The sequence below is a fragment of the Oryctolagus cuniculus genome, chromosome 9 (genome assembly GCF_051225735.1).
Source record: "Oryctolagus cuniculus isolate XC-2025 breed Fujian yellow rabbit chromosome 9, ASM5122573v1, whole genome shotgun sequence".
NCBI lineage: Eukaryota > Metazoa > Chordata > Mammalia > Lagomorpha > Leporidae > Oryctolagus > Oryctolagus cuniculus.
In genome coordinates, this window is record NC_142875.1 from 8980887 (window position 1) to 9125065 (window position 144179).

A 144179-nucleotide genomic window follows, 5' to 3' on the forward strand; every position below is an offset into this window, starting at 1 on the left:
TATGAAAGCTAGCATTTGCTGTAACTGCAACTAGAAGGAACCACGCAAAGCATTTCATGTGGAAGTAACTGGATGAACAAATTCATAAATGAGTACACACATGTGTATTTTTATGGATGGTAATGAGTATGGTGACGCACTGTATTAGGAAAATGAGTTGGGATACAGGATGTTGAAAAGCAGAGTTTAACTTGAGTTTTAAAATATTACAGAAAAAAGTAAATGATCATGAACATTGCAGGGATACTCTGAAAACATTTCTTTAGGAAGATATGTCAGATATATACAACTTGAAGAAAAAAGAGATTCTAGACAAACTAAAGTGTCTCAATCAATTGACCCAAAGTGATATGTAGTAGTAGTGAGGGAGCAAATATAATATAATAAATGAAGAAAAAATACATTCATGAAAGAATTGACAAAAGGAGGTGGCAGATTATTTTAAAAAATCAAAAATATGTATGTATATAACTGTAAGGTAGAGAATTTAGACAATATTGGTAATTGTTTGTAGTCATGAAAAGTTCATTTTTGTTTTATATAATAAACAATTTCAGTGCTATTTTCATAGCAACTGCACATTGTGTTGAATTTTCCAGTTAATTTCAGTAATACAGCATTTTAAATGAGTTGCGAGCATGGATTACAGTGTGATTCTGTGTCTGAGTTTTCCTTAGAAATTAAATTCAAATTGTATTTGTGTGCTCTGTGCTCTTCTTTCCTGGAAGGCACAGGTGTGTAGCTAATAGTATAGTGTGGGGAGATAATATTTCCCAAACACAACAACTCTATTGCGTTGATTAATAAAGGAGTGTTTATAAGGTGTATGGAAGAAAGGGCTTACCTAATGGTCTGAAAAGCATTTATGTAGAAGCAGGTACATGAGAAAAACAGGGTAAAATGAAGAGATCAGAGATGTTCTGGATGGCTCATACATGAAGTGAGCATATCAGGGAAATGAAACAGGATAATTACCCTTTTCTTCCAAACTTAGTGTTAAAGCTCCAGGTCAGGTCCACATTGCCCAATATCTGTGTGACACTAGACTTCTACAGATTTCTGCTACTATGGATTGTTGACATCCCCAAAGATGGTAGGCCCTGGAATACACGTTGGAGAGGCCGCCCTTATTCACAGCCCTTTGAGGGTTCCTCATTTTTGAGCAGTGTAGTTCAACCTCCTCTCATGGCTCTCAAGATTCTCTGAGACTTTACTCTATATTATCTTTCATTGCCTACTCACTTCATGCCAAAAGATGTAACATATTTTTTGCACCCAGACTAATTCTTTTTTTTATCCTTTGGTAGTATACTCATCTCATCATTTTAAATGTCTACTTATCTTGAAAGGATCTTCCTGTATCATCTTGTAACACATTTATTTTTTTCTATAGCCTTTGACTTTTTTCAGTTATTACATTTAGCTGTGCATGGCATTTTCCTGTGAAGGACTAAGTTCAAGTGCTCAATTCTGAAAATTCTAAACAGGTCTGCTTTGCTTAGCTGCAGTCACAGATCTCGCCTTTGCATCTTGTTGTGGGAACCTCTGAAAATATCAGTTATTAGCATAGATTAATATACAACATACAACTATATGCTATCATGAAGTATAAATGGAATTATAGAAATCAGTCCACAAAAATATATGGACCAAGCTAAAATGAACAATAAACATAAGATGTTTAGAGTGGCTATAATAATTTCAGATAAATTCAACATCTAGACAAAGGATATTACAGAGTAAAACAGTTTCTTCAATAAATCAAAAGGACAAAAGAATAATAAATGCAGATTTGCCTACAAAATATATGAATAAAATTGGCAAAATTAAAATGTGAATCCACAATCAGTAGGAACTTTTTATTTAAGATTTTTTTTTTATTTATTTGAGAGGTAGAGTTACAGACAGTGAGAGGGAGAGACAGAGTCTTCATTTTGCTGGTTCACGCCCCAAATGGCCGCAAGGACAAGACCAGAGCTGTGCCGATCCGAAGCCAGGAGTTTCTTTCAGGTTTCCCACACGAGTGTAGGGGCCCAAGCACTTGGGCCATCTTCCACTGCTTTTCTAGGCCATAGCAGAGAGTTGGATTGGAAGAGAAGCAGTCAGGACTAGGACTGGCGTCCATATGGCATGCCAGCACAGCAGGCAGAGGATTAACCTACTGTGCCACAGCGCCAGCCCCATTCAGTAGGACATTTTAACAGTCTAAGCAGTTGATAAAATATCTAGATCAGTATCAATAAAATAACTAGTGGTTTAATTGATTTTTATGGAGCATTGCATTCAACAACTGAGGAATTAAATATTTCTTTCAACTGCACACACTTATAGCAGCCAACATTTATACAGGATTGCTATGGGTCAAGTGTGTTTCTAAGAACTTAATGTGTTAACTCATAGAGGTACTCAGTTATGTGTAATACTTTGGAGAAACTCTCATTTAAAAGTATCCAAATATGTTACAGAAGCTAGTTATGAAATTTGCAACAGGAATTGATCTTATTTTGAGACTTGCATACCTAATGTATTTCAGTATTACTATATGATAATGAATGAGACAGTGCTGTTTTATATATACAAAACTGAGACTACAACTGTGTTTATATGACTGTAAACACCCAGGGGTAACTACTGGCCATTTCTTGTAATCTACATACTGTTACTAGTTTGTAACTAAAGTTCCTACTGTGCTCCTTACTCTATAAAAACTACCCCAGGAAGCTCTCCTAGGGTTTGGACTTTTTCTCGAGGAATCCCAGTGATGTCACAGATTCTTGAACACTTGTTCTGAACTTGGACATGCGTTCCATTAAGAATTTGGTGTAAGTATTCTCAGGGTAAATGGTAAGAGTTAAACTTGCCGTTGAAACCCTTGTCTTTATGAGGTTCCCAGAGAAGAAACAGTCTGAGTATGAGACTATGTCTGTTTCTCGAGATGTATTTGAGCACATTGCAAAGAGAATTTTAAAAGCAACTGTATCCTTCCACATTATTGTTGAGAAATTTTCAGAAGGGCCTAAATAATTCATGTTAAAATTTTATTTCTTTTTATAGTACCTACCTTTAACCAATTCTGACAAATCTAGTCAATCCAGGTAAATTACGAAAACTTAAGAAATTAAAATATCTATGTCATAGTTGAGTAAGTCTGGAATTCTGTTTACTTTTCAAATGAATAAGTTAAAATAATGTATAAATTTGCTCCAGTGTATCCTAGAGAAAGAAAGTTTCTGAGATCAAGCCATTATGTCACTTCATTATGGACCAACCTCACCATCCACAGCATGTAAAAGACAATACCATTATTACTTATCTTTATGTATCTATTATCACATATTACAATTTTTCCTCAAGAGTTTGTGCTAAAATCCTTGCCTATAAAGATTGAATATTGTAAAGATTTAGGTAAAATCAAGATGGTCTTTATAAACTGTAGCAGCTTTAACCAATATGAAGGATGGTAGTTAAGAAAATTGGAACCCGTCTTTGTGTTCCTAATTGAAAATAAAATTAAAACATCAAACTTATTCTGTTATAGAAAGAATGCCAGTTGTGCATACCTAGTCCAAGCAGATAATAGGAGAATGGAGAAGGAAGATTGACTCTGGGTAGATATTACTGCCCCAGTTTGCAGAGCTGTTAGCAAACAGAGTCAAAGAAGTCAAGCACTTGAGTAAACAGCTCAACTAGAAATTACTTGCAGACTGTGATCAGAAGCTCTGGTCAAATACCTCTGCCACTGGTGGATAGGATGATTTAGCACTGCATACAAATCAATAGCGTGCTAGGTGTGCATGCCCAGTGAGAGGCTGGCAGTAAGGAGAATGCCAGTCACCAGGTGTCACTTCTTCATTTGCATTGCATTGGAATTCACATGGCGCTGAGGACCCGAAAAGTGAATTTATTGTTGTAAGAAAGTCAATATTTACAATAACTCTGGGCAGTGATTTAAAAGGCCATTCTGTGCACACCATTTACTTCTTCACACACATGTATGTTGCTGCTCATTGAGATGGATACCTGGGAGCAGAGTCATTCTACCAGGCTGCTGCATTTGAAACACTGGGGCTTTACAAAGCGAAAGCAAAAAAGCTGAGTTAGTAAAAAGAAAGTTCACTGAATTTCAAGAGAGGCTATTGACATCACTTGCCCATCTCTCTATTTTGCTCTTTTTTTTCTTAAAGAATACTTCACTTTTAATGAAATCTGTCACGAAGTCACACTACCAAGTCTCTCCTGTCTACTCATGACACGGCGACATGATACGGTGAAAACAGACACAGACGAAAGCATGCTAACTTGACTTTTAGAAAGAATACATTTCGACTAAGGGGAAAGTATATTTATAAGCCCTAAATAAAGTTAGTGTCAATTTCTGAATTTACCCTTTCTTGCTTATTTATAAACAGAAGTATCACTTGATGTCAACATGTTTTTACTTGAACTTAAATAAGACAAAGATGCATATGTAAAACTTCCTTTTGGGCATGCATACACTAAAGAAGTATCTGAAAAGATGTTCTTTATCATACTCATTTTTTGAAAATATTTAGTTATTTAAAAGGCAGAGTTACATAGAAAGAGAGAGAGAGAGAGAGATCTTCCATTTACTGTTTCACTCACCAAATGCTGCAGTGGCTGGAGATGGGCCAGTCTGCAGCCAGGAGCCAGGAGCTTCTTCAGGGGTTTTAGGGGCCCAAGGACTTGGTCCATCCTTTGCTTTCCCAGGCACACTAGCAGGGAGCTGGATCAGAAGCGGAGCAGCAGACAATAACCAGCGCCCATACAGGATGCTAGCACTGCAGGTGGCTTTACCAGCCACACCACAATGAGGGCCCCTCCATCTTTTTTCAAAACAGATTTTCATTTAATAAGACAAATAAAGAGAAAAATGAGTACACTTGACACACCTATTTGCATTGTAGAATCCTTTGCTGATATTTTCCTTTCTTTTTGGAATAGGAGATCAGAATGTTTATTCAATGACATCTGACCCATTTTTGTGCTTGTTTCACATTAACTTCTCCCTCCATTACTTTTTTTAACTTAGTAATAACAATGACTTAATAGAAATGCATTGTCAGTTTGGGGCCTATGATTCTAAGCGGAATGTTATTAAGGGGAAAAAGGAGTCCCTAAACCTGCAAGGCACGGATAACATCCCTGTGACCCACTCTGTTGTGTACAGCACTGCATGTTGGAATGAATATTGTAGTTTGAGAAAGATTCTTTAACTGGTCTCACATATATTTTTTTCTCTGCATTTTAGTAATTTATTGTGCATTAATAAGAGGAAACATTGGGTTGATTTCAAAATAGAAATGTATTTTATTGGCTAATTGGCAACAATAGAAACTTATTTCTAACTTGCTTAAACTAAGGGATTCCACACCCCGAGTCATTGCCATGTACATGAATTGATGTTACATGAAGAATAACCAACACTAACAGGAGAATGTCAGTGCTGCAAAATGCATCTCCAAGTAGTCTGGGAGTTGAAGTGAGCAGGGTGTCAGTTTGCTATCACCAACGAAATACTCCATTTAGTACATTTACTCATAAAATTCTAGCAATTGTGTGTGAGACTCAAGAATGAAGTTTGCATTTTGTGTTGGGGGTCTAGATACTTAGTGCCCCTTGGCCTAAAAGAGAGCTGTGCCAATAGTCCTCAGAATGTAGGAACTGACCCCAGAGCTGCTCACAGCCCAGCGACTCCTGGTGCTTCTCGTGTCCTCTGTTGCGCTATCCCCAGAGTTCCAACTCCTTCAGTTCTTCCGTTGTGTGTCTGAAGTCAGGCAGCTTCTCCAGATTTCTCATCTCCTATTTCATTGTCTGTTTTACAGATAGACTGATCCATTCTTTTCCAAACGGTGCCTCTGGTATACACAGTAAACTCATAGAATGGCAGATGTCCTAAATAGCACTCTGGCCTCAGAATCAGTCCTTAAGGCATTCGGGTCTGGCTGAAGAGCCCATGAGAGTATTTTAGGCATGGAAAGCCAAGACACTCTGGGGAAAAAAAAAAAAAAAAAAAAAAAAAAAGAAGACCTAAATGGAAGATCTCTGCGAGTGAGATCCCAGTGGAAAGAATGGGGCCATCAAAGAAGGAGGTACCTTTCTCTGAAGGGAGGAGAGAACTTCCACTTTGACTATGACCCTGTCAGAATTAAGATCGAAGTCGGCGAACTCAAAAGGCTTCCATAGCTTTGGCAACTCATGACTAGAGCCTAGGGAGATTACTGACATCATAAACAAGAGTGTCAAATTGTTAAGTCAACAACAGGAGTCACTGTGTACTTACTTCTCATGTGGGATCTGTCCTTAATGTGTTGTCCAATGTGAAGTAATGCTATAACTAGTACTGAAACAGTATTTTACACTTTGTGTTTCTGTGTGGGTGCAAACTGATGAAATCTTTACTTAATATATACTGAATTGATCTTCTGTATATAAAGATAATTGAAAATGAATCTTGATGTGAATGGAATGGGAGAGGGAGCGGGAGATGGGAGGGGTGTGAGTGGGAGGGAAGTTATGGGGACAGGGAAGCCATTGTAATCCATAAACTGTACTTTGAAAATTTATATTTACTAAATAAAAAAAGAGGTTCTCCTGGGAATGTTTGGCAAGTTTGCTCTGAATTGGGGGAACATCTCATGGGCCAAGCCTTCTTCTGTTCTGGCCACAGCTTAAACGAAGATTTTTGCCAATCCTGCCTAAAAAAAAAAAAAAAAAAAAAAAAAAAAAAAAACAATTTTTTTCTCTGTTTGAAGATTTTCTAGTCACTGGTGAAATCTTTAAATTTACTACCCAAAAAATTAGCCCAGAGGGTATTTTGTGTTTGTGTAATCAGTGATGAAGGGGAAATGCAGAACTGTGAGGAATTTCCTGAAAACCGACTTGGGGAAAATATATTCTGGGATAGCTCATCACTGATTTTTTTTTAATTTTAAGAAAAACCTTTCATTCACATTATAGTGCTGAAGATCTATTCCCTTTACTACATTTAATTTTAAAAAATAATTTCAGCTTATTTACATTTAAAATATTATACCTACTTACCTCATTATATTTGCCACTCATGAAATGGTGACCTATTTAAAAATAGGTTTAGTCTGAACTAAACAGAGGAGGTAGGGTTTTCTTTTAAGGTTAATCAAGAATTGTTAATAAAATTCAATGAAAGATTGGTTCATCAAATAATAATCTAATATTTAAAAGATCTACCATTTGAATCTGTGGCATGGGTATCCAACTGCAATTAAGTAGTTAATAAGTGAGGTTAGCACTGGATTCAGCATTTTGATAAAATCAGTTCAGTTTGAAATCAGTTCAGCACACATGGAAAAAATTGCATGAAAAATTAATTTCCAGGATCACTTTAAATAAGGTTGCTGAAACTATGTAGGCACCTTTTAGGTAAAATTGGCAGAACTGCTGGAAATATGAGTGTCCATGATGATATTTGTTAAACAAAATGAATAAACCGGGAAGCCTTGGAAATAGAAGTAGTGGAGGGTCATGGTCTGAGAGCAAATAGGACCAGGAGCTTTTAAGACAATCACAGGATACAAAGCACCGCAGCACATTAGACAGATCCATGCACATTTTCATCCATCACCCTTGAAGAGATGGGATACATGTAAACAAGAGTCACAAATGGTAATCATAGACACCAATTCTCCAACCGCTTTGCTGTAGTCATCTCAAATACTGTTTGTATGCCTATCAATCAGCATGTTACTTATAGCAAAAAATGCTAAATGACACACATATAAGGATAGCAGCAGCAGTCTAAATGAGTCCTTTTCAAAGATCTAAAAGCAAGAATTTTAATTTGCAAGGTACAACTTGAACTGAATAATATAAATGGGAAAAGTATAAATTAAAACCAAGAATGTGCTACTGATGCACGTAACATAGATGAATCCCAAAGACATAAAGCTGAAGAAAAGATGATAACCCATATTGTATGATTTTTATATATGATTATATAAGTTTCTAGAATATGCTAAACGAATCAGCAGTGATACAAATAACACTGTTTCATAGCTTGATAAACTCATGGGTTATGTGTGTGTAATCATTTTTCAATAAATTCTTTAAATATATACTTAACTCCTACATAGTTCACTATATGTAAGCAATACCTCTGCTTAAATTGCACCAAAAACACTTTACAAAAGAGTTGAAAAAATTTAATGTCCCAGGGAAAAACCTGTCGTAATACATGAAAAGCAATAATCCATTCAACAAATATTTACTGATACCTTTCAAGTAACAGACATCGAAGGGCACCAGTAAGCTTGACTATTACTGAATGGAAAAGATAATACGTGTTGTTAAGGATATGGACTAAAGCGAACACTTGTGAGCCGTTGATTGGATTGGAATTAATAAAGCCATTATGTATATAGTATGAGGGCTGCTCAAAAATGAAAAATAGAGCTATCCCACTCCTAGGTATATATTCAAAGAAAATGAAATTCATCTGCCAAAGAATCATCTGAATTGCCATGTTTATTGTCACATTAGTCACAATAGACAATAAATGAAATCATTCAAATGTCCATCCTCTGCTGAGTGAATAAAGAAAAGTAGTGCATATATACAATAGAATATTACTCACCCATCTCTTAAGTGGGTTGTTTCTTTTGATGTTGTGGAGTTTCTTGATTTCTTTGTAGATTCTGGTTATCAACCCTTTATCAGCTGCATACTTTGCAAATATTTTTTCCCATTCTGTTGGTTGCCTCTTCACTTTCCTGACTGTTTCTTTTGCAGTACAGAAACTTCTCAATTTGATGCAATCCCAAATGTTAATTTTGGCTTTGACTGCCTGTGCTTCTGGGGTGTTTTCCAAGAAGTTATTGCCGGTACCTATATCTTGCAGGGTTTTTCCAATGCTCTCTAATAATTTGATGGTGTCAGGTCGTAGATTTAAGTCTTTAATCCATGTTGAGTGAATTTTTGTGTAAGGTGAAAGGTAGGAGCCTTGCTTCATGATTCTGCACGAGGAAATCCAATTTTCCCAGCACCATTTATTGAATAGACTGTCCTTACTCCAGGGATTGGTCACAACATCAAAACAAACAATCCACTTAAGAGATGGGCCAAGGACTTCAATAGACATTTTTCAAAAGAGGAAATCCAAAGGGCCAACAGACACATGAAAAAATGTTCAAGATCACAAGCAATCAGGGAAATGCAAATCAAAACCACAATGAGGTTTCACCTCACCCCAGTTAGAATGGCTCACATTCAGAAATCTACCAACAACAGATGTTGGAGAGGATGTGGGGAAAAAGGGACACTAACCCACTGTTGGTGGGAATGCAAACTGGTTAAGCCACTATGGAAGTCAGTCTGGAGATTCCTCAGAAACCTGAATATAACCCTACCATTCAACCCAGCCATCTCACTCCTTGGAATTTACCCAAAGGAAATGAAATTGGCAAAAAAACAAGCTGTCTGCACCTTAATGTTTATTGCAGCTCAATTCACAATAGCTAAGACCTGGAATCAACCCAAATGCCCATCAACAGTAGACTGGATAAAGAAATTATGGGACATGTACTCTATAGAATACTATACAGCAGTCAAAAACAACGAAACCCGCTCATTTGCAATAAGATGGAGGAATTTGGAAAACATCATGCTGAGTGAAATAAGCCAGTCACAAATGGACAAATATCATATGTTCTCCCTGATTGGCAACAACTAACTGAGCACCAAATGGAAACTTGTTGAAGTGAAATGGACACTATGAGAAACAGTGACTTGATCAGCTCTTGTCCTGACTCTTGATGTACAATGTAATACTTTATCCATTTTAGTATTTTTTTGTTCTAGTACCATTGGTTGAACTCTGTAATTAACACACAGTTATTCTTAGGTGTTTAAATTTTAACTATAAATTGATCCCTGTTAGGAATCTGGAAAACATTATGCTGAGTGAAATAACCCAATCCCAAAGGGACAAATACCACTTGTTTTCCTTGATAGGTGACAACTAACCGAGCACCAAAAAGGAAACCTGTTAAAGTGAAATGAACACTATGAGAAATGGTGACTCGATCAGCCCTCACCCTGACTGTTGATGAGCAGCTTAATATGTTATCCCTCTTAGTATTTTTTTTTGTTTGTTCTACTTAATACTTTTGGTTGAATACTGTAATCAATACACAATTCTTCTTAAGTGCTGAAACTGAACTGAAAAGTGATCGCTGTTAAATATAAGAGTGGGAATAAGAGAGGGAAGAGATGTGCAATTCGGGACATGCTCAAGCTGACTTACCTCAAACGGTAGAGTTAGAAACATACCAGGGGATTCCAATTCAATCCCATCAAGGTGGCATGTACCAATGCCATCTCACTAGTCCCAGTGATCAATTTCTGTTCACAATTGATCATAATGATAGGACTAAGAACCAAAGGGATCACATAAACAAGAATAGTGTCTGCAAATACTAGCTGATAGAATCAAAAAGGGAGAGAATGATCCAACATGGGAAGTGAGATACACAGCAGACCCATAGAATGGCAGATGTCCTAAACAGCACTCTGGCCTCAGAATCAGCCCTTAAGGCATGCGGTCCAGCTGAAATGCCCATGAGAGTATTTCAGGCATGGAAAGCCAAGACACTCTGGGAAAAAAAAAAAAAAAAAAAAAAAAAAACCTAAATGAAAGATCTCTGCGAGTGAGATCCCAGTGGAAAGAACAGGTCATCAAAGTAGGAGGTACCTTTCTCTGAAGGGAGGCGAGAACTTCCACTTTGACCATGGCCTTGTCTAAATATGATCAGAGTTGGTAACCCAGGGGGCTTCCATAGCCTTGGCCGCTCATGAAAAGAGCCTAGGGTGATTACTGACACCATAAACAAGAGTGTCAATTTGTTAAGTCAACAACAGGAGTCACTGTGCACTTACTCCTCATGTAGGATCTTTGTCCTTAGTGTGCTGTACATTGAGATTTAATGCTATAACTAGTACTCAAACAGTATTTTTCACTTTATGTTTCTGTGTGGGAGCAAAGTGTTGAAATCTTTAATGTATGCGAAACTGATCTTCTGTATATAAAGAGAATCGAAAATGAATCTTGATGTGAATGGAAGGGGAGAGGGAGTGGGAAAGGGGAGGGCTGTGGGTGGGAGGGACGTTATGGGGGGGAAGCCATTGTAATCCATAAGCTGTACTTTGGAAATTTATATTCATTAAATAAAAGTTAAAAAAAAAGAATATTACTCACCCATAAAAAAGATGAAGTCTTGACATTTGCAACAGCACAGTTGGAGCTCAAGGTCATTACACCATGTAAAATAATCCAAGCACAGAGAGGCACAGAGAGACAAACATCACACCATCTCACTCATATGTGGAGAGGAAAAAAATAGATTATCTCATAGAAGATGATAATACAGTGGTGGGTACCAAAGGCTGGAGGGGGTAGTTAGGAGGAAGGTTGAGAGGAAAGGTGGTTGACAGGTAGAGGGATCATAACTAGCTAGGGGTAAGAAGTTCTGGGTGACTACAGATAATGTTACTGTACCATATATTTATCTGTTAAAAAATACCTAGGAGATAAGATTTTGTGTTTTCACTATTAAGAAATGTGAAATGCTTGAAATAATAAATATATTTACCCTGAATGGAGAGTATACAATGTATACATGTAAGGAAGCATCGCATAATAACCCATAATATACACAAATTTTATATTTCTGTTAAGTATTTTTAAAACTAACATTTTAAAAAGCGATGTTAAGGAAAAATAAAAAAGATGCATTAGAGAGCCAATCGTAAAGTGACCTCTGCTTATATTTCAGCCAAGAAAGAATTAAAAATAATAATAGTAATCAAATTTTATAGGACAATAGAGGGTACAATGCGATAAACATGTAAAAAATGCACTGCAAGGTGCAGTGAATCAGGGGTACAGGCCAGGGGAGCTGAGGACTAGGTTGAAGTTTTAAATAAGGAGCAGCAGGATGTGATGGGAATCGGTCCAGTTCTGGGCGTGTTTTGAAGGTTGTGAGCCTAGAGCTTAGGGATTTGTTGAGAAACTGCATAGACACAGAGCTAGAAGAAGTCAAGTTAATTTTAGGATTTCTGGCCTGTTGAAAGCGTTGAGGAAAGCTCTAAGAGACAAAGGGAAGCAAAGGTATAATAGAGGAGCTTAGGAGTCAGTCAATTCTAGCTTACTCTGCTACTAAGAAAACAAACAAACAAAAATGAGAAAGAACAAAAGCACAACTTAATCAAGAGCTTCCAAAACCCTTGACCCACGCACATTCAGGAAGCTAGACCCTGAATACAGTCCACTCAAGGACTGTGTTACTCTGTTTTGTGATTTAATTACCCATGACACAGTGCTGGGAGACAACGATTACAGGTGACATATAGAAGTACAAAACATACAAATTAGAGACTATATCTAATTATACAATGATATGGTGATTATGTAATATAAATATCATGATTTAGCAAAGTACTACACGTACTTTCAAAATATTCTTTATTTTTTTTGTTAGCTGAGTAGTTTCCTAACAATTGTTGTTACTGACATACACATAATGGCCATATAAAAATAACTTCATTTTAAAAATAAATATTATTCCTTGAGGAAATAAGTGATATGTATTCTGATCTTTTCTCACATTATACTAATTGCAACTGGCTTTTTTTCTCATCTTAGAGTATGCAATTGCCATTCATGCTACCATGTAGTCAGTGCTCCTTCCTGATGCTCCTATTCTATCTTTCTAACAGTCATTATGTGTTGTGTATTTATTTACACCAAGAGCTTACATAGATAAAATTCTGTAGTTACAGTTATTAAATAACAGAAATATGATATGACATACTTCTAATTAACAGATGAATATTTTTAATAAGAGAAAAATATTGGGTTGGAATAAGTTAAATTGCTATATGACATAATGGAAAAGAATTGTATAAAGAAATACAGTACGCTTCCTGCAGTAAGAGTTTTTTTTTTTTTTTTTTATAGTGTGCTAAAAACATTTCTATGTGAGCAAAGAGACTTACTTAGAGCTCCTCACCAAGGAAAATGGTATTGCTCACAACAAAATAGTGTACCTCTGCTCTTAAGGCCTAGGGAAATCTTCAAATTATAGGAACACTATCAAAATTCATGAAACTTAGAATTAAAAGACAAATGAAATTGTAAATTAAAGCACGAATAAATTCAATTAAGCCAAAGTGAAAATACGTGAGATAAAAGTTACAATAAATGAGTTCATGCAAAATCCCAGCTTCAGAATTGACTATGAATATGATTTCTAGTGATAGTGCTCAAGTCCAAGTGTTTTTCTTCCCGTTTTGATTAGTAAGGTGTTGCTGTGTAAGGTGTACCACATGAAGTTACCGCCGCCAGGCCCTCCTGTTACCTGAAGCAGCTTGAAGGCTACTGAGTCCTCTGTGACTGACAGCACTTGTGGGGACAAATACATTTTAGTCCTTTGCCTCCTGCACTAGGTTTTCATAAGGTCAAGGTAAATGAAGAAGAAAACATGGTCAATTGCCTCCTGGTTACTGCCTGCATAATTTTTTAAAATTTTTTTAATGATCTGATAGTTCTTTCATGTCAATGTGTTATTAATACAAAGAGAAAAGATTTATAATTCTATGCATATAAAGATATTCTCTTCCTCCCTCACTCTGGATGGCATATTTTTAAATAACTTTTTTCATAGTGAAAAGATCCAACTTTAGTGGAATATCATTCCTTTGATAGTAGAACATCATTCACATTTGTCTTATGTGAAATCATTTTAGGATGAAAATATTTCTTATTGTTTTCAAAGAAAGCCAAGAATATATGCATTTTTAGAAAGTGAAAACAACAGATAGTTACATTTCTTTTATAAATTTTATCAAAAATTAAAACACAGTTCTGAAGCAAAAATTGTTGCAACCATACAACTAACAATGCTTCCCTTTCATCATTTTTGGCAGGAACCTATCTCACAGCCATCTGTTCTCTTAATTTCTAAGAAGGCTTCACAAGTCACCTCTCCAGTGCTCCCTTTGGCTTAGTCACAGGGAGATACAAGTGGAGAGCTCCGAGCACAGGGAGCTTCGCTTGGATGTTTTAAGTAGAATGGTGTTTTCATTCTCAAGTGAAGACAAGGAGAAAGTTAGCTACAGTCATGTTGTATGTTTTTAACCAACCCTCACACTGGGCAAGAAGGTATTTGTTGTGGGTCAGGAAAACATTAGGCACACACCTCCTCCTGTAGGCATAAATGAGAGTCCAAGACGTGGGTCCTCAAAATTTATACTGCATAAATTTGATTGCTTTCTTAAATTAGAACACAGCTAGGGGCCAGCACTGTGGCATAGCCGGCTAAGCCTCCGCCTGTGGTGCAGGCATCCGATGTGGGTGCAAGTATTTTTACCAGCTGCCCCTCTTCCAATACAGCTCTCTGCTAATGGCCTGGGAAAGCAGTGGAAGATGGCCCAAGGACTTGAGCTCCAGATGGCACATGGGAGACCTAGAAGAAGCTCCTGGCTCCTGGCTTTGGATAGGCCCAGCTCTGGCTGTTGTGTGCCTTTGGGGAGTGAACCAGCAGATGGAGGACCTCTCTCTGTCTCTTTGTCTCTCTGTCTGTAATTCTGCCTCTCAAATAATAAATAAGTCTTTAAAAAAATAAGAACTCAGCAGGTGAAGACTAGCAAGCAGTAACTGAAAGAATACCAGAGAGACACCTTTGTCCATAGCCCTATGGAAAATAACATGGTTATGGGATCTATGATTGAGAGTTTCAATGCAGAACCTTACCCATGAATAGGAATGCTCTGCCTGACCATTAGTAGAAAGAAGGTAGCTTTGTAGGGTCCACTCTGCTCTCCGGATTCTAAGCATTGTTGTACCAATAGGGATACTTGGGGAAGGGGAAAGGAAATAAAACGTGATTCATTAGCTACACTCTTCAGATAGGAAACTCATTAGGTGATCTGTGATATGTCATGCAGTAAATTAAAAAATGTAGTGGAGACAGGGGCCGTCTGCTTTTATGACCCATGCTGTCATGAGCCATGATTAAACCAGTGAACCATGTTTAGAATCAGAGGTAGAAAGGGGCACTGAACCAACTGCCAAATAAAATGGTGAGGTGCCACAATGGTTGTTGCCTGTTTTTGAGAATTAAGGGCAGCTTCCTCTTTGGAAAGAGGCAGTGCTGCTACAGCATATTATATAGATGCCAAAAACTCTTATTTGGTATGTGTTGAGTGGAGTCTAAGAACCAGAAATTTTAGTTAAGTGCACTGATTATTGTGACAAAAGTACTCAATATTTCATAAATTCTCTTCTAGCACTTGAAGTTCCATTAGAAGACCACACAGAATGAGAATAAGAGTAGAGAACAGCAAAGGAGGGTTGTGATAACTGAGCATTTAGGGGCTGTATGATCACCGAGCTTGGATAGCGAGTCACAGAAGAGTTTGGAAACATGGCAAGGATTTGCAGCAGTCACACGGGAGTCAAGTGCATTCCAGAGTGGACACACTGAGGGAAAAATAGTGAGGCACATCGCAGATATGCAAATACAGATGCTCCTCAACCAATGATAATACTACATCTTGATTAGTTTATTGTAAGTTGGAAATACCCTCAGTCCAAAGTGCATTTACTACACCTAACCTACTGAATATCATAGTCTAGCCTAGCCTATCTTTAAAACCTTCACTTATCCTATAGTTAGACCCAATCATCTAACACAAACGTATTTTTAAAGCAAATACTGAAAATCTCATTTAATATATTGAATGCTTGTATCCAAAAAAAAAAAAAAACACTAACAAAGCAGCACACCCCAAAGTGCTGGTGTTCCCCTTGTGACTGTAGTGCTTACTAGGAGCTGAGCTTGTTGCTGCAGCCCAGCACAACCAGAAGGATGGAATGCACATCGCTAGCCTGGGAAAAGATCCAAATTCAAAATTTGAGACACAGTTGCTACTGGAAGCATGTCACTTTCACACCATTGTTAAGTCAAAAAAATGTGAAAGAAATTTGTTAGGACCTCGGTAATCCAGTATATGAAAGTTTATCAGCTTGTGTGGCAGATGAGCGGGAGATAAGCCTCGAAGATCACAAATAACAGGGTTAAACTCCCAATTTATTCTTTCTTCTAATGAAAATGAAGAGTTCTGGAGATTTTAAGGAGAAACGTGATGCAAACATTAGTGATCTCTACAAAGATTTGTCTGAGGCCAGGCAAATATATAATCTAAGACTATTGGGCAACCTTCTAGGAAAGATGTAATGACAAGCTTCAAGGGACAGCAGGAGGATGAGGGGCAGGAGATGTGCAGGTGTTAGGCACCGGACATCGTGGGTGAATGAACACAGAGCCTGGAGGATGAAATGTCCTTGGGGATAATGTGCAGGGTTTAAATTTATGAGATAGGAAGATTATACAATTATCCACTGAAAGGATATGTAAATGTGGATGACAATGTTGGTCTGGAAGAAAGAGCAAACCAGTGGGGTGAGTGCCAGCTTTCATCTGAAAGATGCAGACCGGAGTTTCCTGAGGGGCCCAGAGCTCAGGAGCTGAGGCTGTAGAGACTGACTGATCACGCACCTGTCCACGATCTCCCAGCAATGCAACCCTGGCCCAGGACTCAGAGCCTCAGTGCCTCATCTTGAGCTTCCTCTAAGATTGAGAAAACAATAGCAGCTGTCATCAAGATTGTTTTGCTTTGTCCTTTTAGTCTTAAGTGTATTAGTGTTTGCTGAATGCTTTGAATAATACAGTTAACAGTGAGCAGCCCTTCATGCCAGTGGTTGTGATAGTCACTGTTTGTTAATTGGTACATAACCATCCTCTCCCTTCAACATGCTGGGCCTTAGATTTGACTTAGATTCGAGTCCCTTCTCCCTTCCTGCACCCAGACTCTGTATTATCCATGAAAATGTGGAGTATTTGCTCATATTGCTCCCTAACACAGCTCTGAATACCAATTAACTCACTCTCTAGCCCTCCTAACTCTTGCATTTCCACTTCTAATAAAGACTATGACATTTCTCCTCTTATATAAAGCTAATTTGAGTGGATTTCCCCAAAACTATATATGTATATAAAGAACAATTAAATCGTTGTTCAGAAATATTCTCTCAAAGCTATAGTAATATGCTGCCACTATTTAACCTGAGTAAATAATGCCTTTCTTGCAAAAGAAATCCATACAAAAATCATGTATAGTAAGTCAATTAAAATAGATTTTTCTACAAAACGAGGATTAAATATGGCACAGATCACTTACACACATATACTAATTGCTTTAGAGAGCATGAAGGATGACTCATATTCTACACTCCCACAAATGATGTGTGTATCTCCTGTGTAATTTTTGCTGTGACCACAACGGGTTATTTTTTTGCAAATATAGACTCCTCTTCTTAATTATGTCTCGAAATCACAAAACAAATTCAGCTTTTCTATTGTTCCTCATTTTGTCAATAAAATCTGGGCCCTTCATCACTCTTGATCCCCACACAGAAGTCTATTGATGTTGCCAAGAGATGTGCACATGAATCAAGCCTCCTAAATGACACATAATAACCAAGAGACTGAATTGCTCCAGGGATTAGTAATAGGCCCCTGACCTACAGGTCAACAATTTGAATCCAGACTCAGTTAATAGTGGCTAAAAATTGCTGCAATCTTATGTGCCTTTGACAGCCAGTAAAAGGAGCCCAACGGTCTCTGGGGGATTCCCAGTTTACAGGTGCCCATAGCAGAGAATCACAAAAACAATGGGCAAGTTAAAAGGTCAAAGGTCAAAGATTAAGTTGACATGTAAATTCATCTCCTTGCTGATCAGTGCAGGTACCTCTGCAGTACTTACTGGCATGCTAACCGAGCAGTTAGTCCTTCCTGTCTCACACAAACTAGACCGCTCCTTTCTGTGACCATGTCAGAACAGCACAACTCACAAACCTAGAAAATAAAGCAGTGTATGTGCTAGAAAATGTTTTTGCTTGCTTCTAGGATTAAAAAATTTTATTTTAAATGCAACTCCTCTAATAATAATCTTTTATTTCCACAGAGATATTAATGCAGAAAAACAAATGTTTCTTTACACATCACAATAAAATGATTTAAAGACTCCTCCCAGTTTAAAGTTAAATGAATTCCAGCTCTGTTACATAATTAGTAAATCAACTCCTCCTGTGTTTCCCTACTGATGTCTCACTACTGCGCTGTCTCATTCTGTATGTCTTAAGAAATTTCAGTGTTGTGACTATTTTAGCAGCCAATCATGAGCAGTAAAACTTAGGACATAGTTTAATGTCACATATAGAGACAATATTTTAATTATTAGTTGTAAGCTGCACATACAGAAGAGATGATCGAGTGCCATCCAATTTACAGTAGTCAGGAAGAAAGGCAAGCTTGTATCACGTGTCCTGGTAAGGAAAGTCACTTACAGGATGTTTGTGAAGTTCCTACTGAAATCTTCATTTTTAATAAATGCAGATGTGCTCACAATAGGAAGAAAAACACAATAATATTATTTTTGTAGCTGACATGATTTGTAAGAAATTCAAGCCAGGTTTGTAAATATGTCAGGAAGCTAATCATCTACAATTGGAGAGAATATAACTGAGAATATAAAACAACAACGTCTATCATGAGAAATTTAGAGATGTTTGCCTTTTAATTTTGTCCTTTACCTACCTAAAATGATTTCATAATAAATGTTTTGAAAACCTTTGTCTCATTATGCTTGGGGAATGTTTATTACTATTTTTTGTCATCTATATTTCTCCCTAATAGCATGTTTTAAGGGGAAAATCCAAAATCATAAACTTTTGATATCAGAATTATTCATATTTGTATCAATCATCAAACTAAAAAAAATCATACAGCTGATATGATGCAAACTGTAAGTTCTTCTGGCATCCTAAGTGTTTATTGTGACCTGATGAAACATTTTCTTCATCATTGTCATAGAAACCATGAAAAAATTAAAAATTATGTTTGAGAATTTAAGCCTAGTAAATTTCTGATTCTACCCTCTTTGGTTTATTTCTGAAATCACCTTAGAATTGACCTAGTTACTTTTTTACAATGTTCTCAATCACCTTTTCGTCGCTGACACAAAAAGTCTCTGCTTCCCATGCCTTCTAATAAGATGATTTATTTATAGAAAGACCAGGAAGATAAGCGCACAGATGCCAAGGCCCCCCATGCTCTGTAAGTGGTTTGCAAAAGGGCAGATGCCATTGACCTTTTAGATGACTGGAGTAGTTGATCTCACAAAGAGACCACTTTTCTATCCTTGATTGAATTTGAGATTGCCTTTTGCAACTAAAACAATATGAATGGATCGTTGTTAGTGAGTTTGATAGCCTGATTTTTTGTAACATCTAAAATCTTTTAAAATGTTTAACCCTAATGTTTCACCTCCTGGTGCAATGTAATATTTCCCCCTGAATAAGAGTCATTTGCAAATGCAAATAAATTATTTGTTACTACTTTAAAAGCACAAAAATTCAGTTATAGCATCTGCTGCTTCACTATTGTGACTTGCTATTTATTCATTCTGTTTTCAACCTGCTCATTTAACCCATACTCTTTCTCCTTTCTAAAGGCTTTTATGTGAACATACACAAAGTAATCAGATGAATAGCACAAATCCAAAACACAATGGAAAACAAATGACAGCCAAGTAGTAAAAAAAAACAAAAAAACAAGTAGAGATGGCAACCCGTGTGCACGCATGCCAATTATAAAGATGCAAAAGAATTGTAATGAAATTTCAAATTATAGCTTGAGAAATTGGAACTTTACCGAAAGACAGATGTGTTAAACTCTCATTAGGCCTTTTTAATAGGAATAATAACCCAAATGAAGGATGGTGGCACCCCCACTTTATTTATGCTACTCTGTCACATCTAGAATATCATATTCACATTCTGATGCCATATTTATGATGGATAATGATCATTCATTTATCATACTCTGCAAACACTATGCATAACACAGCACGACTATAGCTCCACTCACTTGTGTGGACTATAGAATATGTCCAGAGGGCAAACAAGAAGGGTGATTGTAGGGTGTGCTATTTGAGAGACAAATGGAAGTTTGCACCTTTCTGACCATCAACCCTAGAGACAGTCTCACTGCATTTCATTCATAGTCCTACCACTTCTGTGGGCAATGTATGTTGTCTCTCTTTGCTTAAATTTCCTTGTAAGTAAAACATGGATATTTCTACTATGGAATAAGATGCATTATGGAAGCATTATTTTTATGTACATTGCTCTTAGAATATTCCTTATTGTTAATATCCAATTAATTTATTAGCTGTTAAAATCTTGTCAAAAACCATTACAAGTCGTATTAATAAATGCAACATGATAAAATTATATGTATACTTCATTTTAGAAAGTGTTATGGAAAATGTAGTATGAATTAAATTTTTCAGTTCAGTCTAAGATATAAAAATAATGAGTCAAATTAATATTATTTGACTACATTTCAGTGTGAGATACTTTAAGCGGTACTCATGCACTCTTTCTTTTGTTCAGCATTAGCTCTTGTTTGACACACTCTCCTATTCCAGAAGCCATAACAATGCATAAAGCAAAGTTCCAGCTTTCATTTATATTTAACCTGCAATTCTGAAGATTGAATTGACAAATGCAAAGTTTTTTTAGCACTGTGATATGTGCTATAATAAATAAATACAGAGAATTAAAGAAACATTAGTTTATGAAAGGAATGCGAGGTAGAGTCTTCACAGTAGAGGCTAAGGCTGGGAGATCCCAGAGATAGGTTCTTGAAGAAATAGTCCCAATATAAAACCTGGAGAGTGATTGGAGTAAGCCTGTTGATGTGTGGAGGATGAGGGCTCTCAAGCAGAGGCATGCACTGAGAAAGATCATGGCAACTTCGGGGTGAAGATATCAGAGTGTCTGAGATGGGGAATGTAAGAAGACAGCCATGAATGTTAGGGCAGGAGCTCATTAAGAAGAGTCTTGCAAGTACTTTAATGAAGTGTGCTTTGGACGCAAGCATTGGATGACATGACAGTGTCATACCAACCATTGCCTATGAGTTATACTATATGAGGTCCTATTATCTGAGGTAAGACTGCATATTAGGCTCTGATAAAAATATTAAGGAAAAAGGGAATGAGGAAGAGAAAAATAAGGAAAAAGAAAACAAGCTCTACTTTTACACAATTTACAGTTAATGGTAATAATTAATTCTCCAAAATACTTACAGTGAGTATATAATTACAATTGCTATATGTTCTGGGGAAGTAAAGAAATTAATAGTAAAGAGGATAGTAATAATCTTCCCAGAACAAAGGACAATTAAGCAGACATCGAAGTATGGATGACTAAAAGTCAATTTAGCTAAAGTAAATATGGCTTGACATTGTGCTACATAAAGCATGACTTAAAACAAATTGAAATGCTTTATGACTAAACTAATAAAATCTTTCATATAAAAATAATAGATGTGTATTATTATTTTTAAAGATTTATTTATTTTATTTGAAGGCACATTTACAGAGAGAGAGAGAAATGACTGCATCGGCAAGGGTTGGGCCAGGCTGAAGCCAGGAGCCAGAAGCTCTCAGGTCTCCCAAAGACCTGGGCAATCTTCTGTTGCTGTCCCAGGCACATTAGCAGGGAGTTGGATCAGAAGTGGAGCAGTCAGTACTCAAACCTGCACCCATATGAGATGCCTGCACCGCAGGCAGCAGCTTGACACGCTGTGCCACAGTGCAGGCCTGGTGTGTATTATCTTAACACCTCCAAAAACATACAAATATGTAAAGAAGGGATTATAACCCCCTGTGCGTTGCAACACTCTATAAATGCCAGGACTTACTGAAGGGCTGAGATGTTCACTCCACTTGGAAGCTTGCAAGTTAACCAGCTACTGTTTCATCAAAGCAGGCTGAATATAGGAAGCTCCTGGATCACAGAAAAGGGACTGTTGCTTATGGGTCAACAAGTAACATGAGCATGATGTTGGTTGGCTTTACTTGCCTATGTCTCAAAGTCCTGTAGAGATAATGCATTTGGGCCTTAATGAACACTTAGTCCCATCAGGCTGCATTGCATGAGAAAACCACCAGGCTTGGGGGATCCATCACCTCACAGCACATAGCAACATGACTACCCTTCATTCAGATTCATAAAGAAAATGCGACCTCATCTGTGATTACTGCAACACAGCCTTCAGAAGTGGCCTGGTAAAAGCTGTCACAGCCTTGCATTCTTGGTATGCCCAATAAGGACATGTGTGTTGATCATGGCCATGGTAGATGGCCCCTCAACTTGAATCATGTGGATGTGAAGAAGGGTAGGTTGGTAGGGACCAACTACTTATATTTATTTATATTTAACTACTTAGCTTCCTGAATAAAGAAAAAGTAATGAAACATGGAAAATGTTTTCATCATCGAATTGTTAATTTCCAAACATATTTGATTATTGGTAACAACACTTCTAATTTTTCAGTCTGAAATTAGAACACAAAGTATATTTTCAGGTATGATGGGCTACAGTAAGTCAAAAGGAGTATGTTACAACTCATCACTATCCTACATGATATAAAATTTATTAAATATTATAATGATGTAACCTAACATACTGCTGGCAGTTGAATTGCATGAATTCAATGACATCTGTTTTTATAAGGGAATGTAGAAATACAGGGAGACAAACAGGGAAAACAGAATGGGACAATAGAGGCAGCAAATGGAGAGCAATGCCAGCGATTGTTTTTCACCAACAGAAGCTGGAAAAAACAAGGAAGACATCTCCACTAGAGCTTTCAGAGAGGCTTTGCCCTGCCAACAACTCCGTTACAGAGCCCTAGTCACTTGAACCACAGAGGAAAGGCTTCTATTCTTCTATCTAGTAATTTAGTGGTTGTTGCAGTAAGATTAGGAAATGAACACATACATAGACACATCATACAGACAGAATTTTTTGTCTTCTCTGTCTCTCTCTTTTTATATATACATACATACACACATATACACACACATTAAATATATATATATATCCTTACATGGCTCTGGGTATATACATATTTATATCCTTAGTGGATATGTGTGTATATATATAAAATGTATATATCTATGTATGTATATAGAGGTATATATCCTTACATGGTATTGTATATAAATGTATATATCTATATATAGATATTTATATATATATATTTGTGTTGTATGTTTATACACATATGTATATTTATATATATATATATATATGATTTGAATGTCTGCACTAGCACATTTCATTCCCATGTCCTGATAAGCCACTCAGCACACACCACTGGTGACAGTTACTACAAATACGATTTTCTTCAATAAGGAAGCTGGCACCACTGAAATGTTTGGCCATTCCAAATACATGCAAAAGCTTGGGAGTTTTTTGATGTGACTACCTGTATCATGAATGAACATGGAGGACACTTTGTTAGGCACAGAGAGATAAATGCTATATAATCTTGTTCATATGTGGAAACTGAGAAAGCTGACCCAATAGAATTAGATCAGCAAATAGGAGGAATAAGTTCAAGATACCTATTGAACAACATGGCAACCATATACAATATAATAAAAATAGCCGTATTATAGTAATATAATAATATAAAAACTATATATGGTGAATATATAATAATATGATAAAATTTATGAAATAACAATATAATCATACATGGTGATTATATTTACCAATCTACTGATACTACAAGAATATAATAACAATATAGTATATTCTTCACAATGCTGACAGGATGTTATGTATAACCACCAGAAAAATGATAATTACATGAATTAATGCCCATGTTATTTAGCTAGATTTACTCACTGCACAGTATGTAAATACTTCCTTTTTTTAAGGAATTATTTTATTTATTTGAAACACAGAGTTACAGAGAGAGGTAAAGCCACAGAGAGAGGTCCTCCATTCCGCTGGTTCTCTCCCCAAATGACCACAACAGCCAGAGCTGAGCTGATCTGAAGCCAGGAACCAGGAGCCCCATCCAGGTCTCCCTCGCAGGTGCAGGGACCCAAGGACCAGGGCCATCCTCCACTGCCTTCCCAGGCCACAGCAGAGAGCTGGATCAGAAAAGAGCAGCTGGGACTCGAACCAGCACCCATAAGGGATGCCAGTGCCACAGGCTGGGGCCCTAACCCACTGCACCACAGCGCCGGCCCCAAGCATGTAAATATTTCAAAGCAAAATGTTTCACATGATGAATATAATATTATCTGTCAATTTAAGAAACAAATAATAAGAAAAAAGCAGATTTATTATTGATAAAACTCTATAGTATTTATAATAATTCATAAAACCTATTTTATTATTTTGAGGAATTTTAAAAATACATAATTCTATTTTTTGGAAAATGATCATATTAGCTTTATATCAGAGTAGATAGAGTATTATTATGTGCAGATACATTTCTTCAATTATGATTAGCATTAAATAAGAGAGTATGATGATAAAACACAACTGCTCTATAAAATTTTAGGATATTTTAATCTACAACATCTCTGTAAAGTATTAAGGAAGTATGTGAGTCATCAGATAAAGCTCCACAATATTATGAGTTAAGTTTTCACATCTCAAAAACTCAGTCATTTTTGGTATAAGTTGCTTTCTCATTAGTAAATAAAATCATTTTTTCTCTCAGAAATCTGGAATACTGATATTTAAATTTATCTCACCTAAATTTAATGTGGCTTAACAAATAACAGCCAAACTTCAAATAGCGAATGACAGAGAATGCGCATTTTTTCAAATGATGATTTACACTCAGAAAATAACAGAAGGTACATATCAAGAAAATTTTTATGAGTTCTTCGATAAATAAAAGATTGGGAAATTCATCTTTGCTGTTACTCATGAACAAGCATTTTTCAAAAGACAAAATTCAAATGGCCAACAGACACAGGAAGAATGCTCAGGATCACTAGCTGTCAGGGAAATGCAGATCAAACATACAATGAGGCTTCAACTAACCCTCCTCAGAAGGCCTGTTACCCCAAAATCAAAGACACAACAGATGCTGAGGAGGATGTGGAGGAAAAGGTACCCTAACGTAAGACTGGTGGGAATGGAAACTAGTACAACTATCATGGAAGACATGGAGATGCCTCAGAAATCCGAAAATAGACCCCACTCCCAGGAATTTATCCAAACAAAATGAAATCAGTGCATGAAATTGTTATCTGTGCTTTCATGTTTACTGGAGTTCGATCTACAATAAGATATGAAATCAACCCAGCTGTCCATCAACTGACTACTGGATAAAAAAATGTGGAATATATACGCCATAGAATACTACTCAGCCATAAAAGAATAAATTAATCCTGCATTACTACAAAATGGTTGCAACTGGAAACCATTATGCATAATAAAATAAGCCAGTGCCCAAAAGACAAATATTGCCTATTTTCTCTGATATGTGGCAGTTAACAAAGAATACAAAAAAAAGTATAGGAAACAAATGGACACCATGTGATGCAATTATTATTATTTTTTTTGTCCTCCTTTGTACTTCTATGGAACTGTAGTGTTCTTACTTTTTACTTGTTAAATGCTATGGTTAGTGGTGAATTAAGCCTCTGATTATAGAGTGGATTGAAATTACATCTTTTCAAGCATTAAAAAAAAAAAGAAAAGAACGAAGGGGGGTAATAAAGGAGGGAGGAAATTATGGTTATTTCTTAGAATTATACCTATGAAATACATGATTCCATCCTCTTTATATTGATAAAAATTTATAAAAATGTGTCAGAGTTCAATGTAGGCTGTATTGAGTGTTCGATACACAATATTCATTTTTTGGAAATGTTTTAATGGTAGATATCAAGTGTCCAGATGTCATTTTAGTTTTTACTTGGTTGCAAATTTACTTAAGAAAGCAGTGACGAATTTTATGCTCCACTTTCCTAAACACTTGGGCTAAGCCACCAGGAGGCAGAGGAAAGCCCCAACCTCTCCCAACTGCACCCATGGCAGGGACTTGCTCACTGACCTTCCTTCAGCTGGCTCTTACGCTTAATTTTTAGTGCTCGAAAAATAAAGTGAGACAACCTAGTTTTTTTTTTTTTTAATTTTTGAAAGTTCTCCTTGCAGCTATTTGTTCAAAAATGGTTGGTATTACACAGTTCAAGATGCTAGCCACCACACACACATTGAGAAGTTGTCAGGAAATAGTTTATATAATTTCATATTTCTTATTATTTATTTAACCAATGTCTTTTTAACTATACCTATTAATGACATTAAAAGGTAATAATAAAGCCTCTTCTACATGTTATCCCTAAATATATGTACTGCAGCAACATAGCAGGCAGCATGTACTGCTGTTTTATAATTTTAAAAAGAAAAGTAAATAAGGCAAGTAAGTAGCTAGATAGCAATATCTAAGTGCGAATGCATTGTGACTTATAAAAGACGGACACATTCACACATTCCAATGGCAATTCACAGGAAGAATCAGTCCCCTCCAGTCTGGGGAGTCAGAGTGGATCATGATGAACATAGTGTTTGAACTGTGTTCTAATGCATTCATAGAATTTGGGCAAGTAGAATTAGAATGAAGTATGTTACAGAAAGAAGAAACAAGATGAGTAGACAAAACAAACACACCAACAGAAAGCACTCAGAGATGAGGCGAGTGTGGTTGGAGCAAACAATAATAAAAACCAGGTGGATGGTTGCAAAATGAAGCTACTTAAGAACAATGTCACTACCACTGCCCAAATCAGGCAGGTAGCTCCTTTAGTTTGTATTATCGCAAAGTACCTTAATTTAGTCTTACTTATTTTCAACTTGCCATGCTATGAAACACCACAACTTATTTTTCCTAGTTATAACTTAGTATCACTATTTAATTTTTGATAAATGTATTTTAAATAATGTATTTCATTTAGCAATTTAGAATTTCTATTAGCAATTTTGCTGGCCCTACAGAACATATCCTATCTACGAACAATACCAATAGCACAGTGATGTTGATTCAGACAAGATAATTGAAGATATGCAGAGAGAAATCACTTTGAGTTCGTTTTCTGCTAATTACTTCTGAAACATTCCTTGGTGCTCACTGAATATCACATCTTTTAAAAGGTGATTGGTTTTAAAAGTTCTTCTTCCTACTTAAAAATCCTACCCTTATACTAACATTACCCATTTTTAGCCAGTATGAGAATAACCTTATAAGAAAATATTTTAAAAGAATTTTGGTAGTAGAGGGATTGCAACATCATCCCTCATTTCTCTGAAATCCAAAAATAGGAAATGTTAATTGAAGTGATCCCTACAGCATGCGTTTCAGCCATGCACTATATAGAAAGAGGTCAGGCTCATATTCATCTGTGTTTGAACAGCCTCCTTGCTGGCGTACTGCTGAATCAGAGCTGACTACACAACCCTTAGGATCTTCATCTATGTGGTCATTGTGAAGGCAAGCTTTTCCACAGGACTGAGAGTTTCAAACCTGTCAGGAACATACATAATATTTCCTTCGAATATCAATTAGTGCCCGTTTGTGTAATTTGTCCATGTTTAGGAATTGCACACAGTACCATCATGTGTTATGAAATGGCATGAATAAAAGGAGCCCCCAGGTACCTTGATCAGCAAATGTCATCTCTGAAGATCCTTGAGCCTTTGCAGGCCAAAAAAAGCAAACTCATAATCTTTATGTATAGACTTCTAGAAAGACAGAGGAAACGTTCATAACGACTTTATTGAGGAATGACAAAAAATAAATGGGTAAATTTTTGGTAAAACAAGGCTAATGATAAGAACTGACTCCCCCCCCCCTTTTTTTTGTAGGGAATGATAACATTTAACCCAGAGGCATACAAAGTTGGTGTTCTCTACAGTCAAATTGATCACCAGCTTTGATTTGTAAAAATCATTCTTCCCACAAAGCTGTGTAAGCAGGTGGTTTTTCAAGTGTGGCTTTCCAGGACATATTTAGCCAATCCCCAGGCCAGAAGAAAACAAAAAAACAGCTGGATTCCTCTGTGTGTGTGTGTGTGTGTGTGTGTGTGTGTGTGTGAAGTCAGTGACAACATGAAACTGAAGTTAAGTGTAGAGAATGGTCTTGGTATATTCTATTCTTTTTAAAGGATGTAACTTAGTCTTCTCTATTGTCATTGAGAGAATACATTCAGATAGCTGTATGGTTTTCCTGTTCATGTTACAAATGCCACAAACTAAGTGACTTACAGAAACAAGTATTTGTCACCATAAAGTTCTGAAGGCGAGAGTTCAGAATCCATCCTCACTGGGATGGAGACAAGCTGCCACCTAGTTTGTTCCTTCTGTGGGTTGGAGGCGACATCTTTCCCAACTTCTCAGGGCTGTCTGCATTCCTTACCTCCTGATCCTTTCTTTCTATTGCTCCATGCTTTTGCTTCCAATATCACCTCCCCTGTTACTAACGCTAATCGTCCTGTCCGCTTCCTATAAATATCCCTGTAATCTGTCAGGCTCGTCTGGAGAATCCAGAAAATCCCCCCAGCCCCAGTTCAAGATCCCTAATTTACAGATTCTTCTATCTGTAAGTCCTATTTCCCATTAAAAATAATACATACACAAGTTTTTAGTATTAGTATCTGCCTGTAATTCAAATGACCATCATTACTTCCAGCATTTTCTTAGGGAACTGGTTGATTTGTATTCTTTGGCTTTATACTGCTTCTCTAGGCCAGTTCAAAGACTCCTAGAGTTCACTGAATATTTAAGCCTTGCTTCTTCAACAAGTTGTTTACACAAAGGTAATGTAGATGCTCAATTTTGCATTTCTAAGTATGCAGGAGTTTTACATGCATTTTCTTGCTGAATTATTCTAGAATAAGCCAGTGAGGTATGTGTTATATCCTCATTTTACTTTTATATGGCTGTTCAGCCTCAACTGACTACACCTCCTAAATCTGTTGGAGTAGCAGTGTATGATTTAGTCCTCCTGACACTTCCTCAAAACACAGTCCTCTTCTGAAAGAATCCCAGCTGCAACAACATGCTTGAAAAATCAGTGAAGAATGAATTTCATTGTTTCTTTCTAAATCAAATGCAGGAAATCAAGCATATGAAAATCAAATTCCTCTCTCATCTTTAGAGTGTAGATCAAGAAATGTTTATAAAAATAATTACAGAGAGAATGAACAAAGAGTTTTAAATTAATTAAATATAATCAGGTAGGCTCTCTGCTACCGTAGGTAGACAGGAAGGAGCTAATTTGAGCAGATTAATGCATGATATTCAGAAAGCTTGAAAGTTTTTTTAAGGATTGATTAGCACTAATCTTTAAAACAGAATTATATTCAAATCTGCATCATCAATTCCATCCTTGTTTTATATAGCTACCCCAGAAAACTATTAATTCTATGAAATAGGAATCATTAGAGTTCTACTCAATGAAGATGGGCATTTAAAAGCTATGGATTTTAAAATATTAGTTTATAAAGTCGAGGTTATTCCATGTGCATGACAGCTACTCTAAATCAAATGTATAAATCTTTGATATGTAAATGACTTTGGAAGTTTTATGTAAAAAAGTAGACACTATAAAATATGGAAATCAAAATATGTGGTTCAATCTTTAATCAGCAGCTTGATGCAGGAACCTGTGATCAAGTGAACAACTTTCATCAGTACCTATTCCGTTAGCTTCCAGAAGAATTATTTAGTTGAACAAACCTGTCATTTCTTCTTCATATAAAACAGGTATATGTGAAAATTTTGACTTTATGTGTTTTTATTCCAGGGAGAAGATGTACTCCACGCGTTAAACCTGAAAAAGAAAGCATGAACGGGAAGAATCGATTTCTCAAGTAGTATTATTTTTCCTAAAAGAAATGTAGGACAAATTTCTGTCCTCTTTACCATATTTTTTGATAAAGTGAAAAATAGAGGGGTTCTCAAAGCATATTTGCCGCTTATGGAGTGGACACACATTGTCCTAAAGCGTACAATGTATCTGTGGAAACTATGGTATCAATCTTAAATCACATGATGAAAATTTTGAGAATCAATTGTGCAAAGAATTATGGGTCCTGTAGGCAAATTATAATGATATCTAACATTTATAATTCAAATGGAAAAAATATAGGACTTGAGAGACTCAATACTGTGGAATTGCTCTAAAGACCACTTAGATATATACCAAGGATTGAAAATTTCAAGTACGCTGTTAAAAACTTGCCATTGATAATTCAAATAAATTTAGGGAAAAAATTGCAAAAGAAAATGTTTAAACAACATTTAAAATAGATGATCTGACTGTTCTGGTAGAAAAGAATTGTATTAGGCAATAAAAAGAAAATGATAAATTGACCATAATGTATTCATAACATTTCTCTCACTTAATGGCCTCAAGGGAAAACGTAATATATATTGCAAAAATCAGAACAAATTGTTCAATAAAACTGGAAAAGCATTCATATGTATTATAGCAAGAGATGAAAGAAATCATATTTTTAAGCACTGATTTATATTCTGAAACACATCTGTACCTCAAGCCATTTTCACAGGTTCCAGAGCTCTCTATAAAGTCTAGGGTCTCAGAGTCACAATCCAACCCTTAAAACCTGTGAGTTAAAGTTTGTCATTTATCTCATTGTCCCTAGATGACACAATGAGTATAAAGCGTGTGTTAGACACTAAGCTGGGTGAGTTTACCTGTATTATCTCATTTTAATCCAAAAGCAATTCTAGGAAAGATCATTGATTAGACTAGGAAACTGACTTCTACAGCATTGCATTTCTGTGTTTTAAACCATGTGTTGTAAGTAAGGAATCTAGAGTCTAACAATATCTCATTCTAAACTCAATATTCTGCCCAATATTCAACACTGCCATCCAGTAAGTGCACCCTTCATGTTTTAGTGTAAATTTCAGGACTTAATGGGATTCAAGAGGCATTTACCCACCTTGAGGAGCGGGCATTATTTGATCTAAAGCATAGCTGACAAGCTGTCCACCATCAATATGTGTGGGCTCCTGTGACCATTTAGCTCAACAAAATTTTCTCCACCCATACTATATTATTCTTATCTAAATTTAAATGCCATTGGGAGTTCCTTTTCCCTCCTGCCCCAAACAAACAAAAATCTTCAGAGTTCCTTAACTGAATTTATTTCACCATCTACTCTATGTGCATGTGTATATGGGACAGGTCCTCAGTCATATTAACTGAAAGAATATTTATTAAAGTTCTATTACTGTGTTAAGTACTACTAGGAAACTATGTATAAATCATTTATTTATCTTTGAAAGGTTAGTAATTCAGAGAGAAAAGCAAGCAAATAACTTTTATATACTCATTTGTGTTTCTTTTTTATATTAATTATGTCAATATCAAATAAAAATCAATTTGTCAAAATGTTTGTTTCTACTAGTCAAGTAGAATTCATTAGAATGAAGGGATTTTCTCAGATATTAATTTTCCTTACCAAGACCTTCATGTCACTAATTAAATAAAACAGAAATGATATAAAGACAGTTTTAAAAATTTGCACACATACTTAATTTATTAAATGAAAATCATCATTAGAACTTGTATATGTGAATCTTTAATTTAATGTTTTTGTGTGTGTGTGGTTTTTTTTTTTTTTTTTTTTTTTTTTTTTTGACAGGCAGAGTTAGACAGTGAGAGAGAGAAAGACAGAGAGAAAGGTCTTCCTTCCATTGGTTCACCCCCCAAGTGGCCGCTAAGGCTGGTGCATTGTGGCCAGCGCACTGCACCGATCCGAAGCCAGTAGCCAGGTGCTTCCTCCTGTTCTCCCATGCGGGTGCAGGGCCCAAGGACCTGGGCCATCCTCCACTGCACTCCCGGGCCACAACAGAGAGCTGGACTGGAAGAGGGGCAACCGGGACAAAACCCGGCGCCCCAACCAGGACTAGAACCCAGGGTGCCGGCGCCGCAGGCAGAGGATTAACCTAATGAGCCACGGCGCTGGCCCAATCTCATGTTTTTATAGCACACGCATGAAGACATTAATAGATTAAGCTAATTTTAAGAGGATTTTGTAGAGAATGATGGGATCACTTAGAACTTTGGAGAGAAGTAGAAAATAATTTCAACAGAACTCTCGCTTATCTTACTATCCATTTTAGGAGCATTTCCACAGCACAATGCATTTCTGATTTATATTCAAAGGACTCCACCTGATATATTCCCATTCCAATAAGTTAGTGAATTCAGAAATAAACTCATTCAATACAGGAGTCATACCAAATGCCAGAAGTTTCCCTTTTATGTTTAAACCTGAATCAATGCAATTTATATCCTTTGGTTATGACTATTTCCTTTTGACCAATAGGGACTATATCCAATTAAGGTCATGTATCAGCAGGCTAATATAAAAAGGTAACTAATCATTTTCTCCAGGTATTTTCTGTACGGAACCTCCCTAGCATTTCTTCCTAGAACTGTTCACCATTATCACCACTTCTATTTGGATGTGTTCTCATTAATCACAGTCCCATTTGAAAATATGATGTGCTTGAAAAAACACAAAAATCTACTATAGTCTGTAAGATTAGAGAACAGTGGCATTTTCTTTTTCATAGTCTGCATTTATTTTATTACAGCCTAATTTAAGTTCATTTTTTCTGATCATTGAAGATCTGTTGACTTAAAGATGCATATTTCATAGAACCCAGATGGGAGTTCATGGAGAAATAGCCTCTTCCAGATGTCTCAAGGCTGAACCTCCAGAAACTGCTTCACACTCACCACTGCAGTGAGAAACATCACACCACATGGTCCTCTCAATCAGAACACGCTTGGGAGCATTACCATAGATTCTTCTGTTACATGAAGTGAAAGCTGATGCTGGTGCAAACACTCTGCAAAGCTGATTTGTGGAACCAATCTCAAAATTTGCTTTTCTCTTTTTTCAGATGATTTCCACAACATATTCCACTGGTGGGGTGACTGCATTTTCATCTCCAACCTCACGACACTATTGTTATACCGTAATACTTTCATTTCCTTTTTTTTAAAGTTAAGTCTCTATTTACCCAGTGACTAATCTAATTTATTTCTTCGTTGGTAGGTGAAATTGAAGAACTCAGTTGCAAACTATCCCCACCCCACACCATCACCCATGAGGAAAAACAAAAAAGCAACAGCAACAACAACCAAAAAACCTTGTCTTCTTTCCTCTGTTTTCACATAATGAAGTCTCTCTTATGACAGTGAATTCCAGTCCTTCTATATACGTGTTTTCTATTCTTCTCCTTCCTCTGTATAATTTGCTTTCACACATTCTGAGTTTGTTTGGTTTTTCTGTTGATGATTTCATATTACTCTATTTAAGTACTTTCAATTAGGAAAAATTAAAAAAGAGAGGAAGGAAGGAAGGAAATCACCTCCTTTGATCATGCCTCTCACTGACAGGAACACTAATTTTTTCTCAGAATAGTTCCGACAGAACAGATCACAATTCCTGTAAGAATTTCCTCAAATTCAGAAACACTGTTCAATCCTTGGCCTCATGACTTCTACTTACATCAACCACTGACACCATTCATAAGCAAAGTCATCCTTGGTCTCACGATCTATAAATTTTTATCTTACTAGAACAGTTTATACACTTTATTTATACAATGATGATTTACAGACCTTTGATCTTCATTCTAGTCCTCTTCTCTTAAATGTTCTACATTAAGGACTTCTTTTCTTCTCCATGCAATGAGTGTTGGAATTTGTGGCTGGATTTCTTTTTCCCTCTGCTATTCTTTCAATGTTTATTTTTCTTTAGATAATTTCATCCATTTTCATATTTTTGTTATACCAAAAAATTTTTATCTGTGATTTCTATGACAAATCCACAAAAATTCAGATATATCTGTAAGAATTCTTGAAAAAGTTCATGTGAAATGGAATTAAAAGTCAAATTACTTTCATGCAAAAATTTTGAAATTTATGCTAGTTTTACGTAATATTCATTTCCCATGAACTTTTAGATGACACTTTATATAACTGCTCATCAACTATCTTCACTTGAATATCCAGTGGACATTTAAATCTAAGAATGTCAAACACTGAATCTCTTACTTCTAAAGATCCTTTGGGTTGCCGGCGCCGCGGCTCAATAGGCTAATCCTCCGCCTGCGGTGCCGGCACACCGGGTTCTAGTCCCGGTCGGGGTGCTGGATTCTGTCCCGGTTGCCCCTCTTCCAGGCCAACTCTCTGCTGTGGCCCGGGAGTGCAGTGGAGGATGGCCCAAGTAATTGGGCCCTGCACCCCATAGGAGACCAGGAGAAGTACCTGGCTCCTGCCATCGGATCAGCGCGGTGCGCAGGCCGCAGCACGCTGGCCGAGGCGGCCATTGGAAGGTGAACCAATGGCAAAGGAAGACCTTCCTCTCTGTCTCTCTCTCACTGTCCACTCTGCCTGTCAAAAAATAAAATAAAAAATAAATAAATAAATAAATAAAAATAAGATCCTTTGGCAGCATGGTACTTAGAGCATACAATACCATTATGCACCTTGAACTTAAGAGGAACAATCTCATGCTAATGTTATCAAAAACAAACAAGAGACATAAAAAAACCCTTGCAGGTGTTTGATGTATCAATTGCCTTAGTAGTGGTGGAAGCTTCAGGAGTGTATGGATTGTCCAAACATCAAATGGTACACATGAAGAATATGAATTTTCAAAGTATATTAATTATCCCTTAATAGAGCTGAGTTATTTAAAAATTGAATTAATCATTTTCCTTTATATATTCCTCTCCAAATTTGATGAATCTCAAATTCATATGATGGATTCACCTGTGGGGAGCAACTGAGACTAGACTAAGTTACTGGAATTAAGACGTATTCTATGCATCTGCTCTCCCACAATATGGCTCTGAGAGAGAGACCAAACAACTTCTACACAGCTGCCTCCAGTTCGACCAATAACCTGCAGGAGCTGATCCTCCTCCTGATTGGAGGAGAACAGCGTGCTCGGCGTGTGGGTAGCAGAGTTGGGATTGGTGGAAGAGGACTATAAAGGAGGAGAGAAACAACATGCACCAGGAACATCTGAAGGAACACCTGAGGAACATCTGAGCAGCCCCCGAGAGAGCCGGCCGGCGGTGTTCCGCTCCTCCGCGGAAGCTGGGAATGCGGCGGGGGGTGCCGCCCCTCCACGGAGGTGGAGGGGCCAGCAGCTAACCCGGGAGGGCCTCGTTCCTCCACGAGTGAGGGAACGGCAGCTAACCCAGGAAGGGCAGAGCAGACAAAAGAACAGCGCAGGGTCTGGTGTCATTCCTCCGCGAGAGGGGGAGTGACATTCACCAGTTTATGCGACCCAGAAAACTATTACCTTATACTCTCATCAATGTCTTACTAATAATCAGTTTCCAGAGTTCATCTGTTAATTCTCAAAGCTGTCCCTTTCTCATTGTTATCACTGCTACTGCTTTGATGTAGACATTCGTTGCTCATGATTTATGCAGTGACAATAGAGTTCAAAGCAGTTTTCCTTACTCCAGGCATTCTTGATGGCGAAGGTCCACTAATACATAAAATGAACTCTTGTTCCTCCCCTCTGTGAAAATATTCATGCTATTCTTTATCACCTGTAACAAAGGACACAAAAAATATACAAGTACTGCTATTAATTCTTGAGTCTCATCAGAGACCAAAATCAGTAAAAGACAGATAGGCTGCATGATTCCTTGCACACTGGATGATGGTTCAGGTCTTGGTGACTTTATACATGCTACTCACCAAAACCTGTCCCATCCATAGTGTTACTCTGTACTTACTCCCCAGCCCACATCCTACCCACCCACCTAGGGACTAGTGGCCCCTCCTTGATCCCAAAGCACCACCACACTGCATGATACTGCTGTGTCCATCCACTGTCAGACCTTTGAAAGAAGTTTTTCTTCCTCTTAATCTATCTACTTTGTATCCATGATGCCAAATATTTAGGGTATTACATTTTAAACATTGTTCATTGAACTTTTGGAATCAACTGGAATACTGATCTCATTCAATATACACTTATTTGATTGTAAGGGTATTTATTTCCTGGTGCTGATGTAATAAATTACCACAAAATTTGTGTTTTCAAGCCATAGAGATTTACATGGTTTTGGAGATAGAAATATAAAATGAGTCTACATTACCATATTATTTTTGGACACTAGAGATTAGACTCTATTTCCAGGATTTTTTCAGCATGTGAAAGTCACCGATGCTCCATGACTCCTGTCCCGTTCTTCCAGATCCAGAGCCAGCAGCATGCTATCCTCTGTCTTCTCTGACCTCTACTTCCATGCTGAGCTGTTTTCTCTACAGTGCCGACTCTCTCACTTCTCAATTTAAAGACCTATGATTACACTGAACTCATGAAGAAAACTGAGGTGCTATGGTATAAGTGTGTACCCAGGCGAGATGGTTTGAGTGTGTTGGAACCCTAATTCCTCAATGCAGCTAGGGAGAAATTTTGGTTCATGGAGACAGAGCCCTCATGCATAGACTAATGCCCTTTTCCATGGGGCTGAATTCTCACTCTTTCAGGACTAGATGTGTTTCTGTGAGAATGGGTTGTTTAAAGCAAGGCTGCCCTCTGTCTTTCACATGTCTCCTCTTCCCATTGCTTTTCCACCATGACGGGGCATAAAACAGGCCCTCATCAGATGCAACTGCCTGATTTTGAACTTCCTAGAATCTAGAAACATTGATCCACAATGGACCACTTTTGCTTATAAAACTACTCCGTTTGAAATATCCTGTTGGAGCAACCAAAACTATACTTGGCCATCTGGTGTTGTATGAACATTTGTGTGTCCCATGAATGTCAGAGATTGAAATCCTAACCCCCAAGTTGATGGCATGAAGAGGTGGGCCCTTGGGTGAATAATTAGGTCATGAGAGCAGAGAGTTCATGACTGGGATGTATACCTTAATATGGGAATTCTTCAAGGAGTTTATGTGAAATGCATATCATAAAGACTGTACGTGGATTTTAATATTTTACTCCCAAATAAACATGTTTTCATTCTGTTTTGCACATAATTTTGAAGTATCCTGGCAGAGAATGAGTACTGTTTCCTGAGTACCTTGGATTGTCACAACAAATGCAGAGGAAGCACCAAAATAGCTCAAGAGTCAGCCGTCATGAAGCCCCTTCCGTACCTCCATTGGGAAACCCCAGATGAAGCCGTGACTGCAATTTTCTCCTTTTCAACAGCTTTCCTCACAGCCCATTCTATATGCCAGTGAAAAATTCAGATGCTGATTTCTCAAAATACATTTAAAAATTAAATACGTGTCCTGGTTAAATATTTGAACAGGGACTTGTTCATTCCACAAATTAATTCAATAAGTCTTCCACATTAGGCAATGTCCTCAACCAAAGATGTATTCAATAAAACAAGACATGACTTCTGGCTTCGTAATTACCAAACAAATAATTATTTAGTTTCATACTGGTATAAATACCATAAAGGAAAATTACAAACTGTAATGCAGAGAATATGAAGACTGACCCAGCATAATTTAATGTTGACCTGGGGAGACTATGTGGGAAAGCTATTTAAGGAAGAAATGTTTTAACTGAGAGTTGAGTGGAAAGTGGGTTAGCTATCTTAAATCTCAGTGCTGCAAAAACGTTTTCCTGTAAGCATGCACAAAGACAAAATTATCACTGGACGCAGTTCAAAGATGGAGCCTTTGAGGGAATCAGATGTAATACAACTATCACTAGATGAAATTATAAAATTTTATGAAATAAACAATTAAGTTAGACCTGTTTTAGATATGAGAGAAGTGAGACACTACTAAGTTGTATAACTTCAATTGTCATAAATTTTATGGTGTATAAAAACTATTCATTATACCCATATTTTATACTGATCATAGCACTGATGTCTTATTATACAACAAGAGGTTAGAAAATATACACAACCAAAATTCAAGTTAAAAATAACAAAAAGTTAAAAGATAAGTAGTAATAAAATAGAAGGAGAGTTGAACCAAAGAAGACTTCATAATAACAAGACCCAAAGAGCACCAGTTAAAATGAATGAAAAAGAAATTAGTGTGAATACATCTCAGTATGTTTTGCTATAATTTCAAGAAGAGGGAAAAGTTATCTTGTCTTTTGGGGAAACAGTGACAAATGGCCTACTGAATGGGAATTAATTATCAGGCTGAAAATAACTTCATCATCTGAGCCACACATGTAGAAAACAACAAAGCAACGTCTCCACGAATGAAAACCTGCTCTTGCCAATTCAACATTACTGTCACCTCATGATTGATGCCAGCACTTTGGAGTACATAGTCAGCAAAAATTGAGGGGTTCCTTACCATTGCTCTCATTGGTTTCAGGTAGTTTTGAATGCTTCCCAGACATGGCAGGAAAGAACCACTGCCAAGGAAGCATCATCTTAACTGCATGGCAGTGCCCACATTCTCACGACTGGAATGTCTGACACCGGGGGCACTGGTGGTGGGCCTATGCTGTTGGAGGGGCTCTCTCTTCCTCCAGATGTTCTTAGTAATGCTGCCTCACTGATCTGAATGTGGAAGGTGCACCACGTCAAGGACATACTCAGATCCCGTTGGTACCGTAATCGAATCCCCTGTGGTTATCCCCTGTTCCACTTCTGGTTCCAGACCTGGTTTCTGATTTTCAGTGGAGCCAAAACTGGAAAACACTTTGTGCCATCAGGGGCACGTTTTCCATACAGAACATTTTGGTTCTGAGCCTTCCTCTTTAAGGTTTTCCCAGCTCATGTTCTTCCTTGATATGTAAAAGGAACAATCATACTAGTGTTGTGCTGCTTTCTTTTTCTCACTCAGTGTCTCACTCATGTACATGAGATTGGAAAGGGGAAAACAGTAATATGAAAGTTGCTACATCCATTAAGAAATTTCACTTTCTATTATTTTTAATTACTGTTGAGCATTTAGCTTCTATAGCCTAAACTGGAGCTGCTGATTCCCTGCTAAATATATACTATTATGTGAGATAAGAGGTGCAAGATAACAAGGTGCAATAACAAAATTCCTAAAATATAAAAAAAGTTCAATTTTTTTGAATAAATATATAATACACTTAGTATATACTATATATTCTAAAAATCAGGATATATGCTTCCAGTCTAAAGAAGATGAAACTTTAAATAGACTATGTAAGAGAAAAATGTCAGTAACTAACAAATTGAAATATTTGTAGCACCAGTAATACTATAAAAGAATGAAAAACACAATATAATAAAAGACTGATTTCCAATTAGTAGACTAGTAAAGAACAGTGATTTGAGAAATGTACACACACAATGATCTACAAATTCACACCCAGCAGCATGAATGGCATTTGGGAATTGAAACGACTGAAACATCCTGTTTATTTTTCTGTGTCATAATAGCCTGTTCATTGTAACCAGGACATGACCCTGGTAAGCAGCCTGAAGAAACAATGGAGATTTATTTTTGCAATTGTTTTATGACATATTTTATTCTTTGGTAATCATACCACATGATATAAAATCATCTTGCTATGGCAGTAGTTAACTAGGTCAAAAGTTGATAGAATCACCCCCATCTTGCTTGCCTGCCTAATGGAAACGCTTTAAGTTTGGTAGACCAAGGAATAACTTCAGGCGTCAAGTGAATGGCAATATCCCAGCTCTGCAGAAATGAAAATATTGACAAAGCAAAGAATTTAGGAGTCATCAAAAACTTTTAGACCCTTTAACACTCTTAGGGAGCCATGTGTGTTTCCCTTTTGACTGTGTCCTTGAGAGCAGATGTCAGCCAGTCCAATAGAACTGCCAAGACCAGAACAGAAGAGGAGGCACACATCCTGGCAACCCACATAGGGCAAATCTAAGCCTGGAGCTGCAAAAGATTTCTGTGCCCAATGGACTGCTAATAGGAAAATAACTCATTTAATTAAGAGTAATTATAATTGTTAATTTTATTTGTGAGAAACACATAAAGAATGAAAGCCAACACTCACAATCTAAAGTTTTATCCAATAAAAATATGATGCAAGTTACGTGTGTAATTATAGTTTTTCTAATAAGTTTACTACTACTAAAAATAGTTAGTAGTAATTTTAGCTTCCTTTATTCAAATAATATAATTCTATCACATAATCCATATGAAGATATTAGCTAGATACTATTTATAAATTTTATGTAAGTCCTTGTCTTTTAGGACATATTTTGCACTAAAATCCCAACTCAATTCACACATTACATTTTCACCAAAAAAAAAAAAATTGGATTGTATTTAGACTTCAAACAACACAAAGTTAAACAAGTAGATTAACATGCCAGTTTTTTCAAATATGCTTAAATGTTTTTCTTTACCTAAATAGAATTTAAAGGATCTAAATACATACATATCACAACCCACTTACTTAAATCCTTAAATAATAAACCTCCTCATATCTCACATCTGGTGCATTCCAGTTTTCTAGCACTAGAGAATTCACTAACCAGCAATGGAAACTATGTTGTCATTCAATATGGCAATGCCGATCAACTGTCAAGAAAATGTCTAAATCATGTCATTTACCAAAAGCAGTTTATGAAGTACACACATTTTATTGATTTATTGATTTATTTTATTATTTTTGTCTATTTTAGAGGCAGAGAGAGAAAGGAAGAAAAAAATAACTCCCATCTGCTAGTTCACACCCCAAATGCCTGAAATAGCTGAGGATGGACAGAGTACACAGTAACTGGAAGCTGAAATTAATAGCTAGAGATGGGAATCGAACCCATGTACCCCAATGTGGGACATGTATGTTTTAACTAATGTCCTTACCACTAGCCCTGCCCTGTTATATGTATTTTAATACAGTGTTAAACATAGATATAAAAATAGATAGATGATAATTGGATGGATAGATGGATACCAATATAGGAAAATGCAGAAGTAAACAAAATGACCGAGATATTGACATTGATAAATCTGAAAGACTGTACACAGCAATGTGTACTGGCAAATGTTTAACAACTGGCTGCTCAAAACCGAAAACAAGAATCACTGATTTGTAGTACCCTGTGGTTTTTAGTTTTTATGTGCCATGTTAGAAACATCTGTGCCACAGCCAGCGCCGTGGCTCACATGGTTAATCCTCCGATTGCGTCACCAGCATCCCATAAGGGCGCCGGGTACTAGTCCTGGTTGCTCCTCTTCCAGTCCAGCTCTCTGCTGTGGCCCAGGAGGGCAGTGAAGGATGGCCCAAGTGCTTGGGTCCCTGCACCCGCATGGGAGACCAGGAGGAAACACCTGGCTCCTGGCTTCAGATCAGTGCAGCGCCGGCCATGGAGGCCAATTGGGGAGTGAATCAACAGAAGGAAGACCTTTCTCTCTCTCTCTTTCTCTCTCTCTCTCTCTCTCTCTCTCTCGCTGGCTGTAACTCTACCTGTTAAATATAGAAAAAAAAAGAAAAGAAAAGAAAAGAAACACCTGTGCCACTGCCAATCCAAGGAAGTCATCACTGTACATCCCTGAGTGTGGAGTTGAGAAGAGCTGCCCAGCAGCTGGCCATTACATGGTGTTTCCAACACAGAGAAAGGATCCAGGCAAGGACTCTCAAAAGCATAATAGTAAGACATAGTAAAATAATTAGGAGTAAAGGTTTTGATCACCTACTATATTTGTTTTTAATATAAATGTAATTTATATAATTCAATTTTAATAAAAGCTGGAGCTGATATATGTGGCATAGAAGGTAAAGCTGCCGCCTGTGATGCTGGCATCCCACATGGCAACCGGTTAAAGTCCTGGCTGCTCCACTTCCAATCCAGCTCCCTGCTAATACACCTGAGAAAACAGCAGAGGATGACCCAAGTGTTTGGGCCCATGCTACCCACATGAGAGTCCCTGATGAAGCTTCTGGCTCCTGGCTTCAGCCTGACCCAGTCCTAGTTGTTAAGGCCATCTGGGGAGTGAATTAGTAGGTGGAAGGTCTCCATCTCTCTGTAACTCTGAGTTCAAATAAATAAATCTTCAAAAAATTAATAGTGGCTACGTTTCATGACTGGCTCACAAATTCTTGAGAATTTAACAACATGTATTGGGAGCTAGAATGAACTGGCTCCAGCATATCCCAGGCTACAAATGAGGATGTTCACACCACAGAATGTGGTGAGGATGGCCAGGTGCTTACGCAAATGTGGGCTTTCCCTCATATTCTGATTGTCACAAGACAGTGGTACCAAGCCAGAGAATTCCTTCACCTGCCCCTTGCCATGAAGATAACTTGAGATTTTGCCACAGGGGTCTAAGCAAGAATGTGTCTGTCACTTTCATCAAGAAAATTTGCCCCTGGTATTCTCTTCCCTCCACTGCCAGCTGCATGCAGAAGGGGGTGGTGCTAGAAGATACCAGGAAGTTAAAGCTCTGGATGAACACATGGAAAAAGCTATCAGCAAGCCAGGAACACCTGTTCGGGGTTATTACATGAGCTGGGAATGGACTTCAATGTGTTGAATTCTGGAGGCAATCACAACAGCAGGTTTAAGCTAAATAATGAACATGAGGATTTTACTTTTCTGTCTTCTGTTTTCCTATAAGAAGGTAATTTTATTTAAGAAAAATAAACATTAAACATGAATTTGATCACAGAAGCATTAAGTGAAAATCTTAGACATCATATAAATTTAAGGGAATGTGCCTGTCTCTACAATTTCATGAAATATTGCTTAAATAATACTTAAACATGCAGAATAAATCTACTGTAATTTGGGGATTATTCATATTCTTCAGTTTTAGTTATAAACTGCTGTACACCCTAAATATCTCCTTTGAGATGACATAAACTCTTTTTATGCTATATAAAATGAATCATTACTTTAAAATTCCATTCATTGAAATAACATATTAGACAACTTGTATTTCCAAAAAATATAATCTTTACCATAAAAATATTTGGGTTCTCTATGTGTCTCTGAGGGCTGGTGTTGGTGCAGCACGTGCAAACATGTGTTGAACAGATCTCAGAGCTGACGAGGTGTGAGCGATGCACCATCTGCACCTGTGGCAACAGTCGCTCTGTGGGGCCTGAAATTGGCCCCAACACGGGAAGGCTTTGAGGTCATCTCTAAAATATTATTTTCCTTCTGTTTCCAAGGTCAAATACAATATAACAGAAGTTTAGGATTCCAAACAGGTTTTAAAGGACTTTGAGATAATTTCCGGTTGTGTTTAGAGGAACTGTATTCTCATCTTCTTTGGCTAAACTCTCTCATGACATGATGTATTGCAAAAGCTAATGTGAAATTCTGTGTGAAACTTACTATAGAGAAGGGCTTTTAAAAAATGTTCACAAAATCTACCATTGGAAATTCCTAATGCCTGCCCTCCATGTATTCTACAGATTATCCATAATATTAAAATTAATACTACTACTAATATATTTATTTAATTGTTTACGTAAAAATCTTAAAAAATCTTGGCATAAGTTGACCATATTGTATGATCCTACAAAATTGTAAGTAATGGAAAATAATTTAGTAACTTTTTTTTTTTTTGACAGGCAGAGTGGATAGTGAGAGAAAGAAACAGAGAGAAAGGTATTCCTTTTGCCGTTGGTTCACCCTCGAATGGCCACCGCGGCTGGCGCACTGCGGCCGGCGCGCTGCGGCCGGCACGCTGCGGCCGGCACGCTGCGGCCGGCACACTGCACTGATCCAAAGGCAGGAGCCAGGTCTTCTCCTGGTCTCCCATGGGGTGCAGGGCCCAAGCACTTGGGCCATCCTCCACTGCACTCCCGGGCCACAGCAGAGAGCTGGCCTGGAAGAGGGGCAACCAGGACAGAATCCGGCACCCCAACCAGGACTAGAACCCGGTGTTCTGGCGCCACTAGGTGGAGGATTAGCCTATTGAGCCACGGCGCCAGCCTAGTAACTTTCAATTATCAACTACATTTATTACATTCTATAGGAATATAAGGGAATTCAGTTGACCAAAATGGAATTTTGTTCATTTAAACTGAATTTCATCACATAAAAAAGAGAAAGCATTTGTGTAATTCAAATGCAGAAGACAATGCCCTGATGAAATAGAGATTGTCAGATAGGACTTTTGCCTGAAGGTCACGGTCAAATGTACTTTAGGCCCACTGTAAAACAGAAGTCATCTTAAATCCATTTATAGAACGTACTACTTGAGGTCATAGGTATAAAATCACATTTTATACCAGGAAAGAATTTGGAGACAGGGATATTATTATGTGTTTTGATTTTTTTCAACATGAAAGTACCATAAGAGAGATTTCTGATTCACTTTTAGTACATAAGCCGAATTTGAACTTCATTTACAGATACATTATTCATGCCATTTCAACTACAGAAACTGATGAAGACATGGTAAAATAATATGCTCTGTCTGATTGATACATACGTATATACCTAGATGACAAGGAATCTGTAGGTTTCTTCTAGGATAAATGGAATTATATGCTGAAATCACAGATTAAGCAAACACTAATAACAATTTAATATGTCTGCTTGTCTTCATTATGTCCATGACTAAGCAAAAATGAACAATATAAGGGTTGGAATTGTGGCACAGCTAGAATCCTATATTGGAGTTCTGATTTGAGTTCCAGACAATTCACTTCTGAACCAGCTTCTTGATTCTATTCATGGGAACACAGTAAATAATGGTCCAAGTAATTGGGCCCTGCCATCCACATGGGAGACCCAGAAGAAGTTCCTGGCTCCTGGCTTCAGCCTGGCCTGGAAGGAATTTGTTGGGTATTTGTCGCTCCCCCTCTTCGTGGAGGAACGACACAGGACCCTGCGCTGTTCTTTCGTCTGCTCGGCCCTCCCCGGGTTTGCTGCTGGTTCTTCCTGGGTTGGCTACCGTCCCTTCCACCTCCGTGGAAGGGCAGTTCCCCCTGCCACATTCCCCACTTCCGCAGGGGAGTGGCACACCACCGGCCGGTTCTCTCGGGGGCTGCACAGGTATTCCCCTTAGATGTTCCCCATAGATGTTCCTGGTGCATGCCGTCTCTCTCCTCCTTAATAGTCCTCCTCCGCCAATCCTAACTCGGCTGCCCACACGCCGAGTACGCTGCTCTCCTCCAATCAGGAGCAAGTCCTACAGTTTATTAGCTGAACTGGAGGCAGCTGTGTGGAAGCTGTTTACTTCTCTCCCAGCGCCATATTGTGGGAGAGCAGATGCATAGAATAAGTCTTAATTCCAGTAACTCAGTCTAGTCCGGTTGCTCCCCACAGGTATTAAGGGAATGAAGCAACAGATGGAAGATTTTCCCTCTTTCTCTCTCTCTCTTTCTCAAGTGAGAAATAAATACATAAATTTTTTAAAAAATGCAAAACATAAAAGGCGTTTGAATACTGCTAACGAAAATATTCCTTATAATTGACAAAAGTTAGAAAAAACAAAGTAGAAGCTCGAAGGTTTATTTTGTCTATAAATATATATATTATATATAATAGTATGAGGTAGTTATCATAGCATATATTTAAAATTAACTAATGAAAGATGATCCAAAAGAAAATAGAGTGCATCTTATAATTTGTGTAAAACACTTTAAAGGTTAGATTAATATCTGATGAATTATTTAATATTTCCTGAAAACACTGCAGCTAATCTGTCTTAAAAACCTAGTCTTCAAAACAAAGTGCTGAAAGGTTCTGGACAACACTAAGTACCTTACCATATGTTCCCATTGATTCTCATAAGTGCATATCTAAGCATCTCTGTAGAAAATAGGCCATAAATCTGACTGTAAGATATCACCTTGGATCTCATCAAATTGTAAGTATATAATATTGATTTGTTCAATGTATTCCCACTTTGAAATATGTAAAAGGCAATAGATGACAATAGAGGTAAAACGATTAATCATAAATAATTGTGACTGTGGATGTGTGGAAAGGATTCAGTTACTAGTGACAACTTTGACCTCATCATTATAAACTCTTCTACTTAGAAGATATGTTAAACTGTCAAGTCATTCTTACCTTTTACTATTATTAAACTTTAACTTTCATTAAAATGAAGTAAAAATTCTATCCTAATTCATTGACTAACTGAAAACAATAATCCTTACCCATCTCATACTATAATCAAAACAGTGCATTGATTTAAGAGTAGTGAAATTGCTTCATAATCAGTAAGCTCTAATGAGATTATTTTAGTAGCACTCAAGATAGTCTTTGTGATCACTACAGGTTCCTTAAAACAGGAATCCTAGGGAGTGGTGTTGTAGAGTAGCAGGTTAAGCCTCCACCTGCAACACCACCATCCCATATCGGCACTGGTTTGAGATCTGGTTGTTATACTTTTAATATAACTCCCCACTAATGATCCTGAGAAGCCAGTTCTTGGGCCTGTGCACCCACGTGGGAGACCCTGAAGAAGCTCTGGGCTCCTGGCTTAGTCCTGGTGCAGCCTCTGCCATTGTGACCATTTGGGGAGTGAACCAGCGGATAAACCCTCTCTCTCTCTCTCTCTCTCTTTCTTTCTCTCTCTCTCTCTCTCTCATTGTCTGTCTGCCTCTCTCTGTAACTCTACCTTTCTAGTAAATAAAAATAACAAACAGGAATCCTAGTTATCGTCAATAACTGATTTCAAGATACACATCAATCAAAAGCACATCAAACATTTAGTCAATGTGAGACTCCTAATGAAATGTTTGGATAATATTAAGATGAATAATGGATAGTTTTGCTTTTATGGAGTACATAATTTAGTTGAAGACACATCGATTTCAAGGAACAATTCACACGTGCATCTTATATCTCGAGTGTTTAATTCCAACGTATTCAATACGCCTTGTTAGTGATACAGCAGTCATGATTTGCTCACCTGGAGCAGAAGTCATTAGATCCAAATTGGTAGGAGTACTCAAATAATAATTTGGAGATTTTCTGGTGATTGAGTGTATACTAACCTACGAGCAAACAACTCCTCAGAACCTCAGCCTTAGAGGTCACTGCACTCTCAGGGGCTTGGGCTGTAGAACCTCAGGAGCGTGGAGAGTGAAGACCTAAGAAAGAATCTTGCCTGACCCTGGCAAGGAATTGAACAGCAAGTATAATAAAACTCCGCCAGAAATTTCTCAATAATAAGGCCTTCTTTCCAGGGTAAAGCATTCTGCAGAATGGAATTCTGAAATTTATCTCAGCCAGAGATGAAGATTTCCCCCTATGCCAGCTCCCTCCAACCTCCCTGTATCAAGTAAGAACCGTCATTCAGACGGGATGGGACTTCTAATGAATAAATTGTGAGTGCTATAGCTAGGAAAGGTATAAGGACTGTAGGAAAGCTATGCCCCTGAGAGACATAGAAACATTTATAAAAGCCAGAGAAGGAAGCCAGAAGTCCACCAAAACATTTAGCTTCAATCAGATGATTACAGAACACTCTTCTGCCCCAAACAATGCTACAAATTAATGTCAATGGATCATTCTAAAATATCTGTCAAACACAGACCATAAAAAACTGCATAGTAAAGTCTCAAAGCCTAGACAATTGACCAAAACAAGGATGCTAGAAAAACAGGAAGTGCCTATAACTATGTATAACATTGAATACATCCCGACTTCCAGCATGTTAATAAGCATGTGCACACAAAATGACAATTTACCTTAAGATATATCACCCAACACAACATGTCTGGCTTTGAACCACAACAAAAATATTCAAATATTCCAAAAGAAACAAAGTAAACCAACAAAAGAACAGTTTGGAAAACACAAACTAGTAATGAAAATAAAATTCAGATATGACTTAGATATTGAAATTATCAACCTGTGAATTTAAAATAACAATGAATGACATGTTAATAGCTCTAAAGGAAAAAGAACACAATGTGCAAGAAAGGTGGGTAACATAAATAGAGAAATAGAAACTGACAAAGAAGGGACATGTTAGAAGCAAAAACAAAGTAAAGGCAATGAAGAGTGCCTTTGATAAATCTATCAGTAGAGTCTACATGGCTGAGGAAAAAATCAGAAAACCTGAAAACAGTTAAATAAATACTTCATGAACTGATATGAATGTAGCAATTTAACTTAACTAGAATATCAAAGGAGAAAGAAGAGAAAATGGATAAGAAATGCTTCAAGTACTACTCAATGGGAACTTCTCAAAACTAATAACACATACGTTCCACAGATAAACACCAAAATTAGAAAACTGAAAAGAAGAACACTAAAGGAAAGTAGCACAAGAGTAAAAACACCATGAAACTCATAGAAAGACAAGAATAATTGTAGTGAAATTTTCAGCTAAAAACAAGCAAGAAGGAATTGGTGAGAAAATTTTAAAGTGTTGAAAAAAGCATTCACATCATTCACAAGGAAGTACATAGAATTCAAAAGTGAAAGGCAAATTAAAACTTCCTCGAATAACTAAACGTTGAGAAATTTGTTGCTAGCAGACATGCTATTGGAAGAAAAAATTACAGGCAAAAAACCTTAGAACTCCATAATAAAAGAAAGAGGGTAGAAGAAAATATAAATAAAATTAAATTAATATCCTTTAAAAAGATAAATGTGCAAAGCAATAATGGTTAAAATGTGTTTGTTGATTGTAAATAATGGACAAATGAAATGAGTAATAACGTGAAAGGAAAACAATGGTATTACTTAAAAATAGACTTAGGTTACTTAATAATATATGTTGTAAAATCTTGGGACACCACTGACTGGGTTTTAAAAATAGCTATGGATGAATAAGGAAAAGGTATTCTAATTTCTACCATGAAAAAACAACAGAAAAAAAGGGAGGAGCTGTATTCCCAGGGACAGTTGGAGAGAAGTTTGCAGTGGAAATTCCACAGAAAGCAGAGAGGCGCTATGGAGTAGTGGACATGGTAGAGTCCCACAGCAGTGAGCAGGACACCCTAGCAATGAATGCAACACCATCAACTCCTGCAGCCAGAGGCTGGACAAGATGCCATCTTCTTGGTTCAAGGTGAAAGAAACCTTCAGCCGTCTACGTCACAGATGATACTGCCTGAGGGAGAACCTTGCAAGCATTACCAACTTTTATTCCTGCCCAGAACACTAGTAGAGGGCAAAGTGCCAACCTGATCTCATGAAGGGAGAGCATGTTGTTTTCTTCCCACCTTCCACAAGGGTGCGCAGCTTCTAGAAGGGAGCAAGCTCCATCTTAATAAGGTGAATGAAGGCTGATGTAGTCTAAAACAGAAGAGGATTTTCGGGGAGAGATAAATCCATTGTCCCTACTAAACTGAGAGTCTGTAGGGAGTGGGATATACATTCAGGCCTCTGAAGTGCTCTTTATCCCTCACTCTGTCAGTGTGTTGGGACTCATCTTGCCAGGGCAGAGCACCAACCAACTTCTATTGGGTGGGCAGCTGGCTCATGACATGGCTTACTCTATGGATGGGTTGGGGGGCTCACAGAACTGTGAGTGGATCCCCTGATCCTGTGATTGTAGGAGCACTCTTTGCTGTGACTGTGAGATTTCTATGACTGTGCAATAGTACATGGGGTATGGCTGAGTCTTGCTTTGAGTACTCCCTGTGTCTGGCCTCAGAGGTTCAGGGTTTCCTGAATGCCAGGGATGGGTCATCTCAGAAGGTTCCATGCTTGCACTGAGGAACATGCAGATCCTTTGTGTAATTTTGCTTCTGCATGGGCGGGGTGTGTAATCACTGTGGGCTCACCCTGCACAGTTCGTGCACATTGGCAGGCAGAACGGGGTGAGACTGTGATCACACCAGCTGGCTTGATCACACCATTACCAGCCTTAATAGTGAAGATCTACCATGCCCAACATGGGTGCCACTCTGCACTCTTGTACCACTGTCAAGCACTGGCTGAGTTCCCTGGGCCCAAAAGCACATGCTTCTGGTTATTAATCAAAGGAGCAGGCATTCCACAAAGCCAGAGAGCCATATTTCAAAGATAAAAGACTTCAGAGGAGAAAACGAAGGGTCTTCAGAAATGCCTAAAAATAAATGCAGAAATAGAAGAAATAGGATAAAGGGAGACTATATCACCATAAAAAATAACACAACAGCACTTCAGTATTAGATTGTGAAGACAAAGAGATTTATCAAATGCCTGAAAAGGAATTCAAAGTGATGATAATAAGATTACCCAAAAACATAGAGAAGAGGCTGACGTCATGGCTCACTAGACTAATCCTCTGCCTGCGGTGCCGGCACCCCGGGTTCTAGTCCCGGTTGCTCCTCTTCCAGTCCAGCTCAATGCTGTGGCCCAGAAAGGCAGTGGAGGATGGCCCAGTTGCTTGGGTCCCTGCACCCATGTGGGAAACTAGGAGGAAGCACCCGGCTCCTGGCTTTGGATCGGTGCAGCACACAGGCCAAAGCGGCCATTTGGGGGGTGAACCAATGGAAGGAAGACCTTTCTCTGTCTCTCTCTCTCTCACTGTCTAACTCTGCTTGTCAAAAAAAAAAAAAAAACATAGAGAAGAAATACACAAGCTAAAGAAATCCATACATGATATAAATGAAAGATTTTGCTAGGAGGTATATATTGAAGAGAAATCAAACTGAAATATTAGAAATTAAGAATTCAATATGTAAAACAAAATACAATGGGATGCCTTAACAGTAGAGTCCATAAGGTAGAAGAAAGAAGATTCAAACTAGAACGAAAATTCTTGGATACACCTCAATCAGGAAAAATGAAGAATAAATTAGGAGAACCAAAAAAAAGTGTTCAAGATTTATGGGATACTATCAAACGACCTAACATATGTGTCATAGAAGTTCCTGAACGTGTGGAAAGGGACAATGGATTAGAAGACCTATTCAGTGAAATGAGAGCAGAAAACTCTAATTTGGAGAATAATACAGGCAACCAAGTCCAGGAGGCACATAAAACTCCTAATAGACATGACACACAACCACAACACATTATAGCCAAACTTTTAAAAGTAAAACATGGAGAAAGTATAACAAAGTGTGCATGAGAGAAATGCCAGGTTACCTTCAGAGAATCTCCAATTAGATTGACTACTTATTTCTCATTGGGAACCACAGAGGCTATGAGAGAATGAAGAAATACAGTCCAAATCCTAAAGAAAAATATATGTCAACATAGAATACTGCACCACCAAAGCTCTGATTTCTAAAAGAAAGTGAAATAAGGACCTTTCAAAATGAACAGAAATTGAATTTGTCACAACTCTTACAGCCTTAAAAATAATACTTAAGGATGTGCTACACATAGAAACAGAGAAGGATAGTACTCATCCTGGGAGAATGTAAAGGCAGAAAAATTCCTAGTAAAAGGACAAAAGAAATCCAAAGCAAGCAATAGTAATATTTATGGGAAAATGACAAGACCAAGTCATTATTTATTGATAATAAACGCATCATATGTGGCATAAATGCCTCAATTAAAATACAGACTGATGAATGGGTTAAAAAACGAAAACCTTTTATTTACTGCCTACAAGATATTAATTAACCTCATCAACAAAGATACCTACTGGCTGAATATGAAAGGATGGAAAAAATATTCCATTCTAACAGAAAGAAAAAGTGAACAGGAGTAGTCATCATGATATCAGACAAATTAGACTTTAACACACACACACACACATACACACACACACAAAAGCTGTTATAAGAGACAATGAAGGGCATCATGTAATGATTAAGGGGTCAATTCACCAGAAAGATGTGACTATAGTAAATATATATGCACCCAATTCCAGGGCACCTGTCTATTTAAAGCAAAATGTTATTGATCTAAGAGGAGACATGATTCCAATACAAAAATAATGGGAGATTTCTACTCCATTTTCATCACTAGGTAGACTAATTAGACAAAGAAGTAAAACAGCTAATCTACAGTATGTACCAAGAGTTCCTAACTGATATCTACAGAACATTTCATACCACAGCTGCAGAATCCACATTATTTTCATCAGGGCAGGAAACTTTCTCAAACATAGATCATAGGCTAGGCTACCTGCAAGTCTCAACAAAAGCAAAAAATATATAAATCATACCATGTACTTTTTCTGACCACAATGGAATGAAGCTGGAAATTAACAAATTAAAAAACTTTAGGGAATATATAAACACATGGATACTGAGCAACACGCCCCTGAAACAACAGCAGGTCATAGAACAAATCAAAAGGAAAATTAAAATATTCCTGGAAATAAATGAAGATGAAACACAACAAATCAAAATTTACAACAGCAAAAACAGTATTAAGAGGAAATTTTATAGCAATTACTTCATACACAAAAAATTTGGAAAAGAACCAAATAAATGATCTAACAATGCGTCTTAAGGACCTAGAAAAACAATAACAAATTTAACCCAAAATTAATAGGAGTAAAGAAATCATTATCATTAGAGGAGAAATAAAATTGAAACAAAAAATATACAAATGATCAGTAAAATTAAGAACTGTCATTTTTGAAAAAATAAATAACATTAATAACATAATAAATCAGATGGAAATAGAGGTGTTATAACAGATATCACATCAGTAAAAAGAGTCATTAGGAATTATTACAAAGAGCTATAAGCCAACAATCGGAAAATCTAGAAGAAAAAGATTTTCAGACACATACAATTTAACAAAATTGAGTAGTGAAGATATAGAAAAAATTAGGCAAATAAACAACTTGGAGGTCAAAACAGTAATAAACACATTCCCAACATGAAAAACCCATGGATGGAAAGCTCCACTGATAAATTCTACAAAACTTATGAATAAGAAAAAATTCCAATTCTTCTCAAAATATTCAAAACAATAGAAAGAGAGGGAATCCTCCCAACTTTCTTCTTGAGGCCAGCATTATTTTAATCCCAAAACCAGGAAAAGATAAACAATAAGAACTATATACCAATATCCCTGATGAATGTAGATGCAAAAATCCTCAACAAAATACTAGCTAATCAAATCCAACAATGCTTCAGAAAGATCATTCACCCAAAGTGGAAGTTATCCCAGATATGCAGTGATAATTCAACATATGCAAATATATAAAAGTGACAACACAAATTGAGGAAAAAACTATATAATTTTCTCAATAAATGAGGAGAAACAATTTGACAAAATATAACATCATTTCATGATAAAAGACTTAAGAAAATTGGGTATAGAATGTATATTTTTCAACAAGATCAAATAAATATATGGCAAACCACAGCTAGCATCTTATTGAGTAGAGAAAAGTTGGAAGCATATCCTCTAATATCTAAAACTAGAAAGTTTGCCCATGTTGACCATTGTTATTCAATATAATTTTGGAAGATTCATCCAGAGAAATTAGGCAATAAAAAGAAAACAAAGAGATACAAATTGGAAAGTAGGAACTCAATTATCACTGCTTACAAATGACAAGATCCTGTATATAGGGGAACAAAAAATTTCACCAAGAAATTATTGGTAAATTTACAATATATATAGAATCAACAGGAAAAAATCAATAGTGTTTGCTTACACAAGCAGTGCCATGGCTGAGAAATAACTTTTAAGCTCAGTCCCATTCACAACACCTACAAATATTTAAATAAGTTGGAATAAATTTAACCAAGAATGTAAATAAATTCTATAATGAAAATTACAAAATATTAAAGAAAAAAATAAAAGACTTAATATCATCAAAACATTCATACTACCAAAAGCAATTTATAGATTTAATGGAATCCCAATCAAAATACCAATGATATTCTTCTCAGATCTAGAAAAACACAATGCTAAACTTCTTATGGAGAAACAAGTGACCTCAGATAACTAAAGCAATCTTAAACAGCAAAAAGTCAGATCCATCACAAGACCAGCTTTCAAGACATACTGCCAGACAGTTATAACATACTGGTACTGGCTCTAAAAAATGGACATGCAGACCATTGGAACAGAAGTGAAGCTCCAAAAATTAATCCACACAGCTATGATCACCAAATCTTTCACAAGGGAATGGAAATCAATCTCTAGAGACAGGACAGTCTCTTCAACAAATGTTTCTGGGAAAATTGGATTTATAAATCTAGAAATACGAAAGAAGACCCTTTATCCTACATCCTATATAAAAATTACCTCAAAATAGAGCAAAGATCTAAATTTGTGACTTCATGTCATCAAATGATTAGAGAAAAACATAAGGTATACCACAAGACATTGACATAGGCAATGACTTCTTGGAATAGACCCCAGAAATACAGACAATAAAAGCAAAAATAGAAATATGAGATTATACCAAGCTAAGAAGCTTCTGCAAAGCAAAGGAAACACTCAACAAAGGTAACTGGCAATCAACAGAATGGGAAAAAATATTTTTAAACTATACAGCTGGTAAAGGATTAATGTCCTGGATTTATAGAGTTCAAGAATTTCAACAACAATAAAAGAAACAACTCAGTTAAGAAACAGGCAAAGAACATGAACATGCATTTTTAAAGGATGAAATATAAATGGCAACAGATACATGACAAAATTCTCAGGATCACTAGCCATCAAGGAAATGCAAATCCAATCACAGTGATGGTTCATGTCACCCGTTAGAATCGCTCTCATACAGAAATCAATAAGCAATAAATTCTGGTGAGGATGTGGGTGAAAACGTACCTTAATCCACTATTGGTGGGAATATAAACTGGTACAATAGTTATTTAAGATACTATGATAATTACTCAGAAATTTGAAAATATATCTACAATTTTACTCAGCCATTCCATTCCTGGGAATTTACCCAATCGAAATGAAATATCAGGTATAAGAATTATTTGTACCCCTTTATTTATTACAACTCAATCACAGTAGCTAAGATGTAGAATTGACTCAAATGCCCATCCACTGATACATGGATAAATAAAATGTGCTAAATATACACTACATATAAGGAATGCAATCCTGTCATTTGAAACAAAATGGAAACAACTGGAAACCATTTTGTTAGTGAAATACACCAGTCCCCAGAATAAAAATGTCATATGTTTTATCTCGTATGTGATAATTACTACATAAAATAAAAAATAGATAGTGATGAATTTGGCATCTTTCGATTTTATTATTAATTTTGCCCTTGTGGATACTCCTATGGAATTGTGTTCTTATTATTTTTTTTTACTTGTTGAATATTATGTTTAGTGGTGAATGAAGCCTAGGATTGAAATCACATTTTGCAAAAATGGAAAAAAATGAAAGGAAGGGGGGATTAATGGAGTGAGAGATGGAGGGAGGCATATATGGATATCTTTTTAGAAATTACTTATGACATTCATGAAATATGCTATTTTAATATTAAAAACATTAAGCAAAGACAAAATAAACATATGATAAAAGAGAATTTTGAATAAATCATATAAGCTTCTCAATTAAAATATGACAAATAATAAAAGAATGGAAAATAAGGAACAAAAGTGTTTTTTTCAAAACAATCCCAAATATGATAAATATTAATTCAAAGATATCCATAACCACTATAAATGTGAATGTTCTGAAAATGTCAAAATAAAAAAAGCCTTGGGTGCAAATCGAGGTAACAGTTAATTCACCTCTTCGGACATCTGTAACACACATGAGAGTCCCTTGTTAAAACCCCCAGCTCCACTCCAAACTGAAGCTTCCTACTATGTGTGAAATGGGAAGTAGCATGTGATGGCCGAACTCCTTGGGTCCCTGTTACCTGAGAAACCCAGATTGAGTCCCGGACGCTGGCTTCAACCTGGCCCAGCCATAGTAGTTGCAGGCATTTGGGGAGTGGTCAATCAGATGTGAAACTTTCTCTCTCTCCCTTTCTTTCTCTCTCTCTGTCTCTCTCTCCCCCTCCCTCCATCTCTCTTTTTCTGTCTCTCAACTATAATGAATTATTTTTTTTTATTTTTAAGGTATACAAATTTCATGTATCTCATATATATGGCTTTAGGAACATAGTGACATTTCCCACTCCAACCTCCTGCCCTCCCTTGTTCCCACAATTTCTCCTCTTTCCACTCTTATTCCCTGCATTAATTTTTTCAATGATGTAAATTAAGTTTACTTTGTACTCTAAACTAAGAGTTCAATGAATAGTAAGAAGAAAAACACTGCTCCTCAATAGTAGAGATAAGGGCTGTAAACTGTCACTGAATCTCAAAATACCAATTTCATTCATATACATTACATTTTTGATACTCTATTAGTTACTATATACTGAGGAAACCATATGATATTTGTCTGTCTGGGACTGGAACTACACACTGAGGAAACCATATGATATTTGTCTTTTTGGGACTGGATTATTTCACCAAGTATAATAGTTTACAGGCGCATCCATTTTGTTGCAAAAGACAGGATTTCATTCTCTTTATGGCTGAGGAAAATTGTGTGTGTGTATACGCTCGCTCGCTCTCTCTCACACACACACACACATATACTAGTATTTCATTATCCAGTCACTAATTGATGGACATCTGGATCTGGATTGAGTTCATATCTTAGGTATTGTGAATGGAGCTAAAATAAACAAGAGAGTAAAGATAAAATTTTAATATGCTTATTTCATTTGTTTGGTTAAATTCACAGGAGTGGGATTGCTGGTTCTTATGGAGTATCTATTTTCAGCTTGCTGAGGTATCTCCATACTCTCTTCCACAATGGATGAGCTAGTTTACATCCCCATAGCAGTGGATTAAAGTACCTTTTCCCCCTCATCCTTGCCAGCATTTATTGTTTGTTGATTTCTATGTAAGAGTAATTCTAATTGGGATGAGTTGAACCCTCATTGTGGTTTTTATTTGCATTTCCCTGATGGTTGGTAATCCTGAGTAGTTTTTCATGTGTCTGTTGGCCAATTGGATCTCCTCTTTGGAAAAATGCCCATTCAAGTCCTTTGCCCTTTTCTTTTTTATTTCTTTTTTAAATTTTATTTGAGTTATATGCTTCATGCTTTTCATATATATATATGTATGTATGTGTATATATATATATATATATATATATATATATATATTTAGAAACATAGTGATAATTCCCACCCTATCCTTCATCTAGCTCATGGTCAGTCCCTTCTTCTTCATCCCTCTTCCATTTACACTCTTAGTTTTTACAAAGATCTATTTTCAGTTTACTTAATGATTGTAAAGTTAACCCTACACTGCATTTAAGTTCAACAAATAGCATGAAGAAGAAAACACTGTTCCTCAACAGAAGAGACAATGGATTTTAAGGAAGCACTGGATCTCAAAATGTCCTTTTTTATTTCAAAACACTACCTTTGAGTTACTCTATTAGTTAACACACATCAGGGAAAACATACAGTATCTGCCATTTTGGGACTGCCTTATTTCACTTAACTATATAGGTTTCCAGTTGTTTTCAGATAGTTGCAAAAGACAGAATTTACTCCTTTGGTTTTTCCAACTGAGCACTACTCCAGAGTATATATATATATGCCATAATTTATTTATCCAGTCAATAGTTGGTGGACATCTGGGTTCATGCCATATTGTAGCTATTGTGAATTGAATTGCAATGAGCATTGGGGTTCTGACAATTCTTTTGGATGCTGATTTCTTTTGGTTTGGGTAAATTCCAAGGGGTGAGATGGCTGGGTCATATCATAGTCTATATTCATATATCTGAGGTATCTTTGTGCTGTCTTCTACTGTGGCTGCAGCAGTTTACATTGCTACCAACAGTGTATTATAGTATGTTTCTTTTCCTACATCCTTGCCAGCATTGGTTGTTAATTTCTGAATGAAAGCCATTCTAACTGGGGTGAGGTGAAACCTTATATGGCTTTGATTTTCATTTCCTGATGGCTAGTGATCCTGAGCATTTTTTCAAGTGTCTATTGGCCATTTGAATTTCTTCTTTGAAAAAAAAAAATGCCTGTTCAAGTCCTTTGCCTTTTTCTTAACTGGATTGTTTGATTTGCTGTTGTGGAATTTCTTGAGCTATTTCTAGGTTCTGGATGTTAAGCCTTTAACCATTGTGTAGTTTGCAAATATTTTCCTCATTCTGTTGGCTGCCTCTTCTACCCTGTAGGTTTTCTGATGAGAAATCATAAACTAATTAGAGAGTCTAACTGGAGAACGTCTGAAGTATTCTGATGTTTCTCTTACACATTTTAGAATCTTTTCTTTATGTTTTACTGTGGAAGGTTTGACTACAATGTGTCATGTTGAAGATCTTTTCTGGTAATTTCTATTAAGAGTTTTATGTGCTTCCTGTACTTGGATGTCCTTTTCTTTCTCCCAATTGGGGATGTTTTCTGAAACTATTTCACAAAATAGGGCTTCTAGTCCATTCTCTCTATCCATACCTTCAGGAACTCCTAAGATCCACATTCTTTTATATAGTATCCCGTATATCTCCAACACTGTTAACTACTTTCTTTGTGTGTGTGTGTGTGTGCGCACGCGTGTGTGTGTGCATATGTGTGTGTGTGTATGTGTGTGACTGAAAGATTTCCAAAGACTTATTTTCAAGCTTGGATATTCTTTCTTTGGCCTCACCAAAACTGCTGTTAAGGCTTTCTACCATATTTTGTTATTTGATTTATTGAATTCTTCATTCTTAATATTTAATTTTGATCCTCTTTAAAATCTCAATTTAATAGGAAAAATTTTATTCATGTCGTATATGGTTTTCTTCAGTTTGTGCATTTGCTTCTGACTGCTTTTGAGTAATCCTATGGTTAGTTTTTTGAATTCCATTTCTGCATTCCTCAATCTCTTGATCTTCACATTCTAATATTGAAATGTTGAGATCCTTTGAGGGAGTCATGGTGTCTTCCTTATTCTTTTTCTTGAATTTCCGCATTTATTTTTAGGCATTTGTTGAGTTAATTTTTTTTATTCTTTCATGGCCTTTATCTTTGAGCTGTGCCTCCATGCCTTGGTGGAATGTCTGCACCTTCAGTGAATACCTAGAGGTGTGTGGTGTGTGTGGACAGGGAGCTCTGTTCAGTTCTTCAGGGTGGGTGGAGTAACCAATGTAACACTCAAGTTGGGAGTAGCAGATCTCTTGTTACCAGAAGGGGAGGAATGGTCCCTCTTTTCCTGTGATCATCCCCCAACCTCCCCTCTTCCATGCTGAGCAATGCCTGATAGTTAGCTCCCAGTGTGTTCATCACTTATCCACAGCACTGTAAAAACCACACAGACAGTTCTCAGCCAGGCAGTGGGCATTGTTGTGGGGATGTTGGGATGAGATAAACATGCCCCCTCTACTACCAGTTGGTCTGTAGGCAACCACTAACAACCACTAGCTCTCAGGTTTCAAGGCCAGACTCAAGGCACACTGTTCCTCTGGCAATATCACTATGGGTTGCTGCAGTCCCACTCACCTCTGTCTCCAAGCTGCTGGTTCTGGGCTGTTGCAGTTGTTTGTTGTCTCTGTGTCAATGCTGTATGTCTGCACCCTCCACACAGGTCCTTGGCATTCCACCACTTCTTGTAGGATTTCCGTTGTGGTTTCTCTCCAATTCTCCCCTGAGAGTGCATCTCTCACAATTTTGTTTTGCTTTTTTTTTTTTTTTTTTTTTTTTTTTTTTTTTTTTTTTTTTTTTTTTACTACTTGTCAGTCTCAGTGCAGTATGTCATTCCCTGATCTGCATTTTGGAATACTCTGCCCTTTTCTTAACTGGATCATTGTTCTGCTGTTTTTGAATTTCTTGAGCTCTTTATAGATTCTGGATATACATCCTCTATCAGTTTCATAGTTTGCAAATATGTTCTCCCATTTTCTAGGTTGCCTCTTCACTTTGCTGAGTATTTCCTTTGCAGTGCAGAAACTTCTCAGCTTGAAGGAATCCCATTTGTCAATTTTGGCTTTGGTTGCCTATGCCTCTGGGCTCTTTTCCGTGAAGTCCTATGCCAATGCCAAAGTCAATGTCTTGCAGAATTCCCCATTGTTTTGCTCTATTAATTTGATAGTATCAAGTCAAAGATTTAGATCCTTGATCCATTTTCAGTTGTTTTTATATAAAATGTAAGCTGTATGTATGAGGGGGTCTTGTTTCACACTTTTGTATGTGGAGATCCACTTTTCTTAGCATCATTCATTGAAGAGACTGCCCATTCTCCAAGGAATCATTTTAGCCCCTATGTCTAGGTTGAGTTGGTTATAGGTGCATGGATTGATTTCTGGAGTTTCTCTTCTGTTCCATTGGGCTATATGTGTATTTTTAATTGTTTATTTTTAAAAAGCCAGTGTTATAGACTGTTTTGCAGTTGATCCTTTTCCCTCATGATCTCTTTAGCAACTTGAAGATTTGATTGACATTTTTACTCATTGCATATTGTGGTTAGTAGTAAACTAAATCTGTGATTATAGAGCAGATTGAAATTAAGTTTTTGCAAAAATTAAGAAAAGAAGGAAGGAAGGGTGAGGATTGGGGGAGGGAGAGAGGGAAGTATGATTATCTTCTTAGAATTGTACCTATGAAATACATGAAATCTGTTCTCTTTGTATTAATAATTTTGTTTTAAAAAAGAACACACACTTTAACCTTAACCTTCCAAGTGCCCTCCTCCAAATCATGTGCACATTTTAAAGTCCTTCCCCTAACATAATGTCCAATAACGAACACTCAGTGCAATTTGGCCTGGACAACCTATCCACTTATTGTGGCTTCTATTCTCTGCAAATATGTGATGTGTGTGTGTGTGTGTGTGCAGCAGAGAAGTTAACTTCTCTGCATTATTCAGGTACTTAATAAAACTTAATTCTATAACCCCAAAGATTGCTTCCACCAATCATTTTGCAGATGCACATTGTCTATTACAAATCAACCAAAGTATGCTAAAATTTAGTCCATATTTATCCTCCTTGATCACAGGATATCCAGGACATTCAATTAATTACTTTTTTGTAACCTAAGCAAGTTTGTGCCTACTGATACTTTCCCCACATAAGTTGCCATTTTAAAATTCTAACAATGCTATTAATTGATTTCAAGCAGTGTTAGTCAAAGTGGAAGTTCTCTCCTCCCTTCAGAGAAAGGTATCTCACTCGCGGAGATCTTCATTTAGGTGTTTGTTGTTGTTGTTTTTTTTTTTTTTTTTTTTTTTTGCCAGAGTGTCTTGGCTTTCCATGCCTGAAATACTCTCATGCGCTTTTACATAAAGATAGAAGATAATGGAAAGATGAAGTTATTGTCAAGCTGCCTCTGGACTGGTAGCTCTATCTTTTGGTGCTCAAACAATCTTTAAAGACATATCATAAAGTAGACATGCCATATGATCCAGCTATCCCACTACTGGGAATTCACCCAACCAAAATGAAATCAGCACATAAAAAATAAATAAATAAATAAATAAGAGTTATCTGTACCCCCATGTTTATAGCAGCTCAATTCACAATACCTAAGTTATGGAATCAACCCAATTGTCTGAATAAAGAAATTATGTTATATATAAACAATGGAGTACTACTCAGCTATAAGATGATCAGATGTAAAAAAAAAAAAAAAGAAAGAAATCCTGTCTTTTGCAATGAAACAGATGCAGATGGAAACCATTACCATTATACTTAGTGAAATAAGACAGTTCTCAAAAGACAGCTATCATATGTTTTCCCTGATCTTGGGTAACTAATAGAGACTTCACAGGTAATGTAGTGGAGTGAAATAGATATTGTGAGAATCAGTGATTGTTTACAGCCTTTGTCTCTACTGTTGAGGAATATTGTTTTTTTCTTCATATTATCTGTTGAACTCTTAGTGTACGGTTAACTTTATGAGTATAAACTAAACTGAAAATAGATCTTTGTAAAAATTAAGAGAAGAAATAGGAGAGGAAGGAGGAAGAAGTTTTGAAATGTGGGCAGGAGGGAGGGTAGGATGGGAAATATAACTATGTTCCAAAAATCTGAATATATGAAATACATGAAACTTGTATACCTTATATAAAATTTTAAAAAAATGAAAAAAAGAAATTAAAATACGATATTTCAAAATAATAAATAAAAATTATGTTAAAAAACCAAATTACTGAGTCTTTATTATGTCTTGACATGAATGCTGCACTGGAAAATAGTTGATATAATTTTTAAATAATCAACATATTAAATACCAATTCTATTAATGGTTTTACATTTGAGATTAATCAACTGAGGTAATTGATAAGTGTAAATATATAAAACCTAAAAAAAAAAATTAAGACATAACATACAATTTAAGTTAATAAGTTAACAAGTCATAAGATCTAAGCATACCCATTAGGTGCATAATATTTCTTTCTCAATATTTAAGATAATTTAGCTGGTAGTATAGTTGAAGAATACCATTGCATCAAAGTAATTTTCTATACAATATTTATAAAGTAGCACCATGAAATGTTTTCTGTCATCAGTAATTTACTAAAATTACTAAAGTCTAGAAAAGAGGGTAACAACTGTCAAGATATCTACAAAAAGCGATCAACTACAATTTACTCTGTACCAAAGTATTCTATTTATGTAAATGGGAAGTCAAGAGAACTGAGAGATTATTAAAGAATTATCTGATTTTTGTAGAGTGTAACATGGCAAACGATTTTTGAAATATGATCACTATATTATGTTTAATTGCTATTCATCTATCTCCTTTATAAAAATGAGAGATACTGGTAGAACATTAAAATATTCAGCAAATAAAATGCATATCTTGCATTTAAATACTGCTTGACATGTGAATCTGATTGGCATATTCCTGGTTTACACATTTAATTACTTTACAAAAAATAAGGAATTTAATAGTAGATAATGATATAAATAAAATGAGATAACATTTCTTACTACACTAACAACTGTTTCACTCATTATAAATATTATGAATCTATTTGAATGATGAAGATCTAACAAAAGTAATAATACTTGATTATTATGTTTGGTCCTAACAGTGGTGGAATTTGAGACTGAACACAGATGCTCAGGAAGGTGACATGCACTACAGTGAACAATGATTAGGTGGAAACTGCATTGAAACAGGTGAATTGGATGAGACAGGCAACCCTTAAAGCATTTCTAACTTCAGGAAATCCTACACAGAGCAAAAAAAGAAAAAAAAAACACTTTCCTAAAGAGCTAGAAATACTCAGAAGAAAAAATATTTTGGAAGCCTAAATTGCAACATTATTCATATTAATGTTGAGTTTACCTAAATCACCTAATTCATACTAAAATATCTTATTAATAGTAAAAAGTAGAGAAATACTGAATAATGATACTACTAATATGAAATATAAAGCATAATCATCGTTTAGAAAGCAAAAGAAGAAAATTTAGTCTACCTTTCTCTGAAGATCAGAAATTTCCATATTTATTTAGAAAAGAAAAATAATATTTAATATATTTTCATAAATTAAAATAGAAGCTGGCAAAATTTTATCTTTCCAATTTTTTTAATTATACTGAAAAGCAATGAAAGTGTCACATTGGCAGAGTGATCAAAAGTGGTTTGTAGGAGCTGGAGCTGTGGCGCAGTGGGTTAACACCCGCCAGCATCCCACATGGACGCTGGCTAGAGACCTGGATATTCCACTTCAGATTGAGCTCTCTGCTGTGATTGGGAAAGCAGAAGCTGGCCCAAGTCCTTGGGCCCCTGCACCCTGTCACGAGAGACCCAGAAGAAGCTCCTGGCTCCTGGAAGCTCCTGGTTCTGGCCTTTGCGGCCAATTGGGGAGTGAACCAGCGCATGGAAGACCTCCCTCCCTCTCTCTCTCTCTCTCTCTCTCTCTCTCTCTGCCTCTCCTCTCTCTGTGTAACTCTGACTTTCAAATAAATTTTTATAAAAAATGGTTTGTAAATAATAAAGGCATTAACTTTGAGATATAGGATCTTGTTTGGCTGTGTGTTAATTCTTCACATATATGAAAATGAACATTTATTTTGTTAAATAATGCACTTTTTACATAAGAATGCTTGTATGCTTGTCTTCCAAATCAAACCTATTTCTCTATATACTTATTATTTTAGTGCCATCTGATACTTTTTCATGTTAATTTGATAATGCAAAAAGAACAGGTTCATTATAGTTCATAGATAAAATTCTAAGCATATATTTATATTCCCTTAAATAAAACAAAATTTTAAAGTATATTCTAATGTATGGAGACTGTTATTTTCATTTTTTATTTGAAAGGCAGAAAGATAGAGACATAGACAGATAGTTTCCCTCTGTTGGTTCATTTCCCAAGAGTCCATACAATTGAGGTCAATCCATGCAGAACTCAGAAACTCAACTCAGGTCTCCCACAAGAGTGGCAGGGATCCAACTACTTGAGCCATCACTGCTGCTTTGCAGGGTGCACATTAACTGGATGTGGAAATCAGAAATGGAGCCAGGGCTCCGATGGAGGCACTCCCCAAATGTGAGATGCGGGTATCCTAAGTGAGCCTTAACTGCTGCAACAAATGCTGCCCCATATGGTGACTTTTTGAAAATAAAAGATCTAAAATAAATTCCTAGATGAAGTGTGGAATTTGAATTTGTTCCTGATCTTTTAAAAACATTTGGTAACAGCAAAGTTTAGCAAAATTAACAGCAGTTTCTTTCCTCCATAACACAATTCACAGATTCCACTTTTTATAATGCATTCAGCCACCTTCCATACACATAAGCTCTTCTTAATCATTATTTGTCATCAACAGAAGAATGACTCTGGCGACACATGCAGATTGTGATTTGTCAGTAGGATACTTTTGTGCACAGCTTAAACACACTGTTCTGCTACTGTTGGAATGGAGACTTGGGCTGTCCCAGTCTTAGTTCACAGGTTTTCACTTCTGTCTCTTAGAGTCACACTTCTCAGCAGCACCCTACATCCATCAATAGCGACTCTTCATGTCCTATCACTAAAAAGTAACGGGCACCACTGCGCCATCAGCACAAATATAATTATATCTCTGCTGCATCACGATTACATTTGGTGGAATGTTGAAAATGGATAGCAGTGTCTTCAAAATAATAATCAAAGAAAAACAGATGAAAGCGGCCGGCGCAGCGGCTCACTAGGCTAATCCTCCACTTTGCGGCGCTGGCACACCGGGTTCTAGTCCCAGCCGGGGCGCCGGATTCTGTCCCAGTTGCCCCTCTTCCAGGCCAGCTCTCTGCTGTGGCCAGGGAGTGCAGTGGAGGATGGCCCAGGTGCTTGGGCCCTGCACCCCATGGGAGACCAGGATAAGTACCTGGCTCCTGCCATCGGATCAGTGCGGTGCGCCGGCCACAGCGTGCTGGCCGCGGTGGCCATTGGACGGTGAACCAACGGCAAAGGAAGACCTTTCTCTCTCTCTCTCACTGCCCACTCTGCTTGTCAAAAAAGAAGAAGAAGAAGAAGAAGAAGAAGAAGAAGAAGAAGAAGAAGAAGAAGAAGAAGAAGAAGAAGAAGAAGAAAAGATGAAAGCAAATGCAAATAATAACATTTTGACATGGTACTTTCTTTTTTTTTTTTTTTTTGGAGATTTTTTTTTTTTTTGACAGGCAGAGTGGACAGTGAGAGAGAGAGAGACAGAGAGAAAGGTCTTCCTTTGCCGTTGGTTCACCCTCCAATGGCCGCCGCGGCCAGCGCGCTGCGGCTGGCGCACCACGCTGATCTGATGGCAGGAGCCAGGAGCCAGGTGCTTTTCCTGGTCTCCCATGGGGTGCAGGGCCCAAGCACCTGGGCCATCCTCCACTGCACTCCCTGGCCACAGCAGAGGGCTGGCCTGGAAGAGGGGCAACCGGGACAGAATCCGGCGCCCCGACCGGGACTAGAACCCGGTGTGCCGGCGCCGCTAGGCGGAGGATTAGCCTAGTGAGCCACGGCGCCGGCCTACATGGTACTTTCAAAATTAAAAGTTCGTATATACCAAAAGTACTGTAGCAAAAAATTGCTATATGTAAAATACATGGCTGCATCACATCACAGTAATTGGTTAAGAATCTCTCCCAATTCAAATATCATCCATACACAAACTCTTTCTGAATTCCACTTATCAATGGCATTTCTAAGCAAGTTTTTTTTAACTTTTATTTAGTAAATATAAATTTCCAAAGTACAGTTTATGGATTACAATGGCTTCCCTGTCCCCATAACTTCCCTTCCACTCGCACCCCTCCCATCTCCCGCTCCCTCTCACATTCCATTCACATCAAATTTCATTTTCAATTCTCTTTATATACAGAAGATCGATTTAGTATATATTAAGTAAAGATTTCATCAGTTTGTACCCACACAGAAACACAAAGTGTAAAATACTGTTTCAGTACTAGTTATAGCATTACTTCACATTGGACAACACATTAAGGACAGATCCCACATGAGGAGTAAGTACACAGTGACTCCTGTTATTGACTTAACAATTTGACACTCTTGTTTATGATGTCAGCAATCCCCCCAGGCTCTAGTCATGAATTGCCAAGGCTATGGAAGCCTTTTGAGTTTGCCGATTTCAATCTTATTCAGACAGGGTCATAGTCAAAGTGGAAGTTCTCTCCTCCCTTCAGAGAAAGGTACCTCCTTCTTTGATGGCCCCGTTCTTTCCACTGGGATCTCACTTGTAGACATCTTTCATTTAGGTTTGTGTTTTTTTTTTTTTTTTTTTTTTTTTTTTTTCCAGAGTGTCTTGGCTTTCCATGCCTAAAATACTCTCATGGGCTCTTCAGCCATATCCGAATGCCTTAACGGCTGATTCTGAGGCCAGAGTGCTGTTTAGGACATCTGCCCTTCTGTGAGTCCGCTGTGTATCCCACTTCCATGTTGGATCATTCTCTCCCTTTTTGATTCTATCAGTTGATATTAACAGACAGTAGTCTTGTTTGTGTGATCCCTTTGACTCTTAGACCTATCAGTGTGATCAATTGTGAACTGAAATTGATCACTTGGACTAGTGAGATGGCATTAGTACATGCCACCTTGATGGGATTGTATTGGAATCCCCTGGCACGTTTCTAACTCCACCATGTGGGGCAAGTCAGCTTGAGCATGTCCCAAATTGTACATCTCTTCCCTCTCTTATTCCCACTCTTATATTTAACAGGAATCACTTTTCAGTTAAATTTAAACACCTAAGAATAATTGTGTGTTAATTACAGAGTTCAACCAATAGTATTAAGTACTACAAAAAATACTAAAAGGGATAAAGTATTACATTGTACATCTAAGCAAGTTTTAAAGCATGAATCTTCAGTGAGTATTGTGCCTCTGTTTAGCAAACTGCTGATTCTGTTTGTTTAGAGTTGTGTTGTATGAAAATGGTGACTGTAATAAAGATTTAAGTGCCACATGAAACACATTTGCTACTCTAAGGACGTTACCAAGGACTTTGACTTGGTGCATTTATCCCTGATTGCACACATAGCACTCAATTTCGTCAGGAGAAATAGAGACCTAATGGAAATCCTTTGACTGTACTAGAGAGCTTGTTTGTCAGTAACATCCATCTTAACAGATAAGTGATTCTACATGCTCATTCCAGATCCAGATTTTGAAAACAACTCATAATAATTATGATAAATTCTCAAAGTCCTTCAGAAAGTGTGCTAAAGAGCCAGGGAAAGGCTCAATCAACAATTTGAATCAAACTCCTTGTTTTTCCATGCACTTGGGCAACAGTTAGCTTGCTTCACTGACACAGTCATAGAGTCATCCAGGGGTTGAAACTGGTTTTCCTCCTTGATATTGATTCTCACACAGATTCCTCATTTGGAATACTGTGATAGAAATCTCAAAACTCTTGGTGAATATATTTTCTTTCAATTATCTGTGAAAATTCATTTTTACTTTAGGCTTTTTTAGCGGTAAGATCTTACAAAATGGCTGGTGCCGTGGCTCACTAGGCTAATCCTCCACCTTGGGCGCCGGCACACCGGGTTCTAGTCCCGGTTGGGGTGCCGGATTCTGTCCCGGTTGCCCCTCTTCCAGGCCAGCTCTCTCTGCTGTGGCCAGGGAGTGCAGTGGAGGATGGCCCAAGTCCTTAGGCCCTGCACACGCATGGGAGACCAGGAGAAGCACCTGGCTCCTGCCATCGGATCAGTGCGGTGCGCTGGCCGCAGTGCACCGGCCACGGCGGCCATTGGAGGGTGAACCAACGGCAAGAGGAAGACCTTTCTCTCTGTCTCTCTCTCTCACTGTCCACTCTGACTGTAAAATAAAAAGATCTTATAAGCGCTCTCTTTCTCTCTCTCTCTCCTATCTATCTCTGTGTGTATTTATACATAAGTATCTAAAGTATAAATGCAAACATATAAAAGCATTACCCTTTTCCCATTCCTCACTTAATAGTTGTATATAAGCGAGACAAAGTAGTTCTGATGAGATGTAAAAGCACAAGTTGCATTAGGTATTTCAAATGCCATATCAAATAAAAGACTATAGAAACAACTGAAGATACATACCTGGAGAAAAGCATCAAATTTTTGTTCTTTGAAAGATTGTTTAAGGCAAAGTTAAGTCATTAAATAAGAATCATACACTAATATTATAAATATGGAAACCAAAACAACACACAATTCTGGATATCTGTGCTAAACCTATACATGCTGCTGAGAACCACTTCCTGGAAAAGGTTTATCAAGTCTGGAATGAAGGGTTTTGTACAGGTCTGAATAAGTCTCTCATTCCCTGCACATAAGCAGGAATGAAGATTACAGAAGGAAGAAGACTGACGAAGAGCTCTGCATGAGGAAAATGACAGATGAGCATTCTATAGCAGAAAAGGAATCCATGAGGCTTCAGTGGAAAAAGAGAAAATTCTGAGAGAAATGTTTTTGTTTCCATAAAAAATTGTTAACTCACACTTGTAAAGATCACAGTGTGGTAATAAGAGATAGATAACTTATCAACAATGAAAGCACCAAATATATGCTGATTTTGTCTTTTAGTGCCCAATATTGGTTCCTGTGTAGCCAAGTATATTGAAACATTTTGAGCAGATGTAGCCTTTAGAATGGAGGACTATAGTAACTATTATGTAAACATTGTTGTTTCAAATGTTTGTCTACAGTGTTTCAATACTGGATCTATAAAAAGAAAAAAACAAAGAAATTACTTTTGTCATCAAAGGAAGGATGATTTTCAGTCCATCACCAATGTCATTTGTACATCTTCAGTTCCCAAAGATAGTGAAAAAAAAAAAAAAACAATTGCATATATAACCGGGTTAAAGTGACTTCTAAATTGCATACTGCCTATCCCCATTTTCCAAAGAAAAGTAAGTATAAACCACATAAGTGAATCATACTTTTCATCCTTTTTAAAACCTCGTCTGGACCTGCTTTCTGTAGTCATACAACATCATCCTGTATAATCATATGTAGCATGATTTTTTTTATTCTTTGGCAATAGAATGTATGAATCTCTCAATTTTTCCAGAACTTCAGTGAATGCAAGCATCATAGTCTTATGTTGTAGCATTAGACATATGAAAATTAATTTTTGCTCCATCCTGCTTTTTAGAGATACCTCCAGCTATGGGGAATGTGAATGATTAAAGGAGACAATAATAAATTTACACATAATATATTCATGAGCTCCTCGTTGTAACTATTACATCATCTAAGAAAATTAATGATACTACATGATTTATCATATAGCAAAAAACTGAAATGGAAGAGACTTTCTTCTTCAGATATAGATATCCTTTAAAAAAAACTGTACATATGCATGTGAGCCTTAAAGCTACAGTTTTTAATTTTTATGTTTAGCCTACAATTAATGAGTATACACACATATCCTGTCACTATAATAACTTTTTCATTTTGAAAGCTCTTCTTGTCCAAAATAATTCCAATGGCTTCAAATGATAATTTCTTATTTACTTTCCATCCTATTAAATATTGATTCTGTCAAGAATTGTCAATAAGAATAAAAATTACTTTTAATATTAATTATCTGGAAAGTTTTAAAATGTCAGAATATTTTTTCATATTTTCTATTAAATGACATTTTAATTTTGTGAGTACTACACAATATAAAAATTTGCCAACTGCAGTCCAGCCTTGTGGTAAATGAGCAGATATAATAGCTAAGTACAAGAAAATAATTTATTTAAAATTTATAATATGAGTTCAAAATGCAAACCAAACATTGTATATGAGACAGACAGTATGTTTACTAATAATACTTCAATTCAGTTATCCATGACTTACATTCAATAAAGTCTATCCAAAACTACCCCTGCATTTGTTTCCAAAAAAGTCTTTCTTCTCAACTGAAGAATCATTAATGGTGACTATTTTTATTTCAATTTATTAAATTATGTTGTTTATTATTAAGAAAGCTTTCATTCAATCTGGGCAAATTCTTTCTTCCCTAGATTTGCCCAATTACAAATGGACTGTTTTCCTCACTAGGTATGTAGTTTAGTACTTATCAAACATTTTCCAAGTAATTTTCTTGCCAATTTTAACATAATGACAAATTTGGATTTTTAAATATATGACAAATTTGGATTTTTAAATTTATGTTCCATAATCTATTTATGACACAAGAATCCCCTCATTGGTGTTATCTATTTCAAATCCCAATTCAAACTCCATTGCTTTGATGAAGATTAATATGGCACTGAATCCAATCCTTTCTGAAACTGAGATCTGAAACCCCTTGGATCTGCCCTGGCTATGAACTGTCCATTCAATGGTGGAATAGCTTGCCAGATTTTGTTCTTCAGTTGAAATGCTTTTTATCTAGCTTTCTATGATCTTCTCTGGTCCTGATTAGTGATCATTTTTCTTTGGAATTGTCCTGGAAATCAGTTATTATTAAATAAATAACTTTTTAAGGTTTACAGATTTGAGGCACCATATCGTATCTTTCAAGATTTCACATTGAATTAGTGGACATAGCTCAATCACAGAACCTGACAGCACTGTGATCAGACTTTGACATCCTGCTAATCTTGCAAACATGAGACTTTCAAAGATTTCATAATATGTAAATGTATACTTATATTTATAATTCACTTAATCATTCTTTAAAGTGTTTCTTTTTTAAATTTGTATTTATTTATTTGAGATGTAGATAAACAGAAACAACGAGAAAAAATTCCTATCTACTTGTTCATTCTCCAAATGTCAATAGCAACATAGACTGAGCCAAAACTGAAGCTGTGACCAGAATCTCAGTCTAGGTCTCCCATGTGGGTGTCAAGAACCCAAGAGAATGAACTATCACCCTGCCCTCCCCTCAGGTTCTGCACTGGAAGGAGGCTGGGTCAGGAGCCAGACCTGAATGTTGAACTCATGTATTCCAATATGGGATGTGGGCATATGAACTAGTGTCTTAACTGTGGAAATAAACACCTGCCAACTTAGTAAAGTGTTTCAAGAATGTGCTTGTTGGCTTTTTTATGTATCTTCATTCATTGCTAAGGCCTGCCAATTGTATAGTATATACTGTATAGTACAGTATAATAAAGAAAGGAGAACACATTTTCATGCATGGATTTTTGTTCATCTACATAGAGCTAGGGGTGATTTTGAAGTTTTTGTCACTGTGGTTACCCTCAATACAATGAAGACTTCAAAAACCTCTTATGTGTCTTCTTTGTTATGTTGTATTCTACTTTGTAAGAGTGGTTTTATAATGTCTGCCCCCACCCCTGCCACCTTGGCTTGGGGTCTTCCTTCTTGAATTCCCTCTGTGTTGCTTCCCAGGGAGAATCTCGAATCTATATTTCATTATATCTGACTACACTTGGCTAGCATGCTGGGGACCTTGAGGCAGCACACAGAGAGCTGTAGACTAGGATTCAGGCAGGAACCACTGTGATGCTGAGTCTCTAAGGAATTACCTCCTCAAATGATCTCACCCCTCATCCAGGTGGATCACTGGACCTAGCAGGTATTCTTGGCCCTGTTGTTCTGTTTCTTTGTTGTCCTGTTTCTCTCCCTGAGCTGCTACAGTTTTCCACCAGTGCATTAAAGTGATAATATTTTTGGATTATTTATTTTAATTATTTTTTCATTTATTTGAAAGGCAGAGAGAGAGAGATAAACTCCCATCTGCTGCTTCTGTTCCTCAAATGTCCACAACAGTCAAGACTGGATCAAGCTGAAGACATGAGCTGGAAATTCAATCCAGATTTCCCATGTGAGTGGTAAGGACCCAAGAATGTAATTCATCACCATCTGCCTCCCAGAAATCACATTAGCAGGAAGTAAAAATTGGGAGTGGAGCTCAGGCACTGTGATAGCAGATGTAGCTATCCCAAGACTAGAGTATTTCCCTTTCCCTCTCAAAATCTAAAGGATAATTCCATTAGGATGTGTATATATCTACAAACATGCAACAAGCTATCATGAATTTAGTTGCTTACTAAGTTCTCATCTGGAGGCTCCATATAAGAATTTATTGCCAGGTTAATTCTTGTCTGGAGAATCCAGCTCCTACAGTTGCAGGACCGCGGCCCCCTTTCTCTTGTTGGCTGTCAGCCGAGATCAGGCCTCAACCCTTTGAAGACACTCACATTTCCAGCCTGTGCCACCTTTCATCTGCAAAGCCAGTGTGTCAAATCAGAACTTGAGTTTCTCTGAACAGAGACGCTCCCCCCTTAAAAAGTGTTCTGTGGTTGATGATCTCCATGTTTTAGGGACAACTGTGTCACAGAACGCAACCTAATAACAGAAGTAAAATGCATCATGTTCCTATTCCCAGGGATTATGCAGAGTGTGCACAGCAGATGGAAGACAAATCCTGCTGGTCATTTTACACTTCTGCCTGACCCAGAAATCTGTGTTGGCAGAGTTTCAGAAAAGGCTCCTGATCCCTTCTTCATCCAGACACCGGGGATTCTGCCCCATCTTCTCATGAGGCCCTGGTGGGTTTGCAGAAGCGAGTGTCGCTAGCAATATGTGAATGCCTTATGTCTAGAGGCCCCAGTCACCTCATGCTCATGCAGTACAACATGCTGTGTATTTGGCAATTTGTTTTGTATTTCTCAATGAATCTTATTACCAGCTTCTATGGAATTCATCAGAATTTATTTCAGACAAACAAATGCTCCAGTGTTGCTGTGTGAGGGCAATTGTCTTTCTCCAGATTTGAGGGTATTCTTACACAAATTTGGAGGTAGGTCTTTGTCCTTGCACCTCAGTTCTCTATACGGTTCAAAGAAGTTGCTATTTATCTATTTGCTTTGCTTGAGTGGGCATGATTCTCATTTTCAACTCCCAACATCTCTGAAATGGACTTCTTCTTGCTGAATTTGAAGGTTTTTTACACACAAAAGTTTTAAATGGTTATGTAGTTGAATGTGTTGAGATATCAAAATTTTTTATATTTATTTATTTGAAAGGTAGAGCATCAGAAATATTTGGGGAGAGAGAGAGAGAGAGAGGAAGAGGGAGAGGGAGAGGGAGAGAGAGATTCTTCCATCTAGTTTTTCCTTTCACAAATGGTCCCAATGCTCAGGGCTGGACCAGGCCAAAGCTAAGATACGAGGATTCCACGTGAGTCTCCCACATGGGCAACAGGAGCCAAATCACTTGGGGCATCATTTGCTGCCTTCCCAGGCGCATTAGCAGGAAGCTATATCTGAAACAGGATAGCTAGAATTCCAGTGAGCACTCTGATATGAGATGCTGACATCGCAAGAAACAGCTTAACCTGCTTTATAGCACACTGCACCCTAGTTTTTAATATGATATTTTTTATTCACTGTTTTTCTCAGAAGGACATTCCACTCTCTCAAACTGAATACATCTGCATAGTTGACTTCTATATTCAGCTTTTCTACTTAATTTTTAAACAAGTGTGCACAACTAAACATACACTCCGAAAATTGTATAAATTCTGTAATTCTCTTAGACATGGTTTCTGCTTGAATGTCAAAGGACTTTCAAATACATTTTGGCTTGTCTATTTTCCATGATAAACTCATATATGCAGATGACAAAATCACTATATTCATGTAGGTCTCCTCAATATCTCCTAAATACATTCTTTTCGTCTCCATCCATGTACTAAAGCATAGGAATATCGCATGATTGGAGTTGCTTTCAATTTCTTGGCCAATTCATGTGCATGCAGCCCCTTGATAGGCAGCACCCTGTGCCACACATTCTTCCCTTAGCTGTGCCTGCATAATTTGTGCTTCCTGTGCTCCCTTTCCTCCTCCTATCCCCACACTGGTTATCACTCTATTATCTGTGGAAAATTGTAAAGCACATCAGTGAGATTTAACCCTAACTCTTTGGTGGCTCCACGTTCATCATATGTGGCTGGATATCTCTCAAATTCAATTATCTCATTTGCAAGGTAACTCCTGAAGAAGGTCATTGCAGAGTCTCTGCCCACACTCAAAACATCATACTGCCAGGCAATTCTCAGTTCCTCCAGAACAGACTTATTGTGTTTTGCATTTTTGTTCTTGCTTTTCTCACTGTGCTTAGTGTATGGAATAAACAAACTTTTTAAAATTATGTTTATTTCTGTATCTTTTTAAAAAATTATTTAAGGTATACAAATTCCATGTATTTCATATATACATATCTAGAAACATAGTGGTACTTTCTGCCCTACCCTCCCTCCTGCCCATGCACCTAACCCTTAATTTTTATGAAGATCTATTTTCAGTTCACTTTAAGCTGATAGGATTAACCATATAGTAAGTAAAGAGTTCAACACATAGTATGAAGAAAAATAAAACACTGTTTCTCAACAGAAGAGACAAATGCTGTTCAAAATCATTGAATCTAAAAATATCAATTTGAATCCTATACACTACATTTTAGGTACCCTATTAGTTACCACAAATCAGGGAAAATATATGTTATCTGTATTTTGGGGACTGGCTTATTTCACTAAGTATATTGGTTACCATTTTTTTTGCAAAAAACATAATTTTCTTCTTTTATTTTAACCAGTCAGTATTATTCCATATTGTATATAAACCATAACTTCTCTATCCAATCCTCAATTGATGAACATCTGTATTAATTCCCTATCTTAGCTATTGTGAATTGAGCTATAATTAGCATGGAATTACAGATAACTCTTTCCTATGCTGATTTCATTTTGTTTGGGTAAATTTCTAGGAGTGGGATTGCTGGGTTGTATGTTAGGTCTATTTTCAGATTTCTGAGTTTAAATATTGTAAGAATTTTAACAATTTTAAATTTTTCCACATTCATCTCACATGTCGACATTACATACACAAACTATCTTTTTTTTAAAAAATGGATATATTTAAATCATGAAGTGAGGGGTTCATAAAAATGATATTGGGGATAGGGGCATATTGTTATTTACATAGTATGACTCAATGCAGTAATATTTATACCTATATACCAAATGATGTGACATCCACACCATTTTGTATTCTATATTAACTTTCACAAGAGAAAATACATAATGTTTGTCATTTTGTGTCTGACTTATTTCTCATATCATAATGACCCCCAGTTCTATCCATTTGTTGAAAATATCAGCATTTCATTAATTTTTATGGCCAAGTAATATTTCTTCATATATATACATATTTCTCTACAATATTGCCAGAATTTTTTTGTTTTTTAATATTTGGATAATAGCTATTCTAACTGGAATAAGGAGTTACCTCATTGTGTTTTTTATTTGCATTTCCTTCATGATTACTGATCCTGAACACTTTTTCATATGTCTATGACTATTTGCATTTCATCCTTTGAAAAGTGTCTGTTCATATCTTTAGCCCATTTCTTAACTGGATTGATTGCTCTGTTGTGGTTGAGTTTCTTGAGCTCCTTATGTATTTTGGATTTAATTTTATCAGATGCATAGTTTGCAAACATTTTCTCCCATTCTGTCTGTTTCCTCTTCACTTTGTTAATTGCTTCCTTTTCTGTGCAAAGCTTTTTAGTTTGATGTAATCCAATTTGTCTATTTTTCCTTTTATTGCCTTTACTTCTGGTGTCTTGCCCAAGAAGTCTTTGCCTAGGCTAATGTCTTGCAGCATATGTCTTGTTTAACTCTAGTAGTTTTCTGGTTTCAGGTTTTAAGTTTAGATCCTTGATCCATTTTAAGTTGATTTTTGTATCGGGTATAAGTTAATGGTCTTGTTTCAAAATTCTGCACATGGAAATCCAATTTTCCTTAAACCATTTGTTGAGGATTTATTTTAGCTCATTTGGCAAAGGTTACTAGAGTATAGATATATAGATGAATTTCTGAGATTTTTATTCACTTCCATTGGTCTACATGTTTATTTTTATGCCAGTACCAGGCTATTTTGATATCACTTTACTCTCTCTCTCTCACGCACACACACAGACACTCTCCCTCTCTCTAATTAAGATTTACTTATTTATTTAAAAGGCAGAGTTACAGAGAGGCAGAGGCAAAGGCAGAGAGAGAGAAGTCTTCCATTCACTGGTTCACTCCCCAAATGGCCACAACAACTGGAGCTGGTTTGATCTGAAGCCAGGAACCAGGGGCTTCCTTCAGGTCTCCCACATGGGTGCCGGGGCCCAAGCACATGGGCCACTTGTACTGCTTTTCCAGGCCATATCAGAGAGCTGGATCAGAAGTGGAACAATCAGTTCTCAAACCAGTGCACACATGGGATGCAAACACTGCAGGCGGCGACCTCACCTGTAATGCCACAGTGCTGGCCCTATATATCTCTTGATATTTGTAGAATTATCTCTTGAAATCAGATATTGTGATGCCTCCAGCTTTGCTTTTACTGTTTAAGGTTGCTTTGGCTTTTAAGGGTCTTTTGGATTTCTGTATGAATTTCAAGATAGCTTTTTTTTTCTAGTTCTGTGAAATATGTCCTTGAAATTTTCATTGGAGTTGCCTTGAAAGTATAAATTGCTTTGTGTAGAATGGACGTTTTGATGATATAATTCTTCCAATCCACAAACATGGAAGACTTTCTCCATTAATTGTGTGTCTTCTATTTCTTTCTTTAAACTTTTATAATTTTTATTGTAGAGGTTTTTCATATCCTTGGTTAAATTTATTCCAAGAAATGTAATTTTTGTTGTTGTTCTGAATGGGGCTAATTTTACAAGTTTTTATCAGCCATGGCAATGTCTGTGTTCGAATGCTATTAATTTTTGTGTGTTGATTTTATGTCCTACAACCCTCATGATAGAGTCTTCTGGTAACCCTCTATAAAGGATCATGCCATCTGCAAACAGGAATAATTTGACTTCCTCCTTTCCAATTTGCATCACTTTGATTTCTTTTTCTTGCCTGATGGCTGTGACTAATACTTCCAGAATAATATTTAATAATAATGGTGAGAATGGGCGTTATTGCCTGGTTCCTGATCTTAGTGGCTATGCTTCCAGCCTTTCTCCATTCTGTGGGTTTGTCAAATATTGTCAAGTACTGATTGTGTTGAAGTATGTTCCTTCTACAACCAATTTTAAGGTTATTAATCATGAAAGGATTCTGTGTTTTATCAAATGTTTTCCCTGTGAATACTGAGATAATCACAGGGTTTCAGCCTTCATTTTATTGGTGTGATGTATCATGTTATTGATTTGCATGTGTTCAGCCATTCCTGCATCCTTGGGGCCGCATGGATTATTTTTTTGATGAATCGTTGGCTTCCATTTCCAAGCACTTTGGTGAGCATTTATTTTTAAATCTAAGTGCATTAGGGATATTGGTATCTCTTGGGATATGGTCTTCTTTTTGTTATATATTTGATTATGGAATTAACAATGCTAGCTCATAGTATGAGTTTGGAGGGGTTTTCTCCTCTTTGATTGTTTTGAATAATTTAAGTAGAATTGGGATTAGGTCTTCTTTAAAAGTTTGGTTGATTTCATCATTAAAGCCATCATGTCCTGTGCTTTTTGTTGTTGTTGGTACTGATTCAGTCTCAGCCTTGATTATTTATCTACAGGTTTTATATATCCTCATCACTCAGCTTTGGTAAATTATATGAGTACAGAAATCTATCCATTTCTTCTAATTTCATTTAGCTTGTTTTTTTTTGTTTTTTTTTTTTTGTTCATATTTTTAAGTAACCTTATAATCATTCTTTTGAATTATTTTACAAGGATTTAGCCAATCTCCCTTTCTTCTTATTGCAATATTAATGCATTATTGTGTTGCTTTTGGTGCTTGATATTGCCTTCATTGTTCATATTCCTTTTGTTCCTACTTTGGTTTTTGCACATCTGGGGATGTCTTGCTTCTGTCACTTCTGGAGTGTGGTTTCTGTTGATTGTAGGCTTTCTTCCCAGAAATGTGTCCTTGGGTTGGGTTTGGTGAGCGTTTTATCTTTAGTTCTGGTTAGATTTTGTAATATCAGCTCCCTATGCCTTTATTCGCTGTATCTGATGGTATCCACAGTAAAGATCTGTGCTATTCTGGTGGCTCAGTGTGGTCACTGCAATCCCTGTTATACAGGTCTCCAGATGTCTCTCAAGGATGGATTAGCATTATCTTCTTCTTACATGTTGGGAGCCAGCTTTCCCAGTGTTGTAGCTATGCCTGGCATGTGAATTCTCAGCCGGTATCCAAGTCAGGCATGGCAGTTAAGAAGTCAGTGCTAGCTCTAGGATCTGAGTGGATTTAGAGACTCGTAGCTGCTACTCTGATCCAGAGCCCCAAGAGCAGCACTAACATTGGGTGGAGGATGTGTGGCCCACAGATGTTATCTGAGTGAATGGCTGTAGACATGAGTGACTTTGGCTCCTATACCAGCAGGACAAAGCTGTCTGAGGCCACTCTCCTGTTTTGCTTACCGCTTGGACTGAGTGCAGTTACCTTAGGCCTGAGCATAGAATGAGAAATAGCACCCAAACTCTGGCAGCTTCTGTGGGAGTGGCTGGAGTCTGGAGCACTGAGCCCCATGCTGGGTTTGGCCAAGTGTGGATTATCTAGGTCAGAGATCCCAGCAAGCCTTGGATATTTTACTGTGTTAGGCTCTATACAAATAGACCTGTTGGAAGTCATGGTTAGCAAGGTGTTGCTGCACAAGGTGACGCATCTAAAGCCTATATCTGAGCTCCAGGACTGTGCACTGGGTGGAGCTAGGGAGATCTTGCTACTGTTTGTGCCTGGAGTAAGAGTCCAGAGTGACTTCTGAGATGGGATATGGTTCAGCATTTCTGGCTATAGTCACTAGGGAAGAGGATATTGGAGCCAACTGGTATGTTCCAAGTCCCATATTTTCCCTGTGCCAAGGTGAACTAATTGATTTACAGGTCAGAGTGAGCATACAGTGCAAGCTGCAATGAATTGTCAAGTGGGTTGAGGAGGAGTCCTAGGGGCTATTCCAGCTGCCCTACCCCCATTGTACGCCACAGCATAGAGTGCTTTTTGGACCTGGTCTCTGGATCTGTAGCTGCCCAGCTGGGCCCACCTGGACCTGTAGGGTCAGTATAAACTGCAGGAGCACAGGAATGTCTCTGAAGCCCTGGAAAGATGACCGACAAGATCTCTTTGTGAGCAGCTTCCCTCTCAAGATAGCGACCCTCACCATCTCCACCACCACTGCAATCTGTGCTCTGAGAAATGGCTGAGCTAAGCATGTACTTCTCCCCTTTGAAGTCCAGGAGCCTTAAATTCCTAAATCATCCAGGGAGAGCTCCTCACTGAGTTGCCGGTTTATGGCAGCTGGGCACCTCTCTGGGGAGTATCGCCTGGGTGAGAAGTCTGTGCAGATGAGCTAAATTTAAGCTTTCTTGTTCCCCTATAATAAGGAATCCCCCAGTCCTGGGGACTCAGAAACCACTGGGATTGGCCTTCTTCCTCTTTTTCCTCTCTCCAAGCTTCTGTGCCTGCTACCAATGTCCCTTCGTATTCCCACTACATTCCTACTGCCCTTGGTTCTCCACCTGGCGTACTCACCTATAGACACAGCTGCTTCAGAACATCTTGGTAGAGGAGGAAGCATACACTGGCCTTCGCTATATGGCCATCTTGAAACTCCTCTCCACTCCCTGAATAGTCTTAATGAAATAAATACATGGGGGATAACCTGGGAGCCATCAAATCTAGCAAAACTATTATTGTGTGTACTTATGTACTGGATTTCTCAGAGTTGCAATGAAGAGGGTGGATCTTTAGAACTCAGAAATTCTAGGAAGATCAAGAGCTCAAGTCAGCTATGTATCCAGAAAGTATCATGTTGAAAACAAGTCCAGATTTCAATTTTCACCATCAATAATGCCTGTTACAAGATGTTGAAACAGGAACTCATTTTGTGCTATATAAATATACAAATATATACTATATACACACACATATATAATATACCATATGTATATATATGCATATATATATATAAAATAGGTGTGTAACAGTTTTGGTATCTTCAAGATAGAAAATTGAGCATCATATATGAAAAAACAGCCAAAACAGCCTACCACTGTACACTATCTAGACTTAACAGAAATGAAATGAAATACAGTGGAGGGATATTTTTGGGAAAATAAAAGAATTCCTTTTCAAATGTTAAGTTTATTCTCATAAACTTTTTGTCTTTTAAAGGTACCAAGTGATGAGGAACATTTCAGCATATGATTCCAGTAAATATGGCTTTGGAATCCACCATCCAAATTGAAACACTAACAATGGCTCCTGAAATCCAATATGGTCTATAAGTCTTATGTGTCCCACTCCATCATTTTCTAGTTTACTTACTTATTTATTTATTTTTCTCCTCTTTAATTCAAAAGAGCCCTGGGGCTCTGGTCACATGCGCTCTGGATAAGAGGTTCTTCATGGCATGAGTGAGTTGCATCATTTCCAGGCGATCTTCAATTCAGCTGCCTCAGGCTTGCAGGACAGTTGAAGATAGATGGGAATGTCAGGCCACAGAAAGTTATGCATTAATCCATGCTCCGGCTGCAGTGACAGTCAGCTTTGTGTTATGAGTGATGGGAGAGAGCAGTGAGGTAAGCGTGTATGCTGCCCAGTCTTTTCCAGTTTTCACATCGCTTACGAACTCCCCCTGAAATGATGAGAGAAAACTTACTAAAAATTCATTTTAGACTGAAACACTCTCTATTCCACACACAGTGGCTGTTATTTCATTCCAGGACATTTCCTCAGGCTTCAGCTGTACTTTAATTCTACTACATATTCAAGTAGATTCATGTCTCAGTTACTTTGGCTGAGATATTTTCACCCAGAAATTCAATGTTTCAGTCTATAAGTCCCATTATAGACCTTAAAGGCAAACAGACTTATTTTGTTTTATTGCTGATCATATAATCACTCTGCTCTACATTTAACTGTACTTACATGATTTCTAGTGTGAAATTAAATGCCATGGTTTTAGCTGAATTCCATGCTTCTGATCATTTCACTGTAGTGATATTATTTAGTTTAATTTTCCCTTTTGTTCAAACTATATTTATTATTGTAAGATTATTCCCAGACTTAAATAACTGAATGCACTTATTTTATAATTAAATACCAAACCTTTGCCTAAAGCAGAGAACAATTCGCAACTATAACATGCACACTTCTGTATAAAATGCCCACTGTGTGTATTTAACAGATCAATCACAATAAAAAGTCATCACTCAAGCATCTTTACTTTTTAAAGCTTGAAAAACATCAGAAAAACATTTGAAATAAATGCTGGTACAGCAAAGCTGTGGATTTAAACCAGCAATGGGTTTGGGAACTTGGCCCATGCAGTGAGAAGCTTTGAATAATTTTTCTAAATTTTTCCCATGTTCAGGCATTAGCTTCTTTTTCTACTCATGGCATAGAAGTGCAGCCACATGAATCTATCATCACTGTGGTCAGAGGGGTGCAATCATGTGGCTGGTCAGTGCTGAGTTATTTATCTTCAGCTAGATTTGGGAGGCCCAGTCAATTGCACCTAAGTAATTAGATCAGGCTTGGTTACTATAAAATGGAAAAGAAGTTGTTATCAAAGTGAGTTGAATAATGGTCTTCAAATTGATATGCCTGTGTCCTAGAATTTGTGAATGTGACATTTGGAAAAGAGATCTTTCAGATTTAATTAAGTTAAAGATCCAGAAAGATACTAAATCCAATGTCAAATGTCCTTATAAATGATGAGAATAGATATAGACACAAAGATCAGGGCACGTGCAAACAATGGAAGAGATAGAGTTTTTGCAACAACAATTAAACAATGCCGAGAACCACCAGCAGCTAACAGAGGATTCCAAGTGTTAATTCAAAAAGGTGCAATATTTCTGATCCTTTAGGCACACTGTCCTTATGTTCTTACATTTTTACAACTTTTATTTTTCATGTCCTTTCTTCTATACTTTCTTCTATACTTTGCTTTGCCCATTCCCATCGATAACAGAAGTTATAAATGGGATTATTTTTGGTAAATACCAGATTCCATATTAGTTTCAGTATTTATTTATGCCTTTGTTTACATCTCTCACATGGAAATATTAAAACATAGTGGAAAAAGGAAGAAAATGACATTGTGTTACCAACACCCAGAAGTCATCATCCTTTATTTATGTACTTACTGTTAAAGTTTATTATGTGTTGAGACCAGCTCCATGACATAGCCTGTAGTGCTGGCATCCTATATAGTTGCCAGTTTGAGTCCCAGCTGCTGCACTTCTAATCCAGCTCTCTGTTATGTCCTGGAAAAGCAGTAGAAGATCACACAAGTCCTTGGGCGCCTGCACCCATGTGGGAGACCTGGAAGAAGTTCCTGTCTCCTGGCTTTGGATCAGCCCAGCTCTAGCCAATGCAGTCATTTGGGGAGTGAACCAGGGATGGAAAACCTCTCTCACTCTCTCTGCCTCTGCCTCTCTATAGCTCTGTCTTTCAAATAAATAAATAAATCTTAAAAGTAAGTAAATAAGAAATTAAAAGCACTTATTATGTGGCTGCTTCTCTTCTTGTGTGAAGACGAAGCATCACCATCTACCCAGCAACATCTATGCCCCCAAACTCATCTTCAGTGCCACTATCTAGCTCCATGCCAGGATCCTACTGAATTAGCCTGGGATGTGAAATCCGAATGTTGGGATGCTGTGAGACACAGGAAAAGGTGGTCCTCTACATGCGTGCTCTGCTCATCTCAGGCAAGAATAAACTATGGCTGTGTACCCACCTTTTTCCCACATTACTGATTATGGTGAAATTTCACTTTAAGGTTACATTTGCAAGCTAAGTTGTTAGGTTTATAAGTAATATAACTGTTATTAATTACAACACTGATTCTTAGAAGGGTATTACTCCCATCTGGAATGGATCATTGCTTTAAAAAGTGTCCTGTGTATTGCTGAATAAAATACAAGAAGCATCCTGCCATCATTTTAACAGCTGAGAAAGTCCTAACACATTTCCAATGTCCTTTAGGCAATTAGTGCTCCCGGAACTGAGAATTCTTCACATTAATTAAAATGTACTTAGATATTCCAATTGTTTACTGTTCCTTTGACATTCCATCCTTGCCTCTAAGAGCATTATTTTTTTCTTCTTTGCCAATTATGATAGTAGTTTAAAGTGAAGTGGTCATCTTCCCTCAGCTTGTTTTTTCCCCCAAAAAAATGCCTTAACTTCACTCTCACTTTTTAAACAGCATTGGAGTCGATCTTGAGAATTTGATTTCCTTCAGCCTTTTGAAATCTTTGTTACACTTGTACAAATCCACTCTTGCTGATAAAAAATCTGGTGCAAATGTTTCTTATTTTTTTGCAATCAATCTGCTTCTTCCTTCTGACTTAAAAAAATGTTTTTAGGTATTTTTCTTGCAGCTTGGAGATTTATGTTAGATTTGTAGATTTATTGGTATTTTTGCTATTTTGTAAAGCACATAGTGGTGCTTTACAATCCAAAAATTCCATTTTTCTCAGTATACCTCCTGGGCACAGTGCTTTCTGTGGTCTACCTCTTGAATACCTACTAGGCCAGTGCTGGGAGCTTGACGTTTGGACCTTACATTTCAGGTTAGCTTTTATAGACTTTCTCCACATATTTTATTTTGTGTTCTAGAAAATTATTGGTTCAATGTATCTTTCAATAATATGTTTTTCTATTGTGCCCAGCCTGCTAGATTAACCATTTAAAGATACCCCTTATTTCAAAAGTTTCAACTTTAGTCATCAAGGTTTCTTTTTTTTACTGTCTTCGTCCTTCTTTGAAACATCTATATATTGCTTGAATTCTAACATTTGCTAAAATTTATGTGCTTGCTATTTTAACTGTACTGTTGATATGAAATTTTTCTCTAATATCTATGTATTTTTCTTTGAGGAAACCTTATCTTCTCTATTCTTTATCTCTAATGAGGCTGATCATACACAAAATTTCATTTTTTTCCCAAAGGTATGTTAGAAACCTACAGCATTCTTGTAACTCCTTCGGCTGTGTAATCACACAGAAAGGACTCCTCCTTGGTCCAAATAGGTATTATTATATGTATTTAAGTTATTTAAATGAACTTTCTCATTCTTTCTTTCTTGAATTTCTGATTTCCACACATTTGTGAAGTTTTCTAATTTCCTGATGCTATTGAATTCCCCATGAATTCCATTGTAATTAGAGAAAATATTGTGCATAATTTCAATGCTTCAAATTTATGGAAACTGTAAATATTAGATCTCAAAGAAGACATCCCGTACTAGTTTATGAGATCATCTTTAGAAGGTGATGAAAGCAGGCTCCACACAGGGCATCACCTCTGCTGGGGGCTCCAGACTTGGGACCATAGCGGTCAACAAGACAGTGGTGTAGCTGTCACCCACAATGCTATGCCAGCTTTCAGACTGTGCTTGATTTCAAGATTCACTGCTTCAGTTCCAACCATCTTCCAGTGTATTTATAAATATTTTCTTATTATCTTACATGATAGCAAAGTAGGACAATTTTAAATCATTAATAATAGATGAATTAATTTAATTAATATAAATACATTTTTAAATGACAGGAAAAATTTACAGCATTAGTTTCCCATTTTTTAATGTTTTAATGAGGTTAGCTACAGCATCTGTAAATCAAAAGAAATTGTTTCCTGGATTTTTTAACCTCTGTACACTTCAATTTGGTATTAGAAATAAGAGATAGCTTGAAAAATGATGCAAAAGCTTGTGATGTGAAAAGGACTGGGTTGAAAATATTGGAAATAATGTTTCCAGACACTGAACCTCAATGAATATATAAAGAAGGCCTGATTTTCACCAATACACGCATGAACCATTTGAGATTCATAGCAAAAGGAGTGCAATAACAAAATCCATAATTCCTAGAAGAAATCATGTATGTAATATTGATTTGTCTTCTACTCATGGAGTAAGGAATATCTGTCTTCACCACTGTATCCAGACTTTTACTGATAAACATGCATTACAAAACTATCTATCCCCTTAGAACTGAGAGTGAATTTGTATATCTCTAAATACACAATTCAACAGAGAATATCTTTGTTAGTAAATATGAACATGATGCTACTAATTTTTATAACCCAACCACTATATTCTGAAAGTTGCATCTATGAAAAATGCATTCATTAAATAAAAACTTAAAAAAGTATAACTCAGCCAGCATTTAAATAATACTGTACTTAAAGTCTCTTCCACTCAGCTTGAATGTGAAACTGTTTTATTAATTGCTAATCTATAAGTTTCATTTAATTCCAGATTTATATGTGATCAAAATCTTTCTAATGTGAAAATAGTAACAAATACTATGGACTATTGCACAAACACAAAATAATTTAGAAAATAAATCCTGTTCACTATTGAAAAAATCAATTGAATTTAATTATCCAGTTAGGTTGTAGGGAGGAACATTTTAAAGTTACAAGAAAATAGGAAAGCAATCATTCCCATCTTCCACAACATAAATTAAAGTCCTGGAGATGTTAAGTTGTCTCAGCCAAAGCATATACACAAGTTACTTCAAAAAGTTAATAGAAATGGAATTAAAAGATAAATTTATCTTGTTGCAAAAAAATTTTAAAATTCATACATTTCCAGGTGTCTTCAAAAAGTTCATAAACACATCAGTCATGGCTTTGAAAAAAAGTACCAAAATACACTATGTATTTTAAAAAAAAACTGAACTAAAATAAACTTATACTTTAATTCCGTTTCCCATGACGTTTTGAAGCACTTTAGTACCATTTGAACTTTATTTAAAAATGAGTAATTATTTCTAATGTCATTTCAGGACTTTTAGAAATTTCATATACAATAAATTGGAAAGTGTGAAGAATTAGAGATCATTGTGTAATGCATTGACTATTGTCTCTACACAATTTATAATTTTCTGGACCATCAGAATGCAGACTTCCTTGGAAACAGTCATTGCAGAGGTAACCTAGCTAAGGATTCGGAGGTGAACTAATTAATGATTAAAAGGCTGGCGCTGCGGCTCAATAGGCTAATCCTCCACCTGCAGAGGTGGCACACCAGGTTCTAGTCCCGGTCAGGGCGCCAGATTCTGTCCCGGTCGCTCCTCATACTGTCCAGCTCTCTGCTTTGGCCCGGGAATGCAATGGAGGATGGTCCAAGTCCTTGGGCCCTGCACCCTCATGGAGAAACACTTGGCTCCTGGCTTCGGATTGGCGCGGTGCGCCAGCCGCAGCACGCCACCAGAGCGGCCATTGGAGAGTAAACCAACGGAAAAGGAAGACCTTTCTTTCTGTCTCTCTCTCTGTCCACCCTGTCTGTCAAGAAAAAAAAAAAAACAATTCATGATTAAAGGCAGACCTTAAATCCAATGGTTGTCCTAAGAAGAAGAGGAAATGACAGAAGCACAAGAGAAAAGGAGACGTGAAGACATCAGCATAGATTGGAGTGATTCATCTATAAGCCAAGGAAAACCAGCAAAACGCTGCAAAAACTAAAAGCCAGGACCGAGGTATAGAATGGTGTCTCCCTAAGAACACACAGGAAGAACCAACCTAGCTTACATTTTTTATTTCAAGCTTCTGACCTACTAAGCCTTTAGAGAATAAGTTTCTGTTATTTGAAGCCATTGAGATTATGAAAGTTCACTATGTCAGCCATGGGACATCAATAAATTGCATATATTATAAAACTTATGCTATTTTAAGTTGCTTATCGAACAATGATATTTCCTTCATTCATGGATTTCTTGTTTACAATTTCATTGACTTTTTAATACATGTAGATTGTATTTTGGATTATAATTGGTGCCTCGCTGATAACGCAATCTTCATTTATAAATTTAGCCTATTATTATCCTTGTACCAGTGTTATTGGAAATTTGAGACTATTGCCAGTTACACAACAATTGAAAGTCAATGTGGTCATTACCCACCATAGTTTTTAAATGGTGACTGTTTTTAATATTACATAGGCAAGAAGACAGATGTTGTCATTTGTTACTGTAATCATAAGTGATAAAGGGAGCTCCTCTTTATTTCACTTGTTGAGTGTAATTACATACATTACAAGACACTTACTCTTCCATTGATTTGCACAGTAACAAATATTTATTAGTGTCTCTTCAGCACCAGACACCACACTGAATATTAGAGATATAAAGATGATGAGTATCCTTGTGAAGGTCACAAGGTAGTAGAAAAGAATAACAATTCAAGTTCATTAAGTAAACAAGATTAAGGGGATGCTGTAGAAACACGCAAAGAGAAAATTAAATCAAACCTGGTAAGTCAAGAAAGTCTTCATGGAGAAAATGACTTAAGAGTTGGGAACTAGTGGATAATAGATATTTGTCTAGAAAAAAGAAGGGAGAAGGGACTAACATTGTGGTACAGCAGGTTAAGTGACTGCAATGCCCACACCCTATATGGGTGCCAGTTTGAGACATGGCTGCTCCACTTCCATTCCAGCTCCCTGCTAATGTCTCTGGAAAAGCAGTGAAGGAATGCTCAAGTTCTTGGGCCCCTGCACCCACATGGGATATATGGAATAAGCTCTTGGCTCCTGTTTTCCACCTGGCGCACCCCTAGCCATTGCAACTATTTGGGAAGTGAATCAGTGAATCTTATCTCTCTCTCTCTCTCTCTCTCTCTCTGCCTTACAAATAAAGAAATATTTTTTTAAAAAGCCAAAGTTTTCTGATAGAGTTGTAATTAAGAAAGATCAGGGTGAAGAGATTAAATTCAGAGACTGTTGCCAAGATCATGGTGACCTAAGTTACAGCAATGGCACTAATGGCAGAAATAAGCAAAAAACAATTATAAAGAAGAAAACTCAACAAAATGGGTAATTCTTTGAAATAGAAGGGAAACAAAGATTGGATAAAGGTGGGGTTATGGTGCAACAACTTAAGAAGCTGCTTGGGATGCACTCATACTTCATTGCAGTTCCTGGTTCAAGTCCTGGCTACTCCACATCTGTTTTAGCTTCCTGATGATGCTATTAGGAAGGCCTGAATAATGATGAAAGTACTTGTTTCTCTGCCATTCACATGAAACTCGCAGATGGAGTTACTAACTCTCAGTTTAAGCCTGGGCCAGCCACTCACTGCTTGCTGAACCCCTGGGGAGTGAATTAGAGGATGAGATTATTCTCTCTCTTTCAGAAAGAAATCCTTTAAAATAAATATATCTGCCTTTAAAATAAATATATCTTACTTTTAAAAAGGAATGGAGAAGGTTCAAACTGATGTCTGCATTGCTGGTATGGACAAATGAATAAGATCAGGAATGTAGGAAATGAACCAGCCTTAGGAGTAACTAAGATAAATTCTGTTTGTAGATGCTAACTTTGAAATACCTGCTTCAGTAATTGAGGGACATATATCTATTGGGAAATTATGGATAATCATCTGAATTCCAGAAGATAGTGTTATAATAAAAACTAGGAGTTCTAATGGATAGCATTTTGCCAGTCTTTATGCAATAAATCATTTTATTGATTTTCTAATGCTGTGGCAAAAAATAACCATATTCAGTGGCAGAACAGAATGCAAACTTATTATCACACAGTTGTGTGTTTACTAAGTCCAACATGGGTCTCAGGAACCAAAAATCAACATGTCAGCAGGTATCTTGAGGATCTAGGAGAAGACCTGCTTCCTGTCCTTTCCAACTTGTAGAATCGGCCCTTATTCCCTGGCTCACAACCTTCTTTATTTTCAAGGCCAGCAATGCTGCACCTCTCTGAGCCTATCTTCCGTAGTCCTTTTTGAATCTCCACTTTCTATTTGCTCTCACCTTTCACTTTCAAATACCTGTGTGATAAATTGGGAACCACCAGGACAAACCAAGGTAATCTCCGCAACTCAAGGTTAGCTGACTGGCAACGTTAGTTCTACCTGCAGCCTTCACTTCCCTCTTAGATGTAACATTACAAAGTCAGAGGTCCTGGACATCTCTGGTGACTGCTACTTAACCAATCAAGTGCTTCTCTAATCAACTGGAGTCCAGCTAGGAAAGGAGAAGGCATGGAGTATATTTCAACAGAAAGAAATTACCTAGGGAAATAGTGACACAGGGATGTGGGACACAAAGGGCTCAAAGGGGCACCAAAGAACCTGAAGCATTAATTGCAGGAAGCAGCCACCAAACTTAGTGCTTAGGGACAAAAGGAGAGAATCTGGTACCAGAATTTAGGACCTCAAAGAGGAGATATTCTGACATCTGATGGAGGGGCTCTACTTAGCTCATGTGAGAGCAGCAAGTCTTGCCATGAAAGGACCAAAACGCAAATAAATAAGAAACTGGAGGCTGGGGCAGAATGATGTTCCAGGAACATAACTGAGCAGAGCACCGTGGAGAGGAGAAACTTTCTCTCTCCTCTTCTCTTCTCTTCTCTTCTCTTCTCTTCTCTTCTCTTCTCTTCTCTTCTCTTCTCTTCTCTTCTTGGACCCTATTGCTCTCGCATATCAAAATGATCTGAAAAGCATTTTTAGAGTATCACAAAGATGAATGAGTAATTTTGATCTTGAGAGTCAGAGATAATCGTTTAGAATACCATTGTGCCCCCAGAGTCTGAGAACAAACACTGGGGAAGAAGAGGGGCACATGTTTACTGCAAAGAAGAAGTGGAGTTATTCCCAAGCCAGGGAGGGTGAGAGCAAAGAAGATAGAGAAGAAAGGCTCTTCCTCATAGTAGAAATACCTCCTGGGGAGAGAGAACCAGGAGAGGCTGCAAGGTGACGGGCCAGGTATGGGAATAGAGCATCAACCCAACCAGAGTCACACCAAACTGGCCTAAACCTCAGGAGTCCTACATTCTGCCAGTCCCAGAACAAAGGCCAGAATTCTGAGACTAGAAATTTCAGCATGCCTCTGTAAGGGACCACAGAAGTGTCAAGGAAATCAGGGCATCATTAAAGTGCTAGTATTTGGCAAAGAAACTTGTGTCTGACTGTGGGATCTGGAGCAGATATTTTAGGTCGTGAAATTCAGGTGTGACACCAACATATTTTCCCAAATGCCGCATGTGGTGAGTCATTTCTCAGTAATCACGATGCCAAATGGCAAACAACAAATGCCTCTCTCCATAAGAGAGCTGCAAATGTTTGAGGGACACAGGTTTCATCAAAGGAGGCCATAAGCCTATATGTAAAATCCTACACAGGATAAAAATATGGAGAAAAAAATAACAAAATAGTATTTGTTAAAAATATAGACTTCAAGAAAGAAAACGTGAAGTAAAAATTCCTAAGATGCTTGCACATCACCAAGTTTAAGTGTTACAACTACTGTCCCCAGCTCTAACTAAAATGCACATTTTAAACATACGAGTATCAATAAGTGATTACAAAGAAGCTTTGCGTACCTTGTGCATCTTTGTGCAAAGTTATTATACGCTCAGTAATGCTCGTATGCTTTAGATTTTGATACTGGTTGACATCATTGTGTGAGCCTGGACTCTTAGAAGCCACAGTGAAACCAGGAACCAGGAATTTCAAGGGCAACAATACCTTGGTCTAAAATCCCCAAGCTATTGTTTTAAAGTTATGTTTATCTCATATATAATAATTTGCAGATATTTGCAAACGAGAAGATTGTTTATGGAGAGGGGTGTAAACTTATAAAAGAAGAGGATCTGGGACAAAGTTCTGAAAAGAATAGCTTTATCTGATTCCAAGAAAAAAGAGAATTGTCAAAGAAGATAGCAAATTTTGAGGAGTGAGCTGAAAGTATGGCCTCATAGAGGCTGGGAAGGAAAATAATTTAGGGATCCATACACCCATTCTACTGATAAGACAGGAGAGATAATAGCTGAAAACAATACATTGCCTCAGTGAATAACGGGCCTTTGTAATCCTAGTACTATCTGTGTCCACAGAGAGGCAGGAAGAAGCGAGATGGAAGTGGGATGAGTGGGTGGAGAGCCAGAAGCAGACAGTCTGACAGTGAAGGAATGATGTGCTTGAGAATCCTCTCTTATTATATGATACCTTCCCTCATAATGAAATGACCACACAGCTGTAGCGCAATGTAAGTAACCACTGTGAGTGCAGTGGCAGAGCTGGGAACTCTTCATGGAAAGGCAGTCAGACTCTCGTTACCAGGAAATAGATAAACACAATTCAGCTACACACACACACACACACACACACATACACCCTCAGTCCAAATTTAGAAGATGTTGCTATGTTGTGGATGAAGAAATAAATAAAAACAGCAACAATATATAACATGTTGGAAGGTCATTCTTTATGTTAGGCATTGTGATGGATATATAGAAAATTATGTATGATCTTGTATCATCCTCACATGCTACACAGTAGATTTTTATCACTCTGATTTTAAGGTTCAGGAAAATCAGTGTCAGCGAGAGACTGAGTAACGAACTAGCCACGTTCCTGCAGACAATTCTGTTTCACAGAGTGGTTTAAACACAAACATGACCATACTTGTGAAGCATTTACCACAGCGTCCGGTTCCTAATAAGCAGGAGAAAAAAAGATTTTTTCAATATTTCTGTCAATGTTCTTTCATGTAAGATTTGTCTTCACCCCAAAAAGTGTTGTTCCTCTATCTCCTAATCACTAAATGTAGTGCGTAATACAATTTCGAATGCACTGATCTCTTGTATTCTTCATGTTATTATATGTGTCATTGTCGCTATGCACTTCAGTTTAGTTTTAGTTTATTCTTTTCAGAATTCAACAAATAATTGTAAAAAAAAAAAACACTATTCCTCAAGAGCAGAGACAAGAGCTATAAACAATCATCAGTTTTACATTTTCATAGACAACTAAGTTGGAACATTAATTTATTCATTCATTTGATGAATCTGTGTGACTACTTGATTTGTCTTTTATTCTTTCTTGTACTCATATTGATCATTTCTATATGAAAAATATTTCTGAGAATCCTCATGAGCGACCACCTACCCAGGGGACTTCTGTCACAGGCAGAGTGGACAGTGAGAGAGAGACAGAGAGAAAGGTCTTCCTTTGCTGTTGGTTCACCCTCCAATGGCCGCCACGGCCGGCGCGCTGCGGCTGGTGCACCGTGCTGATCCGAAGGCAGGAGCCAGGTGCTTCTCCTGATCTCCCATGGGGTACAGGGCCCAAGCACTTGGGCCATCCTCCACTGCACTCCCTGGCCACAGCAGAGAGCTGGCCTGGAAGAGGGGCAACCGGGAAAGAATCCAGCGCCCCAACCAGGACTAGAACCCAGTGTGCTGGTGCCGCAGCTCACTAGGCTAATCCTCCATTTTGGATTAGCCTAGTGAGCTGTGGCGCCGGCCCCATTTGAGTTTCTTAATGCTTGTTCAAGTCCTTTGCCCATTTCTTAACTGTTTCCTCATTGTTAAGTTTTTTGAGCATTTTATAGATCCTGGAGGCTTTTTCTCTTTACCTTTTAAGGATTTTATTTATTTATTTATTTGAGAGGTAGAGTTACAGACAGAGAGAGAGGGAGAGACAGAAAGATCTTCCATTCACTGGTTCACTCTGTGGCCACAATGGCTGACAAGAGATAAGGTGATCCAAAGCCAGTAGCCAGGACCTTCTTCCAGGTTTCCTACACGGGTGCAGGGGCCCAAGCACTTGAGCCATCCTCTGCTGCTTTCCTAGGCCATAAGCAGAGAGCTGGCTCAAAAGAGGAGCAGCTGGAACACAAACCGGCATCAATGTGGTATGCTACTGTTGCATGCAAAGGCTTTGTCTACTAAGCCACAGTCGGGACTGGCTTTTCCTCTTTTTTGTTTTTTAAGATTTATTTATTTATTTGAAAGTTAGAGTTACACAGAGAGAGAAGGAGAGGCAGAGAGAAGAAGAGAGAGTGAGAGCGAGAGAGAGAGAGAGAAAGTCCTCCATCTGCTGGTTCACTGCCCAATTGGCCACAATGGCTGGACCTGCACTGATCTGAAGCCAGGAGCTAGGAGCTTCTTCCGGGTCTTCCACATGGGTGCAAGGGCCCAAGAACTTGGGCCATCTTCTACTGCTTTCCCAGGCCATAGCAGAGAGCTGGATCAGAAGTGGAGCAGCCGGAACTCAAACTGGCGCCCATATGGGATGCAGGCACTGCAGGCAGTGACTTTACCCACTATGCCACAGCACTGGCATTGCTTTTTCTGTTTAATCATTACCTTTTCCACTCTCCTCTTCTTCCTCTTCTTCCTCCTTATCCTACTCTTCCTCTACTTCTATTACTAACATCAGATATTTTCTGGACATTTTCACTCTATGGCTCTTGTCTTTCAATCCTTCTTTTATAGTCCCTAACTTTATTTTTCCTTCTGTAATTGTGTTTTGATCAGGCTTCTAGTTAACCAATTCTCTTTTTAACTGTGTTTATTATGATATTTAGGTCAATGATTCAATTTTGTTTCCATTTAAATTGTTGGATTTTAAATTTCCATGCAATTATTTGGTTCTATTTCCAATCTGCTGAGTATATATTTTTTCTTTCCAAAACTTTTTCCCTGAGAAGATTTACAGTTTGGTGTTTCTTATCATTATAAAGCATAAGCATATATATTTAATAAATGTGTGTGTCATACTTCTAGTATCAGTAGTGTTTGGAGATTATTTTTGGTTTATACTTGAAGTACCTAATTCTTTGGCTTCATTTAAAAAATAACTATGTCTGTAAACAATCCTTGTCCAGAATCACTTAAAGGAAATTCATGGCTAATTTTTTTTTTGAATTTCCAATTATTATGTTTGGGGATTTCATTTCCAAAGTTCATTTCATAGTTTTGCTCTCGGTCTTCTTTTGTATTTTTTTGCTGCCTTCGTTTGCCTCAGAATAAATTCCCTTAAAGTTTTCTCTTTCTATTTTTTTTTCATTTTGATCCTATTGATATCCCTTTTACCTCCCCAAGTTAATGCCAAGGGGGTCTCTGAAGAATCTTCAACTTGAAGAGTCACCCCTGTCTCCCATGAAACTTTCTAGATGCAGAATCAGTTTTATCCAGGCCTGGGAAATCCACCAGGACAAACATAGCCATTGTGATCTACTTATCCCTGTAGATTCTTCATGTTGCTTTAATTTCACACAAAAGTTTCTGTCAATGTTATTCCTTTTCTGGTGCTTTAAGAATCTACATCTTACATTTTATCAAGCATTTTTAGTTGTATTCTGAAGAACAGTTGCACTACATAACTTAGACTAATATATTCATGAAAATGAGGAGGTTTATCTGGGAATTTTTCTCCCTAATCAACTCCTACTTTTTTTCTTTTCATTATGCTATGAATATTCCTCTGTTTTATCAGCTATGTGCTTTGCTTTAATTTCTTTTATTATACTGCGGACTCTAAGTGGGAAAATAACATGTCTTTTTTACCCTTTGTCTGTTGTTTCAGGAAACTCATCTCTAGACCATAAGAGAAATGCAAACTTGGTTTAACGGAAGCGTGTTATCTGAATGTGGGTTAGAATACTGAGAAGCTTATTATATCAGTGCTAGCATTAGGATTCAAAATAGTTTGGATTTTCAGTTTTCATTGTCATAAAAATGTAAAATACATTATTGTCATTATCTTCAAAAGTACCTCTCATCCATTCTTTTTTTTAAAGATTCATTTATTTGAACGTCAGAGTTACACACAGAGAAGGAGAGGCAGAGTGGGAGACAGGTCTTCCACCCACTGGTTCACTCTCCAGTTGGCTGCAATGGCCAGAGCTGCTTCGACCTGAAGCCAGAAACCAGGAGCCTCTTCAGGGTCTTCCACATGGGTGCAGGGGCCCAAGGTCTTGGTCCATCTACTACTGCTTTCCCAGTAGGATTGGAAGTGGAGCAGCCGGGACTTGAACTGGTACTCATATGCAATGCCAGCACTGGAAGCAACAGCTTTACCAACTCTACCACAGTGCCAGCTCCTCATCCATTCTTTAAAAGTAAAATAAAAATAAAAATAAAATAATAAATAAATAAAAGTATGTTGTTTATTTATTGGGAACACTAAAAAATAATTTGGGATTTAGTTCAGTGATAAGATTAATCAAAATGCTAGATGCATAAACTTTTATAAAAAGTAGATGTGACTGCAGGGCAGTAAGATGGACATTTTAATGCTTGACACCCAAATTGACTTGGACCGAAATCCCAAATTCCATAATCCCATAATGTTCATGTAGAGAAATAAATGTGTGCAGATTTATTTAAATATGTCTCTACTGATTGTGTTTTTGCAGATTGTTGCATTTGAGTAAATGTTTCTATATTTTCATTTCATTATACTCAGTGTCTAAATGAATGTTCAGAAACATCTGCTTCAACATCATGAAAATGTGGAATGGTAGCACATTTTTCCAGTGGATAAGTCCTGAATGCATATGTTCAATGTAATAGCAATCTTATATTATCTTCCTTGCACATTGCATACCTGGCAGATACTGTGTCCAGAATTTTGATATTTCTTTTATAAGAAATAAGTTCTACTTTTTAAGGTTTATAACTTCTGCTGTTCATAGAAAACATATCAATAAGACCAACTACTGATCTTGTCTGACAGCTTGCACTATCCATAACTATCCATACTTATATTTACATTGTAGCATGTTGGTATGTAGTATGTTATTTCACTTTTGTGAAAATTATTCAAGCATTGTCTGATTTGAATAAGTTGAATTTGAGTTTGAGAATGCAGTGTGTGACTGATGCGCCCATGTGTGTACGGAAAAATTATGAATTTTCTTGACTGATAGACTGCTTACCAGTCGCATTGTTCATTTCTTTTCCCATTTAGTGGGAGTGAATACATAGGTGAACATGCAGTACTACAGGCATCGTGAAACAAACAATGTTATGCAAAAACAGCAATAGATTGCTACACAGTTAAATTTACACAGATGATTGCAATACTGCCATTGTTCCAAGTTCATCTCTCAACAAAGGTAAAATGTTACATTTTTAATGAAATGGGCATATTAGGGGCCGGCGCCGTGGCTCAATAGGCTAATCCTCCACCTTGCGGCGCCGGCACACCGGGTTCTAGTCCCGGTCGGGGCGCCGGATTCTGTCCTGGTTGCCCCTCTTCCAGGCCAGCTCTCTGCTGTGGCCCGGGAGTGCAGTGGAGGATGGCCCAGGTGCTTGGGCCCTGCACCCCATGGGAGACCAGGATAAGCACCTGGCTCCTGGCTCCTGCCATCGGATCAGCGCGGTGCGCCGGCTGCAGCGGCGGCCATTGGAGGGTGAACCAACGGCAAAGGAAGACCTTTCTCTCTCTGTCTCTCTCTCTCACTGTCCACTCTGCCTGTCAAAAAAAAAAAAAAAAAAAAAAAAAAGAAATGGGCATATTAGTAAAAAAACAGTTATTTTTATTGACATATTTTTTCTTTTTCTATGTGCTTATGTTTGAGGCAGAACCAAGGTACAAATTAGAGGAAAAGTCTATCTAACTGCTACACGTGTAGAAAAGCTACTTATGGTTCATGTGATGGTATGCCTGATAATGTCTAAAAATTGCCTCAGATTCTATGAGGTCGTGAAGAAAGTTAAATCTTCTGTTAAATAGTTTGATCATCTTCTTCCCGTTCATTATGCTGTGCACTGGGCAGACTGTTCTCCTTTTTCGTTGAACTGGGATTTCTCTGGTCTCATGACTGACTCCCCGCCCCTTCTCCTTAACCTAGCTCTGTTTTTTAGAGCATGCATTAGTGTTTATTTGTCTCTGCAAACAATATGAATGATAGAAGCACAGAGGATCCAGGAAGCACTCGGTGATCGGCTGCCACCTCCCATTGCATCCGGCTGGCTCTGATCCTTAATTGCCTGTCGCAGTCACTGAGGCATGGAACCAGCAGGACTGCCACCTCCTGTTTGGTCAAATTGTCATCTCCTATTAATCTGAACCCTGTTTTTTTTTTTTTTTTTTTTTTTTTTTTTTTTTTTTTTTTCCATCGTCTCAGCTTTCTCACTCTAGCCAGAATGAAAATCTATTATTGTCATGTATTATGAGTGTATCAAAATTTTAATCTAGAAGAAAAAAATGAATAAAAGACCTTCTTATAAAAAGTGAATCTCTCACCATCCATGATGTTTTCTCTATCATGTTGATTTTAAGGACTCATGTCTTGTCTTTTCCACTACCCTCAGTTATTTTCTTAATACCACAGATCAAGTGAAGTTTTGCAAAGTGCAAGAAAGTGCAAAATAAAAATTTATGAAAGTGCCAACAGAGTTCTGAGGCCGATTTAATAATAGAAAGTCTTTGTTGTATACTGAATCCTACGAAATATTATGGAAAACATGTGATTTAGACACACTGTATTATTTTAGGCATTACAATTAATTAACTAGAGGAAGATATTACATTACAGCTGTTAATATGTGCCATGCTAATATTTTCAGCTACTCAGCACCTTCACAATAATTTTCTTTCCCCAATTTCACTAGAACAGTTCATCAATGAGTTGAGGTTACTATACCCCTTCTATCTCCTTGGTACTATGAGTGGAGCCTGGACTAGGAGAACCAACCAACCACACCCACAAAAATTAGCAAAATAGATAGTTAGATGATAGACAAATGATAAAGATATAGGCATAGATTTGCAAACTTTGCTTTCTTTTGTCATTTGTTTGTTTGTGGTTTATTTTTCCCTATTATTCTTTTGTTGTTTATTTTTGTTTATATTTTGGTCTACCACTCCTTGACTTCACAATTATCTATGGACATTCTAGGGTTATGTTATCTCATCTTTGATGTGAGAAAACTTGTGGCAGACTATTCCTAACATTGAACTAAGCTTAAAGCAAAATATATGAAGGAATATTGCAAATATTTACACTGTAGCAATAAAGGGAACTGACGTAGAAGCACAAAATGAAGAGTTTGGAAGTGATAGGTATTTATTATGTGTGATATGAAATAGAAGACTAGATGCATTAACAGCTGCAAAATGCAGAGTATCAATGACACACTAGAATTTAGAGAAAAGAAGCAGTATTGAATCCTTATGACTAATATCAAATGCATTGCCCGTAGATTTTGGAACTCATTTTGCGCATAACTCTGTGCTAGAAGTTCAGATTATAGAGGCAAAATTGGCAACACAATACAGCAATTGCAAAATCAACCTAAAGAAGTCTTTACTGAGTCTGAATTACATATTACATAACTTTATACTTTGTACAGACCCATTAATTGGACAACAACAGAGTTAATATAATGAAGATCACAGCAGAACATTAGATTCATTTTAGTTAATTAATTAATTAATTAATTTATTTTTTGACAGGCAGAGTGGACAGTGAGAGAGAGAGACAGAGAGAAAGGTCTTCCTTTGCCGTTGGTTCACCCTCCAATCGCTGCCACGGCCAGCGCACTGCGGCTGGCGCACAGCGCTGATCCATAGGCAGGAGCCAGGTACTTATCCTGGTCTCCCATGGTGTGCAGGGTCCAAGGACCTGGGCCATCCTCCACTGCACTCCCTGGCCACAGCAGAGAGCTGGCATGGAAGAGGGACAACCAGGACAGAATCCGGCGCCCCGACCGGGACTAGAACCCGGTGTGCCGGCGCCGCAGGCAGAGGATTAGCCTACTGAGCCGCGGCGCCAGCCCATTTTAGTTAGGTGTTCAACAACATAGATATTCCATTTCATAATGAGATCCATCCCATAATACAACTACTTTCATTTTTCATTTAAAATATTTTATAAGGATATTAAAAATATAGATATTTATGGAACTCTAAGTGATTTTATATGTATACCTTGTGTAAAGTTTAGTCTTGTTAAATATATTTTCTTTTCTAGCATTTAACATCTCTTTATAGTGAAAACATGCAAATATACTCTCTTCTCTTTTATTTATAGAGAAATATACAATGAATTAGCATTATCTATCATCACCATACTGTGCATTAGAAGCCCAGAACTTCTCCATCATATCTAGCTCTAACCTAGCACCCATCAGTCAAGATTTCTCACTCACTCCCTTTCCATTTACCTTCTCAACTCTGAGAGTCACAATGATACTTATAACTCCCATGAGATCAACTGTTTCTTAGACTCCACAAATGAGTGAGATCACATGATATTTATATTTTTGTCCGTGGCTAATTTCACTTAACATAATGACCTCCAGTTTCATCCATATTGTTGGAAATGACAAGATTCTATCTTATTTATAAATGAGTAATATTCTATTGTGTATATGTATCAGATTTTTTTATCCATCTACTTGTTGATGGACACTTGGGTTGTTTCCATTTCATGATTACTGTGAATAATGCTGCAATAAAGATAGGCATGCAAATGTCTCCCTCACAAGAAGCTTGCGTTTCCTTTGGTTATATATCTAGAAATACTAGTTATCCACATGTAGAAGAATGAAAGTAGATCCTTACGTTCTACCTTTCCCGAAAATCTATGTGAGGTGGATTAGAGACTTATGAGATACAAGGAACTTAAAAACTACTAAGAAGAAAATGTAGGAAACTCACTGAAGGATATTGAAAGAAGCAGATATTTTTCTGAATCAGCCCACAAGGCATAGGGAAAAAAAGAAAAAAAATAGACAAATGCAGTTTCACCAAATGAAAGACTTGTTGCACAGCCAAAGAAACAATCAACAAAGAGATAACCTCCAGAATGTAAGAAAATGTTTGCAAGCTATGTACCTGAAAGGGTGTTAATAGCTGAAACACATAAAGGACTTAAACAACTCAATATCATACAAACAATTATATTTTTAAAATGATCAACTGATCCAAACAGACATTTCTCAAAGAAAAGATGCAAATGGTCAACAGGTACATGAAAAAAATGTTTAGCATCTGGGAAATGTAAATCAAAACCACAATGAGATATAAACTCTGTATAGAAAGATTGTCTATTATCAAAAACAGAAACGATAACATGTGATATGAAGAAATGGAGAAAATGGAACACTTAACCACTGCTGGTGAGAGTGTAAATTAGTTCAGCCAATGCAGAAAACAGTATGGAAGTTTCTCAAAAAATTATAAAAAGAACTACCATATGATCTAGCAATATAATTTTTAGGAGATGTTTAACAAATGTTTTCAAGGACCTGATCCGCAAAATTTCATGAATTACACCAAATATATAAAAGATTGAAGACTGAAAATACAAGCTATTTTTTGAGAGTTGTCACAAGAATTAGTAGTTGGTAATTGTTAGTGATGAGTGAAATCACTCTTTTCTAAAGGAGGGGCTTGGAAGGGGGTTTCCCTTTTGCTTCAAGTCAAGAGAGAGGATGTGAGGAGATCATCAGGAAAGCTGGATTCTTTATTTTTTTTTATTTGACAGAGTTAGACAGTGAGAGAGAGAGACAGAAAGGTCTTCCTTCCATTGGTTCACCCTCAAAATGGCCACCATGGCCGGTGTGCTACGCCTATCGGAAGCCAGGAGCCAGGTGCTTCCTCCTGGTCTCCCATGCAGGTGCAGGGCCCAAGCACTTGGGCCATCCTCCACTGCCTTCCCGGGCTACAGCAGAGAGCTGGACTGGAAGAGGAGCCACTGGGACTAGAACCTGGTACCCATATGGGATGCTGGTGCTGCAGGCAGAGGATTAACCAAGTGAGCTATGGTGCCGGCCCCTGGATTCTTTATTTCAATAACATAAATTCCATCTATTGTGTAAGTTACTGTTTGTTACATAACAAATATCCCCACATTTCATAATTTATGATTTTACTTATAACCTCCATAGTTACAATTAGGAATAGTAGCAAGATGTCTGTGAATCTGAAATCCAGACCTAATTGGATACCTGTTATGAAATAATGTCTGTATTGCTACAAATTTTTTATGCTGAAGCCCTAAGCTCCAGTACCTCAGATGGTGACTGTATTTAGGGACAGGATAACTAAGGAGATGATTAAGTTCAAATGAGGCCATTCAGGTGGGCCTCCTTCAGTGTGACTGATGTAATTTCACAAGAGGAGAGACATCAGAAATGTATGCAAGGAGTGACAACCTTGTGAAGAAACTGCAAGAAGACCACCTGTAAACCAAGGAGAAACGTCTAGAAGAAACCAACCCTGCAATTTCCTTGATGTTGGGCTTCCAGCCTCCAAAAGTGTGATAAAACAAACTTCTGTGCTTGAGGGACCCAGTCTGTGGCATTCTGCTGTAGCATACTGTTAGGTGTCTCCATACAGTTGCACCTTCTGCCAGCCACGATGTGCTCTCAGCTGAAGGGTCAACTGGGAGCAAAACTACTCACATGGGTGCTAGCAGGTCTCATCCTCTTCCAGGCGAGTCTCTACCCAGAGCTGTATCATGTGGCAGTGATTTGCACCAAAAGAGCAACCTAAAAAAAGGAAGAAAAAAAAAAAAACAATAGAGACAGGTGTTTTCTGTTTTTGTTTGTTTGTTTGTTTGTTTGTTTTTTGCCAGGCACAGTTAGTCAGTGAGAGAGAGAGACAGAGAGAGAGTTATAGAATTATAGACAGTGAGAGACAGAGAGAAAGGTCTTCCTTTCCATTGATTCACTCCCCTAATGGCCACCACGGCCAGTGCTACGCGGATCCGAAGCCAGGAGCCGGGTACTTCCTCCCAGTCTCTCATGCAGGTGCAGAGCCCCAAGCACTTGGGCCATCCTCCGCTGCTCTCCCAGGCCACAGCAGAGAGCTGGACTAGAAGAGGAGCAACCAGGACTAGCACCCGGCTCCCCAACCAGGACTAGAATCTGAGGTGCCGGCGCTGCAGGAGGAGGATTAGCTAAGTGACCCATGGTGCCAGCCGAGACTCGTTTTTTAAAACGATTTATTTATTTATTTATTTAAAAGTCAGAGATACAGAAACAGACAGGGCATCCATCTGCTGATTCACTCCCTAAATGGCCACAGCAGCCAGGGCTGCGCCAGGCTGAAACCAGGAGCTTCTTCCAGGCCTCCCATGTGGACAGCAGGGAGCTGGACCATCTTCCACTGCTTTTCCCAGGACATTAGCAGGGAGCTGGATAGAAAGTGGAGCAGCCAGGACACAAGCCAATACCCATATGGGATACCAGCATCATAGGTGAGGTGACAACTTTACCCCCTACACCACCATGCCAGCACCGAAATCATCACTTTTTAAAACTGTACCTTGAGTTGTAGTCTACACTCAAGGAGCCCAGACACAAAGGCATGACTACTAGGAGGCAAAAATTAAATGAGCTATGCTAGAGACAGCCTAACAAGTGGGAAGAGACATTATTATTTTAGGTATCACTCAGGAAGAGAAGTCTGTGTCAATGATGATGACAAATGTTCATTTCTGGAATATTTGGATATGAAAAAATATATGCATATTTGCCAAGACCTCTTCTTCCTAATCTGTTTCCCTTTTGTACAGTAAGGTAACAATACTGAGGCCCAAAGGATCAAGCCCAGTGATGTCTCCTGACCCAAAGGAAACTCATTTATTAACTAGTGGTAGGGGTATTAGTCCACTTTTACCCCACTTTAAACCTGACATTTCTTTCCAACATTCTTCTTGCAGCATAGATGTGCACGTTGTCAGATTAGTCCATGTGGTCCCTAAGAAGACAGTCCTTTTGCAGTTATCCCCAACATCTCTAATTGACACTGTTAAAGACCTTCCCCCAACCCATTACCAGGCTTAAAGGTGTTGTACAAGGAGACAAAAAGAACTTTACATGGACACTGAACTCCACTTGCTAAGATCCTTGAGGGCCAAATTCCTTCCTCCCCATGTTCAGAAATAATAAAATCTGAAAATGCATGAATGAGCCAGATTAGGAATATCATTATCACTGTTGATCTGCTTGGAAGCATGGTTGAGTCTAAAACCCTTGTCTGGTTTACTAATTCTCCCCTGCCAACAAGCAGTCACACCTCACTCCTCAGTGAACTAACAGCATGGTGAACATCAAATCAAAAACATATTATGTCTGCACCATGTTCACCTAAAATAAGATTTAAAAGAAGCATAAAAAAGTTTCTTCTCCAAATTTGCTAATCCGATAATAAACAAATTATTTTCTTCCTCTGCTTAGGAATGGAAGAGTGGAGAAGCGAGCCAAACCTTCGGTTAGCTTTCTTCAGCTTTTGATTCACTGTCCACTGAAAACAGCCACAAGCTTTGTTAAACCAGCTGTGGAATATACAGAACCTCAGAGAAGGGGCCGATGATCAGAGAGGGAAAGCTTCCTCCCAACAGCAAGAGACACTTGAAGGAAACACATAGCAAGAGACATACAACTGGGCCGGCGCTGCGGCTCACTAGGCTAATCCTCCGCCTTGCGGCGCTGGCACACCGGGTTCTAGTCCCGGTCAGGGCGCCGGATTCTGTCCCGGTTGCCCCTCTTCCAGGCCAGCTCTCTGCTGTGGCAGGGAGTGCAGTGGAGGATGGCCCAAGTGCTTGGGCCCTGCACCCCATGGGAGACCAGGAGAAGCACCTGGCTCCTGCCATCGGATCAGCGCTGTGCGCCGGCTGCAGTGCGCCAGCCTTGGTGGCCATTGGAGGGTGAACCAACGGCAAAAAAGGAAGACCTTTCTCTCTGTCTCTCTCTCTCACTATCCATTCTGCCTGTCAAAAACAAACAAACAAACAAACAAAAAAAACATACAACTGAAGAGCAGAGTTGGATTCACATTCCCTGATGTCATTTTGAGCCTGTTTTTGAGCCTGTTGAAGCAACATCAGAATCAAACGCCAGCTCTGAGGGAGTGACGTCAATGCCCCCTGGATCACAGCAAATTCATCAAACCCATGGAGGTAGCCAAAAATGCAAGATTTGACTGAGAAACTATCTTAAAGTTCTTGCAAATGAAAAATCGCCAGAGCGAGGGCTGCAAATAAGCAGAAAGGAACAAGCCACTTAAATCTATTCTATCGTTGACTGCTTGCTTTCCATCTGGAGCACAGTGGAATTTATTTATTTATTTATTTATTTATTTATTTATTTATTTTAAATAAGCAGGCTGTACTCTACCTATTTAATTAAATAAACATGGTACTTAGAAGAGAAATTGGCCACAGGAATCAAGAAAATTTCACTGGTTTCCTAATCCCAAGGAAGCTTCCGCTGCAGATTATGCTTGGTAAGAGTTTCTTGCAGAAGAACTCCTTGCAAGTATAGTAGTGAGGAAAGCAGTCGCTTCACCCTGACTTGGTCATTTAAGAAACTGCAGTGGCAGGCATTTGGCAGAGTGGTTAACAGTCTGCTTGGGATGACCTAATCCTATACCAGAATGCCTGCATTCAAGTCCTAAATCTTCTCCCAATTCCAGCTTCCTGCTAATATGCATTTTGGGGAGCAAGAAGGGATGGCTAAAGTAGTTTGGTCCCTGCCATCCACATGGAAGACCGAGGTTGAGTTCCTGGATACAGATTTGGAAGGCCAGTGGTTGTGGGCCTTTGCAGAAACTGAACCAGCAAACTGGAAACATCTTTCTCTTTGTCCCTCTGTCTTTCAAATAAAAAAAACAAATAAATAAATACTTCACACACACAAGAAAAATCTGTAACAACTTTTCATGTACTCAAGTGTCAGTAGAGAGGCCTAATAAAGCCATGGATGAATATGAATTCTTTCTTTGAAATGTTAAACAGTTTTGTATAGGAAAGAAGTAGTTTTTCAATTCCATATCCTCCCTTGTGTGTCTGCTCAAGGGACCAGCAGATGTCTAATATCATTTGCTTACAAAGCCTTAAAGTTGGTCAGCGAAGGATATTAATTTACTCCATGGCCATATTTCACCTGAAGGTTGAAGATTTACCCTCTACTCCAATGCCTGTCCAAAATTACTCACAATCTATCCAATATATTTCACCAAGGTAGCCAAAAGTTCAAGTGAATTAGCATAGAGATGTCTTAATTTAAACATAAAGTTTACGATGGACATTTGGGACAGCAGTTCAGACATGGCTTGGGAAACGCACAGCCCACATTGGAGTGCCTAGAATCAAATTCGAGCCCTGCTCTAATTCCAGCTTCCAGCTGGCGCACACCTGAGAAGGATCAAGTACTTAGGACCCTGGCACCCACTTGCAGACCTAGAATGAGTTCCTGGTTCCTGGCTTCAGATCTTCCAAGTCTGGCTTTTGTGGGCATTGGAGGAGCAAACCAGTGGATGGAAGATCTTGGTCTCTGTCTGTCTGTCTGTCTTTCTGTCTCTCCCTTCTCTCTACTTTTCAAATAAATACAAATAAATAATGTTAAAAAATAAAGCTTTATTTTATTTTATTAATGGAAAAATAATATCTGCTCAAATTAATTTATTTTCCTTTTATAGGTCAAAATTCAAGTTTAAAATCTCAACTTTAAAGTCTAAAGATATTAAAAGTCAACTTCTATCAAAAAATGTGTAGTGACAGCCTGGCCCACACTCCCTTTGGGCAAAAGCTTCTCAGTGACTGGCTTTACATTCACTGCCATTGCCTCCCAGCCCTGTATTGTCTGCTTTCCCCAAACTCATGCCTGCATAACTGAGGAAGAATCACCCTCCGCTAAGAGCTGAAGCCACTCTCAATTTCCTGGAAGCTGTAACTCCAGGGGTCCAGCGATGGTCATTAAGTTACCTTGAGAGCTGCCAGACAGCAGGGTCTACATGCAGCATTCCCAGAAGCACTGGAGTCTATTTTCAGCTGCTTCTAACTTTTTCACTGGATTTGCATTTTTATTTTAATTTTTTAAAAAATTTTTATTTGCTGTTTTCCTTTCATCCATGATATAGGGCAAGCACCATTTGTAGTATTTGAATACCTGGCTTGGTTACTATATTGTCTTTGCTTTCTGGCCCACACATGTCTCTTGCTGATGTATTTCTAGGCTCTCCCATAGCGAAATGCACGGGATTACAAAGTTCTGGGACTCTGCCAACAGTATCCGTGGTTCTCACCATCTTTCCCACCTTCTCCTTCTGCACAGGAAAACTGCACTCTTACGTTGTTCTCCCATCAGAATGCCTCCCACCCAGGCCTGCCTCTCAGCCTTCTGCTTTCCTGAAAGCTTTCTTTCTCATGAAATAAACAGACAAAAAATGTATTTTCCAAGTCAAGCAATGAATTTTATCACAGCATTTAATAGTGATCAATGTGAGCACTATGGAGTGTTGAAAAAGAATCACAATGAACAGCTATTACTCTTCTCCTGGACTTAGCAATTTTTAGTTACTTGCTACATTGCTTTTTTCTCTCTATGTGGACATTTTTGTTGTTTTTTGCTGACACATTTGAGAATGATTTGTAGGCATAATGACACTCCACACCGCAATACTACAATATGTAGTCTTTATGAGAAATTTCTAAACATCCACAATATAGAGATCTTAGTTAACGCTGCCAATGTTAATTTTATGCTGTTACCAACACAGAATGCAGTAAATGTTCCCTGAATGTTCCTATATCATCCTTTTGAGCTGTTTTATTTTTTGGCTTATTTCTTTTGTCAATCCAAGATCCAATAAGAAATCCTGATATGCTTTGTCATGTCTCGTTAGTGTGTTTTAATCCAATAGACTGCTTATCTCTTTTTTGTCTTTTATAGGATTTTGCCCTATTATTTCCTTCATGGTTAGCTACAGACTAAACTTTCTTGGTAGAAATTCCGTGCTGACGGAAGCTTCCATTTTAAATGTGGTTTATCCTCCTTGTTCCTTCTTTGGAGACCTATATCTCTCAGGAATGTTCTCTGGGCGAACAGCAACACCTGCCTTCATGAATTAGGTCACTTCAAGACATGCCCAGTAATTCTATCGGCACTGCACCTAGTCTTCCTGATGTTTCCCTCTGAAAGTGATTCCTTTGTACCACTTCCTTATTATGACTGCCAAGTTTTCAACAGCCATCTCTAATGGCCTTGGTGGCTTTAAAAAGATGCTTTCCAATAGATTCTAGTGTTACTAACCCCGTTTCAGCTGTACTAGATTATTTGCAGCCCACACTGATTTTGCTGATGTAGTCACAGTAGAAACATATCCATGTGTTTAAAGTGCCTGTTTGGGGCTGGCACCATGGCACACTTACGTTAATCTTCCACCTGCAGCGCCAGCATCCCATATGGGTGCCAGTTCTAGTCCTGGTTGCTCATCTTCCAGTCCAGCTCTCTGCTGTGGCCTAGAAAAGCAGTAGAAGATGGTCCAAGTACTTGGACCCCTGTACCCACATGGGAGACCAGGAAGATGCACCTGGCTTCTGGCTTCAGATTGGCGCAGCTCCAGCTGTTGTGGCCATCTGGGGAGTGAACCAACGGAAGGACGATTTGTCTCTCTCTCTCTCTCACTGCTGTAACTCTACCTCTCAAATAAATAAATAAAATTTCAAAAAAAGGTCCCTGTTTGATGCTCTTGGACTGAGGAGCTTATTTTGAGCTCTAGTTCTATTCTTGTTCAATGTGGATTAAGACACCCTGAGATACAATGATTTTGAACAGCCCTTGTCTTGACTGTCAAGAAACGATGGTTTTCTTTTGTTTGATGGCTTGCTTTTGTTCTCTTTTTTCTGTTTTCCTCATATTATCCAGTGAACTCTCTTAGTGTAGAGTTAATCTTATGAGTATAAAATTAACTGAAAATTGATCTTTGTAAAAGATAAGAATGGGAAAGGGAGAGGGAGGAGAAAAAAGGGTGGGAGTACGGGTGGGAGGAGGTAGGGGGGGGAGTCACCATGTACGTGAAGTTTGTATCCCCTAAATAAAAATTAAAAAAAAAAAGATTTGAAACCTCAGGTCTCTTAATATATATCCAACAGCTCCTTCATGTCTAATTATGGATTTGTCCAGTTAGTCTTGTTTTTTGTGTTATTGGTCTTTAACTGAAACTCTTTCCAAACCATAAACGTAAGAAGTCTGGAACAAGTACACCCTGATATCCTATGAGATCAAATGCACTGATTTGATAGATAAAAGCAGCACATAGAATGTCTTAGAACCTATGGAAAGTGGAGATTTGGGGGTAGAAGACTTACTGAGACTGTGGGGCATTGGCCTGGTCTACAGGGAGCTCAGAAATTAACTAACGAAGCACTGTTTCCAACGGGAAGAAAAGGGGATGGTGCTTTGAACCCCCAGACACGAGGGCAAATGGAGGTGGAGGAGACAATAAGGTTGGCTGTGACCTCCCAGGAGCAGACCCCAGTAATCTTCTCTGGAGAAGAGGGGAGGCTGTGCAGCTGCATCCTTCAGCAAATGAGGGTGAGCATGCTGGCTTATTTAATTGGGGTCCCAACCACCTCCACCACTGGAAGCTCAGGCCCAACCTTGAGTAAGCTATAAAAAAGAGATCTTCTTAGAAAGTGGATAATTATCCCCCATGGCATGATACATATTTTCCATGAACCTTTTGAAGATACCTAGTATACATAGATTTCAAATATTTTTTTCTCCAAAACTAGTTCATCTTTTAATGTCACTTTGTTTCCACAAACTTTTTGAAATACTTTCACATTTGTGTTCTTTTTCAAGACTCAATTTTATCTTCAAAGTAAAAGCAATATAAGCAATGAAATTAATTGAGATATTTTGCCAAACCAAGTATTTTAGCTACTAGGAGTTTGGGCAGACTGAAGCTTTCTCATGCATCTCGTTCATGCAACGTTTCCTTTCTAAGATACAAGGTATTGAGAGTATATTATGGCCACCTTAACAAGCAAGTCAATTCAAAGATCATTCCTTTGCAAAACAACCTGCCAGCGCTTATCTCTTACCTGTGCTTCAACACTACTCTCATCTTTCCACAGAGACTTCTAATTAACTTAATTAATTTTTATGTCTCTGTTTTTACTTTGACTTTATCCACTGCAGTAATTTATTTCTTCAAAATTTGCAGTCTATCTGTCTGGATAGGGTACAGGGAATTGAGAGGCAGGGAGAAACTATTCTAGTTCTGACATGTACCATATCTCAGCCAGAGATTTATTTCAAACTGGTATGAAAAAAATGCTTAGAGTTTTAAGCAGGGGAATCAAGAAAAAAACACACACACACACTTCTTTCTAAACAGTATCAAGTAGGAAACTTGCCTTCCCTTCTCTCTTCTCAGATTTTTCCCTGTGCGGAAAAGCTTGCCTTCTGATTCATGGAATGGACCAGGCACAGCAAAGGCATAGGATGGAGACTGCTACATTGAGAGGTTTGAATACTTTCAAGACCAGTGGATATTCATGGACGTTAAAGATATCATAGGATAAGAGTTGGTTGGAAAGTTTAGAAAGGTAGGTATGGAACAGATTGTGAAATGTACCATATGACACGATGCTGAATATAGATCTATCACACAGTAAGCCACTAAAATGTCTTTAGCACTGGAGTAACAACATAGTTATATTCAGCTTTCAGGCTCATAGCTCTCATACCACAGTGAGGATGAATTTGAAATACTGAGATAACACAGAAGTCATTTCAAGTAACACAATAAGGAAAGAGAATGAGTGTCTTTACCAAGAAAGTGGCTACAAAAATAGAGATGAAGGGCCATAATGAAGGGAATTTGAGAGAAAATCTGTCTTGTGCCCATTGTGAGGTGCAGAAAAGGAGAACATTGTGCTGCATCTGCTTCATTCTCCCTGAAAGTCTATTAGCATCAAACCCTTCTTTGCTCTTTGATGTTTATTGGCTCTCATGAGAAGACTGGTGCTAATTTGGCTCTTTAAGAACTGAGACAGTCCTGTCACAGCCATCTCCGGCAGATCCAGAGGCTCTACCACATTACATTTTATAGAACCTAATGCATGTGGTCTTTATCCTCCTGGAGTTTTGTGAAGTAGTAATGGCACTGACACATTGTAGCCAAAGGCACAGGCCACAATGAGGGGGTTTCAAGAGAAATGGAATGTGTATCATTTTCTTAAGGCTAACCCTCAGACACTGCATAATTTCTATGACTGAGTCTGTAAAATGCAAACCTGTAAACAAGCCTCTTAAAATCTGGACCAGCCCTATTTTTGTGTAGCTTAGTGCTAGACCTTGGTGCTTCAAGATCAGCTTAGAACTTACTACCATGCAGACTAGACCCGCAAGGCCTGTGTACTGTCCGCATGGTGGGGCGACTGTGTTCTTCAACAAGAAGCACCGGAGACAAGTTTCAGTGAATGTAGCTGCTGTATTAACGACCAAGCTCACTTTTAAGGGGCAAGAAGAGGGGGTGTAGCTAATTCAGGGCAACACTCATCTAGAGGAGGAAGCCGATATTGGCACCACTATGCTTCTTCAATCCGCTGGAAGATCACGTAGGCTAGCAGCCTTCTTGATGGGCCATACCTAGGAGCAGTTTACCTGACTGGCACAAGGCAGGGGTGGGGGAAAAGTTCCGGGGCTCCTGCTGCCTGTCAACAGTCAGGCTAAACTTCTTCATGGGCTAGGCAGGCAGTCTCACAGAATCACCCACACTACCAACATAAACAAACACCAGGTGCTGATCTAGTCACAGGCTATTCACCCATTATTTGTTTTCTTTTTTTAATGATTTATTTATTTATTTGAAAGTCAGATTTATAGAGAGGCACAGAGAGAGAGAGAGAGAGAGAGAGAGAGACCAATCTTCCCGTCCACTGGTTCACTCCCCAATTGGCTGCAACAGCCTGAGCTGGGCCAATCCAAAGCCAGGAGCCAGGAGCTTCTTCTGGGTCTCCCTCTACTGCTCTTCCAAACCACGGCGGAGAGCGGGATTGGAAGTGGAGCAACTGGGTCTCGAACCAGTGCCCATATGGGATGCCAGCACTGCAGGTGACAGCCTCAACCATAAAACCACAGAACTAGCCCCATCACCCATTATCTTTCTAAAGTCTAATTCTTACATTGCATCTTTTAGTGACTGGAATTCCGCACTAACTACCTGATCCCTTTGGGTTCATCTGCAAGTACTCAGGTTTATTTAATATCAAAATGCACCTTATCTTTTATTCCATTAGGAATAAGAGTTGTTAGCTTTATAAGATTTTCAAATGTTTGTATCCCTAGCATTTTTTTTCTAGAAATCAGTAGCTTGTCACAAGTGAAGATTCTTAGCCATAAATCTTAGGTATGGGTCTACCTTTAGCCCTTGCTAGACCCTGAATTCCATACCCAAGAATTCTCAGAACCACTTCACCAATATTCACCAGGCATTCTGCCTTCTTACTGTGAGCTCCACCAGTAATGCTATGATCTAAGCCCCACCAGGCAGATTTCGCTTATAAATGTCTTCAAGACTCTTCTCCTAAGCCTGCATAGCCTGTACCTCCTGGTTTTCCTTGCTACATCTCATCACACCAGCAGCAGATAAACTATTGCTTGAAGGATTCAGCACTGTAAGAGTCAAAGTATCTGCCTACCCACTCTATTTAGGTCAGCATTCCAACTCTTTTAGCATTCTCTTATGTTTACATAGTTCTGCAACCAAATTACATAGACACAGCAATATGAAAAGGAAGATGTTTAGGGTCAAAAATGCAATATCTTTTTCATGAAGAAATGAATATATTTTCCTTAGGTTTCAATTACTCTGTTCTCCCTTGTCTGATTTTACTAGGAAGAAGACCAGAGAGCAATCTGTCTTATACTTTCTGTACTCTATTATTTCTATCTGCTACCAAGATACATAACAATAGTTCTCTGTCAGGTATTAAAAAATCTGCTAAAATAGAATAAAGGTTTTTTTTTTTTTTTTTTAGTTAGAAACCTACATGGACAAAGAGAGCAGGAGAGAAATCAATTGCACTGAGTTTTGGCTGCTAAAAAGCAGATGCATAACTTAAGGATTAGGAGAAAGCTAATCATAAGCCATACCCAGATGTCGGGAAAAAAACATAGAAAGTCCAGAAAACAGCCAACTCAACCCTGGCATCAAGGATTGTTCAAAAAGCAGAGGCATCAGATTATTTTAGAGTAAAATTCTTCCTAAATCTTGAAAGAGAGGACCTGTCCAAACAGGTGTGAAGAAAAGAGTTGAGCCAGTCCCTTTCTTTTACAACTAATGAGGCTGGCAACTAATCTACCCCAGAGGAGCTTTAAAATCAAATGAGTAGGGGCCTGTGCTGTGGCATGGCAGGTAAAGCCACTGCCTGCAGTGCTGGCATCCCATATGGGTGCTGGTTCAAGTCCTGGATGTTCCACTTCTGATCCAGCTCTGTCCTATGGCCTGAGAAAGAAGTGGAAAATGGCCCAAGTCCCTGGGCCCCTGCATTAGAATAGGAAAACCCAGAGGAAGCTCCTGGCTTTGAATGGGTACAGCTCCAGACATGGTGGCCAATTGGGAAGTGAATAAAAATAGTTTACTTACAAATATGAAGTTACCTGCCAAGATGAATATTTAAAATACTATAAATTGGTTGCCTCTAAGAAGTGAGGGCTATTCTTAGGTTGTTGTTATTATCTTACTACTCTAAAAGATGCAATTGTTTCACTATATCTGTTCTTTTCATGTATTATTTTGATTTTGAAAAGGGAAGTTAAAAAAGCATTTAAGCATAAATAGTTATTATCAGTAGATAAATCTACTAGGGCTGCCATAGAAGAACACCCAGACTGATGGCTCAAACAACAAAGTTTTATTTTCTCACCACTCAGGAGACAAGAAGTCCAAGCTCAAGAGACCAGCAAAGTTGCTTTCTCATGAGCCTACCCCTTTTAGCGTGTAGATCAATGGCTGGCTTTTAGCATATTCCTGTGTCATCAGATACTCTTTCCTTGTATGAAGGGACTCATGGCATCTGCTGTTCTTATGAGGATACCAGTTCTATTGGAATAGAGCTCCAACCTATGAACTCACTTAACCTTAATTACATCTTAAGGGTTCTGCCCTCAGGGAGAGTCACACTGAGGGATAAAGCTTTAATACATAAATTTGGTGTGTGCATGTTGTGAGAGGGTAACACAATTGGGTCTGTAACACCTACACAAATACACTCATCTAATTGTTTAATAATCTGCCCTATTCATACATTCATTCATGGTGTTTATAGCAAAAGTCCATCCTAATTGATCATATTCTGAAGAAGTATTGATTATTAATTATTTTAATATGTATTCCATAAACACACATCAATTTATTTGATTTTTTCTAACCTTAATAATGAATTGCATCTGTTACCAAAGGTTTTCTTTAATGTTTTAGATGGAGAAATATTTCCATTCATGGACATATTAAAGAACTTTTCAGCTGATAAGGGTTTAGAACATGAACTATGAAATCACGCTTTTGGTTTTAAGTCAAGGAGACAAAGGAATGAACAATATACCATCTTATATATGCTCTTATTTTTAAAATTGTTATTTATTATTATAAATTTATTTATGCACTTGCTATTTCCTTCCTTCCTAATGTTGCAACGCATGCCCTCTGATTAGTGGCTGCAGTTGCTCTCCAAAGAACATGAAATAAGGTAAATCCACCTTAGAGGCCAGCTACAAATACTTAATTCAGTCACTGCCTTTATTTGGCATATAGTTAAAGGCATGAGCTCTGCTTATAATTCATTGTCTAGGTCTGAAACTACTCTGAACCGTTTATTCGCTGCAATTTGCTGTGATCAGCAGAGACAACAGCATCTCTGCTTCCAGTTCGGGTTCCTGCTAATGTATCCTGCAACCCATGTGTAGCCCTAGATGGCGTTCCTGGTTTCTAGCTTTTACTTGGCTCAGTCCTAGTGGGTTCTGGGGAGAGAGCCAATGAACCAGCAGATGGAAGATCTCTGTGTGTTGCCTGTGTGTTTGTGTCTGTGTGTGTGTGTCCCTTAGCCTTTCAAGGAAGTGAAAATAAATATTAAATTAACACTACTACATAGTGTTTCTTATAAAGACCAATAAATAAATGACATAATTAATGTAGACAGCTAATACCAGTGTTTAGTCCCTGGAAAGTGCCCAATAACTATTTGTTATCATGTTATAGACCTGTCATTTCACTCATATATTGCTGCTGGAGATTCTACTACACTGAAATTATTTATTTCCGTTGATTATGTAACTAAGACTAGTATTTAGATAACACGGGGCACATGAATACAGGCAGAGACTCTAAAACAGTTTATTTGCTTGAGATTACTTTCCAGAGGGTGCTCCAGGACAGCTTATCTTGGAATGCGTGCTCAGAGGGACCAGACAAGCACAGACAAGCGGCAGTTTAAGCTGCAAGAATCCAGTTAGAGTCAGGCTTTTGAACACGCAATACAGAAGTTGTTACATGCTGCAAACTCCTTTGTCACAGCCTGAGCCCTCCCCTCACCCTTGCTACAAAAGCATCAGCGAAGTACCTCTGAGGGAGGCAATTTCCTATGGGAACTGTATCTTCCTACTGTCTCCTTCCTTGTCACATGTAAACCAAGGTAGAGATGATTGGTGACACTCCAAGTAAATGCCTGTGTCCAGGAACAATGAGAATTTACAGGTTATACACAACATTGAATTTATTTTAGAGATGATGCAAATTACTTGTATGACTAAATAGCTCTTGCATTTAAAAAAGTTCTGTATTTCTGACATCTGTTGTTAATGTTACATTTCCTGAGATGAGTGCCACATTGTGTGACTTGTATTTTTCACTACCTTCTTCTAAAGCAGACATAAAACAGATATGAGTTACATAAAAATGTATACAAGGAGATATGGGAAGAGGAAGAGAAAGGGGAAATAATACCAGTATGGCCATTGCTTTTCTCTTAGTAAGAAGCAGTACAAAGTCTCCCCCAGGTAAAGTGCTTGGAGGGAAATATATGAGTGGTGTTTGTGCAACAGTCCTTTTCCTTAAGTGTCAACACTCCCAGGTTTGCTGTTTCTGATTGCTTATATGCCGTAATTTGCTTTCTGCCCCGGGGGTGGTGGCTCAGTGGTACTCCATTCCTGTGTTAAGAATGCTTCAGAGCCAAGTGAATGCAGTGTTTCAGCTTAGGATGTTTCCACATTTGTCTTTCTCGATGATAACTGCTTAATGAAAACATTAGAGAATACTCTTCTTGTTGAATGAGTTTCACCTGTGGCATCACCCAGAGCAGAAATAAAAACCCTTCTCCTTTAAGTGGGATCTCTGCAAAGACAGGGTGCTAATCCACAGCGACCCTTCAGGGGCGTTCTATAATCGTGATGACAGCAAGTGAAATGGGAATGGACGCCAAGCAAATTGCTTCATTAGTAACACGGACAAGAATACCTGTGAAACTGCACCCTTTGTTTTCTAATACATGGGCCATATAATTTCATCATTTAACTCCTGCAGTTTAGACACATACTGTCTACTTAAGCTGGATGTGTTGTAAGTTTGAAAATGTTCCTGATTCAAATACAAACCTGTTACATTTCCCTGATTTTTATCCAAATATAGTACATAGCAATAATATAAATGGTAAGATTATTAGTAAAATGATGAAAAACTGAAAACAATGGACCCTTTTGTTTAATTTTAAGGTACACTCTCAGCGTATGTACCTATCAATTTAAAAACAAGCTGCACTCTTTCCACTTTTTGTTTACTGATCCTATTAGCCAAGAGTGGAAATAATCATTTTAAACAATCATTTAGTTATTTTTAGCAAGATTTCAAAACTGTAAAAATTAGGACCTCACTACCACAACTATAAAATGGTCTTTAGAGACAGGCATTTGAGGTAGGAGCTAAGATGATGCTTGGAATGCCCAAATCCAATATTGGGATTCCTGTGTTCCAGTCCCAACTTCACCCCCATTCCAGCTTCCTATTAATGTGTACTGTGGGTGGCAGTGGTGACAGCTCAAGGAGTTGTGTCCCTGCCACCCACATAGAGACCTGGATTGAGTTTCTGCCTCCTGGCTTTGACTTGGTCCAACTGTTGCTGGAATGTAAGCAGCTGGGGAAGGGAGCTGACATCAACTGCTGTTGGACAGTGACTCCCCATCCCCAACCTTCTGCACCTTGCGCAAGTCCCTGATTGACAGCCCCAGACAAGCCATTATTAGACAGCTCCCACCACCAGCCATGAGACAGTGCAGGCTGCTAACTGACAGTGCCGGCTGATCCCTTCAGGCCACTAATTGACAGCTTCAGGCAATGGTTTGAAAGCCACAGTCAGGCTGCCCCAGGACAGCCCAGCCTACCCACCTGACAAGTTCTCTTCTTGCATTATCCAAACTTTCTATGCACAACTCTAGCTTCCCTTTTTGTGTACCATTCCGGCTGACCTTGCATGCAGCACCAAGCCCCAAGTCCTCCTCCCCTTCCCCTTGTAGCAGAAATGACAGATTCTACAATGTTGTGAACTTAGAAGCAGTGCTGGCTGAAAATATTTCGTATGGAGCCCAGATTTCCCCACACACACCTTGCCTTTTCAATCATTGTAATAAAATTACAGAGAATAATATGAAAATCCAAGAAGTTTCAATCCTCTTCACAATATTAATTATTACAGCAACTTAGATGACTGTGTCAATGTTAAACAAATTATGTTTATTCCCCTACAATATGGGAGAAATTATACAGATTCAAAAAGGCTTGCTGTGAACACTAGAAAAAATCCCACATTATGTGGGCTGGATTGTGGTGCTCTGGGTTAAGCCAATTGCCATGGTGGCATTCCACAGTAAAGTACTTGTTTAAGTCCCAGCTACTCTGCTTCTGATCAAGCTTCTTGCTAATGCACCTAGGAAGACAATAGAAGGTGATCCAAGTACTTGTACAGCAGTTATCCATGTGAGTCCATGGCCAGATTTCCTGGTTCTGGATTTCAGCATGGCCCGGTTCTGGATGTTGTGGCCATTTGGGAAATGAACCACCAAATGGAAGATCTTCCTCATTCTTTGTCTCTTGCCCTCTCTCCTTCAACTAATTAATTAAATTATTTAATTAATTTATTTGAAAAAGTGACAAAGAGAGGGAGAAAAGAAGGAGGAAAGAGAGAAAGAGAGAGAAAGAAAGAGAGAATGAGACTCTTCCATCCCCTGGTTCACTTCCCCAAATGGCTGCAACAGCCAGAGCTGAACCAGGCTGAAATCAGAAGCCAGGAGCTTCACTTGGGGCACCCATGTGGAAGGCAGGACCCAAACACTTGGGCCATGTTCCACTTCTTTAACCAGGCCATCAATAGGGAGCTGGATCAGAAGTAGAGCAGCTGGTATACCAGCCAGCACCCATATGGCATGCTAGTATTGCAGGCAGTTGATATCTACTGTGCCAGAATGCCGGCCCATAAATAAATCTCTTCTTTCAAAAATAGAAAAAAACCCACATATGAAAATGGCCTAAATTCCATTCAATCCATATTAAATTTGTATAGATACAAATATGAAAATTAGATTAAGATGGACACATTCTTTATTTTACTTCAATCTCTATATATGATTAACAGTTTTTGTTCAATTTTGTCTTATTTCTAATATGTAAATATGTATATGAGATTCTAAAGTTACCTTCTTTTTTGGTGAGATCTTTAGCTTTATTCTTGTTTTTTTTTTTTTTAATTTTTTTTTTTTATTTAGGGGCTGGCATTCTGGTGCAGCTGGTTAACACCCTGGCCTGAAGAGCCAGCATCCTATATGGGCGCCAGTTCAAGACCCGGCTGCTCCTATTCCAATCCAGCTCTCTGCTATGGCCTAGAAAAGCAGTAGAAGATGGCCCAAGTCCTTAGGACCCTGTACCCATGTGGGAGACCTGGAAGAATCTCCTGGCTCCTGGCTTCAGATTGGCACAGCCCCAGCTATTAAGGCCAACTGGGGAGTGAGCCATCGGATGGAAGACCTCTCTCTCTCTCTCTCTCTCTCTCTCTCTCCCCCCCATAACTTCCCTCCCATGCCTCTCCCAATCCATTCACATCAAGATTCATTTTCAATTCTCTTTACATACAGAAGATCAATTTAGTATATATTAAGTAAAGATTTCAACAGTTTGCACCTTCACAGAAACACAAGGTGTAAAGTACTCTTTGAGTACTGGTAATAGCATTAATTCACAATGTACAACACATTAAGGACAAAGATCCTACATGGGGAGTAAGTGCAAAGTGACTCCTGTTGTTGACATAACAAATTGACACTCTTGTTTATGGCATCAGTAATCACCCTAGACACTTGTCATGAGATGCCAAGGCTATGGAGGCCTTTTGAGCTCACCAACTCTGATCTTATTTAGACAAGGTCATAGTCAAACTGGAAGTTCTCTCCTCCCTTCAGAGAAAGGTACTTCCTTCTTTGATGACTTGTTCTTTCCACTGAGATCTCACTCGCAGAGATCTTTCATTTAGTTTTTTTTTTTCAGAGTATCTTGGCTTTCCATGCCTATGAAACTCTCTTGGGCTCTTCAGCCAGATCCGAATGCCTTAAGAGCTGATTCTGAGGCCAGAGTGCTGTGTAGGACATCTGCCATTCTATGAGTCTGCTGTGTATCCCACTTCCCATGATGGATCGCTCTCTCCTTTTTTAATTCTATCAGTTAGTATTAGCAGACACTAGTCTTGTTTATGTGATCCCTTTGACTCTTAGTCTTATCATTATGATCAATTGTGAACTGAAACTGATTACTTTGACTAGTGAGATGGCATTGGTACATGCCACCTTGATGGGATTGAATTGAAATCCCCTGGGATGTTTCTAACTCTACCATTTGGGGCAAGTCCGATTGAGCATGTCCCAAATTGTACATCTCCTCCCTCTTTTATTCCCACTCTTACATTTAACAGGGATCACTTTTCAGTTAAATTTAAACACCTAAGAATAATTGTGTGTTAATTGCAGAGTTCAACCAATAGTATTAGGTAGAACAAAAAATACTAAAAGGGATAAAGAATTAAGTTGCTCATCAACAGTCAGGACAAGGGCTGATCAAGTCATTGTTTCTCATAGTGTCCATTTCACTTCAACAGGTTTCCTTTTTGGTGCTTGGTTAGTTGTCACCAATCAGGGAGAACATATGGTATTTGTCCCTTTGGGACTGGCTTATTTCCCTCAGCATGATGTGGACCAGATTCCTCCATTTTGTTGCAAATGACTGGATTTCATTGTTTTTGACTGCTGTATAGTATTGGCCATTTAGATTTCCTTTTTAAAAATGTCTATTGAAGTCCTTGACCCATCTCTTTTTCTTAGCTAATGTCTCTGGCTATGACTTCCACAACTATAATAAATATCAATAATGATAGTGGGCATACTTTTCTGTTTCAGTATCTTAGGGGGAATCCTTCTAGCTTTTCCTCATTCAAAAGGATTTGGCAATAGATTGTCGTAAATTGCCGTTTTTTGGAGGGGAATGTTCCTTATATACCCAATTTGCTTAAGGTTTTCATCATGAAGGGATGTTGTATCTGTATCAAATGCTTTCTCTGTATCTATTGAGATAACTGTATGTTTTTTTTTGTTCTTCAGCCTATTAATGTGATGTATCACATTGAATTGTTGATATTTAAAAATCCCTGCATCCCAGGGATAAATCCCACTTGGTCCAGGTGAATGATATTTCTCATGTGTTGTTGGATTTGATTAGCTAATCTTTTGTGGATAATTTTGCATCTATGTTCATCAGGGATATTGGTATATAGTTCTCTTTCTCTATGGTAAAATTTTCTGTCTTAGAAAATTAAGGTGATGCAGGCTTCATAGAAAGAGTTTTTGAGGACTCACTCCCTTTCAATTATTTTGAGTAGCTTGAGAAGAATTGGATTAATTCCTCTTTAAACACATGGTGGATTTCAGCAGTGAAGCCATCAGGTCCTGAGATTTTTCTTTGCTGGGAGGGTCTTTATTATTGATTCAATCTCCATCTTAGACATTGATCTTTTTAGATTTTCTATTTCTTTGTGACTCAATTTTGGCAAAATGTATGTGTCCAAGAATCTGTCCATTTCTTCTAGGATTCCCAGTTTGTTGGCATACAGCTCTTTGTAGTAATTCCTGATGATTTTCTTTATTTCTGTAGTCTCTGTTAGATTTCCTTTTTCATCTCTGAGTTTATTGATTTGGCTCTTTTTTTTTTTGATTAGTTGAGCTAATGGTGTTTAAAGTTTATTTTTTCAATAAACTAGCCGTTCATTTCACTGATTTTTTTGTTTTGTTTTTTCAATTTTGTTTATTTATTCTCTAATTTTAATTATTTCTTTTCTCCTACTAATTTTAGGTTTTGTTTCTTGTTGTTTTTCTTGGACTTTAAGATGCACTGATAGTTCATTTATTTGGTTCCTTTCAAATTTCTTCATGTAGGCACTGATTGCTATAAACTTTCCTCTTAACACTGCTTTTGCTATATCCCATAAGTTTTGATATGATGTATTGTTTTCATTTATTTCCAGAAATATTTTTTATTTCTCTTTTGATTTCTTCTGTGACCCACTATTCATTAGGAGCATGTTGTTCATTCTCCATGTTTGCATATGTTCTAGAGATTTCTGAGTTGTTGATTTTCAGTTCCATTCCATTGTGGTCAGAGAAGATGCTCGGTATGATTGCAATTTTTTTTTTTAATTTTCTGAGATTAGCTTTATGACCTAGCATATGGTCTATCCCAGAGAAAGTTCCATGCACTGATGAGAAGAATTCTGATGTTGCAGAAGTGTATTCTGCAAATGTGGGATGAAAAGTTCTGTAGGTATCAGCTTCATTTGGTCCATCGTGTTAAACAGTTCAGCTGTTTATTTGTTGATTTTCTGTCTAGCTGATGGTCTGTTGATGAAAGTGGGTTGTTGAATTCCTCCATTCCTATTGTATTGAGGTATATATCTTCCTTTAGATCCATTAACATTTATTTTAAATTATCCAGATGCCCTGTAGTTGTGCATATATATATATTTATTAGAGTCACATCTTCCTGTTGAATTGATCCCTTAATCATTACATAGTGTTCTTCTTTTTCTCTAAGTTTTTGTGTTAAAGTCTATTTTTTCTGATATTAGGATGGTAGCACCTGCCCTTTTTTGCTTTCCATTGGCATAAACTATGTTTTTCCATCCTTTCACTTTCAGCCTATGTGTATCTTTGTTGGTGGGATGTTTCTTGTTAAGTAGCAAAGAGATGGGTCTTGTTTTTTAATCCATTCAGCTAGTTTGTATCTTTTAATTGGGGGTTGAGGCTATTTGCATTCAAGTTAACTATTGATAGGTAACAATTTGGCTCTGTCATTTTTCCAAAATATTCCTATTTTTATTTGGATTTCTTTTGTAGGTTTACTTGAGGATTTTCTACCTTCACATTCTGGCATAATGGCGGCTATATTTCTGTTTCTCTGTGTAGCACACCCTGAAGCATCTCTTGTAAGGCTGGATGAGTGGTTACAAATTCTTTCAATTTCTTTTTGCTATGGACATTTTTATTTCACTTTCATTCAAAAATGAGAGCTTTGAAGGGTACAGTATTCTGTGTTGACAGTTTTTTCTCTTAAGACTTGGAATATATCTCACCAATCTCTCCTATCCTGTAGAGTTTCTGATGAAAAGTCATCTGTGAATCTAATTAAAGATCCTCTGAAAATAATCTGGCATTTCTCTCGTACACATTTTAGAATCTTTTATTTAAGTTTTCCTGTGGAAAGTTTTACTACAGTGTGTTGTCATAAAGATCTTTCCTGGTCATGTCTCTTAGGAGTTATATGTGCTTCCTGAAATTGGACATTTCTTTCTCCAAATTGGGAAGTTTTCTGTAATTATTTCACTAAATAAGACTTCTAGTTTATGCTCTCTTTCCACACCTTCAGGAATGCCTAAGACCCATATGTTGAATCATTTGATAGTATCCCAGATATCTCCAACATTGCTTTTAAGATTTCTATTTTCTTTTCCTTTCTTTTCCTTTTTTTTTTTTCTTTTTTGTCTTACTGGAAGATTTCCAATGATTTTTCTTCTAGTTCAGATATTCTTTCTTCTTCCTCACCAAGTCTGCTGTTAAGGCTTTCCACCACATTTTTCACTTGTTCTATTGAATTCTTCATTTCTAATATTTCATTTTGATTCTCTTTAAAATCCCTATCTCATGGGAAAGAATTTTATTCATGTCATGTATGCTTTTCTTTAGTTTATGGGTTTCTTATGATTGCTTTTGAGTCATCCAATGATTAATATTTTGAATTCCATTTCTGGCATTTCTTTAAACTCTTCATCTTCACAATCTAATATTGAAATGCTGTTGTGTTCTTTTGGGGGTTCATGGTGTCTTCCTTATTCTTATTTCTTGAATTAATGCATTTATTTTTAGACTTTTTTGGAGTGGATTTTTGTTTTTTACCTCTGATGATTTTTATCTTTGAGCAATGTCTCTGTGGGTTAGTGGAATGTCTGCATTTTCAGTGAATACCAAAAAGTGTGTTGTAGTGGTAGCCAGGTAGCTCTGGCCAGTGCTCTGGGGTGGGGTGTAACACCCAAGTTGGGCTTGATAGATCTCAATGCTCAGGTATTAGCCACCAGTGTGTTCCACACCACCATATGAACCACAGGAATGGTCTGTGCCGTCTTCACTGTGAGCATGATTCTCATTGCAATGACCTGCTCTAGACAGCCAAGGAGCTCTGCGTGTGTGGTGCTGCACCCAGTGATTGCCCAGAGACCCTGCCACACCCTGTACCTTCTCATGTAACCACTGAGTCACCACGGTCTCTGTGCGAGAGGCTCTCAAGGGCACTAGGTGCACAGGTTTCTCTCTGTCCTCCCATCTTGTCCAGTCAATGGAGAGAGGCAGGTGTTCCCTGCCATAGCTCTGCCTAGGTGTTTTGCTCCTGGGAGGCTGCAGGCCCCTCAGCATCCTTTGTGGTTGCCCAGCCACCTCATAGCCAGGCTCAAAGTCAGTGTGGGCTGCAGATTTTTCCCTCTGCTAGAATCACTGGATCCCATGCTTAAACAAGAGCCACAAGACAAAAGTTGCTGTCTCCCCACAATTACCATCAGTACTGCCAAGAAGACATCACCCAGTCTCAGCTACTGCTATTTTTGTTTAAAAATTATTTATTTATTTTAGAGGCAGAGTTACAGAGAGAGGAAGAGACAGAGAAAGAGGTATTCCATCTGCTGGTTCACTCCTCAAATGGCTGCAATGACTGGAGCTGGGCCAATCTGAAGCCAAAAGATTCTTCCAGGTGTCCCACATGGGTGCAAGGGCCCAACCAGTTGAGCCATGTTCCATTGCTTTCCCAGGCCATTAGCAGGGAGCTGGATCAGAAGTGGGGCAGGGTCCAACGTGGTGGTACAGTAAGTTAATCCTCTGCCTGCAGCACCGGCATCTCATATGGGCACTGGCTCAAGTCCCGGCTGCTCCTCTTCCCATCCAGCTCTCTGCTATGGCCTGGGATAGCAGTAGAGGATGGCCCAAGTCCTTTGGCCCTTGCACCCGCATGGGAGACCTGGAAGAAGCTCCTGGCTCCTGGCTCCTGGCTTCGGATTGGTGCAGCTCTGGCCATTGCGGCCATTTGGGGAGTGAACCAACAGAAGGAAGACCTTTCTCTCTGTTTCTCTCTCTCACTGTCTGTAACTCTATCTGTCAAATAAATAAATAAATCTTAAAAAAAAAAAAAAAAAAAAAAAAAAAAGAAGTGGAGCAGCCGGGACTTCAATTGGCACCTATATGGGATGCCGGCACCTCAGGTGAGGCTTAACCTACTACCCAACAGCATCAGCCCCAAGAAATCTTATTTTTCATATTCTAGCTCCAAACCAAAGCAAGCAAACGTGTCCACCATTTTGTGTTGTAAGGAGAGTCAGCTTCTGTAAACTTGAATTACACATATAATTATTTAAGCTTTATTCAAGGATCTCAAACTTGTCAACTTAAGTTGATCATCTATTTGTTGAGTGAGGGTGAATAATATGGAAATTTTCATCAGCAGGTATTAGTTATTGTTCCATACCCTCTACTTAACGCTAGTTTATTTCTGTAGATAAGCACTTCCTTATCTTATTTTGAGATATTTAAACATTTCTCATGTTTTTCTGCCTTTTTATATTTATCTAGTATTATCTTGGTGTTTTGCAGTGGATGAAATTTCTGGATATTAAATTCATCATGCTATGAGAAAATAGCTGGATTTAATGTATATGCTGGTAATTCATGGTGCTTCATAAAAATGAAATCATACTGGGCTCTGTGAGCCCAATCACTTCTCCATCTGACCACTGAGCTTGGTTCTTTGGGGGTGAGTCTGTCCTTTAGGGCCACACAGCAAATCTCCAGTTCAAGCTGAAACTGTGCTTGTTGAAACTTACTGATGCCAGGCAAGTTTGAAAGTGCCAATTCAATTTAGTTAACTTGTCCTTTCAGAAAAGGCTGTTTAGCCATACATAGAAGGAATTCTCAGTGGCCTCCAGATATCCTGAATTGATCCTTTTCATTCTAACAAGAAGCATTAACATTAGGTTCCAATTTGGTCTAATCATTCTCTTGTTTGGCTCACAGCTCCCCCATGGGAAGTCAGATGTAAACAGTTTTATATATAAGTGACCTTTCTTTCTCACCACTGAGCCTCCAAGTGATGTTGAAATTCAAATTTCCTTTTTCTTTACTTTTTTAATCTCCTAGTGATCTGAAACAACAGAAACAATGATAATGTCTACAGAAAAATGAAAGCCAGCAACAATTTTGTTTTCTTAAATATCCTCAATTCGAGGATACAAACATAAAAGATGCTACCCCAAGGAGAGTAGAATTGCATACACATTTTGACTTTTTTCATGTTGAGATACCTGTGCTGATGTGGGTGAAACTACACAAGAACTCCTATTTTCTGCTCCTTTAACAATTACTCATCACTTCACTGGACCTGTGACACTCAAATGGCTTCCCCGATCTGTAACAGCAAAGAATTAACCCATTTCCAGGAAGTGTGTTTAAAGGAAGAGCTGTTCCCTTCCTTTGGCCTCTTTATTTTTTCTGTCACAAATGGGATTCAATGACTGGAGTCAACAGCCATGTCAGATCATGAGAGAACCTGTGGAAAGACTATCATAAAATTAATAATAAAATAATATGTCCTGAATCTCTGACCCCATGCAGTCTTGACACAGATTACCACTGAACATTCAAAACAAAAGACCAAAACAACTTGAGACCTGACAGTGGTAATTTAGTCCAGTGGGTAAGACACCAGAATCACACATCAGAGAGTCTGCATTCAATTCCAAGTGTCATCTCTTGACTCCACCTTTCTGCTAATAAAGACCTTGGGAGGCAGTGGTGATGGCTCAAGTAATAGAATCTGTAGGGGAGGTGTGCATTGAGTTCCTCACTTCTGGCTTCAGCCTTGACCCAGCCTTTGTTGTCGCAGGCATTTGGGGTGTGAATCACCTGAAGAAAGCTCTCTCTCTCAAATGAAAAGTAAAGACTTAAACATACAGCATCTGCTTAATGGAACTGGTAGAATGGGATATTTCTTGATCTGAGTGAATGTAGCCTGAAAGCTTATTATACCTGAAACCAAACATTGGTTAACATATCCCCTGCTGTTTCTTAAAAGACAGCTCACCTGTCAACTGGATTGGCAACATTAAGGAAAAGGCTGTGAAAAATTCAGATTATTGATTTCTATTGGCTGCTTTTTGCAGAGCCCAAAGGAGAGATGAGTATTTTCTATGCAGCCAGTCTGCACACAGTTATGGGAGAGTGTGAGTCGGCAGGTTGACAGGAGTCTAGTAATCGGGGCCTTGCAAATCTGAAAAGATGAACTCCTGTTTCTGAAGCTGGAAGAGTTACCTTCTGTGGCTCTAAAATAGCAGCCTCAGTAGGAGACTGAGACCAGAGCTTTTTTGAGTATCTTCCATTAAGAGTTCTCTGCTAGACAGTAGGTGTCAGCCAGCCACAGACTCAGATTAGAGTTGTTTTCCCACTCAAGCCTCTATTTTGAGAAGCCCTTAAAAGAACATCAACCAAGAAAGTAGAACCCATAGGAGATTTTTATGTGTGTAGAAATAAAGTGATGTGTAGTTAAAGAGCTAGAGGCAGAGAAATACAAGATGTGTAGATACAGATAATTTATCTACTTACAAGAAATTGTGAGTGCTTAATGAGCAACCTAGAAGTCCTCTGGGCAAGAATTCAGGAGGGAAAGATTATAAACTGGTTGGGACCTGATGAGCTTGAATTAAAGTTTGAAATCTACAAAAGAGGTGAAAAATGCTATTAGCCATAATTAGGAGGGTCCAAAATTCTATGTCTGAGTGTCTGCAATTTATTTATCTTCTCTAAAATATTATTTTTCATTTTATTTGAAAAGCCAAAGGACAGAGAGATGACAGAGTTACTGTCCATTTACTGGTTCACTTTCCAAGAGCCTGTAACTACCAGTGATGGACCAGATTGAAGCCAAGTTCCAGCAAACTACGTACAGGTCTCTCCTGAGTGTGGCAGTGACTCAAGTACTTGACCCATCACCTACTGCCTCCCAGTGCACAGCAGGAAGCTGGAATCACAGTGGAGATGGGACATGAACTCAGGTGCTGTGATTTAGGATCTGGTCAGCCAATATCGCCGCCAGGATGATTATCGAAGTCTCCGAATAGCAAAACCCCAGTTTTTTTGTTTGTTTGTTTGTTTGTTTGTTTTTGCATTCTGTTGGTGGAGGTAGTGAAGGAGACTGAGAAAAACAACAGAAACATAAAATAGGTGACTTAAGCCTAAGAACTGGGTTTTAAATCACCTATTTGGGAACTTACCAGGAGAAATTCATTGAAGTCTGCTAAATGTGAGAAGAAATTATATTTTGAAAGAACAGGGCAGCCTGGCAGCAAATATTTGTTCAACTCTAAAACAACCTCTAGGGGCTGGCATTGTGGCACAGCAAGTAAAGCCATTTCCTGCGATGCTGGCATCCCGTATGGGCAGCAGTTTGAGTCCTGGCTGCTCCACATCTGAGCCAGCTTCCTGCTCATCGCCTGAGAAAAGTAGCAGATAATGACCCAAGTATTTGGGCCACTGTACTCACACAGGAGACCAGATTGAAACTCCTGGATTTGACCTGGCCCAGCCTTGGCCATTGCAGCCATCTGGGAAGTGAACCAGCAGACGTAAGATCTCTCTTTCCTCTCTCTTTCTTTCTCTCTCTCTCTAACTCTGACTTCAAATAAATAAATAAATCTTTGAAAGAACAAAACTCTGAATCTCCAAAGCCACATTGAGGAAGATGTTAGTTCTAAAAATATAGATTCCCACATGCACTTTAGATGTGGATGTAGAGCACACAGTAGCAGAAAAATCTCTCAGAAGTCTGAACCATTGCTTTCCGAGGACAAGTGGGCAAGCAAACTCCCAGACTGCAGAAGCATAGGCAGCCAGAGGTCAACAATAGCATTCCACTGCCAAAAATGAAATGTTCACTAATCTATCTCTAAATGATCTATATGATGAGTGCAAGGAACAGTGACTCCATCTCCGGGGGTGAATTTGTAATAGGGGTTATCCTGTTCTTACTCCATAAATGTGTATTGCAAGTGGTGATAGCAAAGGACTTTTATTTGCATTTGTAGGTAATTGAACAATAATGAGAATTCATATGCTGTGATAACCAAGAACTGCACATTACCCAGATGGCCTGGAATGTAAGGTGGAAACAATAATTGGATAGGGGGAGTAAATGACCCAATGGACCTTCAAACAACCAAGATAACTCCTCTTCTTCCACGTGGTAAAAATTCTAGCTGGATATGTGGCATCCAAGAATAAAGGTTACATTTCATCATCTAACTTGCATCCCAACAGGGTCATATGACTATGTGCTATGACATAGGATGGAAGTAAGAGCATTGTGTGTCTGCCCCTAGAAAACGTCCCTTGAAAGATTGCTGCCATGCACTTTTCTCTTGTGTCTTCATTCTCTATTTCCCATTACCTTGCCAAAAATGAATTCTGTTTTATTTATTATTTATTTTTATTTATTTGGAAAACAGAGAGAGAGAGAGAGGAAGAGAAAATCTTTCATCTGATGTTTCACTCACCAAATGCCTGCAACAGCTGAAATTAGGCCAGGCTGAAGCCATGTACTCTGAGTCTCCCGTGGGGCATGGCAGGTGCACATGCACTTGAGCCATTATCTGCTGTCTCCCAGGATGCATTACCAGGGAGCTGCTGGCTCAGAGGTGGAGTAGCCAGGACTTGACCTGGTGCTTCATTTCTATATAGGATACAGACATTACAGGCAGTGATTTAACACTCTGTGCCACAATGCCAGTCCCTAGAAATGTGTTCTGACTGTAACTACCTTTGACCATGATTAGGAGAGACCAACTCAAGGGACGACAGCATGGGAGTGGCAGAGTGAGCGAACTGGGAGTAGCAGAGCCCCTGAGAGTTTACTGAACAATACCTCCTCAACAGCACTGGCAGGCTTCATTCAGACTTTTATACTAACCAGGAACAAAAAGACCCTAATCCTTATAGATAGGTGATTTTACCATGTTGTTCCAAAGACACAGTTTTGTCTCTTCTCTGTATTCAGTTTGTCATCATCCCCAAGCCTGCTTCATTCCTGGAAGTTGTGTTTACCGTTTTGCTGAGTGTGCCCTCGCTATCTCTGTGTTTCCCATCCTGTGGATAGCCACTACATTCCATTTTCCAGAAAGAGTATTTCTATCCCATACCAATGGAGCTGTGTTCAGGTGAACACTGATTTAATTCTCTCATATAGGCTATATTCTCACATTTGATTTTTCAGGAACCTCTTTTGTTAGATCAGTTTAAGCACAGCTCATGAGCTATGCTAATTAGGCTACCCATGAAGCAGAATGTTTCTCTAGAAATCTCCTGGTTGCAGGGAGTGGAAGCTGAGCACAACTCCACGGACTTGTTATATCTGGAGCTATATGCAGCACTATTGCTGTATTCTGTCTTTCAGTTACCAACACACAGTCTCGTTGTTCTAATTCACTTTTCTACTTTGACTCTTTTGGAAGTAGTACCTCATGGGATCACATAACACAATATACCATTTTCACCAGTAAACGTGTTCTCTAAGACAATAGAACAATTGCAGAAAACAATATTTTAATAGTTTATCTGCTATGTCAAATTTGAAAATAGTTTTTTGCCAACATTCCCTAAATTCTGTGATACGAATTCAGCCATATATAGGTAGATTATGACTGAAAAATGGAATTAGGCAACTTAATAAATTTACAAAAGCAAGATTTAAAATTTATGAGAACACTCATTATGTCCTCCATATACTACAATGCAATTGTATCTCTGAGCAGTGAAAGCATACTCCATTGGTACACAGTAGGAGATACCTCTCAAACTCCTCTGGCTTAGAATTCTCTTTCCATTCATATTGTATGTTTTGTGAGGCTATTTTGAATCTGCTATGTGAAATTACCAATAAAACTGACCTTGGGCAGCTGGTAAGCAAATGGAGGCTCTTGTGATCTTATCATCCTTAAGGGAGTTTTGGGCATCTTTATATAGTTTTCATGGAGCCAGGTTGAAGAAGTTAGTCTAGTATAGTTCAATTTACTGAGAAATGCCTAAAAATGATAAAAAGTTGAGAAGCTGCTATTTAGACTCCAAATTTGATCATTCATAAAATGCTGAAGCTTGGAAGAGTTTCCAGAGTTTCCTGGGGGCTGGTATCTGTGTTTGACCCCAGGGTGTATAACAAATCATGAACCATTCAACAAAAATGCCAAATAGGACAAGTGATGCAAGTAAACCTGAGGTCTGAGTTTCAGTCTCATGCAGCAGGAACAGGTGACAGGGAAAGATACTCAAGGAACGCTCCTATCTCATGTGTGCCGCTCTGTGTAGAAGGCTGATAAAAGGGACAGTATCTGAAGAAATTCTTTGAAGTTGTCTAGTCTTATCTGAGACAGGTTTTCAAATGATGTTATTTGCTATTGTAATAAAATCAAATTGATTAGCAAAAATAAGTATAACAGAACAAAACCCCGTGATTGATAAATAGTTCTAACCTCATAATAAACTGGACCTTGAAATGTCTAATCTCTCCGCCACCACCATGCAAACTCAGTACTTGTCTCCATAGCACTTTCCATTTGCTAAGCAGACACAGAGATCAGAAGTCACATTTTGTTTGCAGGCAGTGTGTGTGTGTGTGTGTGTGTGTGAAAGAGAGCATGCATTTACACACCAGCTTGTGTGTTTGGGGGGTTCAGGGAATGGTACCCTTATGTACTTGATACATGCAACTTTCTCTAATTTTCCTTTTGAATGCCCATCCAAACTAAGTGAACTACTGGGAACTTTTGCAGCTTTTGGTACCTTCATAAGCTTGTGTAACTCACTGGTGTTGGTGGTATAATTCACAGTTAACTGAGAATTATCCCTGTAATACTTAAAATCCAATATGCTGATAGAGGCCAAAGTAATCAAAAGGGAACATGTCTAAAGAACTTAAACCTTAGCACAGCCTGAAAAGATTTCTAATGGCTGAGATCTCATTAAAAGATAAAGCTTGTATTAAAGCAGACAAAGAGGAGAGGCCGCACAGGCTATAAGACTGACAGCGCACCTGCTGCCTTCATCCACTGGAGACCTTGGCCTACGAGGGTCATCAGTCAGGGCTCTGAGGCATCTATGTTTAATTTATAACAACAAAATGCTTTGCTTACCTCTTTCTTACCTCTTTTCCCTGGTCTCTGGTACAACGTTTCTTTTACACAGATCACTTTATCTCATTGTTTAAAGAACTCTGAAAATACACTGTCGTAGATTCACAAGGAAGACCAGGGATGGCTACTCAGTGACTGTTTGCTAATGCTCCCTTTAAAAGCACTTAAGTCCTTTGAAGAAAAATAATGTTAATCCCAAGATTTGGTAACAAGTACTACAGATAAGAACAACTACAGGTTCTCTGCCTGTCTCTACACACACACACACACACACACACACAATAACTCAAAATGTTTGGGATGCATTTCATCAGCTTGTTTATATAGATTGAGATGTGCATACATGCCAAATACTTTCAGAAGTGTGCATTTACATTGTCACTGCTGTCGTTAAATCAACAGTCCAGATATCCTACTTTGACATTAAATGTCTACAAGAATTGGCTCTCAGATGAAGGTGGCCCAGTTGTGGGCCTGCTAATGACCCAGTTCTATCACATTATGGTGGGAATTTCAATTCCTTAAGATTTAGGGTGATAAAAGAATCATGCTAAATGTTCTTACTACATTCATTAAACATGTATTGAGCCCCTTCTATGTGAAAAGTTCTGTAAAGAGTACAGAAAATAAAATGACAAGTGTGTACACTCTTCACCCACACTAAGTTTAATTTAAATGAGAGTCAAAGATGAAAACTGACCAAGAGTGCCTTATGCTCAGTTCTGGAAGAGTCTCCTCTTGCCTCACTCTCTGTTGTTTTATTCTGTTATATTATATCCTATTTTGTCTTCCACCCCACAAAATTACCATGAAGGTGTTACCCTCCACACAACTTCACCTTTTTATAAACAAAATTCCGAACTAAATAGCCAAACTTTCCAATTTAATAATCTAATTATATCCAATGTAATTATGACAGAGCTGTCAAAACCATCTTTATGAAGGAGGGAGAAAGGAAGGAAATATCACTATAACCTTAGAATTGTAACTAAAACTATAGCTAACTTATTTTCTTTGTATTAATATCATATTAACATGAAAAAATAAAGTATCAGATGGCACTATAAAATGAAGAAAAGGAAACAACAGATACCTGGGGTGGGTGTAGGAAGTGGGAAAATGTAGGTGAAAGGTAAGAAAGTAGCAAATATGTGCTATAAATAAATCTAGAGTTCTAATGTGCAGAATAAGGCTTATAGCTCATTAAATTGTTATTCAGGATTTTTATTAATGGAGTAGATTCTAGATGCTCTTATAAAAATGTAACTGTGAGATGGTGGATATGTTCATTTGCTTCGATATGCTAACCATTTTACTATCCACATGTATGCCATAACTTCATGTTAAACCACAAACACGCAAAACAAAATGCATATGAATTAAAAAACAATTTAAAGCGACTCAATAGGCTAATCCTCCGCCTGCGGTGCCAGTACTCCGGGTTCTAGTCCCGGTCAGGGTGCCAGATTCTGTCCCGGTTGCTCCTCTTCCAGTCCAGCTCTCTGCTATGGCCAGGGAGTGCAGTGGAGGATGTCCCAGGTCCTTGGGCCCTGCACCCACATGGGAGACCAGGAGGAAGCACCTGGCTCCTGGCTTCGGATCAGCCCGGTGCACCAGCCACAGCGGCCACTGGGGGTGAACCAACGGAAAAGGAAGACCTTACTCTGTTTCTCTCTCACTGTCCACTCTGCCTGTCAACAAAACAAAACAAAACAAAACAAAACAAAAGTTCTACTAGTTCATTCCATGAGACCAGCATAAACCCAATAACTAAAACCTGTCAAGTACGTTACAAGGATAGGAAATTGCTGGACAATCTTTACCATTAGTCAGACACAAAAACATTAAAAATGATGTTCCTAAGGAGAATTTAATGATAAAAGGAAAATCTATGACAACTATGTAGATTTGATTTCAAGAAAACATGGTTAGATTAATACCCTAAAATATACCAATAAAAATTAACAGAAAAAGATAAAACAAATAATATTGTATTTATTACCTGAATGCATTTACCTAATACATTAAGTACTCACTGTGTTCATGAATGTGCAAGGATGAAGAAGCTAAGGTCCTTGTTTTTATAAGAATCCAAACATGAAGGAAAAGGATAAGTTACACTGAAACTTGGCGGACACATGATAGGACCAGATCATGACCATATAGGAGCAGAAAGGACAAAGGCTGCACCCCTGACAAGGCTTCGGGCAAGGATTTACTGCAGTAGCCATCAATCACTCGTTCAGTTAAAACATATTGAGTCCCACTCATGAGCTTGGCACTGTGTTGAGAAATCATAGAGAAGTAAACAAAACACACAATGGAATGTGGTGGGACTTAATCTGGATTTTAAGAAACAAATTGCTGATTTCTGGTGAGTAACACTGGGGGACAAAAAGCTGTAGGCGTGAGCAAAAGCTTGAGAAATAATTTTGTTGGCTAGAGATCAGACTCTAAAGAATGTATCCCATTTTGTTCCTTTTTTAGACGCTTCTAGTTAGATAATATTGGTTAGTTCCTTAACCCTCTGACGTCTCATTTTTCTCCTCTGCACTATGTGAATCATGATATTAATAGAACATCTCTCCTATGCTTTGTTGTTTTAACTTTAATACAGGCAAAGCACTAGCACAACAATGGGAATATAGTAATTACTCACTATAAACTCATACAAGAAATGTGCTTTTCAAACATCTTTATTTAAAAAAAAAATAGTGTGGGGGTTGGGGGGCTGGTGCTATGGTGCAGTGGGTTAATGCCCTGGCCTAAAGTACCGGCCTTCTATATGGGCACTGGTTCTAGTCCCGGCTGTTCCTCTTCTGATTCAGCTCTCTGCTATGGCCCGGGAAAGCATTGGAAGACTGCTGAAGTCCTTGAACCCCTGCACTTGCGTGGGAGACCCAGAAGAAGCTCCTGGCTCCTGGCTTCGGATGGGCACAGCTCTAGCCATTGCAGCCATCTGGAGAGTGAACCAGCTGATGGATGACCACTCTCTCTGTTTCTACCTCTCTCTCTAACTCTGTCTTTCAACTAAATAAAATAAATCTTTAAAAAAAATTAGTGGATGTATAAAAATTATACATATTTATTGGAGAGTATGTGATTTTTAATTGATGTATACATGGCATTATGTAATGTCCATTCAGAATAAATGTTTCTATATTCTCAAATATTTAACATTTATTGATGGTGAAAACATCTAATACCCTACTTTTCAAGCTTCTATTGCTGTTTTTAAGCAAAGTGCAAAATTTTCAAAAAATCTGCAACAGTGCATATGAGGGCAGGGATTGTAAGAACTCTCCAAGAGACTTGCCAAAACCTGAGTAGAGATGAGAGAACTCATTTGAGCGGCATTTCAGAGGTAAGGACAAAAGAACTTAGCAACCATTCTCACAACAAATGAGAGTTAGTGGCCATGGGGAACCGAACAGTGAGCTGTTCTCCTAAGGCTGCTATCACAAATGTGACTTTGCCCTGCCATATTTCCATTAGTGGTCCTTTTTTTTTTTTAACTTTGGATTTCCTTTGTACTTCACTGGGCTATTTTCTGCCTTCACTTACTTTCTTTCGTAATCATGACGATATTTCTGTTTTTGTGTGTAGCACATCCTTGAGCTTCTTTTGTAGGGCTGTGCAGGTGGTTACAAATTCTTTCAATTTCTGATTGTTATAAAAGATCTTTGTTTCACCTCCATTCGTAAATAAGAGCTTTGCAGGGTAAAGTATTTAGATTGACAGGTTTTTTTTCTCTAAGAACTTGGGATATATCTCATCATTTAGCCTTCAGGGTTTCTGCTGAGAAGTTCTCTGTAAGTCTAATTGGGGTTCCTCTGAAGGTGGTCTGGCATTTCTCTCATGCACATTAGAATCTCCTCTTTATGTTTTACTGCGGAGAGTTTTACTACAATGTGTCGTGATGAAGCTCTTATTTTGGTCATGTCTATTGGGAGTTCTCTGTGCTTCATGCACTTGGATGTCCCTTTCTCCAAATTGGGTAAGTTGTTTGTTATTATTTCACTAAAAAAGTTTTCTAATCCTTTATATCTTTCAACATCTTTAGGAACTTCTAGCAATGGTTTGTTGGGTCATTTGATAATATCTTGTAGGTGTCCAACAGTGTTTTTTAGGTTACTAATTTCTTCTTCTTTTGGTCTGACTATAAAATTTCCAGACATTTGTCTTCTAGTTCTGATATTCTTTTTTCTGCCTCACCTACTCTGTTGCTAAGACTTTTCACTGTATTTTGTATTTAATCTATAGAGTTCTTCTTTTCTAATATTTCATACTGGTTTCTCTTTAATATCTCAATTTCATGAGAAAAAATTTTGTTTAGTTCATGAATTTGCTTTTGGTTGCTTCTAAGTAATCTGATGATTAATTTTCTGAATTCCATTTCTTTAATATACTCAATCTCTTCATTTTCACCTTCTACTATTGAAGTGTTGTAGGGTTCTTTGGGGGGCTCATAGTGTCTTCCTTATTCTTATCTAAGTTCCTTCCTTTGTTTTTAGGCATTTGTGTGGTTTACTGGGACGTGCATACTTTCAGTGAGTACCAGGAGGCATGTGGTGGGTGTGTCCCGGGTGCTATGTTCAGTATTCCAGGATGGAGTGAGTATCCAAGGTAAGGATGGAGGATGGAGGAGAGTGCTCACCTCTGTTGGTGTGACTCATCCTTCTCACAGCTGCGGGATGTCTGGTGTTAGTCCCTGGTGTTTTCAGCACTAGTTTGGACTGCTTAATGAACTGCTCCTTTTATCTGTGGTGATTTTCTTGTGAGCATGATTCCCTCTGTTGTGAGTTGCTGTAGGTCTATGGGTTGTGGATGAGATTGCAGAGCCTCCGCCTACTGGAGCCCAGCTCACTTCTCGATGATGATGGTTGGGCACCAGCTTTTGATAGGCATGGCTTCCTGTTGCCCAAGCCACCTACCTGTGTCCAAAAATAGAAGGAAAAAAAATCCAAACAAAGGACTGTGGCCTGCCAGTCCCTGCAGGGTGGAGGGAGGGAGGGGGAGGTGTACCGCCTCCCTATTTGTTCATTTATTTCCCCCCCTTGTTGAACTTGAGAAACAGTTCACCAAGCGCTCCCTCCCACTGCTACCCTCAGCTCCATGACCCATGGATTCCCCTCTAATCTGGTCCACTGGGGCCAGCACACTTCTCTCCAGGTCAGACCTCTGCTATTCTGTTTTTGTTTGTTTGTTTGTTTTCTTATTCCCTCTTTCAGTGCGAACCTGGACTGTTTCTGTTTTTCTTGATGGGTTTCCCACTGGGAATCCCCCACTGCATTATCTCAGGCATGTAGTTTCAACCTTTTTTAACTATTAATTTTGCCCTCTGTGATTTGGACCATCTTATCCATATTCCACCATCTTGGAACCCCTCTCCACCACATATTTTATTTGACTTACTGAGTTCTTCATTTCTAATATTTCACTTTGATTTCTCTTTAAAATCTCAATTTCATGGAGGAATTTTTTATTCATTTCAGCTATGGATTTCTTTAATTCATGGATTTGCTTCTCATTGCTTCTGAGTAAGCCTAGGATTAATCTTTTGGATTCCATTTCAGGCATTTCATCAGTCTCTTCATCTTCACATTCTTATATTGCAGTGCTGTTGTGTTTCTTTTTCTCGGGGGAGGAGGATCATGTTTTCTTCCTTAATCTTGTTTCTTAAATGCCTGTTTATTTTTAGGTGTTTGTAGATATACTTGTTTGTTTTTTCCTCTAATGGCTTTTATCTTTTGATCTATGCCTCTGTGCCTTAGTGGAATGTTTTCTCTTTCTGTGAGTACTCAGAGGTGTGTCCTGGGTGTGGCCAGGGATCTCTGATGAGTGCTCCAAGGTGGAGTGAGTATCCAGATGACACCAAGTTGGGCATGGTAGATCTGTTGTTAGGAGAAGGGGTTGGGGTATGGTTGCCTCTGTTGGCCTAATCACACCCTTATCTCCTCTCTTCCAAGGTGATCAATTCCCAAGTGTTAGCACATAGTGGGTTCAATTGTCATCCACGCTGTCACATGAACTCAGCAAAGGATCTGTACAGCCCTCAGTGTGAGCATGGATCCCACTGCAATGACTCGAGCAGTCAGGGAGCTCTGGGTGTGTGGAGCCACACACAGCAATTGTCCAGAGACCCCGCTACACCATGCACCCTCTCCGACCAGTCATGGGTTGCAGAGGATACACGCTGTGCTGCTATCTTGTCCCTTCCACAGAGTGGCTGAGACATTCCCAGAGCCAGCTGCCGGGGGTGCTGCTAATCACATCTACAGAGACCTTGTTGTCAAGCAAGGCCACATTCTTTGGTTCTAGGTAGATATGAACTTTAAGGAGACACAGTTCAACTCGTGACAGATGCTGGGCAGCTCCTTTACACAAGTACAAAGGAATAAGTTGTTCTAAATCTGAGACCAGGAGAACCACTTCATCTTCCACACAGTAAGGTTTAGGAACCTAAATGTGGAGGCATACACCCAACTGGTAACTGGGAGTAAGATTTTAAAGTTCAAATGAGTAGCAGTTTGGAAAGAGACATTTGAAAATCTCTAACCTACTGGAAATAATTAAAAATACTTTATGGGGAGAACACTGTGGCATAGCATGTAAAGCCATCACCTGCTATACCAGCATCCCATATGAATACCAACCAGTTCCAGTCCCAGCTGCTCCACTTCTGATCCAGATCTCTGCTATGGCCTGGGAAAGCAGTAGAAGATGGCCCAAGAGCTTGGGCCTCTACATCTGCATGGGGACCCAGAAGAAGCCTCTGGATCCTGGCTTTGGATCAGCGCAGCTCTAGCTGTTTCAGCCATCTGGGAAGTGAGCCAACAGATGGAAGACCTCTCTCTCTCTCTCTCTCTCTCTCACTCTCGCTCTCGCTCTCTGCCTCTGCCTCTGCCTCTGCCTCACAACTGTGGCTTTCAAATAAAATAATTAAATCTTTTTTATAGATTTAATACTTTCTTTTTTTTAACTTTTATTTAGTAAATATATATTTCCAAAGTACAGTTTATGGATTACAATGGCTTTCCCCCACATAACTTCCCTTTAATTCATTTCAACTATGGATTTAAGTAAAGATTTCATCAGTTTGCACCCACACAGAACATAAAGTGTAAAATACTGTTTCAGTATTAGTTATAGTATTAATTCACATTGCACAACACATTAAGGAAAGAGATCCCACATGAGGAGTAAGTACACAGCGACTCCTGTTGTTGACTTTACAAATTGACACTCTTGTTTATGGCCTCAGTAATCTCCCTAGGCTCTAGTCATGAGTTGCCAAGGCCATGGAAACCTTTTGAGTTTGCCGACTTCGATCTTATTCCGACAAGGTCACAGTCAAAGTGGAAGTTCTCTCCTCCCTTCAGAGAAAGGTACCTCCTTCTTTGATGGCCCCGTTCTTTCTACTGTGATCTCACTTGCAAACATCTTTCAGTTAGGTCTTTTTTTTTCCCCCAGGGTGTCTTGGCTTTCCATGCCTAAAATACTCTCATGGGCTTTTCAGCCAGATCCGAATGCCTTAAAGGCTGATTCTGAGGCCAGAGTGCTGTTTAGAACATTTGCCATTCTATGAGTCTGCTATGAATCCTGCTTCCCATGTTAGATGATTCTCTACCTTTTTTATTCTATCATTAAGTGTTAGCAGACACTAGTCTTGTTTATGTGATCCCTTTGACTCTTAGACCTATCAGTGTGATCAATTGTGAACTGAAATTGATCACTTGGACTAGGGAGATGGCATTGGTACATGCCACCTTGATGGGATTGTATTCGAATCCCCTGGCACAATTCTAACCGTAACATTTGGGGCAAGTCAGCTTGAGCATGTCCCAAATTGTACATCTCCTCCCTCTCTTATTCCCACTCATATTTAACAGCAATCACTTTTCAGTTAAATGTAAACAGCTAAGAATAATTGTGTGTTAATTACACAGTTCAACCAATAGTATTAACTAGAATAAAAAAAAATACTAAAAAAGGATAAAGTATTAAATTGTACATCAAGAGTCAGGACAAGGGCTGATCAAGTCACTGTTTTTCATAGTGTCCATTTCACTTCAACAGGTTTCCTTTTTGATGCTCGGTTAGTTGTCACCAATCAGGGAGAATATATGATACTTGTGCCTTTGGGACTGGCTTAATTCACTCAGCATGATGTGTTCCAGATTCCTCCATTTCATGGCAAATGACTGGATTTCATTGTTTTTGACTGCTGTATAGTAGTCTATAGAGTACATGTCCCATAATTTCTTTATCTAGTCTACTGTTGATGGGCATTTGGGTTGGTTCCAGGTCTTAGCTATTGTGAATTGAGCTGCAATAAACATTAATGTGCAGACAGCTTTTTAATTTGCCAGTTTAATTTCCACTGGGTGAATTCCAAGGAGTGGTATGGCTGGGTTGAATGGTAGGGTTATATTCAGGTTTCTGAGGAATATCCAGACTGACTTCCATAGTGGCTTAACCAGTTTGCATTCCCACCAACAGTGGGTTAGTGTCCATTTTTCCCCACATCCTCGCCAGCACCTGTTGTTTCTAGATTTCTGAATGTGAGACATTCTCACTGGGGTGAGGTGAAACCTCATTGTGGTTTTGATTTGCATTTCCCTGATTGCTAGTGATCTTGAACATTTTTTCATGTGTCTGTTGGCCCTTTGGATTTCCTCTTTTGAAAAATGTCTATTGAGGTCCTTGTCCCATGTCTTAAGTGGGTTGTTTGTTTTAGTGTTGTGGAGTTTCTTGATCTCTTTGTAGATTCTGGTTATTAACCCTTTATCTGTTGCATAGTTTGCAAATATTTTTTTCCCATTCTGTCGGTTGCCTCTTCACTTTCCTGACTGTTTCTTTTGCCATACAGAAACTTCTCAATCTGATGCAATCCCAAATGTTAATTTTTGCTTTGACTGCTTGTGCCTCCGGGGTCTTTTCCAAGAAGTCTTTGCCAGTACCTGTTTCTTGCAGGATTTCTCCAATGTTCTCTAATAATTTGATGGTGTCGATCATAGATTTAAGTCTTTAATCCATGTTGAGTAGATTTTTGTGTAAGGTGAAAGGTGGGGGTCTTGCTTCATGATTCTGCACAAGGAAATCCAATTTTCCCAGCACCATTTATTGAATAGACTGTCCTTACTCCAGGGATTGGTTTTGGATCCTTGATCAAATATAAGTTGGCTGTGGATGTTTGGATTGATTTCTGGTGTTTCTATTCTGTTCCATTGGTCTTTCCATCTGTTTCTGTACCAGTACCATGCTATTTTGATTACAACTGCCCTGTAGTAAGTCCTGAAATCTGGTATGGTGATGCCTCCAGCTTTGTTTTTGTTGTACAAGATTGCTTTAGCTATTCAAGGTCTCCTGTGTCTCCCTATGAATTTCAGCATCATTTTTTTCTAGATCTGAGAAGAATGTCTTTGGAATTTTGATTGGTATCTCATTGAATCTTAAATTGCTTTTGGGAGAATGGACATTTTGATGATGTTGATTCTTCCAATCCATGAGCATGGAGAATTTTTTCCATTTCTTGGTATCCTCTTCTATTTCTTTCTTTAAGGTTTTGTAATTTTTATCATATAGATCTTTAATGTCCTTGGTTAAGTTTATTCCAAGGTATTTGATTGTTTTTGTAGCTATTGTGAATGCGATTGATCTTAGAAGTTCTTTCTCAGCCGTGGCATTGCCTGTGTATACAAAGGCTGTTGATTTTTGTGCATTGATTTTATATCCAGCTACTTTGCCAAACTCTTCTATGAGTTCCAGAAGTCTCTTAGTATAGTTCTTTGGATCCCTAAGTAAAGGATCATATCATCTGCCAAGAGGTTTAGTTTGAGTTCTTCCTTCCCAATTTGTATCCTTTTAATTTATTTTTCTTGCCTGATAGGTCTGGCTAAAACTTCCAGAACTATATTTAATAGCAGTGGTGAGAGTGGGCATCCCTGTCTGGTACCAGATCTCAGGGGAAATGCTTCCATCTTTTCCCCATTCAATAGGATGCTGGCCGTGGGTTTTTCATAAATTGCTTTGATTGTATTGAGGAATGTTCCTTCCATACCCAATTTGCTTAGAGTTTTCATCATGAAAGGGTGTTGTATTTTATCAAATGCTTTCTCGGCATCTATTGAGATAATCATATGGTTTTTCTTCCACAGTCTGTTAATGTGATGTATCACAAAACAATTTTTGCACACATTGAAGCATCCCTGCATACCAGGGATAAATCCCACTTGTTCTGGGTGGATGATCTTTCTGATGTGTTGTTGCATTTTATTGGCTAGAATTTTATTGAGGATTTTTGCATCTATGTTCATCAGGGGTATTGGTCTGTAATTCTCTTTCAGTGCTGCATCTTTTTCCAGCTTAGGAATTAAGGTGATGCTGGCTTCATAGAAAGAATTTGGGAGGATTCCCTCTTTTTCAATTGTTCTGAATAGTTTGAGATTAATTGGAGTTAGTTCTTCTTGAAATGTCTGGTAGAATTCAGCAGTGAATCCATCCGGTCCTGGGCTTTTCTTTGTTGGGAGAGCCTTTGTTACTGTTTCAAAATCAAAAACTTTCTGGAAGTAAATGAGGATAACAACACAACATACCAAAACTTATGGGATGCAGCAAAAGCAGTGTTAAGAGGAACGTTTATATCAATAGGTGCCTAAATCAAGAAATTGGAAAGGAGCCAAATAAATGAGCTTTCAATTCATCTCAAGGATCTAGAAAATCCGCAGCAAACCAGACCCAAATCTAGTAGGAGACAAGAAATAATTAAAATCAGAGAAGAAATCAATAGAATTGAATCAAAAAAAATTACAGAAAAACAGCCAAACGAGGAGCTGGTTTGTTGAAAAAATAAACGAGATTGACACCCCATTGGCCCAACTAACTAAAAAAAGAAAATACTCAAATCAATAAAATCAGAGATGAAAAAGGAAACGTAACAACAGACACCACTGAAATAAAAGAGTCATCAGAAATTACTACAAGGACTTGTATGCCAGCAAACAGGGAAATCTATCAGAAATGGATAGATTCCTGGACACATGCAACCTACCTAAATTGAACCAGGAAGACATAGAAAACCTAAACAGACCCATAACTGAGACAGAAATTGAAACAATAATAATTGAATCCTTAAAAAATAAATACACAGATTTGACAAAATGTGATAAACAGAATATGACTACAACTATCTAGACAGAATTTAAAAATCAGTTCTTAAAGAAAATATTATTTTAGTGAAAGGTACCATCTTGAGAGAACTCCCCACATATGATCAAAGTGTAACAAGAGAAACTTCTTCAGGTAAAACTTTGAGAACTTTTAATTTTTCTTTTTAGATATTGAGGTTTTCTTGCATTTTTATTTGTAATGAGTGTGTCAGTACAAAGACTGACGATAACTATACTGAATTTTTAAGTTTCCTTAAAAAATCTTTCTGTAACAACACTGGTAAAGTTTATTACTCAAAAGACAATAACAAGATACATAAGATAATTGATAAAAAAGAGCAATGAGCTTTTTATGTGTACAATTTTTTTCTATCCTGTTCAAATTTTCATCTTTAACTTATCTGATAAATATATTAAAGTCATTCTAGTGATTGAAAGTATTTACTTTTACCTTAGCATTTCCTAGACTACTCATATAGAAGCATTCTATTATACATTTTCTAATAAATCTCTGTGCAAATGATGTCACTTACATATACATATATATATATTTGAAGGAATTGCATTTCACTACAATTGCATGATTAATTTAGAGTAATATTAATCTAGTCATTTCCTTTTTATTTTTCTTAGTTTATTCAACTAAAACGGAAAAAATAACAATTACTTCTGAGTTCATAGCTTGGTGGAAATCTTGAGTGAGGTTCAATTTTAAAAGACATTTTGTTGACTGATAAGGGGTTTATACATGAAAGTTATTGTCCGAATCACAATGAAATAAATACAAAATTTAACAGCATGACTGCCATTCCAGGTAATTTTATAATTAGAATAATGTTTAGGTATTTTATGCTTTGGCTGCAAGTACCTGAAGCAGTGCAACCAAAGGCAGATTTTCTGGGCGGGGGGGGGGGGGAATCTTAGGTTCTCTGACAGACAGCTCCAACAAATATTAGGTCTCTACTGACTGCTGAGAAATGGCACCATTAGATTTATCCGTTTGTCAAAGGTAAAAAGAGTGACCATCTACCCAGAGCACTGGCCAGATCTTTCAGATAATCTGAAATCTTCATGTTACATTTTATCCAGGCTAAAAAAATAAAGATCATTGACATATAATCAATGAACACATGGAGAAAACATGAAAAGGATACTCTCTGTGATACTCTCTGATACTCTCTGTGACCTCAACTACATTACCTTCCTCAGTCCATCTACAGAGAATTTAAATAAAAATAATATTTAGATCAAAGAAAATCTGCACAGAGGAGAAAAATGGATTGAAGCCAGGGCTAAGGTTGATTATCTCTGGTATAGAAAATATAAAATTGTGGACCAGCGCTATGGTGTATCCAGTAAAGTTGCTGCCTGCAAGGGCAGAACCCCCATATAGATGCCAGATTATGTCCCAGCTTCTCCACTTCCCAATCTGCTTCTGGATAATGGCATGGGAAAAGCAGCAGAAGATGGCCCAAATGCTTGGGCCCCTGTGACCCATGTTGGAGACCTGGAAGAAGCTCCTGGTTCCTGAATCCTGGCTTTGGCCTGGACCAGCCTCAGCTCAGCTGTTGTGGCCATCTGGGGAGTGAACCAGTGGATAGGAGATCTCTCTCTTCTCCCTCTCTCTCTCTGTAACTCTGTCTTTCCATAAATAAATAAATCTCTTTTAAAAAATGAAAACATAAAATTGGTAAAGTGTTTCTGTACAGGAATGTAGAAGCAATGTGAAACTCTCAAAAATAGAAAACTGTGAACAGCAATCTGTGTGTGTCTACTTGAACAAATCTAGGTGGGATTTAACAATGAATAAGATAAAGGAGTGATATAATATTTTACCATTACTTTGAGTTAATGGATGGGTCAGCAAAATACAACCCATGGGCCAAATCAATCCTGTTTCTGTTTTTGTGAATTAAGTTGTGATGTCCACAGCCGCATCCCTTCATTTAATGTACTGCCTATGACTGATTATGCAGTACAATGACAGGATTGAAAATTCAGAACACAGACCATCTAATCTGCAAAGAAGAGATATCAACATAGGTCCCTTTATGTCAACAATGTTTCCTGAACTCTGAGTTAGAAAAATGGAAGAAAGAAGATCTTGAAGGGAAGCAAAATAAAAAAATCCCAGGCAAAGCACATAGGAAAAACAACAACAAAACTGAGGTTTGAAATTAAGGAAGAGCTTGATTGTAAGAAACGGCAAATGTGGATCCATGATGGCTGAATAGTGAGAAGCCACACTGACCTCAGCCATAACATGATACCAGAAAGTCAAAGGAAGGGCCATATCCCCAGGAGACTGATTGAGAGAAATTTACCATGGAGAAGTGACAGGACAAGACAGAGACTCGGGAAGGGGAACACCCATGCTGCCAGCCAGCCCTGCATCTATGTAGCTGGCTGCCAGTTGGGGGACACCATCTCCCCAAGACGAGGTTAAGAAGGTGTTGCAGCTCCCCACCATGAGCAGCCTTTGCTGC